Source organism: Euleptes europaea, chromosome 3 (genome assembly GCF_029931775.1).
Source record: "Euleptes europaea isolate rEulEur1 chromosome 3, rEulEur1.hap1, whole genome shotgun sequence".
In the NCBI taxonomy this organism is placed as follows: Eukaryota; Metazoa; Chordata; class Lepidosauria; order Squamata; family Sphaerodactylidae; genus Euleptes; species Euleptes europaea.
In genome coordinates this window covers 6,455,600-6,596,443 of record NC_079314.1, presented here as the reverse complement: position 1 = coordinate 6,596,443, position 140,844 = coordinate 6,455,600, and the positions used below count along the sequence as shown (strand labels likewise).

Sequence of the window (140,844 nt, the reverse complement as noted above, 5' to 3'; positions counted from 1 at the left end):
GCTGTCGGCGGCCGGTTTCGTCGGCTCGGCCTGGGTTTGGCGGGGAGGGGTCGGACGGCCTGAGCGAGAGGGGCATTGCGATGCAAAGTGACCCTTTCCCCCGCAGATCAGGCAGACGCCGGCCTCGAACCGCTTGCGGCGTTCCGCGGCCGAGAGGACCCCGCCACCCCCTTGCCGGAGTTCCCGGCCACGGTCACCCCGGGGCCTGGGGTCTCGCCCAATCCGTTGCTTGGACAAGTTCAGGAGTTGTTTGCGATTCTCGATGTCAGCAGCATGGCGAACCCAACCTTCCACATCCGGGGGGTTCCCTTGCATGAAGGCCCAATGTTGGAGGTCTGGGTTGAGACCCTCCCTGAAACATTGTACCAAGGTAGCCTCACTCCAGTCCAGAATTCGGCTAGCCAGTGACTGGAACTCACTTGCATACTGCGCCACCGACTTAGTCCCTTGGCGCAGTTGCATCAGGGAGGCTTTAGCCCGCTCACCTAGAGTCGGGTCCTCAAAACGGTTTCGGAGTGCTACCATGAACTCGTCCAGGGTTCGCAGCACCGGCGAGCGGAGTTCATACTGCAACGCCATCCAGGCAGCCGCCTCCCCTTGCAGTAAGGAAGCCACGTACTGCACCCGGGACTCCTCAGAAACGAAGGTTCGGCCTTGTTCCCGCATAAAAATGTCTACTTGGACCATAAAAAAGGTCAACTGGTCTCCCGACCCGTCATACGTGACTTTCAGGTCCCGACGGGCCGGGGGGGCAGGGGTTGCGGGCGGAACTACTGGCGCCCCGTCTGGGGGAGCACCGGCTGGAGGTTGCAATTTCAGCGCATCTAGGGTCGTGGCCATCTCACCCATTACGCGTTGCATGATCTCCATCTGCTCCTGCATAGCCCGGCGGTCTTCCTGCCACTGTTTTCGTTCTTCCTCCATGAGGGCCTCTTTGCGGGCCGGGTCCCCTTCGAGTCCCGTGCTGGGGAAGGCCAACCGGCGATCCTTCGCCGCAGTCCGCGAGAGCGACCAGCCCTTGGGAGAGTCCAGCCAATAAGTGAGCCCCCGGGGACGTCCGTCCCGATCTTGGTCGGGGGCGCGACCCTTCGGTTTCTTTGGCTTGGCTCCCTCCTCTTTAGGGTCCGGCTTCTCCGGCTCGTCCGGTTCCTTGGGGGCATCGGGGTTAGGGGTGGTGTCCTCGTCGGCTGACATTCTGTCCAAAGCGGTACAGCTGCAGTCCGAGAGGCAAGGACTTGCAACTTAATGTGAGAGATCCCCCTCTCTGAGTTTGCTTCTCCAAATCAGTTGCTCAGACGTTGATACAGAAACAATCGATTTATTGAAGCCTTCAGGAGATGAGACAGGCACAGGTAGAAAGTTGCAAGTGAGGGGCTATACGGGTTTACAGAATATATTGACTCCAGGGCACTGGGGCACTGGGGTTCACACTTATTGTTATGGGAAGTTACAAGCTTGGCATAATACAAAACATCAGACAGATCCCAGGAAGTCTGGGCGGCTATCACACTTCCAAGGCCGCATCGGCCTGAGGGAGTACTGGCAGGAAGAACAGCGGGGGGGGGGAGATACATGGGCCATCAGGCCTGGCGCCTGAGACCAGAAGGTGTGAACTGCTTTTACGAGTTCACTGATAATACAGCAGGTGATGGAAAGCAGAGACACAAAGACAGAGACCCTCACAATAGTCCTCTGCTCAGTGGTTAATCCCCTTCAGCTAGCAGGTTCCCTTATGTGGTTTAATTATCAGTTCTCATTCTCTTGGGAAGGTGAGGGACTTCCTTGAAAGCAGGATGGGTAAGACTGTGACATGGTTGGGATTAATCGCCTGAAAAGCAGGAAGGATAGCAAGCTTCCACTTCCCTCAACAGAGAAAGGATCCATCTGTGATCTGTCATCATTTGCCTTAGTTAGCAGGGCAGAGTAGCTAGCCTTTGAGCAGCAGAGAACTGTGCTTCATGCAGGAGTTGGGAGCAGAATCCAGGGTCCCACAAATCCACACGGCTAACATGAAGGGCCTCTTTTTCTTGCCAGTGGATTTCTTGCGGAACCTCTTCTCCCGGACGCTGGGCCTGGGCAGCGAGAAGCCTGAGAAGGTGCTGGATGAGCTGACGTTGGAGGGTGTGAGCAGGTTCCTGCTGAGTGAGAAATGTAAGCCAGTTGTTCTGACCCGGGCAGGATCTGGCAGCTCTGTCCTCGACCCCTTCAAATTTCTTCCGGTGTGGACCAAGATCACCAAGCGAGCCATTCGAATGTGGGACGCCCAGGCCTCTGTCCAGCCCTCCAGCCGCTACACCAAGCTGTTTCTCCACAGCAGTAATCTCCTAATAAGACTGGTTATAAAGCTCTTTACCTGGAGAACATGGAGTTAGACAGAGACCCAGAGATGGGTGCTGAGGTACAAGAGAGGCTTGAGGTCCCTTCATCACACTGCTGAAGAATGTGGTGATCCATTTCCATTTTGTGTTGAGTACCCTTATGATGCTGGACTGTTACCATGTGGTTGAGAGGGCCTGATAGCCCAAGGCCCCTCAAGTCATTCAGTTGTGATCCACTGAGTTCTACTCTCTCACTCTTGAAATGTTGTGGGGCACCTGGGGGTCATAGGCCTGAGGTTGCATTCTCTAGATTTCAAGGACTGAAGATTAAAATCATGTTTCTCTGGCAGGCAAGAAGGTGGTGTGCATGGTGGGAGCAGGGATCTCGACCGGTGAGTGTCATAGGGCACACATCCTCTCTAGATTTGTGTCTAAAGGGAGGGACGGGGCTTGAGACTTGTCCTCAGGATGGCTGTGACAATAGAAAAGACACTTTATTAATTTTGTAAAGACTTTGACCCATCTCTGCTGAGTTCAGAGTAAGGAGAGAAGGGTCTGGCTTCCGCTGGTCTGGCCACAGCCCAGTACTGTCTGTCTGGACTGGTCTCAGGCAAAGGTCTTCTCCAGAGATCCCTTGCTCAGCAAAGCCAGGAATCGAATCAGGAACCTTCTGCATGCAAAACATGTGCTTTGCCCCTGAGTCCTGGCCCCTCCCAAGATATAGGCACTGAGGACTGCATGCTTAATCTCTGTGTGTGTTTAAACCTCCATTGTTGGGAAAACGCAGCTGTTGTGGGACCTCTGAACAGCAAGTAGCTCTCACTCCATCCTTAAGCAACTCCATGGGGGCTGGAGCAGCTGTGGGTGGAGAAGTTCCTCACCTGTAAGTGATATTGGCCCAGGCTGGCATCTTTTTAAAGCCGGGAATTCCCAGTTCAGGAAGGATTCTTCAGAAGTGCATCAGGAGATTCCCCTACCATGCAGCAGTTCCCCTGCAGTGTGGCTACGGAGTAATGTTGGGTGTATTCTGGAGCATTCAGTTCACGCATGATGGTGGCAAACTGTCAAAAGCCTGTGTGATGTGAATTTGAGCCCCACATCTTATTCTGGAAACCTCTGCCACATGATGGGGTTCCTTCACTGGCGAGTCTGTGTAAAGAATGTTGCTTTAAGACAGAGAGCCTTAAAATCACTGGGCTGTGTGATACAAGGTATTACCTGGACTGCTCCCCTTCCCTCTTTCAGTCTTGCTTTGGTCTGAACTTGGGTTAGTGTAAATGCAGCGGCAGATCCCCAAGTTCCCACTCCCCCAGCTTAAGTAGTGCCAGGCCAGGCTCTGTGTGTGTTCCCTTGCCTAGGAGGTTGTTTCTAAGTGTAGAATTTCTCAGCTGCTGATATTTCTAGGTGTAGAATTTCTCAGCTGCTGTGCCCGCTCTCTATTTCTGCATTGGCATCTCCTAATCATGTGCCTTTGTGCCTCACAGCTGCGGGGATCCCAGACTTCCGTTCCCCAGGCACGGGGCTCTATGCCAATCTGCAGCAGTACAACCTGCCATACCCCGAAGCCATCTTTGAAATCAGCTACTTCAAGGTAGTGTGCCGGTCCCCCTGCCTGCAGTTTGGCACGGGATGACTCTACTGTGCTCCAATGAAGGTGGGTCTTTGTCCAGAAAACGACTCTCTTTCTCTCTCTGTTTAGCAACACCCAGAGCCATTCTTTGCCTTGGCCCGGGAGCTGTACCCAGGGCAGTTTAAGGTGAGCTCCGCATTCTTATGTCCTGCATCAGCACTTCAGATTTAGAGCAGTGGAATTGGTGAGGGCGAGGAACTGGCAGTCTGCTCTCGGGAACTTGAGTTCAAGTTACAGCCCCAACCATTAACCTCTCCTGACTTAAGAGGTTGGGGATGTAGGCTTTGTTCTTTTCAATGTCCCAAGTCTGTCGGGAGGTTTGAGGTGTTTTGATTTCTGTCATACCTCTGAAAAACAGTTTTAAAAGGAATTCTTCCGTGTAAACTTACTTGTAGTCCTGGATCATGAAAGGGTTATAAGAACATAAGAAAAGCCCTGCTGGATCATACCAAGGCCCATCAAGTCCAGCAGTGTGTTCACATAGTGGCCAACCAGGTGCCTCTAGGAAGCCCACAAACAAGACAACTGCAGCAGCGTTATCCTGCCTGTATTCCACAGTACCTAACATAATAGGCCTGCTCCTCTGATACTGTAGAGAATAGATATGCATCATGACTAGTGTCCATTTTGACTAGTAGCCATGGATAGCACTATCCTCCATGAACATGTCCACTCCCCTCTTAAAGCCTTCCAAGTTGGCAGCCATCACCACATCCTGGGGCAGGGAGTTCCACAATTTAACTATGTGTTGTATGAAGAAATACTTCCTTTTATCTGCTTTGAATCTCTCACCCTCCAGCTTCAGCAGATGACCCCGCTTATAGAGGTCTATAAAATGCATAATTTTATAGACCTCTATAAGCTGGAACCTCCTCCCCCCACCCAGGTGTTGTCAACTGCTGCACTGGTGCCCTCGCCCAGACAGCCAGAACCACTGCTGACGTTGGCATGGGAGCAGGGCGATTCTTATACTTTTTTGGGAGCTCCCTTTCTTGAAGCCCTAAGTGGTTAGAAAAGTGGGGTCTAAATCTTAAACCCATCCTGGAGACGGCAGACATCAGCAATCCCATGTTCTGCTCCAGGCTGGTCACTCCAGCCCCTTCCAGCAGTGTGGATTTTCAGCCAAGCCCAGTCGCTTCCGTCTGCTTCCTTCCTTCCTCTCAGAGCAAACCCTCACCCGAAGCTCTGCTCCTTTTTCAGCCCACCGTCTGCCACTACTTCATACGCCTCCTAAAGGAGAAAGGGCTGCTGCTGCGCTGCTACACTCAGGTAGGTGAAGCCAGCCCTTCCCCTGGGTCAAGACAGAGAGCTGTTTGCCTACCTGAGAAGGCTTGAAGCAAAGCCTTTGGCCTCCCTGGTAGCAGCACTGTGCCAGTCAGCTCTGGATGGACAGAGAAAGGGATGATAGAGGTCAGCTTCCCAGAGCCCTGCCTAGTTTCAAGGCTGCGTAGAAGCCCAGCTGTGTTTCTTGTTGGGCACTGAGGAAAATATGAGGGACAGCGGCCACAGCAAGCTCTTTATTTAATGTAGCCAAGCTGCAGACAAGCAAAGCCCTCAGTACTCGCTTATCATTTATTTTGTATGGGGGTCACAGGTGGGTTTATAGTCCAAAGGCCAGGGCTGCCTGCCTTCAGATCAGTCACAGGTCAGTTGTGCTGCAAATCACAATAGACTTTGAGCCATGTTTAAGCACAGGGAGAGCGTCTGTCAAAACAGCTTTGGCTATTTATTGATCTTAGTATCAGTTGCATTTCTATCCCATGCTTCCTCCAAACTTCTGAGAGCAGTTTGCATATGGGCATTTGTTTTGCTTGTTTGCTGCTTTTTCTCCCCACTTGGACAGATACCAAAACACAAATGACCAAGTTCAAGAAATAATACAATTAAACACATCCTAGGCTGGTCTTTTCCAACAAGGCAGCCTGTCACAGGCCTGGGGCCCTTTGGCTTGCGCCTCTGGCTCTGCCCAGGGTTTTAAGTGCCTGAAAGGGGAGGAGGACAAACATAGGCCAGGTGGAGCTCAGCAGTTGCTAGCTTTCTGCTGGCAAGATCAGCCCCTCCCCACACACGATTATTATTACTATTAAAAACATTGTTATGTCACCTTTCCACTCAATCAGGCTCCCCAAGGTGACACACACAAAACCAGCTTACCTTCCCTTCCCCTCCCCACAACAGACACTCTGTGAGGTAGGTGAGGCTGAGGGAGCATGACTAGCCCAAGGTCATCCAGCTGGCTTCATGTGTAGGAATGGGGAAACAAATCCAGTTCACCAGATTAGCCTCTACAGTTCATATGGAGGAGTTGGGAATCAAACCCGGTTCTTCAGATCAGAGCCCACCACTCCAAACCACTGCTCTTGACCACTACACCACACTGGCTCACAAGTAGAGGGAAACAGACAAATCTCCCTGGGGAAGGAGTTCCAAAGTTTTGGTGCCACAGCTGAGAAAGCCCCGTCTCGGGTTGCCACCCAACTGGACTCGGATGATGGGGGCAACTTGCCTTCCAGAGACAAGCGGAGTGAGCAGGTAGGGTCATAGGGGAGAAGGCAACGGCCCTTAAGGCATGCTGGTCCCGCTGGCTCTCCCATCTACCGTTTTATCCTCACCACAGCCCTAGAAAATAGGTTAGGCTGACAGAGGAGAGTGACTGGCCCAGGGCCGCCCAGTGAACTTCAAGGCGAGATGGGGATTTGAGTAGGAGTCTCCCCCATCCATGGCTCCATACCTTTTGGGTGGTGAACAGTTTTGGCTTGCCATGCTCCCCCCTCCCCACTTATTTATTTGGAATGATTTCTCTGTTTCAGAACATTGACACTTTGGAACGGGTAGCCGGTCTGGACCAGGAAGACCTGGTAGAAGCTCATGGCACCTTCTTTACCTCTCACTGTGTCAGCAGCTTGTGCCGGAAGTCATACAGTCTAGACTGGATGAAAGGTGAGGCTTGTGGGGGGGTGAGGCAGTCAGCGGGGGAGGAGTCCATTTTGGTGGATTGAAGGCCTGTGTTTAATAAACACCACTTCAGAGCAGAGTTGTAGCATCTTCTGGGCATTACCATGATACTTTACACTCAGAAGGAAGCATCGTGTTAAGGCTTGCCCCTTGAAGTGGTATTGTCAGGTATAAAATTGGCTCAAATGTTTCTTGGTGCTGTCTTACCTTGCAGGGGTGGCCTGCAGCAACTAGTTCTACAGGTTAACATGGCACCACAGTTGAGCTGTCAAGCTCTCAAGGGGAATTCACACTCCCAGATCAGATTGCACAGCTGCCTCTGTCTGAGAAAGGGGAGGTCAGACCACTCCCAGAGAGGAGCAAGATCGTGGACTATTGGGAGAGTTCCCACTCTCCCTGCTCACCCAGTAATTCACAGAAACCAGTTCTTAATTAAAGCATAGTTTGTTCAGCAGTAGACCGATAACAAGCAGTTGACAAAACTCACAAGAGAACAAAGCAGCGGACTCTCACAAACACAGAGGCAAAGTGTACCTGACAGTGAGCTATGAATCTGCAGAGCAGATGGGCCGGCCAGTAGAATCTCCTCAGGATGAGGTCGACCATTTGCCAGGCTCTTGGACTCTTGTACTGTGTTCAGAATAACAGCCCTGTGGTGCCACAGCATGTCACCATGAACATGCGCAGCTACATGTTCTGTATGTGTTGCAGGTGTCCCTGATGGGTTGGACCCTCCTTCGGGTCTTATCTGGACTTTAGTACTGTCTATTCTCATAGGGTGTTCCTTTTGCGGGGGGGGGTGTCTTTGTTCTCTGTAACAAACAAGTGACCTTCAAGGACGATAAGCCAGTCTCTTGGGTATCTCTAGCTGGTGCAAGAAGATTCATTTGTTTCTGAGAGAGGCCTAGAGAATTCTAAAATGGCTGCACTTTGGTCAATAGAAAGGCCTACTGAAAATGCGGGAAATGGCTCAGAAACTGCAGAGTTGGTTTTCATATCTTTCAGTAATGGTGACTTCAGTAAAGTGTAAAGACAAAAGTCGTGTCATATTTTTTATTAAGGCCAGCCGACATAAACAGAGCGTGCAAGCTTTTGAGTTCCCCAGAACTCTTCATCTGAGAAGAGGAGAAGTTCTTGCAGGCCATAATCTTAAGGAACCTTTGTAAGTGTCCTGGGAGGATTATGCGGCTTTCACAAGAGGGGGTGGGGGAGCCAGAGTGGCTTGGAAGGTTCAGCACATCCCTGGAGCTTGACGGTGCAGCTAAAAGAATAACCACTTGTTAGGTGACAAAGAGAAGCATCCAAGGCTGGCTGCTTGTGAAATTGACTTTGATAGATTTGCATTTTGAGGACTACGAGACCAACTCCTTCTGTTTCCTTTCAGAAAAGATCTTCTCATCTCTTATCCCCAAGTGTGAAAAATGTCAGAGCGTGGTGAAACCAGGTGAGGGGCCCTTTTGGAAAGTCTCCCACCCACACCCCTCAGTCATTCTTCAAGTGCATCTGGTTTTAGGGTAGGAGTCCCCAACCTTTTTGAGCCCATGGGCACCTTTAGACACAGGGTGGTGGGTGCAATCACAAAACGGCTGCCACAGGAGGTAGAGCCAACCACAAAATGTCAGGGAGTGAGGTTATTCATAATTCTAATAATAACTCTTCAACATTTCACGCAGGAACTCTGCTTAACCGGAGGCCTTTTAAAATGAACACATTGTTTAAAAATATTTTCTTGCTAACACACAGCTTACCTTCAGTCACACAGTGAAGATCGTTGTGCTGTGTTGAGAGCTGCTTCCAAAGTAACGATTTTAAAATTCTGCACAGCCAATTATATCTCTAGTGGCCAAGCAGAAGTTCTGCTAGGCAAAAGTGCCACCAGGCCCCACTCTCTTTCTAAAAATACTAGGCAGGCACCAAGTATGTTGGTGGGCTCCAGGGCACCCACGGGCACCATGTTGGGGATCCATGGTGTAGGGACTGTTTCACACATACCGGTTCCTATCGCTTGGCAACTAGTGGTTGAAAGCAAGTGAGAGCCCTTCTCCTCCAGCCTCACCACAAACAAGCATGTGAAAATGGACCTTTAAAATTTGAAATTATGCACAACTGCTCCCCACCACTATTCTAAATAAATGACACGAATAGAGCCAATGTGCATAATTGCTTGCTAGTCAGGGAGGGGCAAGAAGTCTGCAGGCCCCTGAAGCCCCCTTCCCCTTTAGCCACTGAAAATCTTACTTGGATACCTCCTCTACTTTCAGCAACTTCACTTCCTCAGCTGTAAGGGCTAGAAATGTGCATGTGCGTGCAGTTAAAAAACTGAAATATGAGATTTTCAAGAAGCCTTGTTTGGTTGGAATCACAGCCTGGAATCACAGCCCATGCGCATCCCTGACCTGTGGATATGTGTCTCTTTACGCAGATATTGTCTTCTTTGGGGAGAACCTGCCTTCCCGTTTCTTCTCTCTGATGCAGTCAGTAAGTGCCCCTGTTGCCTTGCCCCCCCCCCCCCGCCTTGGGTTCAGGGCCATGGCAGCTCTAATTGCTCCTGGCTGCAGGGTCACAGGACCTTTGGCTCATGGTGCTGCAGCTGATTCATATGTACAATGGAGAGCTGATCAGTCTGCTTCTATTTGTTCCATTTAGTGTCATTTAATTAGATCCGTTGATTGCAAGGCACAAAGAGGTAGTGTGGACCGAAGAGTCAGAGATGAATAAGAAGGGCAGGGGGGATTCATTTTGTGTAGAGCAGTTATAGGAAGCTCCCCCCCCCCAGCAGTTTTTAGGAAGAAGCTACAGCAAGTGAAGAGAATGAAAGAGAGGACAGCCGCTTCAGAGTCAGGGCATCCAGTGATCCAGTTGACTGGGATCACCCATGTGAGCAGTCCTGGAAGCACTGCCCTCCTTCCTGATTGGCCTTGTGTTAACCCTCAGCAGTGACATTGCATAGCCAGATCCAATTGGCTACATAGTGCTATGACATCAGCACATTGACTATGATGCCTGATTGGCTGGGCTTGTGCCACAAAGCCCTTCCTGAGTGGGGGTGGGGAACGATGATGCAGCAGATGAAAGTGCAAGCAGGAGCAAAGGCCAGGATTCAGAGACATGGAGACGCAAAGTGCCCCCCCCCCATCCCCATAAATGTGCCACTTATGCAGTTTATGGGGAACTCTTCAGCATAGCTCTGTAAGTCACAGGTGACTTTTGTATTGTTCAGTGCAGTGTAGGTACGGTTTTGTGGTCAGAAATTGCTTGGTGTGTGGGGAATGCAACCACTTAATGCCCTGGGTTCACACATTAAGATTTGAGTGGTTTCCCTCTTCTCCTAGGTAGCTGCCAACTGCCAAAACTACCTCCTGAGGTTTTAAACCACATGCTTTCCTACGAACTCTAATGAATACAAGCATGTGGGAAGGGAGCTCTGCTGTGGGCAGAATCCCAAGCGTGTCTCTGAAGTCTGAATAAGGGCCGCAGTGCACCAGCTCATACGCGGTTTATTCTGAACGTCACTGTGTGTTCTTCTCTTGTAGCTGTATTTTAAAAAATTATTTAAAAATATTTCTATCCTGCCTCTGTTGGAAAACACAACCTCAGAGCAAGGCTGTGATAAGACACACCCATCTGCCAACAAAGGGGCCCATAATTCTCCCAAAAACTGCAGGCCAGGCAATGGTGTGGTTTTTGGAGAGGGAGGGGCTTGAGCTCAGAGGCGGGAGAGTGTTTGTGTGGTCTTTTGCCACAACTTCTAATTTCTCCCTTCTCCCCTTTCCATGCAGGATTTCCGCAACGTGGATTTGCTAATCATCATGGGCACCTCCCTGCAGGTGCAGCCGTTTGCTTCCCTTGTTGGCAGGTAGGTGGACCTTACGGCATGCAGATACTGAAGCTGGCGGCAGCAGAGGGGGGGAGACAGAATCCTAGCTTTTCAGGGGTTGCCAGCACCCCCATGTTTCTGTCTTTCTCTTATCCATTCCAGGGTGCCCATAAATATTCCCCGGCTCTTGATCAATAAAGAGAAGACTGGGGAGGTAAGACCGGGCTTGGTGCCTTTGTCCTTTGGAACGCAGCAGCTCAGTTTCAGAGCAAAAAAGGCTTTTCAGTTAACTGAGAGGCGAGGAGGGTATTTTCCCCACTACCTCTTCTACTCTGTTGTTTAAGGGAAGGATGGGGGGAGCACACCAGCAAGGTTTGGGATGTTGTGGTTGCCATCCATCCATACCTTCATCCTTGGGGGAAAGAAGGAAACCTGCACAGGCCCCGAGCCAGTCCAGTTTCCAGGAAACGTGTTTGCATAGCCCAAAGAGAGGACCCCTTTTTAAGATTGCACAAGACTGTACCCCCAAGGCTAAGATCTCAGGGTCACTGTAGCAAGACCCAAGGGAGGATAAAGGTACTGATGGGCACCTGAAGACGGCATTCCCGGCCCTCTTTCCCTGCTCCCTCCCCTTCTTGGAGCCACGGAGGCATCATCAGTCTGTCCGCCCTCTCCCCCACCAGACAACACACACTTACATGGTTTTCCCCTGTTCCATCATGAGGTAGATTAAGATGAGATGGTCCACAGCTTAATTAGTGGTGGAGTGAGGATTTTCTTTTAAAAAGAATTTCCCCTGACCCTTTGACTTGGCTTCCAAGCCGTGCTTCAGTTTGTGCCCCTCATTGTCCATTACAGGAGCGGTCCACCGTAGCAGAGTGTGTTCTGCTGGCTCTAGGAGGCTTCCGCTCAGGCGAGAACAGCACCTTTCAGTGAAGTGAAAATCTCTAGCACCAGAGGGGGGAAATGCACAGCAGGGGATATGGGCAAATCAGGGTGGAAATGGAGGCGAGGCTTAGGATCCAAGCCCTGCGCTGCTCTGCTTGCTTCACCACCCCGTCTCTCTCCTTTCTGTTTTGTGGCAGAGCGACCCTTTCATGTCCCTGATGGGCTTTGGATGCGGGATGGACTTTGATTCCGAGAAGGCATACAGGCAAGTCCCCTTGGGGCCCAGAGGTGGAGAGGGAGAAGCGGCTTCAGATTCCACTGTGGGGCAGAGTTATTAAAGATGTGGAACCAAGAGACATGGGGAGGATTTGAGGCTATAGGGATCATAGAGTCCCCTGACTTGGATTGTTCCTGGTGACAAGCGTGGGCCTCTTGCAGGAGATTTATGCAAGTTCAGGTGGAAAAGCAAGGTGCAAGCCACACTTTATGGATGGCTGCTGAAGGATTAGTGGCCTTGCTGCTCTCTGCCCCACCCCCACACGCACACATTTCTTTTTTGTTGTTGTTTATTAAAGGCAGCTGGATGCTGCCTGCACCAAAAACTTGCCTACAGAGCGGGCACTCCTTGAGGAGCACGCGCTCGTTGGTTCCTAAGGAGTTCTGTTCCTCGTTGGTTCGAAGGCTGGAGGGATCCAACCATTCCCAGTATGGGAGGGAGCATTGTTGATGCCAACTCCTTTCTGTGACACTAGCGCATCCTCCAGAGGGATGAGGGGTTAGCATTAGGCTTGCCTGCTCTCAGAAGCTTCTTTCTGTGTGTTGGTATGTGTGTCTTGAGTCCTTCATCTGCACATAGTGGCCTATTTTATGGGGCTCCAGTAAGGATTCCAGAGAGCATGTGTGTGAATTGGGTTGTGTGCTCCAAAACCAGCTCTGACTGTTGAGCATTTGCTGCTCTCATCTAAACGACGGTTATTTTCTGGGCCCTTTCTCCCCCTCCCTCAGGGATGTTGCCTGGCTTGGAGACTGTGATGAAGGCTGCTTGGCATTGGCAGAGCTCCTGGGATGGAAGGTATCTGTCCTGTTAAGGGGCATAAATGGGGCACAGCCTGGCTGTGCTCCAGCTGGGGAAAAAGAGCAGGGGGGGTCTTGCTTGGCTCCCTCTAGTATCCACGAAGTTGACTTGCCCTCCCCAGCTCTGTCCCACCCTGCCCTACCTTCCTTTTTTTCTTCTTTCCTTTAGAAAGAGCTGGAGAAACTGGTGAGGGAGGAGCACACGGCTATAGACGCCAAGTCATGCCAGGCTGTCGGAGACGGGGCAAGCGCCTCCAGGCCTCTGGCCAAGGAAGCGAAGCAGCCGCCGTCCCCAAAGGAGAAAGGCTGTCCAGGCAGCGAAGAGGAATAAAGAGATCAAGTGGGACTGTGGATCCAGATGCATTAAAAATCAAGGCCAGCTGGCCACTGGCTGAATAAACCTCTTGGCCTACAAGCCTTTCCTTTCCTGCCGGAATGCAGCCTCCCACGAGGCCACCAAATGTAGTTTCTTGGGCAGTGCCACAGTGGGAAATGCAAGAACACAGTGGGTATTGGAATGGGATAGAAACCAGAACGGCACCAGTCCCACTTTGCAATGTCTTCTCTTCGCTGACTTTTGGGGGGTGTTTGCTTGAAGCCCGGCATTTCCAAAATTCTGGATGAGAAGTTGAATTCTTTGATTAGCAATATGAACATTTCCTTGTTTATTCTGAGCCTGTTCAGTTTGTACCTTAAATCAGGGTTTCTACGATTTAAAACCCTCCCCCTCTTCTGAAGGCAAGAAGTTTTAATGAATTGGGTGAGGCAATCCGACCCAGCGTTACTCTTCACACTGCCTTTTCCCTCTGGTGTTCAGCACTTGCTTGGCCGAGGAAAGCAGATGTGGAAAGTGGCTGGAAGTGGGGGTTATTCACCAACCCTTTTGATTCTTGGAATGTAGCGAATTTTAACTGTTCTGAGCTTTCTCCTCTGTCACTTGCATTAAGCTCTCATAAATGGCAATTAAACTCAAGCACCTTGATACCCAAAGAGGATTCAGTCTGTCTTTCCCTGGATGTGGCTCTGCTCCCACCAGCATCGTCTGTGCACGTGCAGGCCCGCTCTCTTTCAGCACGAGCAGAATCAGCATCTATTACTTTTTTGTCTTCCGTATGTGATTGTCCTTTCCAAATGCTGAGAGTAGCACACAAATATGAAATGGTCAATGGATTTAAAACAAACCACTAAAACTGTCAGGCCTCGGCAAGGCCCCTTAGAAGCTGTCCCATTGCTGCTCTGAAGTTGAGGGTGGAGGGAGCCGTTCATGTAGCCGTTTCATGCTGAGGCTGTCTTGATGTTACATCGAGTGACTGCATGTTACTAAATCTGAAACTAGCTTTAGCATGGGGACAGAGCTGAGTGTTGGCAGAGATCATGCAGCTGGGGGCTGCTTCTGGCCTTGGCCCCAAGTGTCATGCGCCCCAAGAAATCCTTTCTGGTTTGTAGAGAGTGTAGTGGTGAAGTGGTGTAGTGGTTAAGAGCAGTGGACTCTAACCTGGAAAACCAGGTTTGATTCCCACTCTTCCACATGAGCGGCGGACTCTGATCTGGTGAACCAGGTTGGTTTCTGGTGTAGTGTTTAAGAGCGGTGGTTCAGAGTGGTGGACTCTAATCTGGAGAATCGGGTTTGATTCCCCACTCCTACATATGAGTAGTGTGTAAGGCTTTCCAGCCACCCTGGGCAATTCCCACAAAGTCACTCGCTCAGATGACCATCTCAGAAGCAGGTAACTTTATTAAGAAGCATCAGGTATAGCTAGGCCCGTACACGGTCCGAGCTGCAAGTGCTAGCAATTACAAAAGTGCAAGAATATAAACAGTACTACATTGCAGGTGTCAGTTTCATGTTTTGGGAACAAAACGATAACAGTACCCAAGACTAGGCTAGAGAACACACATCAAAGGAGCTCGTTAGCAGAAGCCTGTAGAAGCCAAGGTCAGAAGGGGGGAGGGGGAAACGGAGAGAGGAGAGAGAAGAACATTCCAGCCGAGACCTATACAAGGAATATTCCAGCAAAGGCCTGAACCATCAGACAGTAGCCGCTTTTACGGGCTGAGCAGAAAGAGAGACAGGGCAGTACCTCACACAGTGGATGCTAATCTGGTGAACTGGATTTGCTTCCCCACTCCTACACATGAGGCCAGCTGGGTGAGCTTGGGCTAGTCACACTCTCTCAGCCCCACCTACCTCACAAGGTGTCTTTTGTGGGGAGGGAAGGAGACTGTAAGCCAGTTTGATTCTCCTTAAAAAAGGTAGAGAAAATCAGCGTATAAAAACTAACTCTCCTTCTTCCTTGTACAAATAGTTGTACTTAATGCCAGAAGGTGGCAGCATCTTTACAGGGCGTGAGGCTGTTATACAGAAGGCTGAAACGACTGCTGGTATTTGCAGTGCAGTCCTAAACAGGTCTACTCTGACTCGTACTGTGGTCTGCTCATTGGTGCTTACTCCCCAAAAAGTGTTCTTAGGACTACATAGCTGCTGTGTTTTAGTCACTAAACTTCAAGTCATGAGGACAAAATCCAGGAGTTCACACGCCCTGTCTGCTGGAGGCTCCTGGAAACATCATTTGCTCTGTTCCCTCCCCTCCCCTCCCCTCCTCTTGACATTTTCAAACAGCACTGCATCAGTATTGTTACTTTCAGGTCTACATGTAGGAAAGCCGCTAAATGCCTTGCACAAGCTGCCTTGTCTGTTTCTTCAGGCATTCTTTTAAAATCAACTTTTGCTAGAAGCTCACATTCTTATTTATAACTCACATGTCGACTGCTCCCATATTCTGTGTTTCATGGTGAAATGGTGGCTACTCAGGCTTCTAGCCCCATGTTGCAACCCGGATATTCAGATTCCTAACACTAAAGAAGGAACTCCAAACTTGCAACTAAAATAAATGTCATTTTATGTTAACTTTGGAATTGTGGTACCAGAAACTTTTGTCTCTTGGTAGATAATCCCCCCCCCGCCCCCATTGCATACCTGTCTTAACACCTTTTGGGTTACGACTGAGCGCTTGAACATTCTCTGCAATCAGGAGCTCTCAATAGCAACTGGAAGCATTGTTGTGCTGTCATGCCTGAGGCAAACTGGGGTTAAAGTACTTGAAGAACAGGAAGTGACTTCCACGGCAGAGTCTTGGAATTCCCCGCTTTTGTGTGTCTCTGGGATGGGGGCATACCTTGTTGGTGGACAACTTCCTTGAACTAGAGTAAGCATCCACAGGTTAGAGCTCTTTGGCTCTCCTAATCGTTGCTGTGAACTTCTGGAACTGTGAAAGGGACCCTGCGCATTACTCGGCGGAGAAAACAACTGGATCTGGAGGTTAGACATTCCAACTGTTCTGTTGGGGGCATTGGCTGCTTTCCGTTGGCAAAAAATGAGATATCTCTTCCTGTAACAGGATGCTTCACTCCTGCACCCAACGCAAGAATCTGGACTAACAGTTCTAATAGGACTTTGCCTATTCAAAATATTTAGTGGCACAGTTCTCCAGGATTTATCTAATAAAGGCTGTCTATCAACTTTTAAGGCTGATAATCAAAACTAGTTAGGTGGGAGTTTTTTGAATGATAGCAAGCAAGCCAGACTCAAACCTTCAGAGAATTTTATCTTGCATTGAAAAAAAGAATCATACTCTTTATTATGCAAGAAATTGAGAAGTGCAGGCATGTGAAAATTAACCCAAAGCTCCTAACATTGCTTAATCATATTATAGTAAGTAATATTTTAAAAACCAAACCAGGTATCATTTTTTTCTCATTGATTTTAGGGATTATCAAGTAAGCCCAAATCACACACACCAGAAATCTCCCCTAATCTTTGGAGACCTTCCATCCAGAGAAATCTGATTTGCTTATCATAGTAATGAATATTTATAGAAAAATATTCTTCCTCTAAATCTCTTCTGTCATAATAATGTGATTACTATCTAGATAAGTTCTTAATCTAAGATATCTAGATTGGTTCTTAACTAAGTATGAGATAATCAAAACAAGTGCAAATGAGCAAATCGGCAGGCGCATATGAGTTACATCTGTCCTGTTTATTTTTCCTTAACTCTTAACCCAGGAGTGTTGAACTAATTTGTTACAAGGGCTGGATATGACATAAATGTCACTTGGTCAGACCGGGCCATGCCTCCCCAGCCCAGATCAGGAGCGGGGTGGGGTGGGGGGTCTGCCTCGGCTGGCGAGCCTGCCACGGACTTGCCAGCCCAGATTGGGCCTGGGAGTGGTGGCTGCCTTGTGGGCCAGAATGATAAGAGCTCTCAAGGGGCTGGAACCAGCCCACGGGCTGTATATTTGACACCCCTGTCTTAACCTCTATTAAAAAGTAATTAATCTAACTTTTCTGTAACTTTCAATTAAAATAAACTGAAAGTAACTTAAGAAAACAGAATTCACTGAGCAGTTGAAGAGTGCGTGAACTCACAGTCGACAGTTATGTGAATTCACATAATCAGCAAGAAAAACAGGTGAAGTAATCAGATTACTACATTCCCCCCCCCCCCCCCAGTTACTTAAGCACAACTGCAGGCTCTCTTAGGAAGAGATTTCAAGGTTTCTGGCCAAGCAGAAGCTTTGTATATCTTTATAAATACAAGAAAGCAAAAGGAAAACCAAATGTTGAGAGTTTCCGACTGTTAAAGTCTCTTGTCTGCCTATGTAGTATCGTGGTCCAGCTGTTTTTACTACTAAATCTGGCGCAGAAGACTTTGGCTTTCCCCATGAGTTCGCATGCAGCTTGGGGGGCCCCTTTGGTGGGTTCATGTGACGGCTGTTCTTCTCTGTACCTCTCCTTGTACAAAGACATGCATTACATCCACTCCTGGCCTGGGTGTCTGTACGAACACTCGAGTCTATTTCCTGGTAGCAGCAGGGCGGCCTTTAAACACCAGATTACAGGTGTATTTCTGTGAAACTGTCGACGAGAGAGTAACGGCGGCCTGCACTGTCATGGCTCCCCAACTTCATTCTTTGCATTTTTACAGTAGTTTCATTGCTCAAAGTGCCTTGCACTTTGGTTACAATTAGGGTTGCCAACCACCAGGTAGTAGCTGGAGATCTCCTGCTATTACAACTGATCTCCAGCCGATCGAGATCAGTTCACCTGGAGAAAATGGCCGCTTTGGCAATCGGACTCTATAGCATTGAGTTGCTCCCCAAACCCCACCCCCAAAACCTCCCACCGGTTGCAACTCTAGTTACAATAGCCCTGTCAGGTGGGCCAGTGTTATTGACTTACAATATTGATGCTGTGCATTCTATTGACCCATTCTCAAGGCAGCTGGAGACACCTGGTTGGCCACTGTGTGAACAGACTGCTGGACTTGATGGACCTTGGTCTGATCCAGCAGGGCCTTTCTGTCAGGCCTCCTCTCCTCTCTCAGTGTTTTGTCTTCTCGCAGATGCCCTGCTCAAGGATTGTTTACCCAACTGTTGCATTCCTCTCCAGCCTTTGATGCCCGTGGGAGCCTGGCACCGTTAGCCTGGGGTTGCAACCTGTACTATCTGATATGACCTGTATGACCACATATATTCTGCTGTATATCCTTGCCCCCCCCCATTCCTGCCTTTACGTCTACAAGCTCTGAATACCTGTACGTTTTCTAATAAAGTCAACCCTTTCTGGACTACCTGTCTGGACTACCTGTTGCTTTAAGGAGTACTACGGGACAAGTGCTTACACGTTCTTATGTTCTAACTGCAGCAAGCAATCTCATGTCCCCTTGTATATGGGAATGGGAGCAGTAACCTTCCAAGTACTGAGTTGAACATGGAGGTTAATGCAGAGAGAGGCATGTGCTGAGAAATATGTGGTGTAGTGGTTAAGAGCGGCGGACTCTAATCTGGAGAACTGGGTTTGAGTCCCCAGTCCTCCACAAGAGCGACAGATTCTCATCTGGAGAACCAGATTAGATTCCCCACTCCTCACCATGAAGCCAGCTGGGTGACCTTGGGCTAGTCACAGCTTTCTCAGAACTCTCTGAGTTCCGCCTGCCTCACAAGGTGCCTGGGAGGGGGGGAAGGGAAGGTGATTGTAAGCTGCTTTGAGACTCCTTAAAGGTTCAGAAAAGTGGGGTATAAAAGTCAACTTTTCTTCTTCAAATAATGAACTGGGCACCAGTTCTTTTGGGTGACTGATGGACCAGCTTGGGCCTAGGAAGGCCCAGCAACTGTCTCCAGCAAGGAGCCAGAGGCACATATACTCAGAATGCCCACAGTTCCCCTCTACCATCATGGGGGAATTCAGCAAGGTTGCACACTGGAATCTGCAGTGAGTGACAACCAAGGTTGGCAGCCCTCGGTGCTCCTGTCAAGCAAGCCGCTTCATGGGCCAGAGTCCTGGAAACTGGCCTGCCCCCTGCCCCACCCGTCTGGCTCTGGCCATTCTTCCCTCTTGATGCTACCTGGAAAATGGTGTGCTCTCAAGTCTGACCGGTTTTAGTCCCATTAATTCAGGTCATTTCCTATGAAAAGCTGGGCGTACAAACTCCTGACTTGAGGAGACCCATGGATGATTTTCAAAAAAACTATGCAGTGACGGCAGGGGAGAGCCTGGTCGGTTGTGGTGGGCCAGAGTGAAGTCCAGAAGCTGGTTGGAGTCACAGTGATCCTTGGTACTGACCTGGGGGGGGGGTGCTTCCCCAGAGAAACTGCCAACCACCTAGGGTTGCCAACTTCCAGGAACTAGCTGGAGATCTCCTGCTATTGCAACTGATCTCCAGCCGATAGAGATCTGTTCACCTGGAGAAAATGGCCACTTTGGCAATTGGACTCTGTGGCATTGAAGTCCCTCCCCTCCCCATACCCCGCCCTCCTCAGGCTCCGCCCCAAAAACCTCCCGCCGGTGGAGAAGAGGGACCTGGCAACCCTATTGTTTAGGTGGTTATAGGGTTGCCAGGTCCCTCTTCATAGGGTTGCCAACCTCCAGGTGGTTACACTAAACAATTGATACGTGTGCTGAACAACATTAGTTAAAATTAATCCACAGCACCACAGCTCAAAAATCAAAACAGCTGTAAACCAGCACTTTTCATTCATAAACACTTAAAACAACAATGCAGATAGATAGTATTTCAAATAATAATATATTGAACAATAAGTGAAAATTCTTAAAAGAAAAGAATAAAGGCTTGCATTCTCAGCCTAATTTACAAACAGAAGGTCCACGGGCACCGGTTGCTTCACCGTCAAGGTAAGTTCCAAAGTTCCAAAATATAGCTTTAGTAAGGGCAGTAAGTTCCTACTGCCTCCTTCGTGTCCGAAATATACCGGGACTCCAGTAGCCACGCCTTGTATATCCAAATGGAAAAACGGAGAAGAACGGAGAACAAAACAGAACAGAAAAAAACAAAACGACACTTCTGGATATTGTGCTCGTTTCGCGTTAGCTTCATCAGTTGTAAATTTGTCTTAGGATGCAATTTTCATAAACGGGTACAAAGACCTCTGAAAAAAATTTTTACATAAGGAGTCCAACTGTTACATCATTATTCATAATTTGCAACAAATAATTAAAGAACAAGCGTAACCGCAACTTACCAATGAGTGACCAGCCGACCCAAAGGGCGTCGTTCTATCTCTGAAGGCTGGTAATACGATCTATACTCCTTCATTTTTAACAACAATTCATCCCTAACAGCTGCAGGGGATTAGGTCCTTAAAGGAAACTAAACAATTTTGGAACTTTGGAACTTACCTTGACGGTGAAGCAACCGGTGCCCGTGGACCTTCTGTTTGTAAATTAGGCTGAGAATGCAAGCCTTTATTCTCTTATTTTAAGAATTTTCATTTATTGTTCATTATTATTTGAAATACTATCTATCTGCATTGTTGTTTTAAGTGTTTATGAATGAAAAGTGCTGGTTTACAGCTGATTTGATTTTTGAGCTGTGGTTCTGTGGATTAATCTTAATTAACCTCCAGGTGGTGGCTAGAGATCTCTCGCTATTACAACTCCAGCTGATAGAGATCAGTTCACCTGGAGAAAATGGCCGCTTTGGCAATTGGACTCTATGGCATTGAAGTCCCTCCCCTCCCCAAACCGTGCCTTCCTCAGGCTCCACCCCAAAAACCTACCGCAGGTAGCAAAGAGGGACCTGGCAACCCTACCTCTTCACCACCGGTGGGAGGTTTTTGGGGCGGAGCGTGTGGAGTGTGGGGTATGGGGAGGGGAGGGACTTCAATGCCACAGAGTCCAATGGCCAAAGTAGCCAATTTCTCCAGGTAAACTGATCTCTATCGGCTGGAGATCAGTTGTAATAGCCAGAGATCTCCAGCTAGTTCCTGGAGGTTGGCAACCCTACGAAACAATGGGGTCTGCGTTGGGCCTTCCTCCCAGGCGTTGTGAGCTTTCAGCCTCAAATCACTGCCGATCCCCTGGGTGACGGGCTCTGCATAGTCCCCAGTATCTCCGTGATCTTGGGAACAGAAGTCTTGCAAAAGGAGGCTGGGGTAGGAGAAGGTGGTCCTGGTCCCTGCACTCCCTAGAAATGGCACTGGGTGGCGCTGTGGATGGGCCAGAGGCTAAAGGATCTTCTTGCCACAGAGGCCAAACCTACATACCTTTTTTTTAAAAAAAGAAAATGACACAAAATAGCTGTGCAATAAGGGCAAGAGTCCAGTAGCACCTTAAAGACTAACAAAATTTCTAGCAGGGTCTGAGCTTTCTACTGCTATTGACAGACTAACACGGCTACCCACCATGATCTATCTCAAAATAGCTGGTCTGTTTAACAAGGTACTTGAAACTGAACCCATGGCCACCCTACTGAATGAGCAGTAAATAGGGTTGCCAACCTCCAGGCCATTGGGATTCTTACCAGCGTGGACTGAATCCTTTCACTTACCCCGACTGGGGACTTATTGTACATTATATTCATAAATGGTTATTCGGTGGAAACCTGAGATTATGGATGATGATGAGTAATTGCATAGGACGTATTTTTGAAGAACTGAGGAAGAATCGGGCCTTGTGCCTTGAAACGATCGTTTTCTCCTTCAACCAATCAGCTGCTGCAAAAGAAAAGAAATACATCATAAAGGCCATTTTAATTATATTGAATTAGTGCAATACTTACCTTTTATAGGAATTGCTGAGAAATTGTTGTTGTTTAAAATTCTATATGTAAAAGAAATAAATACATGTGTGTTGGTAATATGAGGTGTTGGTGGTTATATTACCACATACTGTAAATATATAGCCATAACTCCATTGGCATTATTTACAGCTATTCCTATACTGAATTTCTCATCTTATGATAAATGTATAGAGGTGTCTGATTTGTTTTCCAACCTCCAGGTACTAGCTGGAGATCTCTTGCTATTACAACTGATCTCCAGCTGATAGAGATCATAGCCGCTTTAGAGATCATGGAGAAAATGGCCACTTTGGCAATTGGACTCTATGACATTTAAGTCCCTCCCCATACCCCGCCCTCCTCAGGCTCCGCCCCAAAAACCTCCCGCCAGTTGCGAAGAGTGACCTGGCAACCCTAGCAGTAAAGGGCTTGCAAGGTGGGAATCCTCCGTTTTGTTTCTCTACCTTGCTTTTGTTTCCTCTGCTTTTTCTTTTTTCTTTTAAGTGAGCACTACGTCTGGAGGCCACGTGAAGGCAGTTGGCGGAGGTGTAAACCACATCCCTCCCTTTGTCTCTTCCAGGCCTGCTGTCCTCCATCAGCGGAGGCTGATTCCCCCATTCGCATCTCGCTTCTCCTTCTGCAGCTTCTGAGGACCGCTTGCCCCCTCCAAGGTAGGCTTGCTTCATAACTTGTGCTTGGGCGCTTGGGTGGTGTGGGGGGACCTTTCCGTAGGGTTGAATGGAAAGTGGGAACCCATCGGTTAGTTGCTGTGGTAGCTAAACAGAGCTTTCCGTGTGCAAGAGAGTCCCCGAGGTACTCTGCCGTTTTGGTTACTGATTGGAAGGTGTCGATGTCTAACCGCGCTTCCGATGTGGGTGCCTACATTTCTACCAGTGAGGTTGGCATCAGCATTGGACAGCGTCGGCCCTTCCTTTACCAAGGCCCAGGGCCTGTGGAGAGGCCCATGATCTTTGGCTGCCGCCATTTCCCCTGCTGGTGTTTACACGTGCGCTGCGATCTGCCACGTGCCAAACACCAGGAATATCTTGATGTCCTCTACTGGAGTAAATTCGATGGGCGTGCAAACAAGAGGTGCTACCTGGGAGTAAGTAACAGGCCTTTGCTCTGAATCAAGGAGCCGTGACTCAGTGATAGAGCATCTGCTCAGCGTGCAGAAGGTCCCAGGTTCAATTCCTGCACCTCCGCTTAAAAGGGTCAGGTAGGTGATGATGTGAAAGACCTCTGCCTGAGACCCTGGAGACCTACTGACAATCTGAGTAGGCAGTACTGGCCTTGATGGACCAGTGGTCTGATTCACTAGAAGGCAGTGCCTTGCTTCATCTCTTAATATTAAGTATTTAAGGCTGCCTGTGGATATGCAGCCGTAGAGGGGGTGTTTGTATGTTCTCAAGAGCATTGTCTGTTTCTCCACAAGTCTAGGAGCCCAATGAGGTGTGGAGGTCCTGCCAAGAGCCTTCTGTCCCCTGTCTCCCAAAAACCTTGAGTTGATCCAGTCTTCCCCGACACATTTTTATCTTCCAGAAGCAGCAAAGGGGAATCCAGAAAGCGATAGGATGTGGCATTTTTGAAGTTGTGACGATAGATTCATTGTGAAACATGTCTGATGCTGTCCCCGGTGACGACAGAGGACCTGTGGAAAACGTGTCTGGGTATGTTGGTTGCCATCTTTATATGAGAGAGGGAGCCAATTAGCCACCTCCTTACAGGGGAAGGGCCAGAGTAGTTTGGGTGAGCATGTTTGCCACCCACTGACATTGGTTGGCAGATGGTTTAGGAGTGAACCAAAGTCAGTTCTTTTCACAAGGTATAGCTTAACTTTCACTAGATGTGGTGATGGCTCATAGGGCTTTACAAGACATACATGGAGCGTAGCGCTTTCCATAGCTGTAGGCCAGAATAGCTAAATGGAACCTCCATATTTAGAGGCAGTATATCTGTGAACACCAAATATTCGGAATAAACAACAGGGAAAGCTATCTCTTTCGTTCCCTGCTTGTGAGCCTGCCAGTAGTGTCTGGCTGGAAAAGATGCCAGGCCTAATGAACTTTTGGCCTGATCCAGCTGCAGCTGTTTGGACATTCGTATGAACAAGTAAGGGTAAGTAAATACTTATTTTGTTTCTTTTTATATTGCTTGGTGTGTTTTTGTTGGTGATTTCTTTATATTTTGTCATTGGTTGTGTAGATGCACTTGTATTGTTTACACTGGTTGTATATTGCCCATATATTAATTTACGTGGGGGGGGGGAAGTGTACATTTTATGGGGGAAACTTGGTGCAAGGAAAGAATTCTGGATTTGATTTTAATGAGAGAGAAACAAAATAAAAATGGGCATTTGGGGTTGAAGCAGCGGAGATGGATCCTAGTATGTAATAAATGCTTTATTTCACACTTGTGTTAGTCCAAATGCTTTGGTGCAGTTCTGTTTTCGGATTTCTGGCTGGTTCCAGATTTCTGCCATCGAAATCCTATTGCACTGTTTATTGGATCTCCGATCCTTTTGATTGTATTGACTTACTCTGTGTAATCTGCCTGCAGACTATAAATAACACGAGTAAATTAAAAAATTCAAAACCATCGCTTTGCCAAATGTCCCTGGTATAGTAGGGGGCTGGGAAAGACCTTCCTCTGCCTGGAACCCAGAGACTCACTCACCCAGAGTCAGAGAAGGCAGCGGGGGTTCCGAGTCTGGCTCAGCTTAAAGCAACTTCCTATTTGTGTAAGACCAGGCAAAGGGAACTGGTTCTTTGATCCACCGTGCACCACCACCCCCAAATCCAGTGATTGGTTTTGGCAAAGAGTGCCGCCTGGCTGGACTCCGCACTGAGTGTCAGTGGTGGGGCTTCGGTGATAAATTTTTAGCCCAACTACACCCCACACACACACACACACAACTTTGTCAGCAGCCGTCATGGCTAAAGGTTGCCGCTGAATTCTCATTCCCAGGAGACAAGGCAACAAGGGTTTTGCCTTTACAGTCTATTTTCCATTCCTGGATGGCAAAGAGCAGGCAGCAAAGATAGCAGGCGGAGCTTTTTCCTTGCAGGGAGATGGAGGGAAAAGTTTCAGCTGCCAAACTTTCGGACGGCTGCTGCTAAAGTAAAGACGCAGGAGGAGAGCTCAGAAAAACAGTTGGCGACCTAGAGCAGCGTTCCCTCCTCTGGCTGGCTGGCTGAGAACTAACCAACCCTTTCACAGGCCAGGGTGGGTGGCCCAGTCTTTTCTATTCACTCTTTTTCTTTCCTCCCTTCTCCTTCTCTGTGCAGTCCCCGACATGCATTAGTCAATGGGAAGAGTGACAGTTCCCTCAGCCTTCTGGACAGACTGTCCGTGACCAGGGGCGTCTGGGAGCTCCCCAATTCTCACCCGCAGCAAGCCACAGAACTGCTCACAGCACAGCCTTCGGGGGTAAGTGACTGGCAAACTTTAAAAAGTCTGGTGAGCCAGTGGAAGGGCCGGAAAAAGCGGCTGTCCTTCCTTAAAGGGAGTATTTTGTTATCCAGGGTCCCCTACCCACCTAATTCAGGTGTAAGATATATCATGCAGATTTTTTGTAAACCCACCCCATTCCCCTATTAACCACACCCATCTAGTGTCAACCCCTCCCACCTTTGTCTATGCCCCTTCTTGAAAGAAGCAGGTACGAAGTCTCATGGGCACATGAAGCTGCCTTCTACTGAATCAGTATTGTCTAAGGCTGGCAGCGGCTCTCCAGGGTCTCAGGCAGAGAAAGGTCTTTCACATCACCTGGTCCTTTTAACTGGAGATGACAGGGATTGAACCCAGAACCTTCTGCGTGCAAAGCAGACGCTCTGCCATTAAGCCACTAAATCCTGTGTAAAAGACCAAGGTGTCCCTGAGTATATGCAGAGTGTCTTCCTTTTACCACTGGATAAGGGCTCCCTAGTCCCAGCGTTCTGGGCCAAGGCTTCCTTCCAGGGCATGTGGCGGGGATGCCCATTCAAAGCCAAGCCCTGGCACCTCTTGTTCTAGAAGGGGAGCGTTGCCTCCCTCAATGGCATTTTGAGATCACAGTCCAAAAATGATTGGGACGCTTGCATAGGTTATCGCTTGTTGTGGTTCTACCTGCAAGGATCCATATGCCAGAACTCTGTTGCTGACTGTGACAGGGCCCTCCTGCCACTGCTCTGCCTCCCTCACTTATTTATTTGGAAAATGCACACGCCACCCCTCCAGAGAACCTGCTCGAGGCGGTTCACAAAGCAAAACATGATAACACCATAAAAACAGTACAAAAACTGTTAAAAGCTAACACCCATATGTGGGTATCCTTTGATAATGCCAAGAATGTGTTTACTGCCTCTCCTGTTTAATGTCACCAGCCATAGAATCATAGAGTTGGAAGGGACCACCAGGGTCATCTAGTCCAACCCCCTGCACAGTGCAGGAAATTCACAATTATCTCCCTCCCACACCCCCAGTGACTGCTGCTCCATGCTCAGAAGATGGGAAGAAACCCTCTAGGATCCCTGGTTAATCTGGCTTGGAGGAAAATTGCTTCCTGGCTGGAAACTCTTTTGATTTAATTTCAACCCATCACTTCCTGTCCGATATTTACCTGGAGTGGGGTCTCTTGTAAGGTGGAGAATAGGGCAATCCTTATATTGGCAATGGTAGAGAGGAATTTTAGATGGGCAATTAGGTGAAAAAGTAGACCTTCCTTTCGGGAGTGTAAGAGGAGCATTGCCTCGACCTCTCTTGTACTGCTGTCAACGGGACCATTGGCAAAATTTAGTTGCCATCCCCTGGTTTTAGGATCTAGGTCTGCAGAACCTGCAACTTTGCTGGAAGTGTCCACTGGGTTCCTCTTTCCTGCTGAAAGGGGGAAGGAAGTGTGTACATGTGTGGATCTGCCTTCATGTCAGTGCCTTCCAGATAAAAGTTATTGCCAAACCTGCGTTCTTCCTCTCTGTCCTTCCGGCTTCCTTTGCTGTAACCAGACATTCATCGTCACCAGAACTGTGGCTGGAGATTCCAGGGTCCTCTTGATTCAGACTCAGGAAGGTGGGGCAGATGCTGTCCGCTGCTTCTCCATTCTAGAAGAGAGCGCCGGTAAGTCTTTTCTGATGCGCAGTGTATTCTGTGAGTGTAAGGATAGTGCAGAGAAGATTGGGGCAGAATACTTTGCTACTGTTTGTCTCTAGCACCTGCTACTCAGAGGTATACTTCCTCTGTACATGAAGGATCTACTTTACTGTTGTGGTTAACAGGCATCCCTTGCTCTGTTCTCTTTGACTATTTTATGTGAACTAGTGTGTGTGTGTGTGTATGTTCTTTTTTGCTGTAGAGCTTGGTGGATGTTTATTTTTGGTTTGTGTTTTTAGTTCTGCTGCTTATTTGCTGGTTTTACCTTTTTTAACTCTTTCCACTGCATTTGTATTTTATACCCTTTTATAAAATTATTCTGTGGTCCTTTTTCCTTTCTTCAGTTTGAAATTGAAATTTGTATTTTATAATTACTTTTTAAAAATTCTGTGTTGTTGCGGCCTCTGGAGCCTGTTGATCAATGCTTAAAATACATACATAAACTCTTCTTTCAAAATATCAAAATTAGTAGATCTTGCTTGAATGCCTCTCTACAATTCTCATTCTCTGGCCCCGCCTGAGTCAGCAGGCAGGGCTCCCCAGTTCTTCCCAGCACTTTCTGTATTGGAACCTTTCGACCGCGCGTCTTTTTTCATCTGCCTTTTGGAACGAGCGCCCTTGCTCTAATCAGTAAGCTTTACTCTCATTTTCAAAGACTGCCCTGTTTGTCCATCTTCAATGGCTTTGCAACACATATAAGTTCCTCCCTCCCTCTCCCTCCCCCCACTCTCTCTGTCAGGGGAAGATGTTTGGAGAGGCAGAATCAGCCTCCCAAGTTGGATAGCTCTCCCTTGGAGCCAGGGAGTAACCTGCCCCCCACATGCTCTTTGGGGCCCCTGTCTCAAAGGGATTGTGAGTCCATGCATCCCAGCCACGCCATCCAAGTGAGGCTCCCGTTCTCAGGAAATAGCGTTTTTTAGTTTTGCTAGGTGTGGTTTCTCAATTAATGGAAGGAAAGATTATGAGGGAGCTTAGAGCGGGGTTGGCAGGAACTGGGTGTAGATAAGAACATAAAAAAGGCCATGCTGGATCAGACCAAGGTCCATCAGGACCAGCAGTCTGTTCACACAGTAGTCAACCAGGGGCCTCCAAGAAGCCCACAAACAAGATGATTGCAGCAGCATTGTCCTGCCTGTGTTCGAAAGCACCTAATATAGGAGGCATGCTCCTCTGATCCTGGAGAGACTAGGTATGCATCATGACTAGTATCCATTTTTACTAGTAGCCATGAATAGCCCTGTCCTCCATGAACATGTCCACTCCCTCTTAAAGCCTTCCAAGTTGGCAGCCATCACCACATCCTGGGGCAGGGAGTTCCACGGCATTGTGTGAATAAATACTTCATTTTATCTGTTTTGAATCTCTCACCCTCCAGCTTCAGCAGATGACCCTGCACTGTGGTATTATGAGAGAGGGAGAAAAGCTCCTCCCTGTCCACTCTCTCCAAACCATGCATAATTTTATAGACCTCTATCATGTCTCCCCTTAACAACCTTCTTTTTAAGCTTAACAGTCCTAAGCTCATAGCGCAGTTGCTCTAGTCCCCTGATCATTTTGGCCCCTCTTTTCTGCACCTTCTCAAGCTCTAGCAATATCCTTTTTTAAGTGTGGTGACCAGAACTGTACACAGTATTCCAAGTGTGGTTTCACCATAGATTTGAACAAGGGCAGTATGATAGCAGCAGTTTTATTCTCTATTCCTTGTCTAATTATGGCCAGCATGGAATTTGCCTTTTTCACAGCAGCCGCACACTGGGTTGACATCTTCATCGAGCGATCCACTACCACCCCAAGATCCCTTTCTGGGTCTTTCACTGCCAGCACAGATCCCATCAATGTATATGTAAAGTTGAGATTTTTTGCCCCACTTTACACTTGCTCACATTGAATCTCATTTGCCATTTAAATGCCCATTCCTCCAGTTTGTAGAGATTCTTTTGGAGCTCTTCACAGTCCGATTTTGTTTTAACCACCCTAAATAATTTGGTGTCATCTGCAAACTTGGCCACCTCACTGTTAATCCCCAATTCCAGGTCACTGATGAACAGGCTGAAAAGCACCGGTCCCAACACAGATCCCTGAGGGACCCCCACTGCTCACATTCCTCCATTGTGAGAACTGATCATTGATTCTGCTTCCTATTTTTCAGCTAGCTCTCAATCAAGAGGACCCTGTCCCAAATGCAGATGGGTCCCAATTGGGATATGGGCTTCCCTGCCCTGTTGTTAGGATGCAAAGAGGGGGAGGGAAGGAATGACGGATGTGGGAAGAGGACAGCAGAGTCACTCTGAGAAGTCCTTAGCAGCAGGGCAGGCAGCAGAAAGTGCCAAAGCGAGGCTACAGCTGAACATCAAGAAGACAAAAGGAATGCCTACTGGGGAATTACTCAATGTTAAGGTTGATGAAGAAATTGTTAAAGATTTTGTATCCCTTGGCTCTGTTATCAATCAAAAGGGGGACTGCAACCAAGAAATCAGGAGATTGAGACTGGGAAGGGCAGCCATGAAGGAGCTAGAAGAGATTCTGAAGTGTAAGGATGTGCCACTGGCGACCAAGATCAAGTTAATTTATGTCGTAGTATTCTCCATTACCATGTATGGGTGTGAAAGTTGGACAGTGAAGAAAACTGACAGGAAGAAAGTTGATTCATTTGAAATGTGGTGTGGGAGGAGAATTTTACGGAGACTATGGACTACCAAAAAGACAAACCAGTGGGTTCTATATCAAATCAAGCCTGAACTGTCCCTAGAAGCTAAAATTACTAAACGGAGGCTATTGCACTTTGGTCACATTATGAGAAGACAAGAGTCACTGCAAAAGACAATATTGCTAGGAAAAGTTGAAGGCAGCAGGAAAAGAGGAAGACCCAACAAGAGATGGATCGACTCAATCAAGGAAGCCACGGCCCTCCGTTTGCAAGACCTGAGCAAGGCTGTTAACGAGAGGATGTTTTGGAGGTCATGAATTCAGAGGGTCACCAAGAGTCAAAAGCAACTTGGGGGCACTTAACACATGCACATCCAGCAGAAGGCAGTCCCTGTTTCAAAATGTTATATTGTTTAAAAAGTATAGTTTATCTCCCTTTTATTTCAGTTTTTTTAAAACCAAGATTGCAACTGGTTTTATGTTTTCGATCATCTTTCCTGCTCTGCTTTCCTTATCTATCCTGTGTCTCGTTTATTATCAAGGCCATAAACTGTCAGGCTGATTGTTTTCCTCTTGTGTTATGTTTTTTTTTTTAAATTTCCGGGAGGCACCTGCTAGATCTTCAACACTATAGAAACGGGTGCTCTCCTTCTAATCTTGGAGAGAGGAAAGAAGGAGCAGTTTGGGTGCATCATCTCAGGGTGAGGGCTGTCTGGGCAGGGTCTTCCCGGGTGAGACTCTGTGCTTTTATTGCAAACCTCTAGATTCTGTCTTAATAATAATAAGCTTCTATTTATACCCCACCCTCCCCTGGCCAAGCCAGGCTCAGGGCGGCTGTCAACATAATTAAGTATATGTAACACTTACTTAAAATATAGATAAAACATCCCAACGCATTTAAAAACATTCTAACACATAGTAAAATCGCATGCTGTAAATCCATGATTCTAGGTTTGGCGCCCAATTTCCTATGCGGGGAGCGATCTTGGTATGGTTGGGCTAGCTGTTACAATATCTTGCCCATATTACATATCTCAGGGAGGGGGGCAATGGACCACTGATAATCAGGACATATGGAGAAAGGAGGCGTTCAGGATAGGATCATATCAGACCCAGAAATGGGGAAAGGGAAGAAAAGGGGGAAAGGGAGGGAGGAGGGGGAAAGGCGGTGTCACGGCCGAAAAGGCCCTGGCCCTAGTTGAGGACAGCCAGATGCTCTTAGGGCCACTTCCACGTGGGATGTTTTGTCTGTCTGCTTCTCCACCCCATAAGCCCTGATCTTTGCAGTTGACCAGTTCCTTGTCGTGACATCTTGCTCTTCCTCACAGCCGTGTACCTGGAGGGTTCCCACCTGCGCTTCCGAGATCTGCTGCAACTGGTCAGCTTTCACATGGTGAGCAGGTGAGTGGCTACCAGGAGGGGCTACCTTGGTGGGGCAGGTGGGGGGGGGGTCTGTTCAATATTCCCTCCCGGCTACTGCCTGGGCAAATTTCCCTAGTTCTAGGAAAACTTTCAGAAATTACAATAAAAGTATTTTGCCAATCTGATATTAGCACGAGAGCCTCTCTGTATGTTATAACCACAATAATATGACTCGGTGTAGAGAGCCAGTATGGTGTAGTGGTTAAGAGCAGTGGACTCTAATCTGGAGAACCGGGCTCGATTCCCCACTTCTCCTCATGAAGCCTGCTGGGTGACCTTGGGCTAGTCACAGTTTTCTCAGAACTCTCTCAGCCCCACCTACCTCACAAGGTGTCTGTTGTGGGGAGGCGAAGGCAATTGTAAGCCATTTTGAGACTCCTTGAAGGTAGAGAAAATTGGGGTATAAAAACCAACTTCTTCTTCTTCGTGGTTGAGCTGCCACAAACCTTGCTCTTCTATTCCACAATGGTAGTGGTGGTAAGTACCATCAAGTCACAGCTGACTTATAGCGATCCCATAGGGTTTTCAAGGCAAGAGATGTTCAGAGGTGGTTGGCCGTTGCTTGCCTCTGTGTAGCAGCCCTGGACTTCCTTGATGGTCTCCCATCCAAGTATTAACTAGGACCAACCCTCTTAGCTTCCAAAATCAGACTAACCTGGGCCATCCAGGTCAGAACAGAGACAAACAGAGGTGGAAATGAAAGTGTCAGCTCTACATAGCAACAGCAACTTTTGGCGTTCTTGTTCTTTTTTCCCAAAGTTTAGAGATCTTTAGGAGGCTGCTGTTCATGTGAGTGCATTGAGCAAGTAGACTTTTCACTGTAGCCATTGTTGGAGGGTTTTTTTGCCATTTTGGAGCTTGTCATGAGAGAGGCTCAAGCTGGTAGTGACAAGAGGAATTGGGCCGCACAGTTCCCATCCATGTCAGCCACCAAGCTAGGCAAGTCGATTTTCAGCTGGCACCCAGGACTGGTTCTCCAGTCAAGCCATCAAAATGAGTGCCTGATAAGAACCTAAGAAGAGCCCTGCTGGATCAGATCAGTGAGGGTCCATCTAGTCCAGCATCCTGTCTCACACAGTGGCCAACCGGTTCCCCTGGAGGGCCAACAGCAGGGCATAGAGGCCGAGGCCTTCATAAGAACGAATAGAAAAGCGATTCCACCTAAACATTAGGAAGAACTTCCTGATGGTGAGGGCTGTTCAGTGGTGGAATGCCCTGCCTCGGGGGTGGGGGGTGGAGTCCCCGTCTTTGGAGGTCTTTAAGCAGAGGCTGGATGGCCATCTGTCTGGAGTGCTTTGATTGTGGGATCCTGCATGGTGGTGGGAGGGTTGGGGTCACTGGGGATGTGGGGGGGGGAGGTAGTTGTTAATTTCCTGCATTGGGCAGGGGGTTGGACTAGATGACCCTGGTGGTGCCTTCCAACTCTGATTCTATGATTCTAAAAACATCAGAAGAGCCCTGCTGGATCAGACCAGTGGTCCATCCAGTCCAGCATCCTGTCTCACACAGTGGCCAACCAGTTCCCCTGGAGAACCACCAGACAGGGCATAGAGGCCGAGGCCTTCCCCTGATTGTTGCTTCCTGATGCTGCTATTCAGAGGTTTACTGCCTCTGGACACGGAGGTTCCCTGTAGTCACCATGATGTGTAGCCATTAACAGCTCTTTCCTCCATGAATCTGTCAAATCCTGTTTATGCCTGTTGCCGTCACTACATCCTCTGGCAGCCTCAGTTCCCAGTATGAGCACAGGGGTACTGATTTGCCCACCAGACTGCCACCAGGAGAGCAATGAGGAGGCAACCAAGTGGCTTAGTGTGAGGTTCTCCAGCCAACCCCGGCAATCCCAAAAAGTCACTCGCTCAGACAGGCAGGTCTAAAGCAGGTAAACGTTTATTCAGGAGCCGCAGGTACAGCATAAGCAATCCACAGGTTCAAAGCTGCTAATGACCATCCAGTCTACAAAGCATAACTTTAAGCACAAAGCAATCCCAGGTGCAAGATCAAGCAGGCCTGGGAATTGGGAGATAACAGTGCCTGGTGGGAAGCAGGGAGTGAGCAAGCCATAATACTGACGCTGCCTGTTTGTGACTCAAAGTCAGAGTGGGGGGGGGAGGCAGGGAGCAGGGATAGTTTGAACAGCTCAGGGAAACAAAACCAAAAGATGCTCTTGAACAGAAACGGGCCTAATTCATGTCAAGAGCCTGCCTGGACCACACGACTCCTGACTCCTGACACTTAGCTCCCTTGGCATAAGCGAAGGACTGCGGCCCCTTCCCCTGGGATCTCAAGAGCCTCCCCAGGGGATCATTTTTGTCATTCTGCTGGGCATTTTTCTTCCAGGGATATCCTGCCGGATCTGCTGAGGATCCCAGATGCCTTTCAACTCTCAAGCAAATCTGAATTAGATGCCCTTGCTTCGTTAGGCACAAGTGAGTTGAGGGGCCTTACTGGGTGGGAGAAGGAAGTTGTTCGCATGTTTGATTTGTTCCACTTCTGAACCAATGTTCCTGCTGCTTGGCATCACGGGATATATGTGATCATCTCAAGTTTGCGTTTCAACAAAGATGGCTCCTGTGGCCATCATGGAGTTCCCAATAAATTGATTAATGCATTGCATAAAGAATAACTTCCTTTCCTAGGGATGCCAGCCTCCATGTGGGACCTGGAGATCCCTGCGGAATTACAGCTCATCTCCAGACTACAGAGATCAGTTCCCCTGGAGAAAATGGATGCTTTGGAGGGTGGGGCTCTGTGGCATTGTACCCCACTGGGGTCCCTGTCCTCCCCAGGCTCCACCCCCAAATCTCCAGGAGTTTCCCAACCTGGATCTGGCAACCCTACCCCCCCCCCCATCCCCTGCTGGTGGCCAGGGGGGACCTGGCAAATCTATCCTTTCCTCTAATCTGTGGCCTTCTTTTAGCCCCACCCTCTCTTTCTTCAGCCATACCCATTTGGTGTGAGTCCACGTGCCTCTTAACAGCTGCATGGGAGAGAGACGCGCAAGAGGAACAATCTTTTTCTCCCATCTGCACATTCCTAAGCTAGAAAACAGCATTAGTTGAATTTCTGCCTGTTACACAGACACTGATGTTGGGCAAAAGAAACCGGTGCCAAAAAAGGTGGCAACTGTAATGCTTTCTTTCCCCTCAATTACTTCTTTGTTTCATTGGTAGAATTCTGGACAATGCCCCTTAAACTTGGCACTGGGTTGACATCAGCTGAAGAAGGTTCCCTGGGGTCGAATGAAGATCCCCATGAATCTGGACAGCCAGGGGGCCCCATCCAGGTGATCTCTGAGCATGGGGCGCTGTGCATCATCAATCCCCTTTTCCTCTCCGTGCACGGTGACGCTTGCTGGCTCAATTCTGCTCCGAACCTTTGCCGTGCCGACAGCAGGAGAGGGACCCTGCGACTCCGGAACGGACGGGGCAGCAGTGGGGACTTTGACTCAGCCGAAGTGTCCTGCAAACAGGAAGCTCACAGGAGCGTGGATCGTCCAGGATCCCCGGAGGAGGACAGGGCAATGGAGAAAGGTATAAGGCTGCAATAAGAAACTGTACGCTTGGCTAGTGGCACAAGGATCCTGCCACCATTAAGAATGTCACATGTGGCCTGTTCCCAGCAGGTGCAACTAACTTTCCGAAGGGGCTGTTTCAACTTGGGGAAAGTGGCACAGAGAGAAGGCAGGAGTCCCTCTTCCTACCATACTGCAGTGCTGAGCCAAACTGGGCTCCTGCAGGCTTTAAAACTGACACTCCCTGCAGCTGCTGTGTGGCTATGGGGAAAGAGAGCTGAGTCTGGGAACTCATTAAAAAATATATTGTGTCGCTTGGTTCACAGTCACTGGCTTCCTGAAGTGATCGCTGAGGTCAGTAAGATGGGCAATTTGTCAAGCTGGTGGTAGTGGTGGAAACTGCCGACAACTTCCAGCCAACCAACTTATAGTGACCCCGTAGGGTTTCCAAAGCAAGAGACAAACAGAGGTGCATTTGCCATTGTGTAGTGACCCTGGACTTCTTTGTCGAGATCAGGCTAGCTGAGTAGGCATTAAAAGTTCTAAACAGAGTTTATAATGATGGGGGGGGGGGGGCAAGAGCAGATGGTTGTCACCTTGAGCAAGGTATGCCTTGCCAGACCCCTTCAGCAATGCCTCGGGGGCTTGGCTTGGACCCGGCTGGTCACGGTGCAGGTCCAGGAGGAGATTCTGGTTCCCTCCCCTGCCGCTGGTGTCTGGGAACGAGCCATGCTCCCGTGGTCTGTCAGGGTTTTCCTTGTGGCTCTGCAGTCAGTCACCTCGTGGACTTGGTAGAAGAGCTGTCCGCGGGTCCTGGTTGCCGTCTTCCTCCAGTGTCTTTTTCTTTGCTGCCAACCTTCAGGTGGCTCCGTGTCCCACTCGGCCTCCGTGCGGCGGAAGCCCCTCCTGCGCAGCTTGGCCACGACTGACTCCACGAACATCTCAGAAGAGCCGCTTGCGTCCCCTGACCTCCCACAGAAAGAGGGCAGGTCCCAGCACCGTGTTTCCTGGATTGAAGCCGCTCCAGTGACTGCACCTCTTTGTTTGCCACCCAAGGAGTCTGGTTCTGAATCTTCGCCGCTGAACGAGCCCCTGGTCTTGCCCCCCATCCCCGAACTGGACTCCCTCTCTCTCAGCAGCATAGAGGACGAGGGGGACGGTCTCCCGCTTAAGGCCTCGCATAAGAAGAGACGTCCCTCCTCCGCCATTTTGCCGTACAAAGTGCGTCACCGCCTCTCAGCTGTGGGGAACGCGCTCGGTGGGCTCCTCTCAGCCGAGCGCCGTGTCTCCAACCGTGTGCAGGAACTGGCCCAGGAGCCGATGTCCTACCTGGGAGGTCTGGTGCAAAGCTTTGTGGGGCATATCCTGCGGGGCGCTGGGACACAGCACCCCACCAGCACCGACATGCTGCAGGAGATCCGGCAGATGATCAGCAACCTCAAGGGCTACCTGTGCGAGAGCTCGGAGCTGCGCACCTTCTGTGAGCACGGCGAAGCTGAGGAGATGGACCTGGGTAGGGTGCGAGGATGCGGAGGGTGGGATCGGGATTTTGAGGGCGGGGGGTGGTGGTGGAGTTGCTCTGTCGTCATCCACTTTGCAGTGTGACGGTCATCCAGGACCCACGGAAATGCTTCTTCACGATGTGCGTAAACCTTCAGATCTCACTGCCACAAGATGGCCAGCAGTTTAGAATGGCATTTGAAGGGAGGGAGTGATGGGTCTATCAACAGGTGTTAAGCTTGATTTCTAAATGGAATCTCCATGTTCAGAAGGAATGGAAGTAAGGCTATATTCCTGGAAGCCATTTCTGCATATAGAGGGTGGGATATCCTGTGGATTCTTGGCCTAGCTGGCCTCTGGACTGAAAAGCCACGAGGCCACCACACTCTCCTTTTGTTGTTTTTGATATTCAGAGGTAGACTGCCTCTGAACCTGAAGGTTCAATTTAGCTACTGTTGATAGGCCTATCCTCCCCGGGCTTCGTGGGATTCCAGTCCCAGGGCAAATGCTAGCTCTACCTCTGCAGGTGCAGGTGTGCACATACACACAGTCCTCCCACCCCCCCATCTCCCCTTCCCAGCAAGTGGGTTATAAATATCTCCTGCCAAGTCTTTGAGCTGCTGAAAATACTTTCTGTGGTTTCCACTCTGGTCCTCGGCTGCAGCCTCTGTTCTCTGTTGTAGGAGGACAGCCAGCGTGCTCAGAAAAATCAGTCGCTTCTCTGCGGTTGGGGCTTTGATAGCAGCAGCAGCAGCAGTATATACAGAGGAAGCCATTGCAGGAAAGGGGGGAGGATGAAATGTTGAGGGGAACCGAGACAGCTTCCTAGACCCCAAAACTGGGCCTGGCTTTTCTGTGCTGGTTTATTGCGTGGGATGCTTGCCTCTCGGGATTCTCCCGCAGCCTGCGGCACCAGGAACTGCGTCTGGATTCCCGAGTTTCTGGCCATGTGGGGCGGGGTGGGGGGTGGGGAACAAGTTTCCAGTCCTCAAGGTGTGGTTGCGAGAACATTTTAAATTATTCATTTTTATGACATGTTTACACAGCCCTAGATGCCACAGAGGAGGGTACATTCCCAGTGGCGGAAAGTAAGGCCCTAGTGCCCTGTTGAACTCTTTGTCCCTGCCTGTGAGTAGGGGGTGGGTGGGAAAGGATGACTAAATTGTGTAGAACAAGAGGGGTATGCATGTGAGCTTGGCTTGCATAAATTGCCCAGGGAGCTGAATTTAGCTGCTGTTCGTGCAGAATTTTGAGAGATAAATTCTTGAAGCACAAAGTGAGTCAAGCCTTGCCATCCCCCTTCCAGTGGCTCAGGGGTAACATCCCTGCTTTGCATGCAGAAGGTCCCAGGTTGCCAGTGTGTGGAAATACCCTTCCTCGGTTGGAGACCTGTTACCACTTGGAGTGGCCGATGGTCATAAGAACATAAGAAAGGTCCTGCTGGATCAGACCAAGGCCCACCAAGTCCAGCAGTCTGTTCACACAGTGGCCAACCAGATTCAGTATAAGACAGCTGTGGGTGTTCTTCTTCTTCTTTCCTGCTTCTTTGTTCTTTTCTAACCACCAGAAAGGTGGAGTGAGGTGTCTTGTTTTTACGTAGGTGTCGGAAACCTGATGCAAAAGCAGCCATTTTGATTCAAACCCGCAGAGACAAACCACCATGCCAGCATGGTGTAGTGGTTAAAGTGTCAGACTAGGATCTGGGAAACCCAGGTTCGATCTCCCATTCTGTTGTGGAAACACTCGGTCTAACCTACCTCACAAGGTTGTTGTGAGAATAAAATGGAGGAGAGGAGGAGGATGTGAGCTGCTTTGGGTCTCCGTTGGGGAGAAAGGCAGGATATAAACCAAGTAAATAAAATAAAATAAGTGCCTGGGTTCCCAGGTGTCTCTTTCATTTCCATGTCCCTCTCCACCCTGTCCAGGCTCTGTGGTGGAAGCCACCCTATACAAGTGCATCCTTAAGCCCCTCCGGGATTCAATTTACGCCCAGCTGCTGGACTTCCACACCTGCGACGGGAGCTTGGCCCGGCTGCGTGAACACCGGGCAGCCATGAACCAGCAGAGCCTCGCTGAGCTGGGAGTGACAGCCGGCGTGCCTGACGGGGCTGGCTTGGAGCGCATCCAGACCAAGCTGAACCTCATGCACCAGGCCTACTCGCCCAAGAAGAAGGAGACACAGATGCTGAAGGTGTGCAAGCTGATCTACGAAGCCATGAACCAGGCGGCCGGCCAGACAGGTACGGAGGCTGGTGAAGTCAGCGAGCCTTAAGTGGGCACGGGGAGGGGGGGATGAAACTTGTTTTAAAGTACTTCTGGTCAGGCTTACTGCAGGAGGAGAGCTGATCAAAGGATGGTGGGGAGAATCCCGAAACTCTCTTTGGCTGCCTGATGGGGTTGCAGTAAGGTTGCCAGCCTCCAGGTGGCACCTCCAGGAGATCTCCCAGAATTACAACTGATCTCCAGATTACAGAGATCCGTTCCCCTGGAGCACTGGTTCCCAACCAGGGGTCCGTGGACCCCCAGGGGTCCGCGAGAACTAAATTAAGGTCTGTGAAACAAAGTTATAAACCCATAATAAATTAATATTTTCAATTAAAAGTTCTCTATTATAAATATATATATATATTCAAACATTATTCTAAGCTTAAAGTTTAACTAACAGTTATGGTTAAAGTTTATTTTCAAATTCTCTGAATTTTTATTTTGAACCTTGGGGTCCCTGCACCAAACAAAAAAGTCCTAGTGGTCCCTGGTCAAAAAAAGGTTGGGAACCAGTGCCCTGGAGGAAACGGCTAGTTTGGAGGATAGACTGTGTGGCATTTTACCCCACTGAGGTGCCTCCCCTTCCCACACTGTGCCTTTCCCTGGCTGCATTCTCCAACCTCCAGGGTTGCGGACATTCCCCCTTCTCTGCTTTTGCCTCTGGGCCTCTCCCGATCACATTGGGCCATGGCCGTTAGCAGAAGGGAGAACTGACTCTTTTCGATCCCATGTGTGACTGCTTTTCAGAAGCGTCTCATGACCACATCTCTATTGACTATTGTTCTAATGCAATAGTGCTCTGTACCGGAGTCTTATAGCCCAGAACTGGCTCCACTAACTAGCAGTGGATCTCTCGGCCACAGAAAGGGTCTTTCCCAGCATTTGAGATCCTTTAACCGGGGATAGTGGGATGGAGCCTGGGACATTCTGCACGCAATGCAGGTGTTGTGCCTCTGAACCAGGGCCTACATCCCAGGTACACCTGCCAAAGGTCCCCCCCCCAAAAAAATTTTGGTGACCTGTGATGAGAACACTGATGTGGAAATGATAACGTATGAATAGTGATAGCAACAGTACTCTTAAAATGCACTTCTTCTTAGAATCATAGAATCATAAAGTTAGAAGGGACCTCCAGGGTTATCTAGCCAAACCCCCTGCACAATGCAGGAAATTCACAACTGCACCCCCATGCCCCCAGTGACCCCCTACTCCATGCCCAGAAGATGGCAAAAAAAAAAAAATCCTCGAGGATCACTGGCCAATCTGGCCTGGAGGAAAATTGCTTCCTGACCCCCAAGTGGCAATTGGCATTGCCCTGGGCATGCAAGAAAGGGCCATGAGAGCCAAGCACTGATGCAACCCTTCCTGCCCTCCTTCTCACGATCTGCCTAAGTTCACAGAATCAGCATTGCTGACAAATGGCCATCTAGCCTCTGCTTAAAAACCTCCAAAGAAGGAGAGGCATTCTTCTTATTATTCTTTTTAAATAATTATATTTGGACAGAATTTTCTGGAGGCATATCCGGAAGCTGACTTTTTCAACCTGCTGAGAACCTCACCCCCACCCCTTGTGGAAAGATGGCAAAGCTTCCTGTCTTGTTTAATAGCCTCTTTGGGGCCTTTGCTGGGGTTGCCAACAGGCCTGAAGAATAATGTCCTGCCCCTTTAATAGAGGCTTAATGTGTGGAAAGGTAGCCCTGTGGCGCAGAGTGGTAAGCTGCAGTACTGCAGTCCAAGCTCTGCTCACGACCTGAGTTTGATCCCAAAGGAAGTCGGTTTCAGGTAGCCGACTCAAGGTTGACTCAGCCTTCCATCCTTCCAAGGTTGGTAAAATGAGTACCCAGCTTGCTGGGGGTAAAGGGAAGATGACTGGGGAAGGAACTGGCAAACCACCCCATAAACTGCCTAGTAAACGTTGGGATGTGATGTCACCCCATGGGTCAAGAATGTCCTGGTGCTTGCACAGGGGACCTTTACCTTTTAATGTGTGGAAATGAGCAGTGGGTTGTTTTTATGGCATGGAGGTAAATAGCATGACCTGATGAATCACATCCGATTAAGCCTTTACAGAATGGACAGGATCTTTTTTCTCCAAGCAGTTGGCACTCACCCCCAATCCATCCCTCTGTATCTTTCATCCCTGGGTATGGAGCAGGAGAGCAGAGAGATTTTTTGTTGTCAAAATTCCTTTATCAGAGGTTATGAATCGTTTGACTATGGCTGGTGAAAGTCAATTAAAGCACACGCACACAATGAATAGACAAAGTCCTTTGTCTTAGCAAAACAAACTTTACTCACTATAAAATTGATGGCGTGTGTGAGAAGTTCTAGTCAACTCAGTAGCGAGTGAAAACAGCAGACTCAGCACATATAAACCAGTGCTCTTTTATTTACAGTGGCAAAGGGCTCTGCCTAACATCTCCATTTCGCAACCCCACACCTATACAAGTATTGTACAGAATATATACACATCTGGCTCTGTCCAGCAGCCAATCACCAGTAAGCTGCCTAGTTGCCAGGACTAACCTGCACAGACCAGTTCTGCCCAGATTTACTGCCAAGTCACTGAGCAGTCATGTGATGCCAGCTGTCACCTGGCTGTCACTTAGATTACAGCAATCTACTTGCTATGAGTAGTCTGAACTGCCAACAAAAATAGGGTAGGGAAAACTTGAGTTTAAAACAATAAATCCTTTCTACGTCTCTAGTTCCCTAAACTTGCCAGCTTGCGGCTGGCAGGAATCTACTCTTAAGCACATGGCATTTTGAAGTAACAGAAATGCCTCATCCTCCCTGTTTGGGATCCAAAAGGTAACTGATTCTGCTCTTTCTCGTTAGACAAAGAAAGAGCCATAATATGCAAATTATTAGTACGTAACTAAAAGCATGTTTACAATTGATCCTCACTGACCAGTAGCTAATTGACACATTGGAGATTACATCACCTTCTTGAACTGGTCAGCATCAATACAATCAATTTAACCCTTGTCTGACATATAACGAAGCTCGCTATCTATTCCCCAACATTTATCTCTGAGGATCCCTAAAACCTCTGCCTGGTACTGCTTGGACCACCCAATGATAAACATTCCCTCCCTTCCCACCAGCATGGGGTAGTAGTTAAGAGCGGCTGACTCTAATCTGGACAACCAGGTTGGATTCCCTGCTCCTCCCCATGAAGCCTGCTGGGTGACCTTGGGCTAGCCACAGTTCTCTCTGAACTCTCTTAGCTCCACCTACCTCACAAGGTGTCTGTTGTGGAGAGAGGAAGGGAAGGCGATTGTAAGCCGCTTCGAGACTCCTTAAAAGTGGGATATAAAAACCAACTCTTCTTATTTTGAGAAGAGCCTTTCGGCGCCGATGACTTCCTGCCGGTCTTGACTTACGTCCTGCTGAAATGTGACATTGTCTCGGCCCAGCTGGATGTGGAGTACATGATGGAGCTGATGGATCCCAGCCAGCTGCAGGGAGAAGGTAGGACTGCGTTCTTGGCTAAGATCTTTCCCCCCAGGGTTTATTTCTGCTGTCCTGAGGTGAGTTGTGTGCATTGGCTGTAGTTCACGTGGCCCGATAGAGGTAGCAATTTCTAGGGTCTCCAAAAACAGAAGGGCTGCAAGGAAACGATAGATGGGACAAAATTCGAGTCCGGCATCACCGTAAAGACCCACAGAATTCCCCAGAGTGTTCTCTTTCATGGCCCTGACCTGGATAGCCCCGGAAAGCCTGATGTCGTCAGATCTTGGAAGCTAAGCAGGATTGGCTCTGGTTAGTACTTGGATGGGAGACCACCAAGGATTGCTAGGGTCATTGGATCTGAATATTTTCAGGATTACTAAATATTCCTGACCTGAATATTTTCAGGATTACCGAATATTCCTGAATCTCCATACCGATACAGAGTTGTTGTGTTTTTTTGGGGGGGGGGGATATCTGAAAAAAACTGGCTCCCTTATAGCCTATAGGGAATCTTTCCGGGGTTCTGGGGGGGTGTTTTTTAAGGTAGAGACACCAAATTGTCAGCATAGCTTCTGGTGACTCTCCTTACAAGAACCCCCCAAGTTTGGGAAAGATTGGGTCAGGGGATCCGATTTTATGGGCCCCCAAAGAGGGTTCCCCATCCATCCTCCATTATTTCCAGTGGAGGAAAAATAGGGAGCCATAAAATTAGACCCCCTGACCCAATCTTTACCAAACTTGTGGTTTCTTGTAAGGAGAGTCACCAGAAACTGTGCTGAAAATTTCACGCTTCTACGTTAAAAAACAGCCCCCCTAGAGCCCCAGAGAGATTCCCCATAGGCTATAAAGTGGGAGGTAGGATTTAAACTTTAAAGCACTGCAGAGGGGCGCGGAGGTGCCAACGCATTTTTTCTTTTAAAAGGGGTTTCTACTGTTGTAGCCAGTGATCCCGAAATGATCCCAGAAAGAAACCAAGTTTTTCAGCTTTTTTGGGATTGGGATAACCGACTACAGTTTTAAAAGCCATTTTTTCGGCCAAAATTTACCAGTAAGGTATTTTTCGGCTTTTGTTGTTGTTTGGCTTTACCAAGTGCACATCCCTATTGAAAACCCCACTATAAGTCAGCTGTGACCTGATGGGGTGGGGGTGGGGAATGGTTTCATGAGGCAAAGCTCACTCCATCAGATGCTAAATGCAAATGAAGACCGATCAGTCCTTATAGCCAGATCAGAGAGTGAGAGTGGGGTATTGCAAAAAGACCACCTGGAGTCAGGATGCAGAGGTACAATGCAAAATATAACCAGTGGGTGGACGGCATTCTTCCACTGAAGGGGGATCTTGCTACATAACCTCACTTTGCTTCTGCAGTGCATGCATTGGAGTTTAGTGAACCATCCTGATGTACACTGAAGTGCATCATGCGGCTATTTCTTCAACTGCAACTGGGACAGGGGCTTTATTCCTGCAGCCCCAGTGGGAAGGAAAATGAGGGATCCACGGCCAAAACATTGCTGTTTTCTTAACTGGTCTTGAGGACGTGTTCTGCCAAGGCAGAGGTTCTTTTGGATTTGGAGGCAATAAATACACAGGAAGGTGAAGGACAAGCAATGCTTTACTTATCACACAGCATTCAGTTTATAACACAAACACAAAGCATTCAGCTGGCACATAATATAGCATTTATACTTTACAAGAGCTTATCTCCACTTTGGCTGCTGGGAGCTCCGTGTACAGCAGCGAGAGAGACCCCGGGTCATCGGTCAAGTTACGCTGTATCCAGATCCTGATCTGTGTTGAAGCTCTCTGCTGGTCTTCACTCTTGGGTTTTTATCACTCCGGCCAGATACCTTAATAGGTTGATTCAGTGCACCTGCTTTCCTGATAGTGCATACCAGCTGATGCATGAGTCAGCATAGAATGCCTAATCAATCTGAGATTACACCTGGTACCCAATGCTCCCATCTTGTAAGGAAAGAAGGAAAACAAACTGTGCTTAACAGGCCAGCATTCTTTACAAAGGGAATATGGGGGAAATGAGACATGTCAACCTAAACTCCTTGCCATACAATATTCTTCCGCATATTTCCAATACAGGACGGGCCTGTCCAGTTCGGATAGGGCAATGTGTCCTGAGCTTGTATTGACGCTGGTATTCCCTGTGCCGTCCTGTAGGTGGTTATTACCTCACTACCTGGTTCGGGGTCCTCTATCACATCGCAAACTTCCAGCCGGCTGCCATGGCGACGCGCCAGATCAGCATCGAGGCGCAGCGCTCAATCCACCAATGGCATCGACGCCGCACGATCCATCACCAGCACGGTTACCAGGGTCATTCACAGGTAACGTTGGCGGATGTGAGAAGAGGAACCAGAAACCGTTGAGAAGGAATCTGTGGCCACCGGGACTGGCAGAAGTCCCTGTTCTGTGTCCCAAATTAAAACACAAATACCTACTAGAGAAAAATCCAGGGTTTTATTGGGGTTTACTTGTGGGGGCTGAGACCCAGGCTATAAGGCCATAGGCCATTTATGCATGGCTGTTTCCTCGTGGTCACCCTGCCGACTATTCGGGGCTTTGCTTTGATTATGCTTGCATTTGCTGATCTTCATTGGTTGCCTTGCTCTCCCCGCGCATTTCTGTGCATTTCGCCTGCGTTTTCTGGATTCGTGTTTAGCCAACATCCAGAAAACATGCGGGTAGAGTGGGGGCACCTTCTGACAGTCAGAAAATGCAAGCATAATCAAAGCAAGTCCCCAAGTAGTCAGCGGGGTGACCGCGAGGAAACAGCCTAGCCATAGAGTCTGCTCTCCAAAGCAGCCAATCCAGAACTCTGACAAAGACTGTGTTGGTGCCCCGCACTGCCTTGTGGTCGGGCTGGACAGGATCTCAGAACACTGTCGTAAGAGTGCAAGCGTCACTGTGCTGGATCCCACCAATAGTCTGTCCTGTCCAGCATCTTGTTTCCAAAAATAATGAATCCTGCCCCATCCTGCCCCAGGATGTGGTGATGGCTGCCAGCTTAGAGGGCTTTAAGAGGGGAGTGGACATATTCATGGAGGAGAGGGGTATTCATGGCTGTTAGTTAGAATGGATACTAGTCATGCTGCATACCTATTCTCTCTAGTATCAGAGGAGCATGCCTATTATTTTGGGTGCGGCGGAACACAGGCAGGATGGTGCTGCTGCATTCGTCTTGTTGGTGGCTTCCTAGAGGTACCTGGTTGGCCACTGTGTGAACAGACTGCTGGACTTGATGGGCCTTGGTCTGATCCAGCAGGGCCTTTCTTATGTTCTTATGGACGTACCAAAAAGCTCACAAAGCCAAACACCCTTCCCTCTGGGGTATCTAAAGGGGAGCAAGAGGCCCTCTTGGATTTATGACATGACCGAAAGCCTCCGCTTGCTCCTGGCTGGCCCCCAGCTAGTGGCCTGTGCAGATTTGCTGCTTCTGAACACCCAGGTTCTCTTCAGCAGTCAGGGCTCAGGGCCACCGGCAAACCCCCTCCTCCAGGAGTTTATCTAGCGCCCCCCCCTTTGGTCATCATGGCATCCGGCAGCAGTGTGTTCCACAAGTTAACCATGAATTGTGCCAAGTGCTTGCTTGGGGAGGGGCTGTGGCTCAGTGGCAGAACATCTGCTTGGCCTACAGAAGGTCCCAGGTTCTACCCCTAGTATCTCCAGGCAGTAGGTGAGGGGAGACGGGGGAGTGGACAGGTTCATGGAGGAGAGCATGGAAACTAGTCATAATGCATACCTATTCTCTTCAGAATCAGAAGAGCATGCATATTATATTGGGTGCTGTGGAACACAGGCAGGATAATGCTGCTGCAGTCGTCTTGTTTGTGGGCTTCCTGGAGACACCTGGTTGGCCACTGTGAACAGACTGCTGGACTTGATGCATCTTGGTCAGATCCAGCAGGGCCTTTCTTATGTTCTTATCTAGTTTATCTAGCCCCCCTTTGGTCATTATGGCATCTGGCAGCAGTGTGTTCCACAAGTCAACCATGCATTGTGCCAAGTGCTTGCTTGGGGAGAGGCTGTGGCTCAGTGGTAGAGCCTCTTGACATGCAGAAGATCCCAGGTTCAATCCCCGGCATCTCCAGTTAAAGGGACTAGGTGAGTAGGTGATATGAAAGACCTCTGCCTGAGACCCTGGAGTGGCGCTGCCTGTCTGAGTTGACAATGCTGACTTTGATGGACCGAGGGTCTGATTCAGTATAAGGCAGCTTCATGTGTTCATGTTCTTATGATGTGAAAGACCTCTACCTGAGACTGTGGAGAGCAACTGCCAGTCTGAGTAGACAATACTAACCTAGATGTACCAAGGGTCTGATTCAGTGTAAGGTAGCTTCATGTGTGTGTTTGTCCTGGATCTCCAGCTCTCAGCTTCTCTGCCCCTCACCCCAGGGCCTTCAACGTCAGGCCGAAGCCACTCTTTGAGAGGCTGTGTGTCACCCTTGTAACTCCTTTTCTCGCCCTCCCCACAGAACATCCTCTACGTCTCCTTCCATGAGCCCTTCAGCAACCAGAAGTCCATCTCCACCCCCACTGACATGACCACAGCGTCCGTTTGCGAGGTGTGTGCCCAGAAGTACGGTGTCCACGATCCTGAAGCTTACGGCCTTTTCCTGGTGTTGGGGGAGTCCTCTCAGCTCCTGCCGGGCGACAGCTGTCCCCGGAGGCTCCACTCAGACATCCTCCGAGCCCAGGGGCCCCCTGTGAGCTTCATATACAAGCCCAGAGGTGGGGCCCAGCCTGCCGCCAGTCTACCTTCTCTCCAGAACTCCAGGAGCTCTACTGAGGCCCAGGAGCTCTTCGAAAGTGTGAACACGGGGCAATCTGTGGCAGACTGAATATCAGCTTTCCAGATACCTTGTTTTTTTAGTGGGTGTCCAAAGTTCCTGACTTGGCGGTGGGGGGGGGGTGGAACCCCCTGAAAGATTCAGGAATTACAACTCAGCCAGAATGTTGGTCTAGGAGTGTGGAGATTTGTTGGACTGCTTGGCCATAGACTTGGGTGACTTGGGAACACTTACTTTCTCTCAATCTAAAATTCTTTGCCAGGGTGGTTGTGAAGGTAAAACGGGAGAGGGGAAGTCGTGTATGGTGTCCCATGCTTCTTGGAAGAAGAACCAGATTAAAAATTATAGATAGGAAAGGTCTTGAATAGAAGATTTTGGTTTGAAGCATTTTTTGGGGGGTGGGAATGGCACACTGGTAGGGTTGCCAGCTCCGGGTTGGGAAATACCTGGAGATTTTGGGGGTGGAGCCTGGGGAGGGCGGGGTTTGGGGAGGGGAGAAACTTCAATGGGGTACAGTGCCATTCAGTCCACCTTCCAAAGTGGCCATTTTCTCCAGGTTAAATGATCTCTGTTGCCTGGAGATCAGTTGTAATAGTGGAAGATCTCCAGCTACCACCTGGAGGTTGGCCACCCTACAGACTGGTGATCTTAATTCTGGAGTATTTAAAGGAGCAGGGATTCCTCTTGGTTATCCTCCCCACCATACCTCTCACTTGTGTTGCATAGCCCTGTCTTTTTAAAATAACTCCCCCGTCCCACCATGCTCACCCACACATTCTGCATTTCGAAAGCCAGAGTCCACACTCAGGAAGTTGTCCCGTGAAAACCTAACTCTCCGGAAGGACAAATATGCCCTGTGGCTCCAGAGCACGGGGATGTCTGAGTTAATTTAGGCCAGTTGTCCCTCTCCCATGGTGGCCAGCTTGATGCCTCTAGCAACCCTCTGGCCAGTTGACTAGGGACCTTCTGGCCTGGGCTCTTTTAAGAATCTATGGTCGGCTTGGGAGGCTCTGGATCTGTCCCTGGTTCTGATGGGGCTGGGGGGGGGTATGCAAGGAAGCTCTGGTCATAAAGGCTGTCCGAGGGCCTAAGCAGACCTGTGCTGGGCGTCCTGTGTTAAGGGGTTGAAAAAATAGGGAACTCCAAACATGAACCTCTCAGCCCTGCAGTTTTACTGTATGAGTGCAGGAGTTTGTTCTCGGTGCAGAATTCATTATCCCGAGAACCTGTGTGTGGGTCTGTTCCTCCTACCCCAATCCCCCCCCCCACACACAGTTTTAGCTCTTGAGTCCATAGAATTCATCTTGAAAACAAGCGAAGTGATGCTTCAGTCCTTTACTGTCTGGGGCAGTCTCCCCTCTACCTAGGGTTGCCAACCTCCAGGTACTAGCTAGAGAGCTCCTACTATTACAATTGATCTCCAGCCGATAGAGATCAGTTCACCTGGAGAAAATGGCCACGTTGGCAACTGGACTCTATGGCATTGAAGTCCCTCCCCTCCCCAAACCCCGCCCTCCTCAGGCTCCACCCCAAGAACCTCCTGCAGGTGACAAAGAGGGACCTGGCAATCCTACCTCTACCCCAACGTGGCTTGCAAAATCAACCATGGGGAAAAGTTTAAACACATCTGAAACTGTTCCTCTGCACAATTTATTGTGGGTCTCTTCTGCTTCAGGATCTTGTCTTCTTCCCCCATTTGCAGCCTTGGCCTACCTTTCCCCAGCAAAAGAAACAAAATACTTTTTATTGAGGCCAACTCAGATGACACAAAACATTGTATGAGCTTACGAGTTCTGTAGAACCCTTCATTGGGCAGATGTTACTCAAATTTTAAAAAAAGGAAGGAGGGAAGAAAAGCAAAGTTTCCAGGTCTGGATCTTTATGCCCCTGTTAGGGCAGCCCTTGATATCAGAGGCTGGAGGGCTCACAGGGTGATAATTGCTGGCATTAGGTTGTAGCTCCCCTTCACAGAGCTTGGAGGAAGCCGGGGTCCCAGGGCCACACTGCAGAGCCAGGTGGGTACCCCTCTCTTGACCAAGGCCTCCCTTAGTCTGCTGGATATTCCCTCTCCTGCCCCACTCCCAGTCCAGATTAGACACCCGAGGGCAAGAGGGAGAACAGAGAGGGAACAGTCAAGTGGCCCTGTAGAGGTAGGTAACAGGAGATGACCATTTGGTCTCCTGTTGTTGTTGTTGTTGTTATGAATAATAGTAGTAGTAGTAGTAGTAACAGTAATAATCCTTCTCCTCCTCCTTCTTAGAATCATAGAGTTGGAAGGGACCACCAGGATCATCTAGTCCAACCCCCTGCACAATGCAGGAAATTCACAACTACCTCCCCCCAACACACCCTACACCCCCAGTGACCCCCTACTCCATGCCCAGAAGATGGCCAAGATGCCCTCCCCAGATGCCTTCTTCTTCTCCTTCTAAAATCATAGAATCACAGAGTTGGAAGGTACCACAAGGGTCATGTAGTCCAACCCCCTTCACAATGCAGGAAACACACAACTACTTCTACTACTATTACTACTGCCTTTCCCCACTGTGCTGGGCTCAAGGAGGCTAACATCATGTAAATATACATTTCATATACATTAAAACTCATTAATCATACACAATTTAAAACATTTTAACGTGCTTAACTTAATGTACCAAAGGGGCTAATATAAATCCCCACAGGGAGAGCTGATATTTTGGCAACTACGATTAAGCTGTTTTCCCAGCCTCAAGAGAGGGGGGAGAAAATGGATGACTGGGGGGAGAAGGGAAGCCACCTTTTAGGTGGTACCGTCACTGCCCTCAGCCATAAGCCTGGCAGAACATCTCTGCCTTACAGGCCCTGTGGAATTCTGCTAGGCCTTGCAGGGCATGGGTCTCCTTAGAGCACTGGTTCCCAACCGGGGGTCCGCGGACCCCCAGGGGCCCGTGAGAACTAAATTAAGGTCCGCGAAACAAAGTTATAAACCCATAATGAATTAATATTTTCAATTAAAAGTTCTCTATTATAAAAATATATATTCAAATACGATTCTAAGTTTCATGTTTAACTAACAGTTATGATTAAAGTTCATTTTCAAATTCTCTGAATTTTTATTTTGGGGTCCCTGCACCGAACAAAAAAGTCCTAGTGGTCCCTGGTCAAAAAAAGGTTGGGAACCACTGCCTTAGAGAGTGCCACCAGGCCCTGGCCGAGGACAGCCAGGTATTCTTAGGGCCAGGGATCTCCAACTGGTTGTTATTAGCCGATTGTAAGGCTCTCTGGGGGGCATCCCTGAAGGCGTCAAGGGGCATCCGCCTCTGCAGAAGTAAAAATAAAAGGGGGGGGGACGGGAGGGACAGGGCTGCCAACTAATCAGCGAGCAGTGACATCTAGTGGAAGAAGAAGAAAGGGGCGGTGTCATGGCAAGAGTGGGCTGAACCAGGAGGCTTTGAAGGGGAGATTGACGGCCGAGAGGAGGAAAAATCCAGGCGGGGAGGTGCACATTTTTCTAATGAAGAATCCTGAATGACGCGGGCGGTTGGGACAAGCTGCGCACCCATGAAAAACATTTTAAAGTCGGTTTCGTGCTTGCTCAAGATAGAAAACGGCGCCGTGAAAAATACCCCATAGTGAGTCAGTGCAATCAAGAAAATGGGACAGTCAATAAACAATGCATTACAATTGTAGAAATCAGGAACCAGCCAGAAAGAACTGAAGCATAGCATAAGTATTGACATGACACATTAAACTTTGCAAAAATTATATAATAGGATCCTACTTACAGTAAGCTATGTGCAGTAGTATAGACTGCAGTCCCTAATCATTTATCCAAGTAAGTTAGTAAATCATTTTGTACAGTGCAACCCTATTGCCTGTGCCGAAAACCCATCCTGAATAATTCCGTTTTGCATAGTTTGTGGAAAGCCAGGCGGGTGGGAGACTTCCACATTGCTGGTGTGTCTCAGAGAGGGAAGCCACTTCCAAAATGCAGAAGGCTGTTCTAGGCTGGGGAAGGCAGAGAGGTGGAAAGGAGAAGAGAATGGAGCCGGCCTGTGGTAACTCTGTCCGTCCTTCCTGTCTCTGCAGTTTCGGCACACTTGCGCTTCCTGTGAATTGTTGTTCTTCAGCTATGTACCTAGCAAGAGCCACATCCACCCAGCAGAGAGCAGTGTGCATCTTCTCTTCTGCAAACTCCATATTGTAAATTCCCCCCCCCAAAAAAAATGTGCTAGGTGCTGCTTATAAAATACAGAATATATATCCCACAAATAGTGTTCCCCAGGGGACCCTACTCCCAAGAAAGGCCTGTAGGTAAGTTCTGTTCCCACTTTCTTTTGTTTCTACATTGGAACTGGAGGTGGGGAAAATAGGCTGCATCTTTAAGGAGTCTGCTGTTGAGTTTTTTTGGGGGGAGGCAGACTCCAGTTGTCGATGCCTGCAGCGGGGCTGTTAGAACTTAGCATTGACAGTGCATACCTACAGCAAGCTTTGGCTGGGGGCAGAAGTGGTCCAGGGCAAATAAGGTGGGCATGAGTTTATGCGGGAGAAGTGCCAAGTGGGTGTGGGTGGGGGACTGCTTCACTTCATGTTAAGGCACTGATATTGCTGTACTGCTGTATTGCTGTACTGAGTGCCAGCCTGGTGTAGTGGTTAAGAGCGGTGAACTCTAATCTGGAAAACCAGGTTTGATTCCCCACTCCTCCACATGCAGCCAGCTGGGTGACTTTGGGTTAGTCACAGTTCTCTCTGAACTCTCCCAGCCCCACCTACCTCATAAGGTGTCTGTTGTGGGGAGAGGAAGGGAAGGAGATTATAAGCCGGTTTGTTCTCCTTAAAAGGTAGAGAAAGTCAGCATATAAAAACCAACTGTTCTACTACTATTACTACAACTGTGGTTGGTTCCTGGGTCCTAATTTGCAGTTGCTGGTTCCTTTATGCTCCAAACCAACCACAAATATTAGTGGTATTTAAAGCCATCCTGCTCGCCAAATGAAGGCTTGGACCACCCCAGAATCAGGAGACTATGCTCTGCAAGGGCCGCAGCTTGGGTTTCATGCGAAGAGAACCAACTTCAGCCTTGTGCCAACTTCAGCCTTGTGCCAAGACGGGGGTTGGTTGGGGCTGGGGGGTTGGCAGAGTGCCCGTTGCCCCAGCACAGGATGCCCCGGAAAGCAGCCAGAGAAGCTTTGCCGTTGCTGTGCCCTGCCTTCAGACCTCCCCACCTAGGGAGCAGTAGCACATTTCCCTTTTTGAAACCACAGGCCGTGTGTTGAGGCTGTAATTCATCTCATAGCCCAGGTGTATTCCCCTGAGCCAGGGGTGTGAGAGAGAGTGTGCCAGAGACTCGGAACGCGAGCAAGAGGAACTTGTATGTTGTCCCCTTTCAAGTCGCTGTTTCCCAGCAAGGATCCTTGCAGCCAGAGGATTCATGTACAGGCAGGTCTGTGGCGCAGCCCTCCCCGAGCCAACACTCCTCAGCGCCCCAGGGCTTCCCTTTGTGTTCCGCACAACTCACCCCAAACAGGTGTAAGGGTGCTTGGCAGGGAAGGGAGTGATATGCAGTGAGCCATTTCCTACCCTTTCTCCAGTTCCTCCCTTCTTTGGAACAATCTGGAAACTCCCAGCCACGTGGAATAGCCCCCTGAGTGCCGTGTGGGAGGCGGGCAGCTACTTTCTGGAAAAAATGGATTCCATCTGAAAATTGCAACTGTGAATTAAGTGGAGCTGCAGGCATCAGAGCGGTTCTGACTGTAAGTTAGAGGTCAGCAACTGGGCCCCTGAGCCAAATGCCAATCCAGGGGCAAAACAAAAAGCCATGTCAGGAGTGCCAACTCATGGGCAAGCTGCTTGGGGGAGGGGGGAGCTATATCCCTTGCCCCGATGAACTCACCTTCTCAGGAAGTCAAGTTGCTGAAAAAGGCAACAGGTTAATCAACTTGGCTATAGTTGATTAATTGGCAAGGGCAAATTTGAAGCAAAGGTGCTGCAAATTTCTGACTGGTTTGCTTCTGGTCTTTTTTAAATTCTGGAGTGTTGCTGTAACGGAACAAAGAGAGAAAACATGAAAGAGGCATTTTGCCTTCTCTCAAGGTGGGCTAGCTGTCGGGTATTAAACAGGAAGTTGGCTTACCCTTCCAATGGTACAAGACGGGTAGCTTCTTCACATTTTAGCCAGTTTAAAAGCCAGAGTGATTGCCTAAAAACTCTTTCATTGGGCAGCAGTGGTAGAATCAACACGATGCATTTTAGTAATCACCTTCTGCTTTCTTTGAGGATTCCCAAAAAAAAACTCAGCAGGTTTGAGTTCAGGCTGATTGTTTGCTGATTCATACCTTACGTCGGTGTGACTCTTTGGGCCAACCATCCTCGTCCAGTTTTTATCATTCTCTTCCCCCCAAAGAGGTATGAGCAGGTGGGGCTGGGGGCTCAGGTGGGCTTCTGTCTGGATACCAACCAGACTCACATTTATGTAGCTTCAAGAGATGCGAATAACACCTATTCTGCTCTGAGTTCAATGGGCTTTCCGGGGGGAGGGGGACAAACACAAAGGTCATTAATGCATGATCACTTTACCCTCCTTTCTTCCCTGTTTCAGCCAGGATCAAATTTTTCAGTATGCACGTTACCGCATTCCTTGGAAGCTCAACACTGTTTCAATGCAAAATGAACCTGGCTTTTCCATTCCTCTTCCGGCCCGAATTAAACCGTTCATCCTGGCTCATTCCAGAGTCACAGAGCGTGCATACTCTGTTCTCGGGCTGAGCTTCGCCCCACCCTTTTCAAAACCCCTCTTCAAGGCAGCATGCAGATAGCCAAACAGGGGAAGCACAGAAGATTGGCTTCTCTCACAGCCAATCACGAAGCAGTGTGTAAAGAGGCAGGGATTCAAGTGCTTTCTGCTTCCTCGGAGCTCTTTCTGAGCAAAATAAAGGCTTTTTTAAAACGAAGCTTGGATTTCTCCACCCCCCTTCTTTCAGATTGTTCCGTCTGTTGTTCTTAACATGCTTTTTTATGCGGCAGTTGGGTCTGGGGGGAAAGAAATCTTCTCTCAGGGTGAGCACTGCAAAGTCAGCCAATTACAGAGCAGCATTTAAAGGGGTGGGACTTGATTTGAACTTGGGAGACTGCTTTTCTGTATTCATGCCTCCATTAGCACACAGTTTAGTCCCTGATCATTCCAGCCAATGCATACAGTTTCCCCCAACCCAGGTTACTTTGATCCTGGCTGAAACGAGGAATAAAGGAGGTTAAAGCAACCATGCATAAATGACCAAAGACACCACTATCCTGTAACTTTAAGCTGAAGAGGAGAATTTGGCCAGAGCAACTTCACCCACAGGACTTAGAAAGCTAGTGTGGTGTACTGGTTAGGAGTGGTGGACTCTAATCTGGAGAACCGGTTTGATTCCCCATTCCTCCATATGAGTGGCGAACACTAATCTGATGAACCAGGTTTGTTTCCCCACTCCTCCGCATGAAGCCTGCTGGTGACCTTGGGCTAGTCACAGTTCTCTCTGGACTCTCTCAGCCCCACCTACCTCACAAGATGTTTGTTGTGAGGAGGGGAGGGGAAGGGAAGGAGATTGTAAGCCGGTTTGAGACTCCTTTCAGTAGAGAAAATCGGGGTATAAAAACCAACTCTTCTTCCTTCTTCAAAAGGTTACTCCTGAGGGAGTTTCTCCTTGGAAATACAAAGGAGCACTGTTTCACGGTCCCTTTGCAAGGACGGAAAGAAGTACTTCTTTACTCAACGAATTATTGAAATACGGAATTCACTGCCAGTGGAGGTAGTGTTGGCCACAAGCATAGTTTTAAAACGGGATTCAATGAATTCAAGGAGGAGAGGGCCATCCGTGGCTATTAGCCAGGGCAACTGTAAAGGGAGCCTTCAGAATCAGAGGCAGTAAACCCCTGGAGACCAGCGCCAGGAGGCAGCATCAGGAAAGGCTTGGCTTCTGTTTCCTGTTTATTGGCCCTCCCCAGTAATGGGTTGGCCACCAAGTGAGAAAGGATGCCGGGCAAGATGGACCCTCACTGGTCCGATCCAGCAGGGCTCTTCTGATATCCTTATGGACCTGGGCATCCAGACTTCCTGCTTCTCCCCCCCCCCCACTTTTCAGTAGGTGCCCTATCAGGCCTGCAGTGTTGGCTACCACCTTTGCCCCTGCATCTTCTTTGGTTGAGAGCCAGCGCGGTGTAGTGGTTACAGCAGGGGTGTCCAACATAAGGCCCAAGGGCGGGATCCGGCCCCTTGAGACCTCTCATCTGGCCCAGAAACCAGCCGAGGCAGCCTCCCCACCCACACACACTCTCAATCTGGGCTGGCATGGCCTGGCCAAGTGACATATATGTCATATCTGGCCCTCGTAACAATTGAGTTCGACACCCCTGGGATACAGTGTCAGACTAGGAGCTGAGAGACCCGGGTTGGAATCCCGCCATTGAAGCCTGCTGGGTAGGGTTGGCAGGTCCCTCTTTGCTACCGACGGGAATTTTTGGGGTGGAGCCTGAGGAGGGTGGGGTTTGGGGAGGGACTTCAATGCCATAGAATCCAATGGCCAAAGCAACCTTTTTATCCAGGTGAACTGATCACTATTGGCTGGAGATCAGTTGTAATACCAGGAGATCTCCACCCACCACCTGGAGGTTGGCAACTCTACTGCCATCTTGTCTTTTAAAATATGTTGTATGAATTTTAAGGTATGTTTTAATATAGATGTTTTATATTGCGTTGTGAGCCACCCTGAGCCTGGCTTGTTGGGAATGAGGGCGGGATATAAATGTAAATAATAAATAAATAATAAATACTGCTTAGTGACCTTGGGTCAGTAACATACTTTCAGCCATACCCACCTCACAGGGCTAATGTGAGAATAAAATGGAGACGTGGAAACCAGAGCAGGAAGGAAGTAAATCACTAAACGAAGGCTGCTCCCCGGGGCTTTAGCTGGTGACTGACTATCTTCATGTTCCTCCTGTAGGACAGACAAACAGGCTTATCGGGAGCAGGCATCTGGTCTGTGCATCATGCCAGGGAGAGCCTCCATGCAGAGGTCTGGAGGGATACAATGGGCTGCACCCCTTTCCACTGCACAGGGGGCACCACGATTTGGAGCGCTTCACTTATGTTTTAAAAAATTCCCTGCGAAGAGAAGGCCGGTGAAGCAAGCAAAGGACCAGGCCCTGTGTGTTAAGTGCCATAAAGTCACTTCTGACTCATGGCCAGCCTGTGAATCAATGTCCTCCAAATCGTCCTGTCATTAACAGCCTTGCCCAGGTCTTGCAAAGAAAGGGAGGGCTGCGGCTTCCTTCATTGAGTCAACCCATCTCGTCATAGGTGCTGCTGGCTGGACTCTTGCTCTTCTCTACTGCTACTGACAGACTAACACGATTGTGATCGATCTCAACTTAGGTCTTCCTCTTTTTCCGCCACCTTCAACTTTTGCTAGCAATATCGTCTTTCCCAGCGACGCTGGTCTTCTCATAATGTGACCAAAGCATGACAGACTCAGTTGGGTCATTTTAGCTACTAGGGACAGATCAGGCTTGATTCGATCTAGCCGATTCTGTAGCTGCAAGGAATTTTGCTACCAACTGGAGTTGGTTTCCCAGCTCTTACAGTTCCGCTGCACGCGTGAAATGAGGTGGGCGGGGTTTCTGCACGTGCTCAGAGGCACTCTATCCGAGTTTTGCATACAGTCCAAGGCTGGGGGGTGCAAAAACGTGGATGGGGCTCTAGCGGGAGGCTCTTTCCCCAAACTTTGGAGGGGGGGGCGCCGAGCTACGTATGCAAGACCCTCTGCGCACGAGCAGCGGCCGTTCTTTCACTGCTGCTGCTGCCGCCGCCAGGTGGGTGTTTGCACTTTAATTTGGGGAGGAGCGGGAGAAGGGCGGGGCTTGGCCTCCCGGGGGGCGTGGCTCCCCCAGCTGTTGTTGCTCCACGTGGGTTGGACCGCCGTCGGGGGGAAAGAGCAACGACACGGCGAGCAGGGGGGCGGCCGGGCCGGCTTTATAAGGCTCCATGCGCGCCGGGGGTGGCCAGTGGGCCCCTCTGCTCGGGACCTCGCCCTGCCGTGCCCGGGAGGCCGAGGCGCGCCATGCCCGCCTTGCTGTGGCTGCTGCTGGCGCTCCCCCAACTGGCAGCCCCTTTGCGGTGGGACACCTCGCCGGTAAGAGGGGGCGCGGCGGCGCTGGAGGGGGGCCGAGGGACTCGCGCCAGATCTCTGCGCCGGACTGTCCCCCCCCCTCCGCAGATCGGGACCCCGCGAAGAGAAATGAGATCCGGGGTGACGTTGGGCGGGGGGCTCGCCCCTTCCCCGTGGAGGTCTCCCCCTGACCTTGGCAGCGTCGGGGCTGCGATGCACCTGAACCGCCCGGGGCGTCTGTGCGCGCGCGCTTTTTGGCAATGTCCCCCCCCCCCGGTGGAGCGCAGCTGGGCCTGGCAGCCCGTGGCTGGGGAGGGGAGGGCCGGGCTGGGCGCCCCCGCCGCACCGCGCTCGCTGCAGCCTGAAGCCTCCTCTCCCCCGAGGGTCGCAACGGCCGCGCTTTCAAGTGGGGCGGGGGGGGGCAGCGACTGCGAACGGTGCAGGTGCTGGGAAAGTCATTGACGCCCCCGAGCAAACAAAAGAGCCGTGGCTTATTTATTGATTTGAACTTTGAAATTCCAGATGTGTGCATTCTGCAGGAGCTGAGGTCTCTTCTTGCTGGAGATGCGATGCCAAGCTCGATTTGTAAATTCCGCTTCTCTTTTTTTTTGGGATCTGGAAGGTAGTTTAGGTTTGCAACTGTGGTGGTTATTCCAAACAGGGGGGAAACCTGACTTCGCAGGCACGAAACACCCTCTGTTTGGCTTGGTTCTGTCGGCAAGAACTTCACTACCCACTTCTGAGCGGGAGAGCTGAGGTTTGGCAACGAATCCCACATCGTTCCCAGACCGCAAGACACCCAAAGAATGAATGAATGGCCCTTTTCAGATCTTCTGATGAGTTTTGCAAAGTGTTCTATTACTGATTTCCTTTCCCAGCCTTTTGGGGTGGGGGGGCGCTCTTACACCTTGATCACTTTTGGGACAGTCAGAAATCCACCAGGTGAAGATTCAGGCTTTTTGCATAGATGAAAGTACTGAGGGTCAGGGAGTCTGCTCTCCCTTTTAATTTGCTTAGAAAATCAATATGCTGCCTTTCTGGAGACCGGATGGGAAACTTAAATGCAGTAAAATAACACCATAAGTGCTTTGATACAAGAATTGTTGATAATAAAGCAAACCGTTAGATACGAGCCAGCAAAAAACAATATTGTTCACCTTAAAATTACACCTCCAGACTAGAAGTGGACCCTGAAAACAGGTGGGAAATATGGGGGGAAAAAACCCCAGCCTGGGTTAAAAGGAAGGCTGTTGCCTGGTGCCTCGGGGGAAAGGGTATTCTAAAGGCAAGCTGCCACCACAGAAAAAGCCCTGGCTGTGGTTGTCTACACTTCTGCAGGGGGGGGGGGCACAGAGAGCAGGGCTTGCAAAGAGGATTTTGACTGACAGGCTGTTTTGGGTTCTTCTTGCTTAGTGCTGAAACTGCTGCTCATTATTCTTAAGCAGAACGTTTTAGAATGCAACCCTTTTCTCTGCCATCAACTTTCAGCTGTGGCCACAGCCAAGCCCCTTAACCTATTACAAAAGATTTGCCTTCAGGACAGCTATAATTCTTCTCCGTATTTCTTTGGGCCCACCCCCTTGAAGGTATGCCACAAATAAAATCAACAAGCCCCGTTTACATATTTACAGGTGTTGGAAAACTGGGAGCATGGTGGCCTTTGAAGCTCTCGGTCAGCGTCAGCCCATGGTGACATCAAACATTCTGTTTGTTAAGCCTCCCTCTTGTCTGCTCTGCCTGCCAAGTTCCGTCCTGACCCCTTGCAAAGCTGGAGTTGCTCATCTCCCCTTTGCGGAGCAGCTGATCTCTTACTCATCTCCCCTTGCGGAGCAGCTGATCTCTTGCAAGGGTCAGCTCTCTGGCCAAGCTACCAAAGTGGCTGCTTGGGGCAGCACAGACTAGCAAGAGGATGCTCCACAGGGGGCTCTTTCCCAGCTGCTGGTGGTCTCGGAGGTTTCTGGCATTGCCTCCCAGATTCATGCTGTGTTGTGTGATACAAAACCTGTGCAGCTGTACGGCTTGGGCCCTGTGGTTTGGATCTTGGGTGAAGCCTGCCAAGAGCATTCTTTAGGAGCTCCCCCCCCCCGCATATCCTCTAAGATGACACAGGTCCAAAGAAGGACGGTGGTGGAGAGTGCCGTCAAGTCGCCAGTGACTTATGACAATGCTGGTAGGGTTTTCAAGGCAAGAGACCAACAGAGGGGGTTTACTATTAGGGTTGCCAGCTCCGGGTTGGGAAATACCTGGATGTTTTGGGGGTGGAGCCTGAAGAGGGGAGGGTTTGGAGAGGGGAGGGACTTCAATGCCATAGAGTCCAATTGCCAAAGCAGCCATTTTATCCTGGGGAACAGATCTCTATCGGCTGGAGATCAGTTGTAATAGCAGGAGATCTCCAGCTAATACCTGGAGGCTGGCAACCCTATTTCCCATTGCCTGCCTCCATATAGTGACCCTGGACTTCCTTGGTGGTCTCCCATCCAAGTACTAACCAGGGATAACCCTGCTTAAAGGTAAGGTAAAGGTCCCCTGTGCAAGCACCGGGTCATTCCTGACCCATAGGGTGATGTCACATCCCGACGTTTTCTAGGCAGACATTGTTTACGGGGTGGTTTGCCAGTGCCTTCCCCAGTCATCTTCCCTTTACCCCCAGCCAGCTGGGTGCTTAGCTTCCGATAACTGACAAGATTGGGGTAGCCTGGGCCTTCCCAAAGAGTAATTCTCTGGGGTATTTGCAAGGCCCCAAATGGCCCACCAGGGGTCCGTTCAGAGGGTTCCCTCCCCTCTACTACTGTTGTTAGGGCCACAGTGGGGCTTCCATAGCTGTCTGTTATTCTGATTTTGGTTTGAGATCCACGAGCCATCCCCCCAGGGCCCAAGCGTTCAGGGCAAATGTTTGTCCCTGCTAGCCCACAGGGGGGCTTTTGCATGCTTCAAACTATGGCAGGGGTCTGCCAATCTGGGAACAACCAACATCCATATTTAGTCCCCCCTCTGTCGCCTTGTGGAGCTAAATTTAACCTGGCCTGGCCGGCTGAGGCCCATTGGCTGATGTCACCCCTTTTCTGGGGACTTTAAAAAGGTTGGTATTAGTCCACTGGGAGCCCAGCCAAGGGGAGGCCGGATCAATACCACAGAGTGCTTCTCTGGGACGTGGCAGATGGGAAGGGGATAGAATGTCAGGGCCTGGCAGGCATCGCGGGTCTAACGGGAATCACCCCTCCGATGCTGACCTTTTGGGTCAGCCTCTTGCCGGGGTGGCCCAGGTGCGAGTGAGCGTCTGCCACATAGGAGCTGCACATGGATGACCCTTGGCGTTTAGTCCGTAAAATGGAAAGGCCTGGGTTCAAGCCGGTCTGGAACTCTCCGGCTCTCTCTGTTCTCAGGTGGTCGGTATGGAGATTGTGGTTTGCATAATGTTATTGATTTAGCATTGTTTTAACCGTCTTTTAAATTTTTGTATTATTGTGTATGTATATCTATGGTGTTAGCCACCCTAAGCCCGGTCCTGCTGGGGGAGGGCAAGATATAAAAAAAAATTCTATTCTATAACCAGAGACTTTCTTTTTCCCTGTTCTGAATGGGATTGCCACCTCTTGAAAACAGAAAAATGCAAAACCAGTCACTGTTAATGCCATCCTGATGTGCGGATATTATGGGGGTGAAGCTTTCCCTGGCAGGGAGACAGAGATGTGAGGTGAAATGGCAGTTGTTTGTTTTCCAGAGTGTCAGGCTGGTGGTAAAAGGGTTGCCATCTTTTCAACCAGCCAATGTAGCTGTGCTTTTTAGCTGCTGCTTGCTTGTTGGAGCTATTATTATATTTATATTCTCCCTTTCTTCCCTTGTGGTGGTGGTGGTGGGGGTCCTAAGAAGTTTCCCACTCAGGCCCTGGCCACCCCTGCCCTGCTTAGCTTCAGCCAGGTGGCTGGTTGGGACTCCTTGATGTGAAGCCATGGAAAAGCTTCACAGGCTAATTTCCGCAGAGGCACAGGAATGAGGCGGAGGGCACGTTAGAACATATTTTCTGCTCAGTTGGCAACCTTAACTATTTATGCAGGGTTAGGGGGAATGACTACTGTAAGGTTGATGAAGAAATTTAAATTGTTCAAGATTTGCTGTTCCTTGGCTCCATCATCAATAGAAAGGGATACTGCGGCCAAGAAATCAGAAGGAGGTTGAGACTGGAAAAGGCAGCAATGAAGGAGCTAGAAAAGATCCTTAAGTGTAAGGATGTGTGACCAAGATCAAGATAATTCATGTCATAGTATTCCCTATTACTGTGTATGGGTAGAAAAGTTGGACAATGAAGAAAGCTGACAGGAAGAAAGTTGATTTCTTTGTAATGGGATGTTGGACGTTTTACCAATACCCACGGATAGGGTTGCCAACCTCCAGATACTAGCTGAAGATCTACTATTACAACTGATCTCATAAGAACATAAAGGCCCTGCTGGATCAGACCAAGGCCCATCAAGTCCAGCAGTCTGTTCATGCAGTGGCCAACTAGAAAGTTGTTCCTCTAGAAAGCAACAAACAAGACGACTGCATCACCATCCTGCCTATGTTCCACCGCACCCAAAATAATAGGCATGCTCCTCTGATACTAGAGAGAATAGGTATGCAGCATGACTAGTATCCATTCTAACTAATAGCTATGAATACCCCTTTCCTCCATGAATATGTCCACTCCCCTCTTAAAAGCCCTCCAAGCTGACAGCCATCACCACATCCTGGGGCAGGGAGTTCCACAATTTAACTATGCATTGTGTGAAAAAATACTTTTATCTGTTTTGAATCTCTCACCCTCCAGCTTTAGCAGATGATCCCGTGTTCTAGTATTATGGGAGAGGGAGAAAAACTTCTCCCTGTCCACTCTCTCCAAACCATGCATAATTTTATAGACCTCTGTCATGTCTCCCCTTAGCCGCCTTCTTTCCAAGCTAAACAGCCCTAAGCGTCTTAACCGCTCTACATAGGATAGTTGCTCTAGTCCCCTAATCATTTTGGTTGCTCTTTTCTGCACCTTCTCAAGCTCTGTAATATCCTTTTTTTAGGTGTGGTGACCAGAACTGTATTCCAAGTGTGGTCTCACCATAGATTTGAACAAGGGCAGTATGAAATCAGGAGTTTTATTTTCTATTCCTCGTCTAATTATGGCCAGCATGGAATTTGCCTTTTTCACAGCAGCTGCACACTGGGTTGACATCTTCATCGAGCGATCCACTACCACCCCAAGATCCCTTTCTGGGTCTTTCACTGCCAGCACAGATCCCATCAATGTATATGTAAAGTTGAGATTTTTTGCCCCACTTTACACTTGCGCACATTGAATCTCATTTGCCATTTAAATGCCCATTCCTCCAGTTTGTAGAGATTCTTTTGGAGCTCTTCACAGTCCGATTTTGTTTTAACCACCCTAAATAATTTGGTGTCATCTGCAAACTTGGCTACTTCACTGTTTAACCCCAACTCCAGGTCATTGATGAACAGATTGAAAAGCACCGGTCCCAACACAGATCCCTGTGCTCACATCCCGCCATTATGAGAACTGACCATTGATTCCTACTCTCTGCTTCCTATTTTTCAGCCAGCTCTCAATCCATAAGAGGACTTGTCCTCTTATCCCTTGACTATCTCCAGCGGATAGAGATCATTTCACCCAGAGAAAATGGCCGGTTTGGCAACTGGACTCTATGGCATTGAAGTCCCTCCCCAAACCCCACCCTCCTCAGGCTCCACCCCCAGAATCTCCAGGTATTTCCCAACTCAGAGCTGGCAACCCTACCCATGGACCACCAAAACGACAAATAGGTTTTAAATCAAATCAAACCAGAACGCTCACTCGAAGCTAAAATGGCCTATTGTACTTTGGTCACATTATGAGAAGACAAGCATCACTGGAAAAGACAGTCATGCTGCCTTCCACTTTTCCTAGCAGGAAAAGAGGAAGACACAACATGAGATGGATCGACTCAATCAAGGAAACCACGGCCCTCAGTTTGCAAGACCTGAGCAAGGCTGGATGTTTTGGAGATCATGAATTCAGAGGGTTGTCATATGTCAGAAGTGACTTGATGGCACTTAAGAAGAAGAGTTGGTTTTTATATGCCGACTTTCTCTACCACTTAAGGGAGACTCAAACCAGCTTACAATCACCTTCCCTTCCCCACAACAGACACCCTGTGAGGTAGGTGAGGCTGAGAGAGCTTTAAGAGAGCTGTAACTTGCCCATGGTCACCCAGCTGGCTTTGTGTGTAGAACTGGGGAAACAAATCCAGTTCACCAGATTAGCCTCTGCCGCTCTTGTGGAGGAGTGGGGAATCAAACCCACTTCTCCAGATCAGACTTCACCACTCCAAACCACAGCTCTTAACCACACACACACAAGTATGGGGGGGGCGGGGTAAAAGTGGCAAGAGGGTGGTTACCTTCCCCCAGCAAGTACTCTGTGCTTCCCTGTAACACTGCCATTTCCAGAAATAAAGGCAAGGCCCTCTGTCCCTGCTCAGCCTTTTGTTTATTATATTGCTTTGCCTGTTTTGGAGTGCAAAAGCAGGGGAATGGTTTGGGGGCTAAGCTTTGACAATCAAATGAGTCTGGAACGGAAGCATTGGCTTTCTTTGGGCCGAAGGCCGACCTTTCTGGAGCTAGGGTTGCCAGCTCCGGGTTGGGAAGTACTTGGAGATTTTGGGGGTTCAGCCTGATGAGGGTGGGGTTTAGGGAGGGGAGGGACTTCAGTGGGGTATAATGCCATCGAGTCCACCTTCCAAAGCAGCCATTTTCTCCAAATGAGCTGACCTCTGTCACCTGGAGATCACCCGAAGAAGTATTTCCTTTTTTCTATCCTGAATTGACTTAATTACTTAGGTGCCCATGAGTTCTACTGTTACTGGACAGGGAGAACGAGTTTTCTTTTACTCTGTTTTCCTTCCTGCAGAATATCATAATCCTTTACTTTAAAAAAAGAGTTCCCCCTAGGCTGTGAATTTGTTTTCTGGCTCGGTTCCTGTGCCTTTTACAGCAGCCGGGCAGGCTGAAATGGGCACGGTGATGTTTTCCTGGTGTGGAAATAAAGTTGGATTGCAGATAGTTTCTCATCTAGTCACCCAAGGTCACTACAAATCTTCAGGTGATGATCCAGCCAAGGACGCTTTTGCTAAAGTCAAGGAAGTTGGTTCTGATTAGGCTGCAAGTTGGCAGACAGGGACAGACGGGTGAGGAACTCTTCCTGGGGGCCTGTTAACTTTTGTAGACCGTAACGGCAGGCTACGCTGATGGAGCCGGCCCCTTTACGAGGTGGCTGTGGAAGCATCTCCCTTCTCATGAAGTTGGAGGAGTAGGGTGAGAATCATCAAGGATTCAGTGAACCAAAAATCTACATAAAATCACGGTATCCAACAGTAAATGGACTTGCAGCCTGCGCCGATGATGAAAACTGCCCAGGGGGACCACCCACAGAGAAGGCAGGGGCCTCTACACAGTCAGGGGTGGTCTCACATAGACAGAGAAATAGGACTCAGAAAATTCACCAGAAGAGAAAAACTCCCAATGACCTGATGAGGACTGAGCATGCCACAAGAGGCACCGAATACTAAGAGCAGCTAAGAATGAGTTAAGGGGTGGAAGGGGGGGTGTCAAGCCTTTCAGTACTTACTGGACATTTCCTAGGAGCTGGTCATTGAGATAGGGTGCCATATTTGTTAAATTGGGCTTGTAAAGGTTTTATTGTATGTTTTAAATGCTGTTATATCTATAGGGTTGCCACGTCCGGTTTGGGAAATACCAGGACTTCTGTGGGATAAAATGCCATGGAGCCTATGGGCACCACATTGGGGGACCCCTGATCTAATCTATATCTCTCTCTACACATATGCTAAAAGCTACCTTTTTTTTTGATATTTATTAAAATATTTATACCCTGCCTTTCCTCTTGGTTCAAGACTAATTTCTTTGTAAGTCCATCCTAGCCATTAGCTGAGGTGCCACAGCATCATGGAGTGTTAGCTAACATTTTAACAGTACAAACCTAAGGAGAGTTACTCCAGTCTAAGCCCATTGAAATGAATGGGCCTAGACTGGAATAACTCTCTTGAGGATTGTACTGTAAGCACCGAGGTGGAGGCAGGAGCAGTCTGACGCAGTACTGATTGCCTTTTTCTGCCAGCAAGCAACACTGTGTGTGTCTGTTTTTTCTCACGCACGGTCCCGCTCTGCCTCTCCTCTCCCGCTCCAGATTGACACAGGTGTGCAACCCTTAGGCCTATTCTCTTTCCATGGATGATGAGGGGAACTTGAATGCGAACCAACCCTCCATTGGACATGTCCTTACACCTCTGCCTTGGTTTTTGCTTTTTGGCTGCCTTTGGTTAGGGTGGCTGGTTCATATTTAATTAATTGATTGGGTTTATTTATTTATTAAAGCTTCTTTGGCTGAGGTGCTGGATTCCCTCATGAAAGAAGCTCTCCTTTCAAAGTTATTTTCCTTTCATTCTTTTTTTTCTCTTTTTTAATCAACTCTGATTGCAGAAGGGTGAAGGGGAATTCTGGTGTATTTGAAACACCTGAGAAGTTTATATTTTGGGTTATTTCTCTTCTGGAAAATCTCAGCCCTAAATCCACAAAGTAGCAGCGAGGTTGACTAGAGCAGAGTTAAAAGTAACTTGAGAATGGTGAGAAGGGAATTTTAGCAGGAGCAGCTTCTCCCTTCATGGCACTAACCTAATGGGGAAAACTGTCACAATTCTCTGAATGCATATGAAAGACTTAAGATTCCTGCTGTCTGGGTAGGGCCACATAATGGTCAAGTCCCAAATTCAAATGTGAGTGGGAGCTGGTTGGAGGATCGAAGCAATAAGATCCAGAGGTTAAAGAGAGGCGGCCTCGAGCTTTGTATAACTTTCCACTTGGATTTAAATCTCAGAGCAGCCACGGAATGACCAAAGATGCCTTGGCCAAATTCTTCCTTTGTTTTTTAGCCTCCGCCTCTCCTGTCTGTAAAATGGGCATTGTAGGAGTTTTTATACTCCTTGATGTGGCAACTGCAGAAATTAGTAAAGACTGATGTCTGCAACATGGATGGAATTAATTCGTTGGATTATGGAACATTTTGGTAGTGGTTAGGAATGGTTAATCTGGTGAACAGCGTTTGATTCCCCGCTCCTACACATAAACCCTGCTGGGTGACCTAGGACCAGTCACAGTTCTCTCTGAACTCTCTCAGCCCCACCTACCTCACAAAGTGTCTGTTGTGAGGGGGGGAGGGAAGGCGATTGTAAGCCGGTTTGATTCTCCTTAAAAGGTAGAGAAAGTCGGCATATAAAAACAAACTCTCCTTCTTCTTCTAAAGCAGGTACAAAAACTGCAGGTGGCCATAGGAGCCATTCCCTTCTTGAGACAGAAAGGGAACAGGGAATGTGACTCCTAAGGTGATGTAGGTGATGGGTATTACTTAAAAATCAGGTCGGCTTCCCCCCCCCCCTCTTTTGGAGTTAGTGCTTTAACTCCTTTGCAAATGCAATAGGTTTAGGGACTAACGAAAGTGCATGCAATTAAGATTTAATAGGGCCATAACAAAGCCTCCAGACCCTATTCGTGTTTACAAGGTCATACACTTTGTTAGGATAAACTGTGCTTTACTGGTCAGCTAAAGGCAGGATATATGTGTGTGTGTGTGTGTCAGAAATTCACAAAATTCTGCATGATTTGGTGGGGAAGTTAGAGAGAGGGAACTTCTTCTCCCATAACACAAGTAGTTGCTGTCACCCAAAGAAATTGATCTGCCGCTGAGTCAGGACAGATGCAATCCTTTGTATGCACACCATATATCCATGTCCAGAACAATGCTCGTAGAAGAGGAGAGTAAATGAGCACACAGCTCAAACCCCCTGCTCATAACAGACTTCATTTCCCCACCCCTTCTTTGCTCGCTTGCATGCATTTGCTCGCTGGCAGAAAACGGCAACAGAAGGGGATGGTTGAATCTCCATGAGGCAAGGCTGCCGAGAGCCACTATGGGCCTCCGGACAAAGATTTCAACTGGGGACCTTGATCCAAACCAAATATAACAAAACAAATCACTTTGTTTGCTGTTGCCATGAATTTATGTGTGTGATTTTGCCGGCTGACTTAGGGTGACCTCGTAGGGTTTTCCAGGCTAAAGATGTTCAGAGGTGGTTTGCCATTGCCTGCCTCTACCTGGGCTGAGAGAATTAGGAATCGAACCCGGCTCTTCAGATTAGAGTCTCCTGCTCTTAACCTCTACACCATGCTGGCTCTCACCATGAATCTATAGTCATAAAAGAATTGGTCTGACAATCCATCTGTCCATTTATGACAGTGGCATAACCCATCAGAGAATAAAGCTGTGTGTGTAAAGTGCCATCAAGTCGCAGCTGACTTATGACGACCCCTTTTTGGGGTTTTCATGGCAACAGACTAACAGAGGTGGTTTGCCAGTGCCTTCCTCTGCACGGCAATCCTGGTATTCCTTGGTGGTCTCCCATCCAAATACTAACCAGGGCTGACCCTGCTTAGCTTCTGAGATCTGATGAGATCAGGCTAGCCTGGGCCATCCAGGTCAGGGCGAGAATAAAGCTAGGAGACTCAATTAGCCACCAGCTTTAGGATGATTGTGGGAGTTGCAGGGCCAAAATGGAAAGGCATGGGAATATCCTGGCCCAGGTGAGACACCCCCCCCCCATGCTATTTGCATTGGAAATGAAGCGTCTCTGTGTTTGAAAACAGGCCACCAGCCCCAGAATGATGGTGGAAGTTGCACTGCCCAAAATGAAGGGAATTAGAACACCCCGAACCAGGTTATCTTCAGGATAGGCAACATGTAATAAGAGAGTTTACAAGCAAGCTATCATATGTCTCTAATACTCAAGTCCCCAATCTGCCATAGTAGACTGCCAGACTTGCTCACAGAGTTATTGTGAGGATAAAATGGGGGACAGGACTACAATGTAGCTTTGGGTCCCCATTGGGGAGAAAGACTGGGTATGACATTTGTTATAAATCTAATTTTAAGGACATTAAACAGATTATGTAATTTGCCATATAGCAAAGTAGCTTTTCCTAAGGGCTATTACGTCTTCCACCAACACAATAATAATGATGATAACCCAGTGCCTGAACACGTATAACCGCTAAAACAGAGTTCCCTTGCCAGACATGTAAAGGGTGGAGGAGGCGGAAAACATCTTTTTGCTACTTTGTTAGATCACGGGAAAATGTTACCTTCCCTGCTTCTGTTGGTAATATTAACAAAGGTTTGCTGCTATGCTGCTGTTTGCTACTATACTACTAAGTACATTCTGTTGCCAAGCAGGGTAAGGATGAGGTTGAGACCTAGACTTGAAAATAAATGGAAGGAACGTGGAAAAATTAGGTGTAGAGAGAAATGAATGAGAAAAGAAGGAAATAAATTAGGGGAAAGCGAAGGGAAGGTGGTTTTCTCTCGCTGCAACACACTGGGTACCGTTTTGCTGCAGTCCTGCGGAAAGAGCGGATAGTCCGCATGCCTTTTACTGTGCTCAGACTTCCCCGTGTCCCTAGTGGCTACAGGCAGAACTTAATCAAAAGGAAAATAATTGGGAAGTTATTGGGTTGGATGCAGCATGACGCTGGCTTCAGGGCCCCGGGCCACTCACTTGGGCCCCCTGAATTTTGCCCCCCTCCCAGTCTCCCCCTCTTGGCAGTCGTACCCTGGGGAGATATTTCAAGAGCTTTGGTGCCACGACCTAGAAGGCCCTATCCTGGTTTGCCAGCCGCCTAATCTGAGATGGCAGGGCAACCAAAAGAGGGCCTCTGAAGATGACTGTAGTGGTCATACTAAGGATGCCAACCTCCAGGGGGTACCTGGGGTTTCCCTGGAATTACAGCTCATGTCCAGACTACAAAGATCTCCTGGAGAAAATGGCTGCTTTGGAGGGTGGACTTTACGGCATTGTACCCCACTGAGGTCCCTGCCCTCCCCAGGCTCCATCCCGAAATCTCCAGGAGTTTCCCAACCTGGATCTGGCAACCCTACCCCCCATCCCCTGCCAGAGGCCAGGACGGACCTTGTAGCCCTAGGTCAGGCAGATTCTTAAGGGATTAGGCGCTCCTTTGGGTATGTTGGTCCCTAAACCGTATAGGCCTTTGAAGATCACCTTGCTAACATTCCCAGTCGCAAGGATGGAGCCCATGCTTGTAGTTTATGGGCACTGTTCCTCTTGTTGGTGTCCAAGAAGGCAGGACCAGCGTGCTTGCTTCTGCTCTCCCATCTTTATGGGTTTGCCCTGGACACAGGTATTTTTTGTGCTCAGAGCTGCCAGGAAATGCTACTGCAACCAACACATTGTTAGCTTATGGAATTCACTGCCACAGGATTGGGGTTACCGCTGCTACATGTGATGGCTTTAAAATGAGAGTAGACAAATTTACGGAGAGGTCTGTCAAAGAGCAATTAGCTTGTGGAATTAATTGCAACTGGTAGTAGGGGCAGCTGCTAGTTTAGTTGGCTTTAAAACAGGATCAGATGCATTCATGAAAGAGAGGGTCTCTCAGTGGCAATTAAACCATGATTAAGTTGTGGGCAGCGAAAGATCTAGGAGGGGCCATGGCTCAGTGGTAGAGCAACTGCTTGGCACTAAGAAGGTCCCAGGTTCAGTCCCTGGCATCTCCAGTTAAAGGGACTAGGCAAGTAGGTGATGTGAAAGACCTCTGCCTGAGACTCTGGAGAGCCCCTGTCGGTCTGAGTAGACAAGACTGACTTTGATGGACTGAGGGTCTGATTCAGTATAAAGCAGCTTCAGGTGTTCATGTGTATGTGTATCTGCTCATTGTCACAGTTGATGAATTCAGAATTCAACTTTATTAAGAAAGTAAATACATTGTTATTAAAAATAAAATATTATTGATCTCTTTTCTATGATGGATGGGTTGGATTCTGCTGATCCATTCTACCAACAGTGGAACCACCATTAGCAGGATGGATCCAAAAGATCCAACCCCTTGTGTTTAATGTGCATAGTCAAATCCTTTCTTCCCTAAAAATGCCACACTTTCACTTCCCCAAACTAATTTTCTAGAGTCATCTCTGGATAAAAGAGCCTCTGAACATCTGCAGAGTGAATTTCTTGCATCATGGAAGAATTAACAGCCTGCTCCCACCTCTCTAGAAAGAGGGGCTGCGATTCCAGGACTCAAACTTGTTTCCCATTCCCCCCCCCCCGCAAAAAAAGAAGGTCGCATTTTGTTTTTGGGCTGACAGACTAGATGGTCTTTTGTGTCCCGCAGGTGTGTTTGGATTTACTTTATTTGTGGTTCTGCTCCTAATGAATAACTCCATCCCTCCGTTATTGCAATGAGTGTGTTTTTACCAACATCGGGTGGCAGAGGGTTGTATTTTTTTTTTACATTTATTTTATTTTTAAAAGACTGATGTGTCTTGGCTGTGTTCCCCCGTCTTTCCCCTCGTTCAACTAAGGCCCCCTTCATAAGCCGCCGAGCTACACTCGCCAGCTAACCAAGGGCTTTTGTCGTCTGCGGGGGAAGCGAGGGAGAGTGTCCTACAAGGAGGCTTTGAATCTGGCAAGAAAGTTGGGTCCGAGCAAAGCCTCTTTGCCTTGCTTGCTGGAGGCACTAACAAATTACGCCGGCTGACAGCTGAAAGGTTTGTGTGTGCCTCGGCAGGACCCGGCAGGGCAGGCCGGGGTGCCGAGATTCGGGGGCCCTGTTTGCCAAGGGCACCCCCTAGTTGCTGCTACCTGCCCTTGATATACCAACCGATGCCTTTTGGAGATGCCTTATTAAAACATTTTTAAGATGAGGTGCTAGAATTGCCATCCTTCAGGGTTCTGCTTCTTCCCCTGGGACTTCTGGGAATCAAATTTCCAAGTGAGAAGCTGAGGCCTCTAGCTGTCGCATGTGTTCGAATGCAAATGTGCCATGCGCTGCAGGGCATGTCAGTTCACCTGTGGAAACTGGATTTTGAATTTCTGCCTTTCTAGACTGTGTTTCACTAAAAGAACAAACACTTTTCGAAGTTTTTAGAAGGCTGGCTGTTGTGTAGAGTAAATGAATGTGTTTCCCAAATAGTGGAAATTTTACTTGGGGTTTAACCCTTGGGTGGGATTGCACCCCAGAAGGCAACAGTGATTGGTTTCTAACATAGATCACTTGATGGATAGCCGCGTTAATCTGTAGCAGTAGAAAAGAGCAAGAGTCCAGTAGCCCCTTGAAGACTAACCAAATTTCTGGCGGCAGGGTCTGAGCTTTTGTGAGTCACAGCTCACTACTTCAATGGTTTGTAACATGTGGGGGGAGGTGGCTTTGACCTCCAGAACACTGGCCCCTCTAGTATGGTAGACCTTTAGGGTTACTAACCTCCAAGTGGGTTCTGGAGATCTCCCGGAATGACAGCTGATCTCCAGACTACATAGATTGCTTGTTTATTTGTTTATTTATTATCTATTTATTTAAAACATGCATTCTCCTGGAGAAAATGGCTGCTTTGCAAAGTGGACTGTATGGCATTATACTCTACTGATAGGGTTGCCAGCTCCGGATTGGGAAATACCAGGAGATTTTGGGGGTGGAGTCTGAGGATGGTGGGGTTTGGAGAGCAGAAAGACTTCAATGCCATAGAATCCAATTGCCAAGCGACCATTTTCCCCAGGGGAACTGATCTCTATCGGCTGGAGATCAGTTGTAACAACGGGTGGCACTCCTACCTACTGAGGTCTCTCCCCTCCCTAAACCTCACCCTCCCAGGTTCCACAGTGAAACTCCCAGGTTTTTCTGAACCCAGAGATGGCAACCCTGCCTTCCTCTTCACCTCAGATGTGCTTAGAGTGGTCAAGGTTACTAAGTGCAACGGGAGTAATTTTGCACTCCATAGTCGAGGCCTGGCGATTATAGATTCCGGAGAGTGTGCAAGTGAATAAGGGGGTCTGAGCAGAGTAATGCATTATGCTCAATGACTGAGCTGTGAGGTCTAGCGGCACGGTCTACTCAAGAGTTTTGAACAACTGGATTGAATTGAAATCTGGGTTGTTTTCATCATGTCTTCTCAGCTCAGCTTTATTATTGTCCGCAGCTGTAAACAGAACAAAAAGTCGGAGCTGGTTGCATCTGTTTTTGTACAGTTCTTTCCCCACTTTCCATCTTGCATTAGCAGCATTTGCCAGTGGCAGATGATGGGGAGGTCACCGATGAAAATGTTTGAGTCTCACTTCTGGAATCAACTTGTAGCCTCTGGGAAATCACTTTGTGGAATTCAGTTGCCAAAGGATGCAGTGATAGCTATTTGTTTTGGTGGCTTTAAAAGGGGAGCGGACAAATTCATGAAGGAGAGGAGACCCATCAAAAAGAGTCATCTCCATGTTCAGAGGTAGTGCAGCTCGTGGTGGATACAACGGGGAAGGATTTGAACTCTTGTGCCCTAATTGTAGTCCTTCTGGGGCATCTGATTAGCCACCTTGCAGAACAGGATGCTGAAGTCAATGAACAATTGGTCCAATTCAAGATGGGTGTTCTCATGTTCATAATTCCCAGAAATGCAAATCTTGGTTCCTAACTGTGTTGGGAGAAAGGCAGGGCATATAAATACCCTAAATAAATAAGTGACATAAAGACTAATTTTTCTAGTTAAGGACTATTCAGACTGTCGTGGAATCATAGAAACATAGGGTTGGAAGAATCTGCAGGAGAATCTATTGATTTATTTATTTGGTTTGCTTTATACCCCACCCTTTCCCGGCAAAGCTAGGCTCAGGGTGGCTAACAACATATAATACACGCACATATAATATAAAGGTAAAATATACAAATAAAATCATAAAGTTAAAATATAAAATTAAAACAATAAACCGAATCTAAGCTTAATAGGTTAATACCCTATAGGCATATGGTGCCCTAACTCATCTGAAAGGGAAAACGTTCCCACATGGTGACGGGCCAGAAAGGACAGCGGGAGGCCATCAGCTAGAAGTAGTCCTGTTGCTTCTGTGGGAAGGAGGCAGAAAACTAAAAAGGAGAGGGGAAAGAAAACAAAAAGGGAAAAGGAAGAAAAGGAAAAGAGGAAGGGAAAGGGAAAGGGAAGAGGATGGGAAGGGGGAGAGGGGAAGGGGAGACCAGCTAATATGTAATAATCTAGTACAATCCCTGCACAATGCAGGAAATTCACAACTGCCTTTCCACACACACACACACACACACACACAGTAACCTCCTAGTCCACACTCAGAAGATGACCAAAAAAACCCCCTCCAGGATCCCTGGCCAATCTGGCCTGGAGGAAAATTGCTTCCTGACCCTAAAGTGGTGACCGACCAGCATTATCCTGGGCATATAAGAAAGGGCCACGAGAGCTGAGCACTGGCTCCATCCCTTCCTGCCCTTCCTCTCATGATCTGCCAAAGTTCACAGAATCAGCTTAGCTGTCTGATGGCCATCTGGCCTCTGCTTAAAAACCTCCAAAGAAGGTTTTTCTCCTCCTGAGGAAGCCCGTTCTGCTGAGGAACCGCTCTTAACTGTTGATTCTTTTGATTCAGTTTCAACAGACTGGTTTTGGTCCGACCTTCTGGGGCAACAGAAAACAACTCAGCACCATCTTATAGAGAAGTACTTGAAGATGGTTATCATATCACCTCCGTCGACTCCTCTCCAGGCTAAACATACCGAGCTCATTCATCCTTTCCTTTGTTAATGTTTGAAATGTGCTATAAAAATTATTGGTACTAAATAACCTCAAAATCAATTGCTAATGCTGTTACTGAATTCCCAAGGCAAAACTCAAGAGTGTGTTGCTAAACAAAGAAAGAAAACACAAAACCCCCTGCTGCCAGATCTCTGCCTTGTCTTTACGGGTTGAAGGAAGTGGGCCCATTTAGCTTGGAACATAAATGGAGAAAGTTTCCTGGTCTATGACAGGTAACACAGCAGAATTGTGCAAGGCAGGATACCTTGGCTATGCTTCTTCTGGAAAGGTACAGATGAGCGATGGGGAGAGAAATCCCCACCGGTTCTAGTCTTTTGCTGTCTGCAGAATTTGGTCATGTTCAGTGCATGTCCTTGCGTGTTTGTGTGTGTTCAGGACTCTGTCCAACATTCTGTCATACTATCCAACACGGGAGACAAATTAACACCTCCGTAAGGGGACTCATTTAGATCCTCTCGCTCCTGTTAGTGTGAAAAATATTGTTTTTGAAATCTAATTTCGTTTTTTACAAGCCTGGGGACTGTCCGTCTCGCCAGCGGCGGCATTGCTCTGTTTTTAAGGCAGTGCCGCAATGACATCGGCATGTTGATGTACCAATTGGGGTGAGGGAGGACCGAAAAAGAGAGGTGAGGGGGGGGCCGGGCCGGCTCAGTCCCAGGCTGACTTGCATGTGACGTCTGAGCCTGTGAAGAAACAGGGCGAAGAGCAAAGTAACCCAAAGGGATGGGTTTTTTAAAAAAATTATTTAAAGAAGGAAACACGAAATAACAACATCATTATAACAACACCAACCACCAGCAAATAATACAAAAAACACACACAACCCCCCCCCCCACACACACACAAACAAAACATAACTGCAGGATGGGGTTTGTGAGCTGCAGATTAGCCGTGTCTTAGAGACAGAACCAATACTGTTACTTATCCGAATGCCAGTTTTGAAGGCTGCTCATTTTAATATTTTTTCTTTATTTGCTGAAATATTTATACCCTGCCTTTCTGTTGTGGATCAAGATGGCTGCAGAGACCACAATAGCAACTGAGGGCTTGCTTATACAGGCTGCAGAATGAAGTGGCCAGGATTTTTCAGGGCCATATTTATTTATTAATCTATTCATCTATTTATTTGTTTGTTTATTTCATTTGCACCCTGCCTTGAGAACCAGTGTAGTGTAGAGGTCAAGAGCACTGGACTCTAATCTGGAGAACTAGGTTTGATTCCCCACTCCTCCACATGAAGCCAGCTGGGTGACCTTGGGCTAGTCACAGTTCTCGCCGAAGTCTCTCAGCTCCACCTGCCTCACAAGGTGTCTGTTGTGGGGAGAGGAAGGAAGGCAATTGTAAACCGGTTTGAGACTCCTTAAAGGTAGAGAAAAGTGGGGTATAAAAACCAACTTCTTTTTCCCCAAGGGGGAACCAAAACAGCTTACATTGTTCTCCTCTGCTCCGTTTTATCCTCACAACAACCCTGTGAGGAAGGTTAGGCTGAGAGAGTGTGACTGATCCCCGAGGTCACCCAACAAACTTCCATGGCATGAGTGTACTACTCCATATATGTGGGAAGGGGTTAGGGTCGCTAACCTCCATATAAGGCCCGGGAGGTCTCCTTGAATTACAACTGATTTCCAGACTACAGAGATCAGTTCCCCTGGAGCAGATGGACGCTTCAGAGGGCGAACTCGATGGTATACCATAGATTCCAGGTGAAATCCCTCTTCAGATTCTACAGGCACCTCCCCCATATCTCTAGGAGTCTCCCGGGGTGGAGTTGGCCACCCTGGAAGAGGTGCAGCTTGCAAGCTTGGGTGCTGTTTTTTTGTGAGAAAATTCCCTCCATGAGGCTGAAGAAAGGACTGCCATTTGCCGAACAGATCCATAGACTCTAATCCCTGTTCGTATTGAATTTATTTTCTTTTGAACATTTATTGCTGCTTTTCTTGAGGCTGCTTACAATAAACAATCAAGAGCATCAAAATAAAATAATTAAAATACAAATCCAATCAGATCAAAAAGCTCCCCCCTCAAAACCCCACCACAACCAGAATTTTTTTTTTAAAGCAAAAATATTAAAACCAGGAAACTGTGACCAACCTTAACATAAATAAAGATCAGACTATTTAGATCTGGTTAGACCCAAGTTCAAATCCCCACTCATCCATGATGCTCATTGGGTGTCCTTGTGCCAGTCACTTTATTTCAGCCCTGCCTCCCTCACAGGGTTGCTTGTGAGGATAAAATAGAAGAAGGGAGAATCGTTTGCTGCCCTGAGCTCCTTGGAAGAAGGCAAGATTAAAATGTGACAGAAAGAAAAATCATGCCTAAAAGCTTGGAGAAATAAGTGGGATTTCCACCCAGCGCTGGAAATCAGCACATTCTGGTGCCAAGCAAGAATCGAAGGAGAAGGTGTTCCAAAGTTTGGGGGGCCATAACGAAGAAGTCCCCACTCCTGCATGCCATCTGCCTTGCCTCTGAAAAAGTAGGGAAGAGGAATAGGGCTTCAGCTGCAGATCTTAAAACTGGGCAGGAACATATGGGGCATAAGGGACGCATGCCCTCTGACCAATGCTTCCCTACTGTCCTTTCTGAAATATCCCATCCAGATAGCCAGAGGTGCTGACCTGTATGAAGTGTGAGCAGTTCCTTGCATAAGTGATTTTTCATGAAGAAGTTGTATCATGTGAGTACTCATTGTATCATGTGAGTACACATTTTTAAGATTTTGGTTTGGTTGCGAAAAAGGAGTTTTGCCAGTCAACTATCCCAGTGTAAAAGGAATACAGTCTGTCCCAGCAGATGGCCTTTGGGGCTGTGAAAAGGTGGTAGTGTGAGAATTGGGGGGGGGGCACACGAGCCCAAAAGAGTGAGATGTGGGTAGGTACAACCTGGCCAGATCTGTTGGAGATGCTTATTCTTCGGAGTGCAGAGAATACCGTTTCTTGGGCATCGCAAGCCAGAGTGAAGCTTTTCTGGCCTCCTGTCGACACGATACTCAGATTTTCCTGGCCCAGAGCCCCTGCGGTTACAAACCAAGAACAGGCGCCAAAGTAAGCTCTGAGGCAGTTGGGTGTACACAAACGCACACACTCGCGTTTTGTTGATCTCCAAGGGCGGTGGAGGCTTGTCCATAAATACCTGGTAGCGCTATGGCTATCCCTTCCCAGCTGCTGCTAATCCTCAAGTGTTTATCATGTTCTGTTGTCCCTTTTTGCTGCTCTGTTGGTTATGACTCCTGCTCAGGGGGCGAGGTTTTTTTTCTTCCAGATTTATATTTGCCATTATTTTATCAATGGTACTTTTACCTGAAGGACCTTTCTTCAAGAATAGATCTCGCAGTTTTGCTGGTGAAGGCAAAATTGTATTGAAGGTGATTTAGAAATGCCCTGGATGGCTTTTGATTTACAAAAAAAAATGGTACTCTTAGGATGCAATCCTAAAGACACTTTCCTGGGAGTAAGCCCCATTGAATAGCATGGGACTTAGAATCATAGAGTTGGAAGGGACCACCAGGGTCATCTAGTCCAACGCCCTGCACAATGCAGGAAATTCACAACTACCTCCTCCACACACACACAGTGACCCCTACTCCATGCCCAGAAGATGGCCAAGATGCCCTACCTCTCATGAACTGCCTAAGGTCATAGAATCAGCATTGCCATCTAGCCTCTGCTTAAAAGCCTCCAAGGAAGGAGCACTTACCACTTCCCAAGGAAGTCTGTTCCACTGAGGAACCGCTCCAACTGTTAGAAAATTCTTCCTAATATCTAGACGAAAACTCTTTTGATTTAATTTCAACCTGTTGGTTCTGGTCCGACCTTCTGGGGCAACAGAAAACAATCTTCACCATCCTCCATATGACAGCCCTTCAAGTACTTGAAGATGGTTATCATATCCCCTCTCAGTCTCCTCCTCTTCAGGCTAAACATACCCAGCTCCTTCAACCTTTCCTCATAGGACTTGGTCTCCAGACCCCTCACCATCTTTGTTGCCCTCCTCTGGACACGTTCCAGCTTGTCTACATCCTTCTTAAATTGTGGTGCCCCAAACTGAACACAATACTCTAGGTGAGGTCTAACCAGAGCAGAGTAAAGCGATACCTGTAAGCACTTGTCCCATGACAGTTCCATAAACAACACCCACAGACGAGGAGTCCAAAATAGAGTTGATTTATTGGGAAAAGTCTACAGGTTTACAGCAGCTATAGGTAAATTGGCACGAATGGGGGACTAGAAACACGGTGTAGCTTATATGAAAGAACATTGGTCATATCTAGATAGCATTGGCAGGCATGGTAACCCCCCTCCCACTGAGGTTAGATTCCCATGCAACGTAGAGTCATAACAGAAATTCGGCGGTTAGCAAAGCAGTCCTTGGTCAGCACCTGGCAAAACCAAAACAACCCCAGTCTGGCGGCCTCTGCAAAGAGCAGGCCTGACATCCTGCCCCCCCTAAAGCCCCCCCCCATCACTTTACAGGGGCCGGTTTGTAAGGGTACGCAGCATGGAATTTGCGAACCAGGCGAGGGGCGGAGACATCGCGTGAGCGCACCCATTCATCTTGAGCAGGAGTGAAGTGTTTCCAATGAACGAGATATCGGAGGGAACCATGATGGATACGCGAGTCCAAGATTTTAGCAATTTTGAAATGTTCTTCCCCCCCACACACACCATTACCGGTGGCTCTGGGAGCGGTTCGGGTTGCCACTCCGGGGAGGGTACATGTGGTTTCATAGCTACTTCCGCGGTCGCTGACCACCTTGCGACTATGGAGTCGGAAGACATGTGACTCACATGAAACACGGGATGGATTCGTCTCAGTGACTTTGGGAGTGACAGTTCTACAGTCACTGGGTTGATGATCGAGAAATGGGAAAGGGGCCTACAAGCTTAGCACTAAGTTTGCCACATGGACAGGTTGATCGTAGGTTTTTGGTGGACAGATAAACCAAATCCCCCACCCCATAATCCTTACCTGGCGAACGGTGTTTGTCAGCCTGAGCCTTGTATTTACGTTTGGCTCGTTCCAGGTTTTTCACCAGCCAGGGCCAGGTTGTCTGAATCGTGTGCACCCAGTCAGCCACACTTTCACCCCCCTCCTCCCCTGAAATGTTGAAACGGCCAATGGGACCGAAGTCTTGTCCATACACAGCTTGAAAAGGGCTATACCCAGTGGATTGATGCACAGCATTATTGTGAGCATGTTCAGCAAAAGGCAACAATTCAACCCAATCATCTTGATGTTAATTGACATAGCAACGTAGATAGCATTCCAACACAGCATTCATCTGTTCCATTTGGCCGTCCGTTTGGGGATGGAAAGCACTTGACAGACCCTGCTCAACCCCCACCAACTTTAGAAAAGCTTTCCAGAACTTGGCTACATAGCTACTTCCGCGGTCGCTGACCACCTTGCGCGGGAAACTATAGAGTCGGAAGACATGTGACACGAAGAGGCGGGCCAGTTTGGGGGCGGACGGGATACCTGCGCAAGGGACGAGATGCACCTGTTTAGAGAACAGGTCAGTGATTACCCAAAGTACAGTTTTCCCTTCACTGAGGGGGAGGTCAGTCATGAAATCCGTTGCAATTACTTCCCAGGGTCTAGTGGGGGTCTCTAATGGTTGTAAAAGTCCGGGAGGTTTACCCTGGGACCTTTTGACAGTAGCGCATATTGGGCAACTGCGGATGAACGAATCCACGTCAGTTTGCATGCCTGCCCACCAAAACTGTCTCTGTAACAAATGCAACGTTTTTAGAAATCCAAAGTGCCCTGCGGTCTTGGCTCCATGGACCAGCTGTAGAATCTCCCTTCACAGTCCCTTAGGCACATACAGCTTAGATTTATACCAGTAACCCCCATGTTCAATCAGAGAAGCTTGGAGGGTTTGCGCAGAGTTCGGCTTGGTACCTGGAACGAAGAGAGTTCATAAAGGAGTCTGTGAGACCCACCCCATCTGGCGTCGGTACCGTGTTGGCGGGCTCCACTCCGGGAGGGGAAGCTGGCGCCTCGGAGGGGAGTCGGACGGTTGGATCACCCAGGCGACTAGGCGCAGGCGAAGAAGGCGAGGGGGTGGAGCGGTCGGGCCGACCGACGTGGTGCGGCATGGAATTCCCCCCCCACGCGATGACTGTGGTGGGAGCCGGGCTTGTGATCGGGTTTGAACCGCCAGAGTGGGCAGGAGACCTCTCTGCGCAGGAGTGAACAGGAACTTTGTGGGGCGGTCAACCTTGGTAGGGTATTGGGGTAGTCTGGATAGAGCATCTGCCAGGACATTCTGCTTCCCTGGTACATGTTTTAATACGAAGCAGAATTGAGCGAAGAAGTCCGCCCAGCGTACCTGTTTCGTGGACAGTGAGTGCCTTCAGGTTCTTGTGATCACTCCACACTTCAAAAGGGACTTTAGAACCTTCCAAAAATTGTCTCCATACCGTGAGGGCATGGTGGACGGCGGCCGCGTCTTTTTCCCAGATCGCCCAGTTGAGCTGAGACTGCTCGAACTTCTTAGAGAAGTAAGCGCACGGATGCAGAAGACCGTCCCTCCCTCGCTGAAGAAGTGCACCCCCCATTGCCACGTCCGAGGTGTCAACCTGGACTATGAAATTTGCTCAGGATCAGGGTGTTTCAACACCGGTTCGGAGGTAAATAGTCGCTTGAGAGTATCAAAAGCGGTTTGGCACTGGGGGGTCCAAGTGATTTTAGTCGAAGGCAACGTGTCTGCACTTCCCTTTCCCTTAGTCTTAAGGAGATCAGTGATGGGGAGTGCGACTCGAGCGAAGTTGGGGATGAAACCTCTGTAGAAGTTAGCGAACCCAAGAAATTGTTGAACCTGTTTGCGGGTTGAGGGAGGCTCCCAACTGGTGACAGACTGCACTTTCTCAGGGTCCATAGTGAGACCGTGGTGTGAAATTATATAGCCCAAGAAAGTCAATTGTTTTTGGTGAAAGTCGCACTTGGACACCTTAGCATAGAGCTGATTGTCTCTGAGACGTTGCAATACTTCCCTCACCAGGGCAATGTGTTCATCCATAGTTTTAGAGTAAATGAGAATTTCATCCAAATAAACGACCACTCCTTTATATAACAAGTCATGTAGGATCTCATTAATGAATTGCATGAAGACCCCCGAGGCCCCTTTTAATCCAAACGGCATCACTAAGAATTCATACATGCCAAAGCAACTGGAAAAGGCTGTTAGGGGTACATCCCCATCCCGGATCCTGATTCTGTAATAAGCTTCTACCAAGTCTAATTTAGTAAAGATACGCCCCTCCTTTAGTTGCCCCAAGAGATCTGAGATCAGAGGAATGGGATAGGCATTGGACTGGGTGACTGCATTGAGTTTCCGAAAGTCGATGCATAACCGCAAGTCACCCGTCTTCTTGCGCACAAAGAAAGCGGGGGCCGAAGAAGGGGCGGTAGATGGTCGGATGAAACCTCGAGCCAAGTTCTTGTCCAAGAATTCACGTAACACTGTATGTTCGGAAGCGCTCATGGGGTAGATCTTACTTTTGGGTAGTTTCCCATCCCCCACCACCTCGATAGCACAGTCGGTTTTGCGTTGGGGGGGTAGTACATCACATTCCCATACATCAAAAACGTCTGCAAAGTCCTGATATTCAGCAGGCAGTGGAGAGGAAGAGGGGGTGTCTGAGACTAAAGCCGGGGTTGATGGAGGTACAATGGCTACCTCGTGACTGTGTTGGTCGCAATCAGGACCAGAGAACTTTATAGGCCCAGCCCCCCAGTCAATATACGGGCTGTGTCCCTTGAGCCAGTTTATTCCCAACACCACTTCGTATTTGATTGGGGCTATGGTGAAGTTTATTTGCTCCCAATGGTGGCCAATGCCCATCGCTACCCCGCGAGTACGACGATCAACTGGCCCACCCTTAAAGTCACTGCCATCCATTTGGGCAAATTGAATGGGAGCTGACAGAGTCTCTGACTTAACTTTGAGCACTTTGAAAGTGGCCTCATTGATTAGGGAGCGGGCACACCCGGAATCTATTAGTGCTTTGACCTGTAATTGGGGGCCCTTTTTGTAGTGTTGTAACGCTTTCTTTGCCAAAATGTAAGCACTTGACATTTGACAATTCCATAAACAACATCCACAGACGAGGAGTTCAAAATAGAATTGATTTATTGGAAAAAGTCTACAGGTTTACAGCAGCTATAGGTAAATTGGCACAAATGGGGGACTAGAAACACGGTGTAGCTTATATGAAAGAACATTGGTCATATCTAGATAGCATTGGCAGGCATGGTAACCCCCCTCCCACTGAGGTTAGATTCCCATGCAACTCAGAGTCATAACAGGAATTCGGCGGTTAGCAAAGCAGTCCTTGGTCAGCACCTGGCAAAACCAAAACAACCCCAGTCTGGCGGCCTCTGCAAAGAGCAGGCCTGACATCACCATCACTTTGCGTGATCTGGACACTACACTTCTGTTGATGTAGCCCAAGATCACATTTGCCTTTTTAGCTACTGCATCACACTGCTGACGCATGTTCAGTGTTTGGTCTACTAAGACCTCAAGATCCTTTTCGCACACACTACTGCTAAGACAAGTCTCCCCCATCCTCTAATTATTCATTTGATTTTTCCTACCTTAATGCAGAACTTTACATTTATCTTTGTTGAAATTCATTTTATTAGTTTTAGCCCAATTCTCCAGCCTGTCAAGATCATCCTGTATCCTGACTCTTTAAAAAGCTGTTTATGGAGCCACCCTGGCCTCTTTAGGCAATTATCTGCAAAGCACAATAAAGTGAAGTGCAATAAAACAAGGTAAACCCATATTTGTGTTTCTGGATTTTCTTTGCCACACTGTCCACATTATTATAGAGGGAAGAAAGCAGGCATCTGACACATTCAGTGCCCATCACAACATGATTGCTTGGTATTGACATTGCCTTTTCATTGTTCAAAGCCCTTCCCATACATAGTTTTTTGCAGACCTTACAACAGCTCTGTAAGGTAGGCTAGGGTTATTATTTTCCCTATATTGCACATTGTATGGGGGGAGGGTCTGAAGCAGAGGGAAAGCACCTGGTCTAAGACCAAAAGGTCTGGACCACAATGAAAGTGTTAGTCTATAAGGTGCCACAAGACTCCTTGTTACAAGCACTTGACATTTTGGGTCGTGTTTTCTCAATGCATCATGGGGGCAAAAAAGAATCTCGAGGCCATCATGCATCTGGGTCACATCAGGATTTCTTTCCTGCAGTGCAGAGAACCAGCGTGGCATAGTGGTTAGGAGCTGTGGACTCTGATATGGAGAACCAGGTTTGATTCCCCACTCCTCCACATGAACGGCTGACTCTAATCTAGAGAACCAGGTTGGTTTCCCCACTCCTACACATGAAGCCAGCTGGGTGACCTTGGGCTAGTCAAAGTTCTCTTAGAGCTCTCTCAGCCTCACCTACCTCACAAGGTGTCTGTTACGGGGAGTGGAAGGGAAGGAGATTGTAAGCCAGGTTCATTCTCCTTAAAAGGTAGAGAAAATCGGCATATAAAAAACAACTCTTCTTATCCATTAGCATGCAAGCACTGTGAAAGTATCCATTAGCATGTAAGCCTCTTTTGTCTGTTAGAGTGTGTGTGGGGGGGGGGAACTGTGGCACAGCATAGAGCATCTGCTTGGCATGCAGAAGGTCCCAGGTTCAATCCCCATCATCTCCAGTTAAGAGGTTCAGGTGGCAGATGATGCGAAAGAGCTTGACCTGAGATCTTGGAAAATCTCTCCCTGTCAGAACAGACAACACTGATCTTGCTAGACGAAGGGTCTGACCCAATATAAGGCAACTTATATGTGTCACTGGCAATTTGGTAGCGGGAAGATAAGACACACGATTCAAGGGAGTTTAAAATTACTGCCTTCTGTATAAAACTTGAGTTTTTAAAATCCTAGAACAATGGAAGATTGGTAATGTACCCATTCCACTTTGGAACCAAGACCAGGTAACTTGAGGATCCAAGACGCAGGGGGAAATTCAGAAAAGGAGACTATCAGAATCCTCCCTTAAAAACACAACTTCCCCGAAAAACAGTCATGGCAAGACCCAGCACAAATTAATTTTGTTCACGTGGATGCAGCCGTAGGCAGACACCGTAACTGTTTGTCCTCGGCGGTGATTTAACCGTTGGCCATGGACGTCACCAAGTGTGGCCTTTGGAAGGGGTACCGGGCAGAGGGGGCGTGGGTCGGACAGTATCCAGGATGGCGCAGAAGCACACTGGGGCTGTCTGTCTGAGAGACTGTGTGTCCCCGTGCCCGGGTGCCTCTTGGACCGTGGAGCTACCTGCCTTGGTGGGGGTGGGGGAGGTGACATCATGTCTGCCCAACACCGGTGGATGTACAACACCCTCCTTTGAGAGGACTGCCACAGGTGGGAGGAGATGCTGTTGAAGACACGTCAGGGTCTGCCAGAGACACATGTTGAACGTCAGCTCTGAGAACCAGCCTGGATGGCAGACAGAATTTAAAACTTACGTTTACGGCAGGAGAGGAGGAATTTTCTTCCAGAAGACTCTCCTCTGTGAATGTGGATGGAGATTTGCTGAATACTTGATGAATATACTTGGCATCTAGGGTTGCCAACCTCCAGGTGCTAGCTGGAGATATCCTGCTGTTACAACTGATCTCCAGGTGACAGAGATCTGGAGAAAATGGCCATTTTGGCAATTGGACTCTATGGCACTGAAGTCCCTCCCCTCCCCAGGCTCCACCCCAAAAACCTCCCACCGGTGGCGAGAAGGGACCTGGCAACCTTATTGGCATCTGTCAACATTCAGCCTTGGGATTTGATCAGGTTCAAAATTCCAACATGCAGAGGCAGTTTGCTTTGGATTGCATTTGACCTACAATGGCAGTTAACATTTTATTATACCCAATTGTTGGTGAGAGATCCAGCCTCTTTTGCATATGGTGAACAGGATACAAAGAGGTTTAAGTCTAAGAATGCAATGTAAAAAACCCCAGGCTCTTAGACATCCTTGGTGTCTGGAATTTCCAGCCTTGACTACTGTCATGCGTGTTGTGCGGGGCTGTCTCTGAAGACCACTCGTAAACTTCAGTTCTCATCTTTGCTCTGAGGCCCTGTAGCCTGTCCCTGATTGCCAACTTAGTGCTAGGTCCAGTTCTAGGTTTTCCATTTAAAGTCCTTCACAGCTTGGGACATGTGTACAATGGGGCCCACGTGATCCCACTTGTTGGTCTTTTTAAGTGGTCAAAGGGTTTGGTGAGAAGTTCAGGGGGGAAGGATCAGGGCATTGATGCAGAAGTGCAGAAAAAACTACACAATTTGTGCCGGGATGCAACATAGGGGGTTACTGCACTTTGTATTCCCAGCGATGTATTAACAGTTTGAAAATGTTATTAAAAACATCACTTTAAAAGGGTTTTTGGATACCACGGCTTATAAATGGTTGGAAGACGTCTTCACAACTAAAGGGGCCAAACAAAGTGCGAACAGTATTTTTTATAACGTTTTCAAACTCTTAATACATCAGTGGGAATACATAGAAAGTGCGAACAGTATTTTTTATAACATTTTCAAACTCTTAATACATCGCTGGGAATACAAGTGCGGTAACCCCCATAGTTTTTTCTCTAAGATTTGCTGAAACACCCACTGGTTTGGTTCACATCCTGTTTGCCACTCGCAAACTGATTTTTCAGTAGACAATTTGCCCGTTCATTGACCCAATGTCGCTTCAACAACTCCTTCCTAACAGTTTGACAAGCAGTTGTTTAAACAGACTGATAAATCGGTCTACAAGGTTGAGTATCCCTTATCCGGACTGCTTGGGACCAAAACACACAAAGCTGCCTTATACTGAATCAGACCCTTGGTCCATCAAAGTCAGTATTGTCTACTCAGACCGGCAGCGGCTCTTCAGGGTCTCAAGCTAGAGGTCTTTCATATCACTAGCCTGATCTCATCAGATCTCAGAAGCTAAGCAGGGTCAGCCCTGGTTAGTATTTGGATGGGAGACCACCAAGGAAGTCCAGGGTTGCTGTGCAGAGGAAGGCACTGGCAAACCACCTCAGTTAGTCTCTTGCCATGAAAACCCCAAAAAGGGGTCGCCATAAGTCAGCTGTGACTTGACGGCACTTTACACACACGCACGCTTGCCTCGTCCCTTTAACTGGAGATACCAGGGATTGAACCTGGGACCTTCTGCATGCCAAGCCGATGCTCTACCACTGAGCCACGGCCCCTCCCAAGTGGTCCATATGTCGGATCTTTCTGTATATTGGAATATTTTGGAATTTTTGCACAAACATGATGAGACATCTTGGGGATGGGACCCAAATTCATTTATGTTTATATACACTTTATACACATAGCCTGCATGTTATTTTAAACAATATTTTCAATAATTTTGTGTACACTGAACCATCAGAAAGCAAAGGTGTAACTATCTCACTAGAATACCTGTTTTGCAAAAACCGAGGGCAAACTGTCCTGCAGGCGTTCAAACCATTTAGAGCTGAACTGGGCAGACCCCCATGAGTAGCTCACGTCAGACTGACAGTCGAAGTTGGCAAGTTTTCCCTGTCGAGCACGTTTACTTCAATCTTAACAGCATTCCTCGTTTTTCTGCAAGAGGTATTTAGTTTCCACAGCTGTCCTGTATTCTGTGACAATTATTTAATTAGAAGAGTTGGTTTTTATATGCCGATTTTCTCTACCTTTAAGGAGAATCAAAGATTCTTACAATCGCCTTCCTCTCCCCACAACAGACACCTTGTGAGGTAGGTGGGGCTGAGAGAGTTCCGAGAGAACTGTGACTAGCCCAAGGTCACCCAGTAGGCTTTATGTGGAGAAGTGGAGAATTGAACCTAGCTCTCCAGATTAGAGTCCACTGCTTTTAACCACTACACCACGCTGGCTCTCATTAGTTGTTTGTTTGCAATGAGATAGCTTTAAAAGGGGAACTAGACATTCACGTAGGAGTTTCATGAATGGCTATTGGCCATGCAGACTAAATGGAACTTCCATGTTCAGATGCAGTAAACCCCCTGCAGTAAACCCCAGTAAACCACTTGCTGGGGGAGCAACCAAGGAGCAACTTTGGCCTTTATGTCCTGTTCATAGGCCATACAGGGGCCTCTGAGAGAACAGGATGCTGGACACGATGGACCAATGACCTGATCTGGCATGGCTGCTCTTTTGTTGTTACAGTTAGTACATGCTGGTTGTGGTCATTGGTTAATGACTTTTATGGATATTTGTTGGTTGAACTGCTTTGAGCTTGAAGGACAGCTGAACAGACATGCTTAGATAAATAACACACACATCACCCTAGGATTCTGCAAGTTAAGGGCTATGTGAAAATTGTACCTTAAAAAAAGTGTACCTTTGCACCCATTTTTGTCTCTGATGTTTTGGTCAGGGCCAGTTTGAGGCATCTATTATCTCAGGCAAAGTACACCCATCCTCTTGGGGATCTGGCTGATGCAGGCCTAAGAAGGGAAGCCAGCTACTGTGGGGCTCTATAGGGTTGCCAACATCCAGGTGGTGGCTGGAGATCTCCCATTACAACTGGTCTCCAGGCAATAGAGATCAGTTTCCCTGGAGAAAATGGCTGCTTTGGCATTTGGACTTGATGGCATTGACGTCCCTCCCCTCTCCAAACCCCGCCTTCCTCAGGCTCCATCCCCAAAATCTCCAGGTATTTCCCAACCTGGAGCTGGCAACCCGAAGCATCTATGCCTTGTATGCTGTTCTTCCCAAAGCTATCTGAAGTTCAGTTTTGACCCTATGTATGCAACGATAGTTTAAGGAGAGGCATAATTTAAATGGGGGAAATTCGCACGTGAGGATGAATCAGCCTTGATTCACACAAGGAAGAAGCAAGGACAAACTGAATGGGCCCACAAAATTTGTTAGTGTCTTCGTTTCTGCGTTTGGAAATCGAGACACTGGTGTGTACTACCAGCAAGGAAAGGCACCTTCCCCTGTGGTGCCAGATCGCAGCTCTCCGTGAGTGCGGCCAGTGAAGAGGCACTCTGCCGTCACTCAGGGTTTTGGCAGGGGCTCCCCTTTCTCTCGGCGGGGGATCTGGTCTGGTGGTTTGGCAGCAGAGGAGGGACGCTCCCCCCCCCCACACCCAAACAAGCTACTCTTTGCTGGAGACACATGTGGCTGAAATGGGTGTCTGTTTGGTGGGCAGGAAGGGAGAGCATGAGATAGTCCCAGGAGGGGGAGAGGCACTTTTCCACTCCAAGACTTAGTTGTTTTTCATGCCCCGTAGTTGATCAGGTTTGCACTTGAGCCAGGATTTAGCCTCAGAATTAGGTCCCAATGCCAGACCATCACGCCCAAGGGAAGGGCTAGTTCTTCAGCCAAGCTGCCCACACCGCTGCTTGGTAGGACACAAACGATGCCGCAGGTATAAGGCCTCTTTCCACACCCTGTTGGCACTAAGTCGATCACTTTAGAAGGAAGATATTATCCGATTCCAATCCAGATGTCAAATGACTGGTTCCGTGGACGTCTGAATGTTCTGAGGACCCCTGCTGAATATTCGCCATCTTGGAGGAGAATTTTCAAGGAGAATATTTCATTTTGGCTCTAGTTTCTGACAAGGAAAGTACAAAGCAACCCTCTGTTGTGACACTGAAGTGAGAGTAAGGAAGAAGAAAGTTCCTCTGAGCATTCGCAGATTGCCTTTTCCCTCTGGCATTCATCATTAGAAGGGTTTTTGCACCAGGAAAGCTTGAGCCCCACAACCTATTTAGAAATTAAATTCTGCCTGGAAATCTCAAGGGAGACCTCTACTCACACAGAATCAGGGGCTACAGTTTTGGCCCCGTTTGTACAGAGATGTGCCTTTTCTTTGTGGACTCTCTGCATTTTTAAACAGCTTCACAACAGGCCGAACATTAATAGGACTGTCACTGCCATTAAAAGCCACACCTGTTGTACTTTTGCCTGTTAAAAGCTCTGAACTTCCATCCAGGAAACATAAAGGGGTGCCCCTACCCCGAGACCAGTTAGAGGCAGCTGCAAATAACCAGCGCCCACTCACCCCCACACATACAAAAGCAAGATATATGCAAAGAGTTAAACTTTTCCTTTTCCAGCTGTTTTAAGCACTTGTGTTTTTATATGCAACCCAGGCAGGCTCTCCCTCCCACCTCGCTCCCCCACCCCCTGTGGTCTGGCCTCTGGTGATGGAAAAAAGAACGACACCTTGCAAGACGTCAAGCTAGCCATGGGTCCGAAACCGTGGTTGGCTTTTAATGGGCTGCTCTTGGGCCCGTATTTGTTGACGCTGCAATTAGCTAAACCAACTCCTTTCAGCAGCTGCCATAAGGGCTGCCAGAGTACACAAGGCACTACAGTGCCCCCTAGGGGCAGGGGAGAATGGGGGGCAGAGGAGAGGTTAGAAAGAGAAGGGAGAGCAGAACAGGATGAATGATGGAGAGGAGAGGCCCAGAACTTGGGGGTGGGAGGGAATGCATGTATGCATGCATGCAGTTTTGCTTGGGTGAATGCATCAACCCAATTGCCATCACCACCACCCCCAATTGGCAACACACCTTGTCCTCTAAAAACATCCCTCAATCCAAAAAGCACTCCGCTGTTCCTTCAGAGCTGGGAATTGGTCAACTCACGGTCAGGCCGCTGCCTGCTTCTTCTCCCTTTCTGCCTGTCACAGATAACTGACTTTTGAATTTCAACAGTTCAACAGTATCTGTCTTTTTTCTTTGTCCTTGACTCTCCCCATGTGAAGAGCTGTCTCCCTTGTGCTTCTGTGTGAGAGATCCCTCAGATGATGAGTCAATGCCAAGAGCGAGCGTGGTGTAGTGGTTAAGAGCTGCAAACTCTAACCTGGTGAACTGGGTTTGATTCTCCACTCCTCCACATGCAGCCTTCTGAGTGACCTTGGGCTAGTCACAGTTCTCTCTGAATTCTCTCAGTCCCACCTACCTCACAAGGTGTCTGTTGTGGGGAGGGGAAGGGAAGGTGATTGTAAGCTGCTTTGAGACTCCTTAGGTAGAGAAAAGTGGGGTATAAAAACCAGCTCTTCTTCTTCTTCTTCATTCTATTTGTCTCATTTCAGTTCATCATATCAGAGAGCGAGCGAGGAGAACCGCCATGCCTGGTTGAATGTCCCCGGGAGAGAGGGCGACCCATCTGTGCCTCTGATGGGAAGCTCTACAAGTCTCCATGTACTTTCCAGAGGGCGCGTTGCCGCGAGCCTTTCCTAGAAGCTTTGCCACGGTCCCACTGCGGCGGGGGTGCCCATCGAGAACCCAACAGTAGGTAGAGACTTGGTGGAAAGGACTGGGGGTAGGGTTGAGGGAGTTTGTGTAAGGTGGCCAAGAGCTAAAGAGCTCTTATATCTTTAGAAATACCTTTGGAAGTGTTTGAAGACAGCAGCTCCTCTGAAATCAGGCAACCATGTTATCAATCGGGGCATGTTGGGATGGTAATGTCATTTTTTTGTGCCGTCAAGTCACAGTTGACTTATGGCAACCCCATTAGGGTTTTCAAGGCAAGAGACCTTCAGAGGTGGTTTGCCATTGCCTGGCTCCCCATCACGATCCTGATATTCCTTGGAGATCTCTCATCCAAATACTAACCAGGAACGAGATCAAGCTAGCCTGGGGCTATCCAGGTCAGGGGTAATGTCATACCAATACAGAAAAATCATAATTGGTTGCTCATTAGGTTCCAGGCATGACTCAAAGTGTTCGTTATGAACTATAAAATCCTAAACATGTAGGATCAGAACCAACTCCTCCCCTATGAACCTGCCCAGGAATCAAATGAGACTAATGGCAAATGCCCTTCTTCAGGTACCCCCACCTGAAGCAGGTGGATTCTGGGTACCAGGCCTTCTACTTGGTGGTGACTTAACTCCATAGCTCCACTCCTGGGGGGATCCACCCGATGTCCTCATCATCACCATTTAGACACCTGGTCAAGTCCATCTTTATTTCCTGTGAAGAAGGGGGAACTAAGAGATCGTAATCACCTCTACTCTGCAGCTTGCCTCTGCAGATACGATGACGTCCCTGGGATACATCCCTGTTCGCACCCTGAAGATTATTTCTGGAATGAGAGATAGTCCAGCTTGTGGCTGAATGGAAATTGCCCCCTTGGGCCCAGAATCCTCTTGGTCCTAGAGTTGTAGGGTAGAAAGATCTAAGGGGTGAGAGTAATGTTCTCTTGGCATACCAAGACGCAAGCTAAGGGTGTTATTCACTTCTGACTCCAAAATAATTTTTCATGTCTCCTCCCAACCCTGCCCAATCCGACCCAATGCAGACGCCAATCTCACCCGCTGCCAGGAGGACCGAGCCACTGCCCTCTCGCAGTCCCGCCGCCAGGCACATGCCACCTACGTCCCAGAATGCGGCGAAGATGGATCCTTCCTGCAGGTAATCCCGGGGCCTTTCCTTATGGCATGGGGCTCCTCACTACCAGTCCATCTCTGGGAAATCCCAAAATGCAGGGGTTTTTTTTATGCCTTCACTACCACTACCATGACTGTGTGAACAGAAGGATTGTTAATGTTTGTAATGGCATTGATGCTAATTATGGGGATTTGTTACAAGGCTGATGCTAGTCTGGTGGGTACATGAGAGAGGGAGGGCCTTTTCAGTGGCAGCCCCATAACTATGGAACAACTGCCCGGGAAGCTAGATTTGAGTTCAGTAGCACCTTAGAGACCAACGAGATTTTCAGCGTATACACTAATCTGCAGCTTACTCTGAAGGAAGCTTTGACTCTTGAAAGCGTGGAGCCTGAAAATCTTGTTGATCTGTAACGTGCTCCTGGACTCGAATCCAGCTATTCAACTGCAGGCTGGCAGGGCTGTGCCCTGAAACGCCCCAGGGGTGTGTGCCCAGGCTGCTCCCTTTCAATCTTCAAGAGGCAGTTGGTTTTATTTAAGACTGCATTTGACTAATTTAATTTTACATTTTTTATTAGCAATCTTAAATGGTGATTTAAAATTGTATTTCCCCCCTGTATTTTAAAAATAATTCTTGTTTTGTTTACAGTGTAAGCCGCCTTGAGCTCTACATGGTACAAAGGTGGCTAATAAATGTTTAAATAAAAAAAGATGGATATTTTTCTCTAGGGTATGAGATTATAATGGGATGCAGTGGGGAAAGCAAGTGTGGTCACGGCCATTTAGTGGCTGGGGGGGGCGGCGGTGCTGTAAGCATTGAAGGTTTTAGGAAATGTTTCCAGCTGTATCCTTAGAATGTTGTCGAGGGAGATGGAGGGATTTCTTGGAGACAGAGAGACAGCGTGGTGTAGTGGTTAAGAGTGGTGGACTCTAATCTGGAGAACTGGGTTTGATTCCCCCACTCCTCCATGATTCCCCCACTCCTCCACATGAGCGGTCGACTCTAATCTGGAGGACCGGGTTGGTTTCTCCACTCCTACACATGAAGCCTGCTGGGTGACCTTGGGCTAGTCACAGTTCTCTCAGAACTCTCTCAGCCCCACCTACTTCACAAGGTGTCTGTTGTGGGGAGGGGAAGGGAAGGAGATTGTAAATCAGTGAGTCTCCTTAAAGGTAGAGTAAATCGGGATATAAAAACCAACTCCTTAATTTTTTTTTTTAAATTGACAGCCCTGATAGTATGAAGGGACGGTGGGCATGTGGTTTGGACTGAACTGTCCTCTTTCCTTCCCCTCCTAGGTTCAGTGCCACAAACAGACAGGTTACTGCTGGTGTTCCACTCCAGAAGGGAAACCTATCAGTGGGACCTCAGTCCTCAATGAAACTCCAAATTGTACAGGTTTGCCTCGGGTCTCTCTCTGTGTCCCCTCCTCCTCCCCCATTTCCTTTGCTGGGAACAAAGGTTGCCAACACTTTTCCTGGCCCTGGTTCCTGTGCCTTTAACTAGCGCCTGACTTACTGAAGTTATAAAGTGTTGCTCTCTTCTGGTAGGGAGACACAGTAATGAGGGGCAGGTGGGGGCATTTTATGCAAGGACGTTTCCCTGCGGTGACCCCCACTGTCTGCTTCACGGCTTCCTTTTGATCATGCATATGCCTTGCTCTCCCCATGCATTTTGTCCAGGCATATGTAAATAAATAAAAACAAACAAATAATAAATAAATGAAAATAAAATGATAGTAAGCCGCCTTGAACCAAGAGGAAAGGTGGGACATACGTGTTTTAAGAAATAAATATAAAATTAATGAAAAATGGGTGATGAGTTTTTGGGGGGGAGGGCCCAAAGAAATGGTTGTGGGGGGGCTTGGCCCCTGTGGGCACACCTGTAGCTCCAAGCCTGCTTGGTGTCCCATTTTCCATTCATTCTCTTCTGTTTCTTCCCTTCTTCCTAGGTTCCTACACAGTACGGACTTCATGGCAAGATCCCAACTCTTCTCGGAGAGGTGAGGTTGCACCCCACCCCTCCTGTCCCTCTTTGGCACCCATCCCCAACTGTCCATCCCTCTGCCAAAAACCCTGGCCTGACCACGTGTTGGGTACCCAACAGGTACTATAATTCCTGGGCTCAGCAGCATCCCCAAAGCAGGTGAGTCATGCAGGAAAGGTGGGAGGGGGTTCCCGCCTCCACTTTATCCCGCAGGGAGGGGGCAGGAGGTGGAGCAAGGACCCCTGGGCCCCTTTTCCAGCTCTGGGAGGGGAGTGGGGTTACGTGGCTGATATCTGGAGGGACTGTGCCTGGTATCCGGAGGGAATGTACCATAGAAGAGAGTGGGAAGATGAGTTGCCCCTTAGGGTTTTCCCCCCCTTGAAATAAGTTCTGTGATACCTGCATTTATTTAACAAGTACAGTTCCTCCCCTATGGTAGGGAAAGTTTCCAACTGTTGAATTTCCAGCTGCCCAAGTCACAGAACCTCTGTCAGGGAAAAACAATAGCCATGGCAGTGCCCTGAGACTCATGTGATCCTGTAACTCTGAACGCATCCCCTCTTTGGACAGAGTAGGTGACACTAAAACCTTTGTAATAGTTTCCTTCGAACTCTTTTCCTCCCTGAACGCAGAAGAAAGTGCCAGGCCACGGCCCACCCAGCCAAGCCCCCTGCCCCACAAACAGGAAGGTAAGTGCCCTCCGCCTTCCCCCCTCACCTGCACCCACCCAAGGTTGTGAGCATCTTGGTCTGTCCTGCAGTGTTTTCTGTGACTGTTCAAAAGAAATTGCAATAAAATATAGAAAGTATTTAAAAAAGAAGGCTACCCCTCAGTAAATAAAATTGTTATTAAATAAATCTTAGCCAACTCATCGTATAATTGATTCAATCAATGTGAACTTAGCAGATCATGAAAGGGAGGGCAGGAAGGGTTGTGTCAGTGCTTGGCTCTCGCGTCCCTTTCCTGCATGCCCAGGGTAATGCCGATCACCACTTTGGGGTCAGGAAGCAATTTTCCTCCAGGCCTGATTGGCCAGGGATCATGAAGGGTTTTTTTTTTTTTTTTTGCTATCTTCTGGTCATGGAGTAGGGGTCACTGGGGGTGTGGGGGAAAGATAGTTGTGAATTTCCTGCATTGTGCAGGGGGTTGGACTAGATGACCCAGGTGGTCCCATCCAACTCTATGATTCTCTGAACGTACATCTGTCAGCTGGTATATTTTAAGAGACCGGGCTAAGAGAGAATGATCCAGAAGTTGCCTTGGTTCAAGCTCCAAGCTTAGGCTTCCTTCTGTTAAGCCACTCAGTAGTGCTGGCCTACTTTGCAGGGGTGTTGTAGCGACTGCATCAAGACGATATGTGAGAACATTTTTCAATGCTCAAAGTGCTACATAAGTGCAAACCTTTTTTTCTCTGGTGATCCAGACCTTTGTTACGGTGGGGCCAGGTGGGAACAAGCCGCCATGTTCAGAGTGACAGAGTACCTGTTTTGCAAGCAAAAGGTCCCGGGCTCAGTCCCCCAGCGTCCAAGAAACTCAGGTGCTGGGGTAGGGTCTTCCCTACCTGAGTCCCTGGAGAGCCACTGCAAGTCAGGGCAGACCACACTGAGCTAGAGAGACCAGTGATCGGGGGTCTGCATAGTGCAGTTTTCAGGGGCAGCAGTTGTGGCTCAGGGGCCGACCTGCACGCCGAAGGTCCCAGACAACCTGCAATTAAAAGATCTCAAGTAGCAGGCATCAGGAAAAATCTTTCTCTGCCCGAGTCCCTGGAGAAGCCAGATACAGGAGCTTAGTTTATAAAGATCTGCAGCTTGTATAGGTATTGGAAAAATTTCCCCCCAAAAGTGTTGCCTAATTAATCAGGAGGAAAGCCTATTTTAAAATTAGAATCTGTTAATGGTACCAATTCATCAAGGACAGCCCTATGAGACAGGAAGGTCTATTACTCACAGGGCTTTTTATTAACAGGGAATAACTAATGCAAATACAGAATGTGTGTGTGTGTGTGTGTGTGTGTGTGTGTATGTGTGTGTGTGTGTGTGTGTGGTCCATCAAAGTCAGTATTGTCTACTCAGACCGGCAGCGGCTCTCCAGGGTCTCAGGCAGAGGACTTAAACATCACCTACTTGCCTTTAACTGGAGATGCTGGGGATTGAACCTGGGACCTTCTGCATGCCAAGCAGATGCTCTTGCACTGAGCCACAGGCCCTCCCCAAACTTCATGTTCATTATGAAACGGGTGGCATTTTCCCTTTCTTGTTCTTGGAGTGGTCAGCCTGGACTGCAATCTTGCATTTCTTGGAAGTATCTTGGCATGCTTAGCTTGGCTGACAGGGAAGAGAGGCAGCTGCCATGACGGGCTTTGCAGAGTAATTGGGTAGCCTGGTAAGAAACCGACTCCTAAAAAAGAGGGGGCTTCCTGCCTGGGAGCGTCACCTTTGGGCCCATAAGAAGCACAGCAAATGGTTGTGCTTATTTAGTGTTGAGAGGCAGGTGTTCTGCTCATGCTCGTGGATACTCTTCTTTATTCCCATTTCCCTGTCAGTGGAAGGAGATTCTGGAGCTCAGCCCTGGATTTTTGGGGATGCTCTCCCGCTTGCAGCAAGAGGCTGGATCCATGTCTCTGGAGAAGGATTGCCCTCTAGTGGGCCCCAAGGGGGTCGTGCGCAGCTTGGGAAGGGATGCTTTCCAGTTTGTGGATGGCTGCGGTTGCCTTAGTGCAAGGTGCTGACGTAGAGGTAGCGGCGGCATCTTTCAGCTGGGTGACGAGGGGCAGCCCCAGAACCTCGCATTTGTTCTCCATTGTAGATTGTCTGTATCTCTGTGTGCCTGTCTGTCTTTTCACTCCATCCAGAGGGGACCTCCCTGCCTTTCCTAATCCCCATCATCATCCCAGATTTCAAGCCCAACCGCACGGCAAAGCAGATCCAAGGTGAGCACTGCAGACCCCTCTCTGTCCCCCGCAGGCCTCGCTCGAGGAGCAGCAACCTCGGGACTGGCTGTGGCCCAGCAACATATGCTAACTGTATTCTCTCTTCTTCTTCTTTTAAAAAATCCCATCCTTCTTCTAAGGAGCCATGGGGCAGCATGTGTGGCTTCCCCTCCCTCCAATTTCCTCCTTGGAGCCTGGTGAGGTAGCCTATGCTGAGGCAGAATGACTGGCCCTCCCACGTGAACTTCTAAGTGTGTGGATTTGAACTCAGGTTTCCTTGTTTCTCACCCAGCACTCTGTCTCTTACAACACGCCAGCCCCCTTCTGCACCCTCCTTCTTGTGCTCTGGCAGCCCTCCAGCCTGACAACTTTTCAAGAGCCTTGGAGAGACTGCTTAGGTTAGCACCCTCCCTGGCCGGCTCCCAGGGGACAGTTCCCTGGTCTCCAGGGAGCGATGCTTCCCGCCTCTCTGGGCCTTGCTTCTGGGGCTTTGAGGTTCTGTGTAGCAAAGGCCCATCTTCTTCTCTGTAATGAGAAAGAGATTCCCTCTGAGCCCTGAAGCTCTCTATCTCCCTGCTAGGACCCAAGCAACATTCCTCTAGACTTGGTGCAAACCTGTAACACTGGCCTTTGCCCACACAGGACCCTATTTCATACATACGGTCCCATGAGTTAGGACAGAAAGATATCTATTATTTTTAATGACATCAATGAGACCATATCATGGCAAACGGACTTGTGGCTCAGGCTGGCTCTCTCTGGGGCCCCAGTAAAACGTGTTCCCATTTCCTCCCCCTTTCCCCATGCCTGGGCCCTGCTCCATACAAAGTGTACAGTCTCTTCTGCAGAGACTGACTTTTGGCATGTATGCATTTATTCTGATCCCCTATGACAACCCAGACAACAACCTATGACAATCCCCTATGACAACACAGCCATCTTATGGCAACCCCATAGGGTTTTTAAGGCAAGAGACATTCAGAGGTAGTTTGCCATTGTTTGCATCTGCATACTGACCCTGGACTTCCTTGGCAGCCTCCTATCTAAGTACCAACTAGGGCTGACTCTGCTTAGCTTCTGAGATCTGATGAGATCAGGCTAACCAGGGCCATCCAGGTCAAGGCAAGAGATGAACAGAGGTAGTTTGCAATTGCCTACCTCTGTGTAAAAACTATGGACTTTTTGGCTCCAAATGATGTGATGATGTGACTCCATTAACATAGAGTCCAATGATGAGGACAAGGAGGCTGGTGTGAGCTGTCACGGCTTTCTTTATTGGCCAATACATCAGAACCGGGTGATCCAGAAGGCAGACGATGAGCTCTGCAGTCCGGTCACACAGGGGGAGGGACAATGCAAGAGGTTATATAGACATTTCACATTCCAATAACATTCGATGTTAGCTTGTCGATGCAACGTCATTTGCGTCTACAGCGTGTGTGTGAGCATTGCTACAGTGAATGAATAGTACTCTATTGTTCCCTAGCAAAGAGAAAGTATCAGAAAGGGAGGAATAGGTGGGAGGGAGGCTGTTCCTCCTTATGTGAGAGGAAACATTCCAGCCTTTGGAATGATGTGTATGCCTGCTTGCTTGATGCTAAAGAGAGGGGGGATTGGGGGCCTCTGACAAGCGGCTTCTTTGGCTATGCGTGTAGCTTGGGTGTCTGAATGTGGTTACTCAATCACAACAATACTAACCAGGGCCAACCCTGCTTAGCTTCCGAGAACTGATGAGATTATGCGAGCCTGGGCCATCCAGGTCTGGGTGCCTTACTTATGCGATTACAGTTAGTCATACTTTCCAGTTCTCTGAGCAACAGAAAGAATGGTCAGTTTAAGAGAGAATCTTGATGGCGGTGTTTTGTAATGGGGGAAGTGGCATTCAGCCAGGGTTGTTCTGTAAAGCTGTGGCAGTTCCCCTCACAAGCAGACACAGAATATCCAGGGAGCCTCGCAGGGGTCTTTCTTCTCCAACGGCCATCTCCCTTCTGGCTACACCCAGCCCCCAGCCCAAGATGCGTTCCATAGCTAGGAGGCACCAGCCATCAAGGGCCATTGATGCTAACCAGAGGAGGCATCATCTAATCCTCAGTCCACCCTAAGGAAGCTTTTTTTGCTACAAACACAGGCCCCAGAGAGGATGCCTCGCTATCGAATACTTTGGGGCCAGATAAAGCAAAATTCGACAGGGCTATAACCAGGTGTGTGTGTGTGTGGGGGTGTGTGTTGTGGTTTGGCCTTGTTTGGTCTGACTGGCTGGCAGCTACACTCCTTGCAGAATACCCACCGTCGTGTGAGCAGGAACGGCGCGAAGCCATTGAAGAGGCCCATCAGCACCAACAGGAGGGCACCTTCATCCCCGAATGCGAGGGCGACGGCACGTACAAGATGGTGCAGTGCCACCAGGCCACGGGGTACTGCTGGTGCGTGCGGGTGGACACCGGCCGACCCGTCCCGGGCACTTCCACACGGTCAGTATTCTGGTCTCTGCCTAGGGCTGGCCTCACAAGAGCCAGGCCCTGCAGACATGCTTGCTGCCGGCCAGTTGTCACTCTGAGGATTGTTGGCCACACGTCCCGTCCAGCACCACAACCACCATTGCCGAGGGTTCTCTTTTGCCTTCTGAATGCTGGGGTGGATTCAGCCATCCTCCCCAGAGACTGCCAACAGAAGCCTCTTAAGTTTGGAGGAAGTCTCCTTATATTGGAGGAAGGCTTCAAACTTGATCCAAAAGGAAAGATGGGGAATAAATATTTTAATTAAAAAAAACTTTATTCAGTGGAGTGGTAGGTAGAGATGGCAACTCCAGATTAGAAAACTCCTGGAGATTTTGGGTGGTGGTGTTTGGGGAGCGGAAGGATTTCTGTGGAGTATAATCCCATAGAGTTCACCCTCCAAAGCAGCTATTTCCTCCAGAGGAACTCATCTCTGTCATCTGGAGTTCAATTGTAATTCTGGGAGATCTCCAGGCCCCACCTGGAGGTTGGCACCTCAGAATAGGATTAGGCTCCTCCTCCTCCACCACCACCACCACCACCCGTGTGTGTGTTCAGTCTTCAACAGCCAGTCTTCTAAAAGCCAGAAAGCATTTGCCTCTTTTAGTAAAAGATGTACTGGAAATGCAGAGTTGTCCTGCAAGTGTTTATCAAACAGATTAAAATCTGCTCTTGTGAACGTGTGGGAAATGGCAGGCCGTGTGTTAAGAACATAAGAAAACATAAGAAAAGCCCTGCTGGATCAGACCAAGGCCCATCAAGTCCAGCAGTCTATTCACATAGTGGCCAACCAGGTGCCCCTAGGAAGCCCACAAACAAGACAACTGCAGCACCTAATATAATGGGCATGCTCCTCTGATCCTGGAGAGAACAGGTATGCATCATGACTAGTATCCATTACTAGTAGCCATGAATACCCCTCTCCTCCATGAACATGTCCACTCCCCTCTTAAAGCCTTCCAAGCTGGCAGCCATCACCATATCCTGGGGCAGGGAGTGCCACAATTTAACTATGCGTTGTGTGAAGAAATACTTCCAAAGCACCTTAGTGTTCCTGCACACAAAACGTCACATGAAGCATCAGCTCCCTTCTCTGAGATCTCCCTTCTAGAGGGTCTTGGGGAAGCGAGCAGAACTTTGAGGAACAGCAGCAGGTCTCAAACTGCACTTAAAAAGAATTTTCCTGAAGCTTCTCCAAACAGCAGAAAGAAGAAGCGTACCTAACTGGTACCAAAAACAGGGACTGTCCCTGGTAAACCATTGGAGCACCCGCATCTCAGTTTCTCCTTCCCTGAGAAATACTTGCCCTCCCCCCCCCCCATGCACATTCTGAAAAACATCCCTGCGGATTTCTACCCCCTCCTGAGATGGGCTCTGTTTTGTCCGGCCTTCAAGGAAATCTCTTTTCTTCCACTGAACAGGAATTTCCCTCCAGACTGTGGAGTTGATACAGCAGCCAAAACCATAGAAATGGGCTCCCTCTTCCGTGATCGGACACTGCCAGGTAGGTTCTGGGGCTTAATTCCTCTTAGTTCGACACTGAAATCAATCTCCTTGCTATCCGTTCATCCTCCAAGATGGTGTGTGGTAGATGGGTTTTTAAAAAAATTAAACAAAAATCGGTCCCACCATGTCAGCCATGGCAAGCTCTAATCCAGGGAACATATCTCTTAAAATCAGCCCCCCAGACAAAATGTTGCAGGCCTTTGTAAATAAAGAGATAGAGCATGCAGGGGTGGTGGTGGCTAGGGTTGCCAACCTCCAGGTGGGGCCTGGAGATCTCCCACTTTTACAACTGACCTCCCGACTACAGAGATCAGTTCCCTTGGAGAAAATGGATACTTGGTAAGGGTGGCCTCTATGGCATTATACCTTGCTAAGTTCCCGCCCCTTCCCAAACTCCCTCCCTCTCCAGGCTCCACCCCCAAAACCTCCAGGTATTTCACAATCCACAGCTGGCAACCCTAAGTTGCCATGCCAGCAGGGCAAGATAGAATCTGTGGGTTGAGTTCGCCAGCAATCATGGTTGTTCTCTCCATGTCCCTTAAATGTAAATCTCAGATTCCCATGGCCCCAGTTCAGAGCAGTGTGTTGCACAGAGAGAGGAAAGGAGGAAGATCCATCCTTCTTTTAAGGAGTGGCTTTGCCTATCCAAACACCCCCACATTCCTGTAAGGCATGGAGGGGTGGGGGGAGTTGGTTTTCTGAACACATGTCTATGATGGGTGCTTCGGACTCAGGACCGTTGGGTTTTACAAGATCTCCAAGAATCCTCTTGTTTCTTCTCTTCGGCCCAGGTTGTCCGGGCACCAAGAAGGCTGAATTCATCTCCAACCTGATCAAAGCCTTAGCTTCAGATATGCTGCAGTCAAGAATGATGCCCGCCCCATACCGAAGGCACGTATACCGCCCGACTGGAACCTTCTCTCTCAGGGCCTCCACTTTTGAGCCAGAAGATCTTAGGCATAGAGGACTGTCTGGGGCCCAAATGCCACCCATTGCGACGTGTGTCTCCGTCCTCCCCTCCCCATCCCAGCATGATTAGTACAACCTATATCCTGCTGGTGTGTAAAGGGACATCTACAAATGTCCTCTCACCTGCCTGAGGTGGCACTAGAAGCAGTTTTGCACGGGGCTGTAGACAATGTTTGGAGTAAGCTCGCAAGCAGGATCCAGTTGTTTTGAGTACGGCAATGCACATCTGCTTGTTTCTCACCTGCTCAACCTGTATACGTGGAAAACAAACATTACAAAACATCACTAGTCTGTGAGATTCTTTCACCAAGAAACCTGTATTATTATCCCATGCAACCTCCAAGGATCTCAAGGTGGCACACGTGGCTCTCCTTCCCCATGTTTTACCCTCACAAGTTCACAACAACCCTGAGGGATAGGCTAGGCTGAGAGACAGTGACTGGCCCAGGGTTACCCAGTGAGCTTCATGCTTGAATGGTGTTTGGAACCCGTGTCTCCCTGATCTTAGACCCACTTTTGATCTGCTACACCGTGTAAGAACGTAAGTAGAGCTCTGCTGGATCAGACCAGTGGTACATCTGGTCCAGCACCTTATATCACACAGTGGCAAACCAGGTAATCCCTAAGAGGTTGGCAGGGAGGGGCACAAAGGTGTTAAGTCTATAGTTAATTCCCCCTTTGCAACTAGTATTCAGAGATCCACTGCCTCTGAAAATTGAGGTTCTATTTACCCATTGTGGTTAATAGTCACTGATAGACCTCTCCTCCATAAATGATCCCTTGCTAAATCCATCAGTCCCCCATCCCTCTACACATACAACAGAATGACATAATAGAATGGGATGTACCATTTCAGACTGTGAGGGAGTGGGGATTACATGTTTAAATGCTTTCCCCATCTCCCTTGTAATTAAAAAAAAATAGCACATCCAGGAGAAAGGTTCTATTCTAGCTTTTTGCTGTTCTGGTTTTCCGCTTACAGGGAATTAATAATCCAGGGGAACTTTTTTTTAAAATGCAGTTCCCCTCACCCACCATGGAAAAGTCAATTTGCCCACCTCAGCCCTCTGCTGCATTCTGCTGCAGGTGTAAGCCACTGTCCCTCACTACATCTTGTGGCAGTGAGTTCCACAAGTGAATTTGTCATTTGGACCCTCGGCAGGCCTGTAATTTTTGCCCGCTACTTAGAAGCAGGAGTGTGAAGAAACCACGTCTTGACCCGTGGCAAGCAGCATCCGTGTTATGAACCACGCTTTAACAGCTGCTTCCCACTCACAGGTTTCCGGACCGCTTGACAGGGCGCAGCCTGGAGGAGCGGGTGGCCCGCTGGCAGTTTGTACGCCTGGACAAGGACTTCAGCAACAGCATCAGCGAGCGTGAGCTCCGCCCCCTCAAGCTCTACATGAAGAAGCACACCCGACCCAAGCGCTGCGCCCGCAAGTTCCTCGACTACTGCGACCTGGACGACGACCGGCTCATCTCCCTGAACGAGCTCAGAGGCTGCTTAGGGCTCAGTTAACGTCAGGGTGGGTCTTCACACCGGGCGGGTCTTTCGCCCCCTGCAATAGGCAGGCTGATTGATGCCCACAGAGGGTATCGGGCGCAAAATATACCCAAGAATAATGTTTTTGAAAATCCTTTTCAGTCCTTCCTTTCCCTATATTTAACAGCCCTTGTCTATTCATCTACCATTTCACACTTTAAAAAAGGGGGGGATGAAATTTAATTTTTCCTTGATGCCATGAAAAGTTGCCACATCTCTCACTCAATTGACCGATCTACTTGACAGCAGATAACGCAGTATCCGCTTATCAGAAAGTGTCAGCTGTTTTATCCAGGGAGTTCTATATTTATTTCGTGCAGTATTATTTTGTGGACATGCTAAAACAATGTGGGCTAGGAAATCTACTTGATTGGGACAAAATGGGCATTCGCTTTCTTCTGCAATAATTTTATTGTAATCTCCCTTGCATTTCAACTGAGTCTAAGGCGTTACCCCTTGCCAATTAGAAAGCATGTCTAAATTTATGGATTTCTAACCAGCAGAAATAGTCTGGCAAGGAGAAAGTTCTGTTAAAGGGTATCTGGAAGAAGTGAAGTTGACATTTATGATTTGTGTCCTTAAACACTAAGGACCAATCCTCATTTAAGATCCTACTTAATCCTTTTGCATAAGCTTCACTCCAGGAGTAGATTGGCCATTTGCACTTAATGGGAGTTTTCCGTTGGGCTGCTGCCAGGAACAAGCCAAGCTTTAGCAAGCTAGTAGAAAATATGAACCTATGCTTTAGCAAGCAGCAGAACGGATGCTCATAATCTAATCCCATAGGGCAGGGGTCCCCAACGTGCCCACAGTGCATGCCAGCACCTTTCCTGGTGCTCACCAAGTGTTTTTAGAAAGTAGGCAGGGCCAGGTGAGGTTTTTGCTCAGCAGGGCTCTTGATTGGACATTGGAAATCTGATTGGCTGTGCAGATTTTTAAAAAACATTGCAATGACAACAGCTGCTACCACAGCCCGGCACTACTGAAGGTAAGCTAAGTGTAAGCAAGAGAATATTTTTAAACAATATGCTTCTATAAAAGGGCATCCTATCAGGCAGAGCTTCTGCCTGAAATGTCGAAGGATTATTATTAGAGTTGTGTATAACCTCGTGTTAGTCTCTTGTCATAAAACCCCCCAAAAAGGGGTCACCATAAGTCGGCTGCGACTTGATGGGACTTTACACACACACATAACCTCGCTACCTGAGCCAGCGTGGTGTAGTGGCGGACTCTAATCGAGAACTGAATTTGATTCCCCGCTCCTCCACATGAGCGGCAGACTAATCTGGAGAACCAGATCATCCACATGAAGCCTACTGAGAGACCTTGGGCCAGTCACAGATCCCTCCAAACTCTCTTAGCCCAACCTACCTCACAAGGTGACTGTTGTGGGGAGGGGAAGGGAAGGTGATTGTAAGCCGCTTTGAGACTCTTTTCAGTAGAGAAAAGCGGGGTATAAAAACCAACTCTTCTTCTTCTTCTTCTTCTATGTTGTGGTTGTCTCTGCCTCCTCAGGCAGCCATTTGGTGGTTGCACCCATTACCCTGTGTCAGAATTCTAAAGGTGCCTGCAGGCTCAAAAAGGTTGGGGACCCCCTGCCATAGGGGGAGGATACCACTATTGAATGTGACATTGTGTTGTTGTTTTTTAAATCCTTCAAGTAGAAAACTAGCTCATTAAGCAGAAAGATTCTAGCCCTGCCCATCCCTTGCCAGGCTGGTTTTCTGTTTGCGGGCAGTTCTGAATACAGCAGAGCTTCCAAACTATGACCCCCCCCCCATTTTCAATCTGAAGCAGCGTGGTCCTTGTCACCACCTCATTTGTGCTGTATGCAGAGACTGGACTGATCCCTTTCCCTGCTGGCTTCGGCCAGGCCTCCAGATTGAATCTCTGGCCTGTACAATCCCCACCGCCCCTGCTCTGGCTTCCCATCTGTGGGGCAGCAGCAGACCCTCTGCTCCCCTGCCTTTGGCTGCTGGGAACGGCCCCTCCCATGTGCCTGACAGATACCTGGAACAAAATGTCCTGTGCATCATTCTCTCCTCCCCTTCCCCCCCCCACCCACTTCATTCAGCTCCTAACTAAATCCAGCACCCACATCTCTCTGGGCCAATTTCCATCCCAGACAAAGGGGGTTTCTGTACGTTAATTTGAGTGGATTAATGGTGGATTACCTACGTGGAACATAGTTGCCTACAAAGAGGCTGAATCAACGTCTGCCTTAATGGGGAAATTAACCTAGGTGGAGGTAACCTGAAACCCTCTTTTCTTTCCCAAAAATTGATTTCTGTTTTGGGAATTACATGAGAGGAAACTCAAAACCACCTCCCCACACCCCTAAGTAAAGGCTATTTTGTTTGTTTTACATAATGTAATCTTTCAAGATGGGTTTTTAATTTTCTATTTGATTTAATTCTGTTTTGGCTTTTCTCTCTTCTCCCCACACCCCCAATTTAATTGTTTGCACAATAGCAGAAATGACTGGTGACTAATGAAATAAGAAAACTTCCATTCCCATGGAGGGAGGGTTACGCACCTTCCCAGGGTGGGGAAATGAAACCACGGGTGGGGGTGAGGGAGTGAGAGGGTTGCAGGGTTGCCCGCTAATTCCTCAAATGGTCAGCTTACTTTTCCAAAAGATAAAACCTCGGTAACTAACGAAGTACCGGCCATACCGATCCACTGCACTGTAAGAAAGATCACGATGGGTAGCCGTGTTAGTCTGTCTGTAGCAAGAGTCCAGAAGCACCTGAAAGACTAACAAAATTTCTGCCAGGGTATGAGCTATCTGAAGAAGTGAGCTGTGGCTCACGAAAGCTCACACCCTGCCAGATATTTTGTTAGTCTTTCAGGTGCTACTGGACTCTTTTCTACTGTGAGAAAGAGATCTTCTCCAGCCTCCCCATTAATCTGACTAATGAGTGCAAAGCCACAGAGATGATTGACAAATGACTGACACTTTTAAAAACCTAAAACGATTCATGCGTTCAAATAACTTTAACAGTGCAGTCGACACGTGCACGGTGGCCAGCCCCGGAATGACAGTGAAACCACACAACCTCGGGAGCAGAGGCCGTAGGAGGGGCAGGAAACCCTTGGGGGTGCTCGCAACCCCCCTCCCCCGCCAAGCACTAGGGGACTGTGAAGGTGTGGGAGGACCTTGGCCAGGGTCCCCAGCCTTTTTCGAGCCTGTGGGCACCTTTGGGATTCTGGCACAGTGTGGTGGGCACAGCCACAAGATGGCTGCCACAGCAGGTGGAGCCAGCCGCAGTTCACCTTCAGTCACACAGTGAAGATCCTCCTGTTGCAGTGTCAGCTGCTGCCAAAGCAATGCTTTTAAAAATCCACACAGCCAATCAAAACTGAAATGGCCAATCAGTGGCTTGCTGGGGGAAAGCCCCACCTCCCCTCCTTTCTACAAATACTTGGCAGGTGCCAAGAAAGGTGCCAAGGGGTGCCATGGTGTCCATGGGCACCATGTTAGGGACTCCTGCACTAGGCAGTGGGCCGCTGCCAGTGGGGTGGATCCCACCTCAATCTTACCACTCCATTGACTTAAGTTTATTTATTTATTAAAATACTCCACTTTTTCCTTTTGGCTCAAGCTTGAAGCCTTTCTCCAGCATGTTGTAGTGGTTAAGATCGGTGGTTAGGAACGACGGACTCTAATCTGGAGAACCAGGTTGGTTTCCCCACTCCTATGCATGAAGCCAACTGGGTGACCTTGGGCTAGTCACAGCTCTGTTAGAGCTCTCTCAGCCCCACCTACCTCACAGGGTGTCTTGTGGGGAGGGGAAGGAGATTGTAAGCTGTTTTGATTCTTCCTTAAATGGTAGAGAAAGTCGGCATATAAAAACCAACTCTTCTTCTTCAATCTAGGCAGCCTTCCTCCAATTTAAGAGGCTCTTCTTCTGGAAGAAGACCTCTATAAGTCGGAAGATGTTCGCTTAGGTTAGAAGACTATATGGCGGGATCTACCACAGCTGTTTGCAGCCAAAAAGGCAAAACAACAGCTGTTAGTAACATTTCTCTCTCTGGTCACCTACATGCAATTTTTATTCACCAAAGGTGAGTGGATATTTAGAAGCCGGACCTAATTTTTCTTTTTCTTTCTTTTTTTCTTTAGACTTTCCTTACCATACAGAACAAAGAATGGCGCTCCCCCTCCTCCGGAGCCCCAGGGGGCACTCTCTCTCTCTCTCTCTCTGAGCACTGCATTCCCACCTCTGATTGCAGACTCTTTGCACTTTAAAGAGACCTACTGGGCTTTCTGCCATGATAGCTGATGCTGGGTGGAACTCAGCCATCGATGTCAAAGGGTAGGGGGGGTGGCTATTTGGGCAGCTGCCGGTCGACCTTCAATTTTTCCTCTTTTTTCGCTTTAAAAATATGTAGACCAGAAAGGCCTAAAACAGTCGGCTAACTTTACAGATCCTTTTTAAAAAATAATATTCTAATCTTTGCTTTATTTTTACTGTGTAATTTTTAAGGGGGAAAATATGAATGTAAGGGGACTTTCTTGTTAGAGGGTTCGTTTTTTTAAAGTGGTACTAATCACTCTGCGTAAAAATAAGTTTGATTATAAAATGATTTGTAGTCTGTATTTTAAAATCAATAAATTATGGATATACAAGGGTAGCAGCTCTCTTTTTAAGCGAGACGTTTACTTTCCTTGATGGCTTCAGGTTCACCCATGGAACCTGTTTGTGATGCTCTGAGACATGCAAAGTCATTTCAGAGTGCCTCTGAGCATGTGCAGAGTGCTGGGGCCTTGCCATTAGATAACCCAAACTAGCCAATGGTACATGGAGTTTTGAGGATGGGTTTAACTTTCAGATAGGTGCTTAATCCTTGATGCTTTTCATGTTTGACTGTCTGATCATTTGTTTTTCCAGAACAGTTCCAATGAAAAAAAATTAGTCCATAACAGAGAGATGGTTCATTTTTTAAAAAAATAAAAAATTAAGGGGAGGGGGAGAACGGCACCCCGGAGGGAAAAACATATGTTCCCCGGAAACTGAGCCAAGAGGTACTGGAATGGAGCCACAGCTCCAAGGCAGGGGGGCATTTTGGTTTTGTTAAAACCCTGCACCTAGTGCGACGCCGCTTCTGGTGGCCAGGGATGCGCCAGGACATCGATGGGTTTATTAGGTCCTGCCCTGCGTGCGCCACTAATAAACGCCTGATGGGAAAAAAAACCCAGATTGTTAAGACCCCTAGAAACTCCGGAGGCACCATGGCGAGTAATCGGCATGGATTTTATCACTAGCCTCCCTCCTAGCCAGGGGAAGTCTGTACTGTGGGTGATCACTGACCTATTTTCAAAACAGGTTCACCTCATACCTTGCGAAGGAATGACCTCCGCCTACAAATTGGCCCGTCTGTTCGTGCAGCAGGTCTTCCATCTACACGGATTTCCACAGAAGATCGTGAGCGACAGGGGCTCGGTCTTCATTTCTAAGTTTTGGAAGGCATTTCTGGGGCTGGTTGGGGTGCCTGTCACCCGCAGACGGATGGGCAGACCGAAAGGGTTAACGCCGTGATCGAATGCTACTTGCGTTGCTTTTCTAACGACCACCAGGACAATTGGGTTGACCTGCTACCGTTGGCAGAGTATGCCTACAACAACTCTGTACGCAACTGGCTTGAGTCCGTTCAAAGCAGTTTATGGGGTGGAGTTCGATCCTTTGGGAGCTGTTCCTCTCCCACTGGGGGGGACCCCCTGGAAGTCTCTGCATGGGCTAATACCATTTGGAATACTTGGCCCTGGTTAGTGAAGCAATTAGACCAAGCTAAGGAAAGATACAAGGCGGAGGCAGACAAACACCGGGCGCCCCAATGGGACCTGAAGTCGGAGAGAAGGTCTACCTCGCCACAAAGAACTTAAGGTCGTTGCGCCCGTGTAAGAAATTGTGCCAAAAATATGTGGGTCCGTTTCCAATATCCCAGGTCATTAATGAGGTCACTGCTGAACTAGACCTTCCTAAGACTTTGCAGGGGGTACACCCGGTATTCCACGTAAGCCTTTTAAAACCCTTTCTCCCTGCCCCAGATTGGCATCCTGAGCCCTCGGCTGCAACCCCTATTATGGTTCAGGGACAACAACACTTTGAAATTTCTAAAGTCCTGGATTCCAGACTGCGAAGGGGCCAGCTGGAGTACCTTGTCCACTGGAAACACCTAAACTCTAGCCATGACGAATGGGTTTCCGCGGTACATGTAAAAGCCCCCTTCCTGGTCGCTGAATTTCACCAGAGTTGTCCCGACAAACCTGGGAACCCGGGGAGGGGGTCTTTGGGGAGGCAAGATGTCAGATAGGCTCTCCGCCGGCCCTGGGTAGAAACAAGATGAGTTTCCCCCACGGACAAAATGGAGTCCGTTTGCACTCTGCCCCTCCCCGTTCGCACTTGGTCTCCTGCCCAAGATCTGCAGCTCAATGGAGACCCGCCCCGGTAATGGCTGATCTGATACCGGGTCCCGCAGAACAATACTGGGAGCCCGGGAAGATCAGCCACTTAACGCACGCATTTAATTTTGAATACTTTTGCTCAAGTCTTTACCGGTAGTTTGCTTCAGTATTGTGTCTTTGTTTCCAATGTCCAATCAACCCCATTGTCTTTGACCTGCTGTAATCGCTGTTCTTCTGAAATAAATTTTTAACTCGCTGCATCGTCTGGAGGAAAGTTATTGCCAGGAACACATCGACTTGCTGAGGCCTGACACAAAGGGGAGGGGAAATCAGAAAAAAATAAATAATTACATACAATACACTCTTTTTTCCTTTCTTCCTTGGGACCCAGATTATGCTACAGTAGACTCACTAATACATTGAAAACTAGCTACTAAAAATAATATCCAATGTTTTCAACATTTCTTATCCTGTCTTTCTTGCTTGCTTGCTTTTCTTAACTTCTTCATTTCTTACTACACAAACTTAATTATAGTTCAACTTGAAATAGAATAGACATCATAACCCAATAACACATGCCTATCTATATAAAATTGCAAATACGGTAAACATTATATAATTTAATATATGGCTTACCATCTATATTACTGTGTATTACTATTAGCCCTAATATTTTAAAATAAACAATAAAATCAGTAATATTCCATCTTTCTTGGAATAGATCAGGGGATTTCATATTTACTTGATTTGTAAGCTTGGCCACTCTTCCACTCTGATATTTTTGGTATTGTTGAAAGTTTCCAATTTCTAGGAAAAATTATTCTGGCAGCAGAAACTGCATATTGATAAAAGTTCTTTCCGTGAGTTATCAATTTAAGGTGGAGTCATGTTTAACAACATATATTTTGGTTCTAACTCAAAATTAATTCTTAGCATAGCTTGGAGTTCACGATGAATCGTCTTCCAATATTTTTGGCTTTTTTCACAAGTCCACCAGAGAGGTGGTTCTTTAAGTGGAACATTCCAGTATAAGATGCAGCTTTCGGAAGAATGTATGAGGGCTCTGGGGTGCATCCAGAGTGCCTCTATGGGTGGGGGGGGGGAAGGGAGGCAGATGGAAAGGAAGACAGCGGGGACCCCCGACTGAACAACCCTGAGAAGTAGGTTAGGCTGAAACGCTGTACATAGATACAGTGTAATGGTTCTAATCTGTCCTAAACTCACCAGGTGACCTTTTCTCTCTTACAGTGCTTTCCTAAGGAGAGTTACTCCAGTCTAAGCCCATTCATTTCATTGGGCTTAGACTGGAGTAACTCCCCTTAGGAATGCACTGTCTGCCTCAGCCACACTTGTACAATTTCGGAATAGTTATATTGGGCCTACCTTACAAGGTTGCTGAAAGGACACTTTGAACACATGAGACTGCTGTATGAACGTTATGTGTTCTTCCTGTTTTGGCAAATAAACATGCAAGAATTAACATGCACTATGCCAGGGGAGGGGATCAGAACTGAAAGATATAAGGGGAGTTAGGAGGCTAGAAACTCCAGGAAGGAGATAAGTGGGTGGTATAATCTATCAGTGGGCTTGGAAATCCTGCAAGTGGGGGGAGGGAGGAAGTATGCGGTTGCTGGGCTGAATCATGCCACCACAAGTGACTGGCTGGCACCAGTGTGTCCTTTGCTCATCTCCTCGGGTGGCTAGAAGGAAGAATTGTGTTAGAGAAGGAAGAAGAATCGGTTGTCCCAGCTTGAAGGAAATGAAAAGCACAGAAGCACAGAGAAAGGGTTTTTTTGGGGGGGGGGGCATTTCACTACAGGAACTGTAAACATAATTAACAGAGTATAGTTTTTTTAATATAATTAGTGTATTAGGATGGCAAGCTTGTAATTAATTCACTAATAGACCTCATCAGTTTTAATAATAAAACTGTAAGATATTTTTTTCAGCGACCGGCCAGCTTTCTGTGGTGACTGTTGGTGAACATTCTGTGACATCAAAATTGCTCACACTGGTGCTAGGAGGGATGGGCGGGGAACAAAAAAGAAGTTGGGTTTTTAGGGTTTGCGCATATAGTCAGATGTAGGTCTAGCTATTTCGCCTCTTTAAGCAACAAAAGCCAGGGATGGGAGAAAAGTGGTAGCATTGTTACCAAGGGCGAATAGGGTTTCAATCTGGTCTTTTGCATTGCTGTGCTGGCAGCAGCTGCATCTGGTGAACTTCTGTCTGCAACACAGCAACTAATGACAGAGCAATCCTGCCAAAAAGGGGGGCGAGAGAGACAAATCTAGTGCTAGGGGCTTGCCACTTGCTTTTGCTGGCCCCGTGCCAGGGAAAGCTTTGCCCACTACATTTCTGTGGTGCCAGGCTGCTAAGACAGGGGAGGGGGCGGCTTTTATTTATTTATTGCTCCCGATTTCTGCTGGAGGGTTGTTCTGACTGTGCACCTGGGGGGTCCGCTTCCTCTGCTAATGCCTCTCTGTCCCAGTTAGGGCTGTCAATTCGGTTCGGTCCGAACTGAAAATCAACCGAATTTCCCCTGATTCGGTGATTTTCTGTTCGGACGGATCCGAACTCAAAACTGGCGGGCAACCGGGGGGGCCGAATTCAGCGAGTTCGGGAGTTCGCGAATAAATTCGGCCAATTCGGTCCCCTTCAGGGGAGCCCGCTGAAGGGGGGCGGGCTGCCCTTTAAACTCATCTGCGCCTCCCGGCCGAGCCTCTCCAGCGGAGCCCGCTGAAGGGGGGCGGGCTGCCCTTTAAACTGATCTGCGCCTCCCAGCTGGGAGGCTCAGATCAGTTTAAAGGGCCACCGCGCGCCTTCAGGGAATCCCTCTGAAGGCGCGCTGGGGCCGAATTTTCCCCCGAACTCCGGATCCCCCCGAATTACCGGGGATCCGAAGCGGGGGAGTTCGGACTTCGGCACGTACCGAACCCACAAGGGTCAAATTCGGCCGAATCCGAACTGTACCGAATTTTTTTTTTTTTTTGTCAGCCCTAGTCCCAGTATGTCCTACAGTACTTTTGGTATAGGGATTTCCCTCTGGCTCCTGGAGCAGAGGAGGCCCCTGCTGGTGGGGAATGGCATGAGTTCAACAGAGTTAACTTTTGGAAGGGGAAAATGTTATTTTTCAGTGAGAGAGACGAGGCGGGGGTGGGGTGGGGGGCGAAGCCGAGCTAACCTCTTTCTTCATCTGGTTTTCTGCCTACTTTAATCAGAGCATTAAAACAATGAAGACGCTGGACAATCTGCGTGCCCATTTGAGGCGGAGGTAGGCGGCATTATCAGGCTGCGGGGGACCTTGAATAAGAGTGACACCCCCACCCCGTTGCTCCGCAGACCAATAGGCAGAAAACCAAGCAGTTGGAATTTCATGTTTTAAAATGTATCTTGTTTTAAAATAATTTATATTAAAATAGATTAAACGAAAATGTTCTCTTGGGTGCCTGTTTAACGGCACAAGGGGCGCAGGGGGGGGGTTGGGTGGTTTGCTCTGGCCAGTTGGCAACCTTAGTGAAAGGGCTAAGAGACCCCGCGAGGCAGTTTTAGCCTCATCACAAAACTACAATTCCCAGGGTGCTCAGGGCGAAAGCCACGCTGGTTTCAACCTATGCAAAAATCCACCCCTGACGGAGCTCCGGACAGCCAAGGCCGACGAAGAGCTCCGCGCAAGTCTCCAGCCGGCTTCGGGGGTTTTATAGACGGGGCTTCGACCCGGTTTGCAACAGAACCCCCCTCTTCTGGAAGATGCCGCGCAACAGAATGCAGCAAGGGTGCAACCGAGCCGGCGTCGAGCGCAGCCCTTGCTCCGCGGCAGCCACCTTCGACACGAGGGTTGCCAACCTCCCGGTGGAGCCTGGAGATTCTCCGGAATCGCAACTGATCGGAAAAGATTAGTTCCCCTGGAGAAAACCGCTGGCTGGGAGGGTGGACTGCGTGACATGACGCCCCACGGAGGCCCCTGCCCTCCCCAAACTTAGGCTCCACCCCCAAACCGCCAGGAATTTCCCAACCCAAAGTTGGCAACCGCACGACACCGACCCGGGCTCCAGTCCTCACTATTGAGGCCTAGAGAGACCGTTAGGGGGGCCACGAATCTCGAGGAGGGACTCGGGTCCGCTTTCCTCCTCCTCCCTCAGCCTAGCCTACCCCACGAGGGTGTTGTGCGGGGGGACATGCAGGCGGGCGGCCCGCCCCGAGCTGCCTGGGACACAGGGCGAGGCAGGGGGCCCCGAAAGCGGCCAAGCCGACCCGCAGAAGCCGCCGACCCGCCCGGGGGCGCGGACCCTTTAAGAGGCCGGGAGCGCGCATGCGGGCGGGAGGGCGGCGGCCCCGGCAGGGCGGGGGGGGGAGCCGCGCCTTCCCTTCCCTCCCTCCCCATCCCCTCCCCCCGGCTCGCCTCTCCAGTGGCGGGACGCGCGCTTGCCGGCCTTGGTCCGCCCGGAGGCGCCCCGGCAGCCGGCGGCGGATGACCTTGCAGCCGGCGGGCGGAGCAGCCACTGGAAGCGGCGCCTGGGAGCTGGGCCCGCGAGCCTCGCGCCAGGTGAGCGCGGCGGGCGGGGGGGGGCGGCGGCCGGGCCTTGGCACGGGTGGCCCCTCGGGGCTTCTCCGCCCGCCGCGCCTCCTCGGCAACTGCGGCCGGACGCCCGGCGCCGCGGCCTCCTGGGGCCGCAGCGTGGCCCGCCCGACGCGTGTCCGCGGCCCCTTTCTCACGTGACGGGCCGAGCGCTGCGGGCTTTTGAATCCCGACGGCCGTTTGGGCCGAATGAGGGCCGAGCGCTGCGGGCTTTTGAATCCCAACGGCCGAATGAGGGCCGAGCGCTGCCGGCTTTTGAATCCCAACGGCCGTTTGGGCCGAGGGAGGGGCCGCGGGGCCGGTGGATCCCAACGGCCGTTCCCCGGATCTCACCCTGCCCCCCCCCGCCCCGCGCCACCGGCCCCGCGGCCCCTCCCTCGGCCCAAACGGCCGTTGGGATCCAACTGAATTGGGATTCAAAACTGGGCGGGCCCCGGAGACCAATTCGTGGCGGGGGGGGGAGGCGAGTGAGTCGTTGCTTTGGCTGCCAAGTGGGGGGGGGAGCAACGGCTTCTCTGCAGGAAGAAAAAGACCCCCCCCCCCAATATGAAGTTTTTTTCTTTTGCGATTGTTTGGACTACATCGCCCCCCCCCCGCGGCAGGGCCGCTGGGCAAGTCCCGCTTTTGTTGGGCGCTTCTTTCTCTCCCCCCCCGCCTCCGCCCTCCTTTTGAAACTAGATCTCTTTGACCCAGTTCTGTACGGGGGGGGGGGGCTGCAGCGTGGGTGACTTCCGATCTTGACCGTTTCCTTCCCAGTGGGGGGGGGGGGCTTCTGGATTCTTTCGGAGAATCTGCAACTTTCTTGAAGGGTGCCATTTTGGAACAGTAGAAAAAGTTTTTTTTCCCGCCCCCCCCCCCCAGCTCTGGAACAGGTTGAGTGTCTGAAATGGTGACATGCGACCTTCCCGTCAGATTTCTTTTTTGCAGCTTCCAGGATGGGGGGGCTTCAGTTGTGATCAGTGCATGGGGTGGGGGTGGGGGTTATCACCTGTTCTACAGCCAGGCTAAGCAACCCCCCCCCCAATTTTTAAAAAGTTTGTACTTCCCACTTCTAAATATCACATGCTTGAAAGGTCAGGAGAGTGTGGGGCACCCCCCCCAAAAAAAGGAGTGGGGGCACTCCTGAGCAGATAGTGATGAGCGGGTAGACTTCCCCCCCCCCCCATTCATAATTTTCCTAGCTGCTCCTGCCCAGCGCGTGGACTTGAAATGCCCTGCCTGGGTTGTAATGAATGGCGCTCTCTGGAGAGTTAATGTGTCCAGGAATGGCGGCTCTTGAATTTGACCTTCAAACCTGACCGGATTCCTGAGTTAAGATCCGGTGAGATTGGCACTCATGAGCGCCGCGGCTCCCACGTGCGCCGGAGAAATTGGCACCGGAGGTCACCCTGCTTGTGAAACAAGGGAATACTGGAGCGGAGGCGAAAGAGCTGGGGGTCCAGACCTGGGTAGGCCCTCCTATTGCCGCAAAGAGGCTTCCAGTGTGTAACAGCTGCTGGGGAGACCTGAGTTCAAATCCCCACTGGGCCATCAGGGGGTGGGTTCATTGCCCTCCCCTCCCTCATAGGGTGGTCATGTACCAAAATGGGATCACCTGCATACAACTCCTGCACTTACCTAGGGAACACAGGTGCGTTGGGCACGATCACTTTCTGTCGCATGTCATGCTACTTTTTGTGGTGGGTGAGGGGGAGCTTATGAGGAGAGATCTGGGTTCGAGTTTGTTTCAGCAGGGTGATTCATGTAAGAAATTTCTGGGCCACCTCTTCAGAGAATCTGCTTGAGGGGGCCGAGAAACCTACCATAAGCATCGTTCTCAATTAAACGGTTTACAAGCCCAGCCAGGGAATAAAACAAGACTCTGATTTTCTTGCCTTCGCATCGGCCGTCTCTCAGCCCTGCTTTTTCCCCCTTCTGTAAAACGGCGTGAAATGCTGGATGGTCAGGTGGACAAGCAGGAATCCGTTATGACTGCAGTCGGGTTGCAGACTTCCCGGTGGGGCCTGGGGCTCCCCCAGAGTTACAACTGATCTCCAGACCACAGAGATCACTTCCCCTGGAGAAAAGGGCAGCTTTGGAAGAGAGACTCTGTGGTATCACATTCTTGTCGAGCTCCCTCCCTTGCCCAAACGACAGCCACCCCTGAATCTCCTGGAATTTCCCCACTGGGTCGTGGCAACCCCTGACTGCAGTAAATCAAGTGTCAAAGGAACGGGTAACGAATGAGGCTGAGCCGTAGCTGTTGGGGGTGGAGAGGAAGGAAGAGGCGGAATCGGGGCTTCCTCTTGCTGCCATGGGTGGGGCGCCCAAACCAGTCTTCTCTTGGAAGGGCATTGGGGCCGTTGAGTTTCGACTCCCTTTCCTCTCCTGCTGGTGGGCAAAGACATCAGGGCCAACCAGAAGAATGGACCAAGCAGTTCTAAATGAGCCGTTAAAGCCCCAGCGTGGGTGGGGAAAATGCCCGTTTCTGTTGTGTCCTCCCTGACCTTTATTTTTTTCAGTTAGACCCATCGTAGGACTCCCCCATCCAACTTGGGGCCCTTGAAAACGCGGAGAGATCTACGGGGGCCCCTCTTCCACTCGGCACCTCTTAAAATTACCCCAAGCCTTTTAATGGTTTTTAAGGATCCGCTGCCTGTTAGCTGTAGCCTTGGGAGCTGAACAGAAAGCTCTCGCTGGCTGGCAGACCATAATTTGCCCATCTCTGCCACAGAGGTATGAGAACAGCTTAGACTTGAATGCCACGGGCTGAACTGACGATCCTGGGATTTGCTGCTTCTCTTTTCTAAGAAAAGTTTCTAATCTTCATAGGACTAGATAGAAGTTTGATCCCAGGGTCCCCAACATGGGGGACGTGGGCACTGCAGTGCCTGCCAACACCTTTCCTGGTGCTCACCAAGGGCGGAGGTCAGGTGGGACTTTTGCCCAGCAAAGTTTCTGATTGGCCATTAGAGATCTGATTGGCGCTGCAGATTTTTTGAAATGTTGCTTCACCGGATGTGTGATTAAAGGTCCGCTACAGCAGCCGTTGTATGGCTGGCTCCTCCTCCTGTGGCAGCCATTTTATGGCTGTGCCCACCATCCTGTGTCATAATTCCAAAGGTGCCCGCAGGCTCAAAAAGGTTGAGGACCCCCTGCCTTAAGATTTAACTAGCAGAAACGGTGAAAAGATAACTCCTTCTTAGCAAATCTAAGATTTATTGTAGCTCCCAGTCTTAAGAGGCACTGTTAAGTTGGCACCAGCAGCCAGCCAGGTGGGGTACAGAACAGGGAGGGGATGCCATGGTGTGTTTTTTTGAGGCACTAGATGGGACAGGGAAAGCGCTGAGATCGTGTGGTGTAAGCTTAGAGCGTTAGGTGAGTGTTTGAGAGGCCTGGATTCAGATTCCCCTGCTGCCAAGTTGCCAGGTGACATTGGGTCACTCACATGGATGCTCAGCCTAGTCAACTTCACAAGGCTATTGTGAGGAGGATAAAATAGGGAAAGGGAACCATGTATACCACCCTGAGCGCCTTGAAAAGAGCAAAATAGAGGGTTGGAACCTGAGAAGTATGGAGCAGATGTGGGCACAGAGCAGGTGGTGCTGGAGAATTGGGGCCCTGGCAGGTGTAAACTGAGGAAGGGGTTTGAAGAAGAGAGGGAAGAGGAGGCTGTCCTAAAGAAAGGCGGGACCATAGAGCTGGGGGGATAGAAATAGGCATCCGTGGGATGGGTGTGGTGGGAAGGCTGTTGTTAACCGCCATAGATAGAGAAGGCGATTCGAGTGACTGCCTGAACTTTCGGGTAAAACGGAAAGCCACCGTTGGCTGCGATTCTCAGTGCATGCCTTGCTCTGTCCCTTGACGTCTCTGTGGTGAAATCCCACTAGCCTTGGGACTGGAAATTGAAGCGGAAACTCAGCTGTGTCGACCAGAAGGGCCATGACAGCCGTGCAGGTTGAGATTCTCTCTCTGACTACTGTGTAGTTCTCGCTTCCTGTTTCCGTTTGCTTGCAAGCAGCTCTTTGGGCGGCCGACTTTGCTGTGCTGCCTGTAGTGGGGACATGGCCTGCCCGTGTGTGGAGCAACGCTAGGCCTTGCCAAGAAAAGCCCCGTGAACTCTCAGAAGCCTCACACAGCCGGCATTGATCGCTTACGCCCCACTGAAGGTTTAAAAGGGAAAATAAAAGCAAATTAGTCTTTTGGTGTATGAGAGTTGTTTGTCTGGTCACCTGAGAGCGGTCAGGGTTTGCTGCAGTGTGTGTTGCTTGTTCATGTGATTTGTGTGCAGTGGGTCCCTGACCCTTGTGGCCGTCTTCAGCTGGGAACAGGAAGCAAAGGGCAGTGGGCTCGGTTGGGTCCCTTGGGGAGCAGCGTGCCCAAAGGCAGAGAGATGGGGACGGGCGACGTGAGACCCGGGGCCCGGAGTGAGATGGTGGTGGCTGGCAGGAATGGGGAGGGGGTGCAGGGTGCCAAGAGAAAGGGAGGAGGAGGCCAGAGCACATGTTACAGTAACCACAGAGGGGCTGCTGACATGCCCCCTCTATGGTGATCAGGCCCATCCCACTATTTTTTACAAATACGTTCCCACTTCCTTGTGCCGATCAAAGTATGCTCTGACCCCATTGTAGATAGCAGAGGGGTCGTGAGTGAAGAAAGACAGCCAAATAGATTGTAATTTCTCCTTTCTTGTCCCCGCTTACCCTCCCCCAAATCAGCCTTGTATGGACTGTGGTGCTGGCCGGCAGCCATGGGGAAGATGCTGTCCAAGATCTTCGGCAACAAAGAGATGAGGATCCTAATGCTGGGCCTTGATGCGGCCGGCAAGACGACCATCCTCTACAAGCTCAAGTTGGGCCAGCCGGTGACCACCATTCCCACGGTGGGCTTCAATGTGGAGACGGTGACCTACAAGAATGTCAAGTTCAACGTCTGGGACGTAGGGGGTCAGGACAAGATCCGGCCCCTCTGGAGACACTACTATACCGGCACCCAGGGGCTGATCTTTGTAGTGGACTGCGCTGACCGCGACCGGATTGATGAGGGCCGGCAGGAGCTCCACCGTATCATCAACGACCGGGAAATGCGGGATGCCATCATCCTCGTTTTTGCTAACAAGCAGGACCTCCCCGACGCCATGAAGCCCCACGAGATCCAGGAAAAGCTGGGCCTCACTCGCATTAGGGACAGAAATTGGTATGTCCAGCCGTCTTGCGCTACGTCGGGAGAAGGACTTTACGAAGGCTTAATGTGGCTTACTTCCAACTACAAATCATAATTCTAGGGCTATATTATGTACCATATGTGTGCACACAAAATCTCTTTAACCAATGAATCCTAGAACGTATATATATATATATATATATATATATATATACTCTTCTGTCTCTTCCCCTCACCCCACTTCTCCAAACATTTTTTTTTTGGTGGGGGGGGGGCAGGTTTTGAAATTTAATAGGGCGCATCAAAATGACTTTTGACTAGTTGCTTCTGCAGAAGTTGCAGAGCTGTCTGGGGAGAAATCTTTGCTTCCAGTTGCCTACCATAAGGAGCTTTTGGGCTTTCCACGGACAAGAGAGAAGATGGGAAAGGGGGGTTACTTTTAGCCCCCATCCGGTAGCAGGAAACTGCCTGTGAGTACCAGCTTGGCTTTCCTCTGACCACCCTCTCCTTCCCTGTGGTTCCCCAGCCTATGGTGGCTGAGTAGTGGTCTTTGCCCGAAATATGAGCTGTATGGTAGAGAAAGCTGGGTGAGCCCTAAGCAATATGTATTGACTCCTCCGTAATAGCAGGGTTTTGGGGAGGACTATTGGGGACCGTTTAAGGGTGAGATTTTTTTCTTGATGCTAGAGTCCTTACATATGGGTTCTGCTCATTGGATCCCATGGGGATCCCCTTACATTGTGGGTGAAGGCTCCCTATTGCTGGAGAAAAGAGCCGCCGCTCACAGAAGGGATCAGCGGGATCCAATCCACTCTGCTTTTAGGAGGCCTGTTGAATAAAGTTCTCTGCCCTTGTTACATGCTATATGATTGGTAAGGAGGGGGAGACAGAAGACATTAAAGCGTGGAAAGAGGTGTTCGCTGGCTGGAATGCTTTGCTTGTGTAGGTCATGTCCCATAAACGCTTTTTGCTGGAATCACCTTCCAATTATTATTTTCTTTTTTTGCTACCACAATCTCCTCTTCTCTCTTGACCTGTTCAACCTGCCAGAGTTGCCTCCTTGCAGTAGGCAGGGACGTGCACGCCCAGCGGAACCAGTTCACCCAGTACGAGATGGGTGGGATTGACAAAAGCCATTAATCAGAGCTGTGCTCTGCTCCCTTCCCAAATTCTTCCCAAGCGTCTCCCTTTCAGAGGCGACAGGTTCTCACCTTTGAAACGGAGGGTGGATGAGAGCCAGCTGAAGAGGAGTGGCTCTGGCTCACCCCCACCCCTTCAGGGATTCCTGCCCCCCCCCCAGCTTTTGAAGCGGTTTTCTTAGTTCTGTGCTCCTTTGTGGGGCTGCTGGATTTTCCAAGCAGGACAGAATCAATCTGGGTCTGTTTTGGCTCTTTCCTTGTAAAATCTTTCCTCCTAGGCATAGAAATTCTCTCCCCCCACCCCTCACTTCTCCTTTCGCCTTACCTTTTGGGCTCACATCCTTGGCTCAAGATGTGCACCCCCAAGGCACCCACCCTGCCATGCCACCTATCCCAGGAAAGGACTATTAGCCAGTATTTTAGCCTTTTTCTGTGCCATCCTTTCTCTTGAATGGGACTCCTGAGCGCAGATTAAGCGACGGGTGGCCAATCCTCAACCCTGGGAAGCGTTCCTTTCTAGCTTTCGTTGAAGGAGAAACACGCTCTGCAGGTTCTCTGTTCCAAATGGTGGGTGTGGACTATATATTTTTAATCTTATTGGTTAAGTTGATACTGTTTAATCTATAGGGGTATGTGCCTGGTAGCTTGGCATAAGCGAAATCTTGATCACAGATGGAAGCTGATTTTTGCAAACATGCCGTAGGGTGGCAGGGGGTTTCCTAGCTGGGGTTTCTCCTTTTCCTTTTTTCCAAAATGCCTACTTCTGTCCCCCCTCCCTTCTACTTTGAAGTGAGGTCCAGAGAGAAGCTGTAACTAGTTTTAGCTAACTTTTCCCCTAACATCCTGTAATATGCCAGCAAAGGAAAGTTCCCCCCCCCCTCGCCCCCAATTGCTGGTTTTAAAATTGAATTGTGTGTATTTGGTCTCCCTTCTGCATGGAGTGGTCTGCTCAGGGATTTGTGGTTTTCCTCTTCATCCTTTTTTTCTCCTCCCCCCCCCCGCAAAAAGCTGTTTCTCTTCTTACGTCCTAGCCTTCTCACTTCCCTTACAACAACAGACCAGCTAAACGGAATTTGAGGTCTACTCTTCATACAAGACTGCTTTTGTTGTCTTTTGTCAGTGAGGACTTGTGCACATCAGAGTATGGCAGGTTCTTGGGAACACACACACAACAAAATTGCAGCGGTTGCTTGAACAAGCGTGTGAAACACTGTTGTCTCTGATTCCTTGGTCGGTTGCTCTCGCTTATCACGATGTGAACCCAGCTGATCTTTTCAGGCGTGCCCACATCTGATTTTTAAAAATTTTTGTGCGTCTTTTGGAAATCCCCAAAGAGATTTTGTGTGTGTGTGGTGGGGGTGTTCTGAAACACTGCAGGCAGAGACAAACAGCCAAGAGAGTAGTCTGAAAATTACAGTGACTGGTGTCAATTGCTGTCCCCCTTACCTACTTCTCAGACTGACAGTTAATTTTTTTTGTGGGGGGGACACCTCTGAACTTGAAATTCTTGCAGTGGGGCAGTATTTTTCCTTGCCTGCCTATTTGCTAGCCATCAGCCCGCCTCTTGCCCCGCATGGATCCCTTTCCACTTGTGTGTTGATTAAAATAAAGACTTCTAGTCATTCTTTCCATTGCAAGAGGAGCAGAGAATCAGCTTTGCCATCTTTGAGGGCCGGGCTGTCCTCAACAGGAAGATGGTGAGGGAGCTCACCCCCCCCCAACCACCACTTTGGAGCCTAACTAGACTTGCAGTGTGTGCTATCCCTGCAGATAACAAAATCGCACACCCTCCCTCCAGCCGCTGTGGCCCCACTGCCTGGGCGTCAGCTCCTCTCGAGAAAGCCTGACTCATAATTCCCACAAGGCGTGTTTTCTCCCCCTGCCCCCCCTCTCTGTGGGAGAGGGGAAGTGACTCTACTTGGCTTGTGAAAGGCTGAAGGCATGTTTTCAGCGACTGCTCCTTGCTCTCCTCTTGGGATTGAGGTTTGCCTCTCTCTCCAGTCAGCACAAGGCAGCCTGGAGTTTCACGCCCTGGGGCCAAGGTTGAAGAAGTCTACCATCCCCTGAAATCTTCAGGACTTCAGTTTGTCCTTGCAGCCTGAGTTTGGCTGCTCTGCCCCACTCTCACCGACGTGGGGTGGTTGGTTTGGCCTCAATTCCGCCCCTTGAAAATGGGGGTCTTTCTTACCTTTTGCTGAGCAATGTCATGGAAGTCTTTTTCCTCTTCCCCTCTCTGTTCAAGTTTCTCTTTCCTTCCCTTCACAAACTGCAGTTAAACCATGTTTAGGAAGGGCTGGAGTGCCAGAAAACCCATGTCTTAAAAAGTGTTTGTTGGGGGGGGGGAGAATTTGTGGCATTCCTCTTTCCATTCCTTTGCTTCCTGGCAGGCCCTTGTTCTTGCCGCCCTTGCTGACATTCCCAGAGATCTGATTTGCACTTTGGGAATCCAGTGATCAGGCATCCGGGGCGATCGTGTCGAATCGGAGGGAATCATAGTCAAGCAGCAGCTGTTTGCTGAGAAATTTGAGATCCCATTTACTGTCCACAAAATGCAGGGAACTCACATTTGTAGCGCCGACTTCTAGTTGGATGGGGGGAAATCTCCTCTTTCCTGTGCTCTTATGCCAGGGCTGCGTCTGCTGATTTTTCCAGTGGCACAGCCAATGTATTGCAGGAACGTTGCTTTGGTCTAGATTCCTGCCCCCCACATCTGGGGCTGCTTATGTGCTGTTTTCAATGGGTAAAAGAGGTTATTGTGTGTGCTTCCTCCCCACCCTCCAAGGATCTGTGTGGGTGACACATGACAAAAAACTGGCTTTTATCTGGATGGCTTTTAGCATCTCGGGTGGGGGGCTGACTTTCAGGGTAGCTCTTCTTCCCCGGGAGTTGAGGGCTGGAGGGACTGCTGATTTGGGCAAACAGGGTGGCTGATTTGGGTGGGCCACACATTTGTAGGTGAAGGTCTGCGCTTTCATTGGGACTTGTGTATTTCAGTTACCCTCACATGGAAGTTTATGTAAAGGTTATAATGTATGAAGGCACTTAAAAACACACCCCCAGCCCCCGCCACCATGTTCGTTGGTGGTGGTTGCCAATTTTCGCGTCTGTTCCAGTCATACTACGGTCGCTCCCAAATCCACGCACACGTGCGAAAGAGGGATGCTTTCTTCTGTCCGGGGGGAGTGGGTGAAAAATAGCCGGCCTTCTTTCGTGCCTTCAATAATGGCTCTCAGTTAATTAAGGGGAAAACAAGGTACTTTTTTGTAAGCAAAATTGCAGCTGTGGAACTGGAGTACACTGGGTTTTATTATTATTTTTTAATTAAGTTTCTTTTTCTCCCCTGAATAGAAAAATGGGGGAGGGGATTGTATCAGATGCTGATCTGCATATGCAAATGTACTGTACATTTTAACGCTGGAATTTCTTTAGAATCCTTTCTGTTGGGGTGGGGTGGGATTAAACATTTGTGGTTTGGGGTGCCTGAGATTTGGGTGGAGTAACCCTCCCAGATCTCCACAAACAAGGGCTCACATCATCCAACTTTTTTTAAAAAAAAAAGAATAAAAAAATAAATGATTTTCCCCCTTCTAGTCCTCATGGAAATGAAAAGCAGTGTTTTGTTTGTTCTTAATGTTCATGTTTTTCCTGAATATGTGCACCAACTTTGCAAATTTGGCCTCCCGCCTTTCCCAAAGTTACTCACTCACCCCAGATGTGGTCCAGATGAAAAGAGCTGTCAAATGCTGTAAATTCCTGCCCACCTGTTTGCCCTGAAGGCTCTCCCTAGGCGACCAGGTAAGTTGCTGACAGCTGGGCTGGTGCGTTGGTTGACCATTGCCTTAAATGCTTACTGAGCACAAGGATGACAATTTCTAGCTGCATCTTGAACTGTGCCTGGATTTTCTCTCATTTCCTCTTCTCCACCCCCTCCCCCCTGAAATTTTGCTGTCTTCCTAGAATCCTTTCATTCATTCTTCTGTGGACAAGTGTATTTGATTTCCAGCCCTTCCCCTGAATTTCTGTGCCTCTTACGACGGGCAAGAATTCACCAGAATTAACACAGCTGCTGTCCCATAGAAATGATTTGCTAACTGCTCATTGGCGCCTCTGCCAGGAGAAGCCGCCCACCGTGTCCCCAGCCTGGGCAAAGAGAATTGACATTTGGATGTTCCTAGAAATTCCAATGGCGATGCTAGCTGTAACCTCCCCCCTCCCCTTCTGATGGCGAATAGGGAGTGCTGCTTGTGTGGCGGATGCTCAGGCACCCCTGAACAGCTGTTGAACCTGGCTCTGCTTCCACCTTGAGCCTGGGAATTTGGAGGCTCCGGAATTCACCTGTCCACTACACCCCAGATTGCCTTCCTCTTCACTTGCTCTCCTTTCTCTTTTTCTCTCTCTTTTCCTATCAAGGGCCTCCACCCTCGACCAGAAGCCATCTGCCTTAAAAACAACCATCTCATCAAGCTGAATTCAGTTCTTGGTACAAATTTCTGAGCTTTAGTAATGTGAGTGTGGAAGATGTGTGAATCCCCCCCCCCCGGTCCTGATTCTCTTAAGTTCTGATGCAGTTTCCTCTTCTGTCAAACTCTGATCCAATCTCACTGGGCATGCTGGATGTTTCTTATAGTAATGGTTTAACTTCCTTGGGTTATTACTGGTTCTGTTATCGCTTCTGGTTCCTCTGTGGGACACAGCTGCGATGCAAGATGTGCTGGCAAGTTTCGCCTTTGATTTCTCACTGTGGCAGCAATGCACATCTTTGAGAGTAATTTTTATCTCTTTCCCTCCCACACACAAGTTTAAAAAGAAAGAATCAATGCCCAGATCTTGGGGGGGGGTGAGATTCTAGCATGAGAAAAATTGTTCCACTGTTTTGCCCGTGTACTGCCACTGCCGCGAAACGTCAGGAAAGAAAATACCACGACCACGGTCACACAGCCCGGATAACCTACAAGAACCGATGAACTCTGACCGTGAAAGCCTTCGACAATATTTTAAACAAACAATAGTTGCTAACTAAAGTACTTAGAGGCCATTGATGCACGGCTGTTTCCTCGTGGTCACTCCGCGGACTACTTTGGAGCTTTGTTTTGATTATGCATGCATTTTCCAACCGTCCGAGGTTGCCTCGCTCTCCCCGCGCGTTTTGACTGCATTTTCTGGATGCGAGTTTAGCCAACATCCAGAAAATGTGCAGAAATGTGTGGGGGGAGCAAGCATAATGGTCAGAAAATGCAAGCATAATCAAAGCAAAGGCCCCAAAGTAGTCGGCAGGGTGACCGCGAGGAAACAGCCATGCATCAATGGCCACCGGCCAGGTTACCTCTGATCTCTGGTAGTTGCAGGATGCCTCCGTCCCTGGTTCATCTGCGATGGTCCTTAGTACCATTTTCCTCTGTTGTCCTTCGTGATCAAACACACTTCACCATGGACCCAAGAGGAGCCCCCAAGAGTTTTTAAACAAAGGAACACCTCCCCTTTTTAGACCCCACCCCATGTCTTCTTGGCCTTCAGCCAATCTGTGTCCCAAACCTCAAGTTTGCCAAACCTGGACCCTCCAATCAAGAGATGTTAACACATCAAAGGACTAGCACATTGTCCCTCCCCGTTGGAAAAGGAAGCGCTCTGTCTGGGGAGGGCACCCGCTCCCTTCTGTCACTGCAACTGTCACCCAATCTTGCCCCCGCCCGCCCCTTGTCACATGCCTATTGCACATGGAGTCAAAAGCCCATCTTTTCTCACTGGTCCATTTAATGTCTGAGCCGGCTTGCTGGGGAGGGAGGGTTATAAGTCAAATAAATAAACGGGTCATCTCAAAGGGCTCACAGCCCTAGTCAAACTCTCCCAGACTGCCAGGGCTGGCAATTACACCTATTTCACTTATCACCACTATACTGAATCTCAAGGGGATTACTGTTGTTTTTTTAAAAAAACGCTAAAATACTGTAACGAAGTTTTAAGCACAGCTGGAGAACACTAGAAAATCGTGGAATTCAAAAATATAAATAGCAGAGGTCCGGGCAACATATATCCTTCTCCCCCACATTTCGTACTCTCAACAACCCTTTGAGGTAGGTTAAGCTGTGAGAGTAACAGGGCCAAGGTCACGGGTGACCTTTGTGGTTCAACCAGCCTAGGGTGGGGGCAGTAGCTCCATAGTGGAACATCTGTTTGGCACGCAGAAGGTACCCGGTTCAATTCCCAGCAGCATCTTCAGCTAAAAGGGCCAGGTAGCAGGCAGTGTGGAAAGCCTCCACCCTGGAAAGACGATGCCAGTTAGAGCCTGCCATGTTAGGTCTCCCCTGTATATGTTCTTCCTTGCTTCCAATGTAGCTGAGGCCTGGTATAATAAAGCTGATAATTCGGGGTGGGTGGGAGAAACACAAACATAATTGTTTGCTAACTGGAGAGAAAGAAATAGGAATTTACTTGGTTGAAAACCAGACAATTTCTAGTGTGTCTCCCCAATTATTCAGAGTTTTTCCTGAATATAAAAGTGGTCGTTTGCACTGGCACCAAATTATTCTTTCACACAAAGGACAGTTAACTTGTGGAACTGCCTGCTACAGGAGGTTAACGGTGGCTACAGATGTAGATGGTTTCAGGAAAGGGTTTAGACGGGTTTGTAGAGGCCAGGTCTGTTGGTAGCTATTGTGATACTGAAAGGGAACCTCCGTGCCTAAATTCTGAAGTGCTGGGTGTAAACCAGAGCATGAGGGCTGCTGCTATGTTACCCTGCTCCTTGGAAACATTTGGCCGACCGTTGTTGGAGGCAGGATCCTTGGCTCTGCTGAGTGTCAATGAGAAAGATCTTACTTAAATGGTACTACTCATTTAACCTATAGGTTTTGAGTAGGGGCCACATTAGAGTCCCACATAAACCAGGCTGAGAAATCATCTTGAAATCATTTTCTACTCACTATAACATATTTAAAATTCTTTGCAATGGCCAAAGTTACCTGCGAATCCACCCCAGCCAAAAAGTTTCCCCAGTTTTTCTCAGTGATCCATCCAGATCTGATTTCATGTGTGCTTCATCCCACACTTCTCTGGAAAGTCTTTTAAGTCGGGCTAGAAGACTGTGTCTCTTAGCTAAATTAAGCTTTTTTTTTAAACTGATTCTTAAAAACAATCTGGGAGAAATCCATGGCAGTGTATTGCTTAGCAGACCAAATCTTGGGGGAACTGCATCCAAAACCATATTTCTAATTGAGAAAAGTTTGCTCAGCATTTGCCTGCTCTTCACAAATGAAGTCTGTGTTGTAGAGTGGCTAGAGAATGGGGAGGGGAAGGGTGTTTGTGCACATATATGCATCTATGCCAGGTTTGGGGAATGCCAGCAGCCACACCTAGCACCAAGGTGTGCCTAGACTAGGTTGTGCAATGTGGCTGGGGATTTGTGGCCACCGGTGCCAAGCTGCACCTAGTTGTGAACAAAACCTCTTTAACCGGAGCGGTGACACCCTTGCGCTGAGGGCTCAGAGTGGGTGGAGCTGTAGCGTCAGGCAGTTCATGGGAGAGGGACTTCACAGCCAGGGGGGGTAGACGTGGAAGTCCCGGGACGGCTGAGGCAAAGGGGGCTGAAGTTTGGCAGGCCAAGCCTTTGTTGTGGCAGCATCCCCTTTCTGGGAAGGGGTGCACCTGTTGCATATCTGTCAGTGCTGACGTACATCTGGTGGTCCTGCCAGGGAAAGCCCTAGCAACCCCTGGGCCTGATGGTCTCCTTCTGTAGCCCCTTTTTTCTTGCCTATTAAAAGTGTGGCTCGCCTGAATTTTCATTCATTCCTTTCCTCTCAGGGCGGAATTCAAGGGGTTTAGCACTTCCTAGACTGCATGCTTGAATGTTCGGCATGGGGCAACTCCTTTTCCCCCTCCCCCCCAAAATTGCACATAAGAAAATGAGGTGCTTAGTGGAGGAGCCTCTGCTTTGCGTGCAGAAGGTCCCAAGTTCAGTCCCCAACACCGCCTGTTAAGAAACGGTCAGGTAAAAGTCCTCCCACCTTGCATGAAGTGTCTCTCTGCTGCTGGTTCCATGAGGCCAGCCTGCCCATGCTGGTCTTTGCCACCGCTTCCTCTGTTCGATGCAGCAACAAAGGGGAGAGAGAACACCTTCACAACCTCAACTTCCTCTAGGAAGGATGTTGCTTGCTTTTGACTGTGTTTCCCTCTGTGTTGTGGAAGTGAAACCAAACCTCTGCACTGCCCTGAATTTTAGGATCTTGCCACATTCTTTAGTCTGCAGTAGTGTTCATTGGATGCTGCTTGCCAACTAACCATGCTGCTCTGGAACCTCAGCTGCTTCCAGATCTCAAGCCCTTATAGGATACTTCTAGGGGAATCCTTGATGGTCTCTTGCCCAATGCCCTTTGGCAAAAATTTCTGTCTATTCGAGGGGGTGTTTGTACGATGCAGAATCTGGAGGCTGCTCATCTGGAGGGAGAAGTAGGAAAAACAAGCCTTCTAGTCCTCAGGGTGGCATCAACAAACATGCTGGGCACTTGCCCCCCTTCCCCTGAAGGAGCAAAGTTCTGTGTCTGACTTTCCCCAAAGTGTTTTCGAGCTTCTAAAATGTCAGGGAGCGTGCTTCCCCTCCAGCTCCCCCCTCCTCTCGCCTTTTGTCTTGCAAGAATTCCTCATCTGCGGGGGAGGCTTCTTGCTGGCCTCTTGTGCCTCTTGCCAGCAGCGGCTCAAGGTTTGAGCAGAGCCTGAATCATGTCCGTGGGAGAACTGGGCAATGCTTATTTTAATGAACAAGCTGCTGGACTGACGTTTCCTTGGCTGGTGATCTCAGCCAGGGCAGCTGCTATCCTAGCCAAGGAGGTTAGCCAGGTGTGCGAGGTTTTGATGGCTGCGATGGCGCTGGGGGGAAATGACCCTCCACAGTCCAGATGTTTGTGGGCCCAACCCTGGAGAGATTGCTGGGGAGCAGGTCCCTTTTTCTTTGGTGGATGGGTTCACGGCCTTGCCTCGTCCTGGGACTTGCTGCATGTCCTTACTGGTGAATGGAGAGACCAAGGAAGCCCTTTGGGAGGGATCCAGCCCAAATAGTCAGTGCTATGTGGGGGAGGAAGCAGACAGATGCCAAGCCTCCGACTAGGGTTGCCAACCTCCAAGCACTAGCTGGAGATCTCCTGCTATTACAACTGATCTCCAGCCGACAGAGATCAGTTCCCCTAGGGAAAACGGCCGCTTTGGCCATTGGACTCTGTGGCACTGAAGTCCCTCCCCAAACCCTGGCCTCCTCAGGCTCCGCCCTAAATATTTCCAAGTATTTCCCACCCCGGAGCTGGCAACTCTACCTCTGACTCATGGTGAACATTGGAGGGGCTGATCTGTTCAGGAGCTGGCCTGGTTTGTCAGCTGTGTGAGTAATGAGGACTCTGGCACACACGTCTCCTGCACAATGAAATAATTAAGCTGGGAAGAGCAGTTATCTCTCAGTCTTCCACTAGGTGCCGGGATGGGGTGGGCGAACCTACCTTGCAGAACTGTTGGTTTGATAGTCACTTTTCAGTGGATTATGGAACAGCGCTTGGTCCTGTCACTTTTCTTCTTTAGGAGGCAGCTGAAGACAGTTTTATTTAGGACTGCATTTAGTTAAAGAATCCTAAATTGTGATTGTAACTTTTGGTTTTATGTATTTTATTGGTATTGTAAGCCGCCTTCAGCTCCATAAGGAAGAAAGGCGCTAACAAATATTTTAAATATCTGTTAAATATTAAACTAAAATAGTGCGCTAGAGTAGCCCCTAGGAATGCGAGTGGCAATTGAAATCTCTCCTTAACTATCAATAGTTTTGACCAAGCAACAATTCTCTAAGCATCATAGAATCACAGAGTTGGAAGGGGCCATACAGGCCATCTAGTCCAACCCACTGCTCAATGCAGGATCAGCCTAGAGCATCCCTGACAAGTGCTTGTCCAGGTGCACCCCCTTCAAATATTTTGCCTTTACAGGGCTGTTGTGAAAGTGATGGAGAAAACATAAGTGGCAGACTACAATTACTTGAAATGCACTGTATCTGTCCAGTGTCATTGGTGTTCCCGGCTTAAAACTTGCCTGGGATGAGCAGGTCAAGGTAAAATTGGGCAAATCTCTGGCTTGACCTCAGGAACTTTGTGAGAAGTCACAAGGGGTGGCACTTGCAGCCCTGTGATATGCCCAGGCAGGTTTGTCTGGGGAACCCATGCAGCCAGGCAAGGGAGTGCAGGCTTTCTGTTTGTTGAGGCCTGGAACAAGCAACCTAGCAGGTTAAACCCAGTTAATGTTCCACTGGCCATCAAAGCACCGGCTGCAGCCCTTTTCCAGCTAATGTTTGAACTTTTGGGGGTGGAGAATGTGCCCATCTTGCAAGCAGGGTATTTTCAAACATTTTCCAGCTAATGTTTGAACTTTTGGGGGTGGAGAATGTGCCCATCTTGCAAGCAGGGTATTTGGCAGAGGGCAGCATGGCTAAATGCTCCTCTCTTAAGAACTCTGTGGCCCTTGACCCACCAAACCCCCCACCTGTGGTGGCACAGAGATTTCTGCAAATTCCAACCACCTGTCATGGGTTGGCATGGAAGAAATTATGCCCACGAGTGCTTTTTCTCATCTGTTTGCCCTCCTCCAGATAAAACATGTGGCTCTTTTGTGTTAGCTAATCAGATATCTGAACCAAATTTATTTTGCAGCAGGTGGAATTTGAACTTTTGATCCTTAACTCTGGAGCTGTGTTAGGCAGCTGTACAATTAGCCAAGGGGTTGGGGATGATTCTTCACCTGTGGAACACCAGGCAGGGAAGAGTCAGTGGTTCGTTTGTATTCAGGCCCTAACTGGGTGGGGTGGGGGGAGCAGCTCTGGTAATGGGGAATGAGAAGCGAGTGTTTAATTCTTTCATGGAAAATGCAGAGCGAAGCTAATTTTCTCCAAAAACTTTGAACAAATGGCTCTTCTCCCACCCACCCACCCACCCTGGATTAGTTACAACCCTTCCAGTTCTAAGACAGTAACTCAGAGAAGCAATTGCAAAGACTCAGCCGGCTATTCCCAAACCTGCACCACAAATCCTGTGTTGCGAATAACTACAGACTCACCAAACAGTGACATGGAATGGCACCCTCAACCGATGAGGTGCTGAGGGCAATGGAAAGTCTGGCTCAAGTGGCTGGCTTTCTGCACCCCGGGTGGGGGGAGAGCAGAGCTTCCTTTTGCAGCTTTCTCCCCCTCTCACCACAATGCTGGAGAGATCTCACCCGGCCACAGCTGTGTAAAGAGCGCCCTGATGGCCCGATGCAGAGACAGCTGCTGAAGCCCCAGCTGTGGATGACGTGGTTTTCTCTCTCTTCTTTTGGGGATCAATTTAATGCTATTGAATGCTATTTTCACAATCTGCTGCCTTTGAAGACAGGTTGTTGGACAGGTAAGGGATGGTCCCAGCACCCCTTTTTGGAACATCTCTCCAGCCTTCCCTCTCTATGGAGCCTGGCGTGGGTACATGGGATGCCAACTGAATGCTGGTCAGGACAGCACCAGGTCTGGTGAAAGGAGGAAGTGAGAATTTCTCTCAAGCAACTCCTGTAAGCTGCAGAAATTTGAGGGTGGCAAAGCATCCAACTGTGATCCTCTGCAGAAGGTACAAAGCCGTCTTCTTACAACTTGGACCGTCTTGCTCCGTAGCATCTGCTCTGACCAGCAGCAAAAGGTCTTTCCTCACATTGGCTGCTTTAAAACCCTTTAACTGGAGGATGCTGGGAATGAGACGGCTTGGTGTGGCAGGCTCACATACTGAAGTAGGAGCTGGGAGACCGAAGTGCAAAGCCTCATTTTCACAGGAGGCTTTGTGACCTGGGGCTAATCCCCCCTTCTTAGCATAGCCCTGATAGGGTTGTGGAGAGGATAAAACGAGGGAGAGATACATCCATACATCCGTCACCCCAAGCTTCTTGGAAGAGCAGAGGCCTTTATTTATAGAAAGTTGGTGCTGTACCATAACTAGGGTTGCCAGCCTCCAGGTGGGGGCTGGGGATCTCTACTGATCTCCAGGCAACAGATCAGTTCACCTGGAGAAAAGGGCTGCTTTGGAAGGTGGACTCTGGCATTTAAGTCCCTCACCTCCCCAACCCCGAAACCTCCAGGTAATTCCCAACCTGGAGCTGGCAACCCTAACCATAACCCTTCCCCTGAAACAATTTAAGAAGCTGCCTTATCCCAAGTCAGTCTAATTCAGTATTTTCTTTTCTGGAGACGACTTCACACAACATATAGTTAAATTGTGGAACTCCCTGCCCCGGGTTGTGGTGATGGCTGCCAGCTTGGAAAGCTTTAAGAAGGGAGTGGACATGTTCATGGAGAAGAGGGCTATCCATGGCTACAAGCCATGATGGGTACTATTCTCTCCAGGATCAGAGGAGTATGCCTATTAGGTTAAGTGTTGTGGAAATCAGGCAGGATAATGCTGCTGCAGTCGTCTTGTTTGTGGTCTTCCTAGAGGCACCTGGCTGGCCACTGTGTGAACAGACTGCTGGACTTGATGGGCCTTGGTCTGATCCAGCAGGGCCTTTTCTTATGTTCTGATGACTCTCCAGAGTCTTAAGGAAACGGAAATCTTTCTGAACAAGCTGCTCTCTGAGATCCTTTAACTGGAGCTGAATGAATATTGCCAAGCAGATGCTCTTCCACCAAGCTGTGAACCCTTCTCCAGTCCTGTGTACGAAGAAGCGGAGGGAGATACCTGGGGCTCGGTGAGTAATTTCTGAGTAAACGTGCTTAAGATCAGGGCTGTAAGAATCTCAGCAGTGAGCCAGACCCTTGGGTTCCCCTCCCAATATGGAATTAATAACGCCGGCTAACCTTACGGGGATGCTGCATTCCATTAAAAAGGTTTTGATGAGGAACACACCTGCCTTCCCCCCACCCACAGCAGTATCCAGATCTCGGAAAAAATGTGGCTGTACAATGCAAAAGCCCACCGTGGCGCCTTCTGGAGAATCAGAGGACAGAAGCATCAGAGAAGGTAATTTTGGTGGCCGTGCTACCCGAATCGCAGTCTGTTACATTGCTGACCCCTTCCTCCTGAGAAAGCCTTGGAAAGCAGAAGAGAGCCGCCTGGAATGAAGATGGGAGGGATGTGGCCAGAAATAGCCACAGGAGAACAGGCCTGCTTTTTGATGAGCAATCCCTTTGACTGTGCAGTAAACTGCTGAGCAATCTCCACTGTCCTGGCCCGAAGAGACCCGGGAACTGCAGCAAATAGCAGGCTAGCTCACACCCCCACTGGCCAGTGCTGGAAAGTGGGACATGCCCTTCTATATTGCACTGGCACACCTAGGGCCCCCTCCCCTTGATACTTCAGAATGGGTCCTTGTCCAGCTGCAGTGGCTACTTGGGTTAGGAAGCATTCTCCTGCAGTTGGGATGCCAGCCTCCATGTGGGACCTGGGGATCCCCTGGAATTACAGCTCATCTCCAGACTACAGAGATCAGTTCCCCTGGAGAAAATGGATGCTTGGGAGGGTGGACTCTGTGGCATTGTACCCCACGGAGGTCCCTGTCCTCCCCAGGCCCTATCCCCAAATCTCCAGAAATTTCCCAACCTGGATTTGGCAACTCTACCCCCCCCCCGCCAGTGGCAACCCTATCCTGGAGAAGTAGGGTGGAATGGGGAATACAAGTGGGTCCAATGTGAATTTCCAGTGCCAAACTCTTCCTGTTTCCAGCAGGTCAACAGCCTTGTACTTTGATCAAAAGCACCAATGAGCTTCCGTGGACCGGAGCACAATTTGCAAAGGATCACGGGACTTTGGCCAAGGGAGTTCCCAGCCTTTCTGGCCCTTGCCCAGCTGTTAGAAGGGAAGACACCAGGGGCCCTGGTGGAATGACCCGCAGCAGGCTGAGTGCTTCCGGACCCTTAAATCCATATTGCTGGTTTTCCTCCTTCCACTGACCTCCCGTGGAGGCTCATGGGGACACCCAGTTTCAGACAGGCTTGTTATCCCTGGCTCTCTGACATAACAGCTATGCCACAGTTCCATTTCTGAGCCCTTAGAGCAGGGGTGTTGAATTCATTTGTTGCAAGGGCCAGATATGACATAAATGTCACTTAGACAAGCCGGGCCATGCCTCACCAGCCCAGATCGAGATGGGGGAGGGGGGGAAGGTGGCTGCCTCACAGGTGGGATCAGAGCTCTCAAGGGGCCAGATCTGGCCAGCGGGCTATATGTTGGGACACCCTTGCCTTAGAGCTTCAGGGCCTCTGGCGTCTTTCCTTCAAACAGCTGGGCTACGGCCAGAAAGCTGGAAGGAACTCCCTTGGCCAAAGTCCCACGATCCTTTGCAAATTGTGTTCCAGTCCACAAAAGGTCATGGGTGCTTTTGATTAAAGTACAAGGCTGTTCCCATGTTCCTTTGCAAACTGAGCTCTGGTCCATAGAAGGCCATTGACCATCGTCACCAAAATCCAGGGCTGCTCCCATGGTCCTTTGCCAACTGCGCTTTTGCAATCCACCCTACCAACCCATTTCTTTCCCTAATCTAAGCTCAGGACGACTCCCATGAGCCTTTGCCCTTTCATAGGCAATATAGGCGGTGTTTTATGAGCGGCCGTTGAAAACTCCCGCCTCCCATTGCTTCGTCTCCTGGTTGTGAGAGCCCATTGGCTGAACGTACGAAGAAGCGGAGGGAGATACCTGCAGTTTCGTTTACCGATTAAAATAAAGGCCAGGGACTTTTTTGTCCAATGAGACTTGGCAAGTGGCATAACTGACAGAAGAAAAAGCCAATGAAATTAATTTTGGGAGACAATGAAATCTCTTCAAGGAGCAAATAAAGGCGAGGGCGTTTTCTTTTAGATTTCACCCAATCCGTTTTAGCGTTATACCGATGGGCATTCCAAGTAACCAATAAGATAACAGAAGTGGCTCGCTGCGTTTTCGTGGAGCCAACGGTTTTCTGGAGAAGAAGGAGGAGCTCCTTCGGAGGCAATGCGGTGGGGCGGGATGCCGGCTGGAGAGGCATCGCGTTGACCCAATAGACTTGATGGGAGGGCGGATGGACGGCGCACTCGGCCACACAGACCACGCAGAGTGACTAGATAAGCAGATCCACTAGCGAATTAAGTTGGCAGGCGGGAGTGCCGGGACCCAATGGCGGCGGAGGGCGGGACGCAGGTAGGCCGGGCTCTTCTTGAGCCCAATGAGCGCCGCGCCGCCGCTGAGTGGCAACGGGCGTGCCCAATAGAGGCGTGGCTGAGGAGGGAGCGAGGGTGGGCTTGGTGTATTGCAGGCGCCATGTCGCGGCGGAGGTGGCGAGGCTCGCAGAGCGGCGAGGGCGGCGGTGGCGGTTCGGGCCGAGATATGGTGAAGATGGCGGGCGGGGGTGGTGGCGGAGGAGGAGGAGGCGGCGGCGGCTCGGGCCGCTACTACGGAGGAGGGCCTGAGGGCGGCCGCGCCCCGAAGCGCCAGAAGACGGAGAACGCCGATCACGGCCCGGGGGGAGCGGCCGGCGGGGTGAGAACGCCTGAGGGGAACGGAAGAGAGCGGCCTGCGAGAGGGAGCCGCCAAGGGCGGGGGGAGAAAGAAAGAAAGAAAGAGAAAAAACGGCGGGGGGGGGGCGTTTGTGGCGAGCTTAAGCGTTTTACCAATGAGAGAAAGAGAAGAAAGCAAAAACGAGGTTCGAGGTCATTCCCTCCCGCCCGTGATAAGAGGCTAGTGGAGCCTCCGCGGGCAGGAGTAGTCTATCAGAGGCGGGCGCAACATGCGCGTGCGCAGGCTAGAGAGAAGAGCGGAGGTCATCTGGGAAGAAAGAGTATGTATTAAGGGGGGGGTCGTCTCCTCCCGGGCTCTCAAGTCCAGTTTGTTTACTATATAGTTTGCCTTTCTCACTAAGGTACAAAGCGAATTGCCCCGTGTAATTTAATGCAACCAATATGAAGCATCTCTTGAGCAAACGGAGCCATCTAGGATTTTAGACATCTAAATAAGCATCGCCTGTTAGGTGTGATCCAGAGCGCAGGTACAATACAGGAAAACAGTGCCTCAACCTGCAGCAGACAGATAGCTTCTTACACCCAGTCAGTTGTTGGTATATATCTTTAGCCGTTCTTTTTAAAGTTACTTACCGGTAAATGGAAAGTGCATGAAGCACTTATCTTGTTCTTAATCTTTAAAGTTCAGGTTGCAAGTTGCAAGCGAGGTAAAATGCAGTTCAAGGAAGTTTTAAAAAGAAAGCAAAATTTATGTGTTATTTTAGTAACCCTTTCTTTAAGGAGGCCCGAGTCGTGTATTTGTTTCTCTGCTCTCCTCCCCCTTGTTTCCACAGCAGCCCTGCCAGAGAGGTGAGGCTGACCATGGGCAACTGGCCTGAGGCTTCCCAGTGAACTCTTAGCAGAGTTATAATTTTGAACATCTTTTCCCCTTTCTCCCCCAGTCCCGCATTCTGACTGCTGCCCGTATTAGCTGCGTCAGGCTTGGAAAAGAGAAAGCCCAAAGCAGGAAGCTCACGTGTTGCAGGAGAAATAAGGGATTGAGGGGTATAGGCAGAAAACCAAGACTCCCCCCCCCCCTTCGCCTCTCCCCGCTGTGATTTCTGTTATGGCTCAGAGGTCTCCTTGCACCACAGTGGTCTGTCAGCTTAAGCCCACTGTGAGGGGAGAGCAAGGGGCAATGTTAAAATTTAGTAGAAGGGGGGGAGTGGTAGCATTTCACAGGTGAACGACATGGGGAGAAAGAAAAGAGAAATGGGACATTCTGAATGGGGAGGCCACAAAAAGCCCTGCAAAAAGGAAGAATGGAACACTTGCCACTCCTCATTCATTGGGCAGGCCAGGTGAATGTGGTGCAGAAGTCATTAAATAAAAGCCTGACTGGCACTGGTTTCCCCACTTCTCTTTTCCTCAGGGGGTGGTAGCTTAACAGAGTCTGCCTGCACAGGAGCAGGTAGTGTGGGACAGCATCAAGTAAGAGGGAGATGTGATTCTGCACAGCGAATGGTGATAGTGTTCAGGTTGTGGAGTTTGGGGTCACAAAAGCAGGTGGCAGCAGCCACAAGTTTATATGAATTTCTGGTTTGGAAGGAAGCAGGGTGGATACTTTACTGGAGGATGGGGGTGTATCAACAGACATAACCCAAATTGGCTTAGGGAGCATTCATACATTGAGAACAGGCTGTTGGGGTGGACTCCATGCTTAACAATGAGGCATTTGTAAATTGTGGAGTTTGCTGGTACAAGGGGTAGTGTAGGCCATATATTTAGGTAAGCTTGGGAAGCTGGAGGTTAACAAATTCGTGGGGGATGGGTCTGTGGACCGTTATAAGGCATGATGGCTAAATGGAGAGCCTCCGTGTGCAGGAGCAGTTTGGGGTGCTTCCTCACCCCCACCCCAAGAATGCAAATAAGTCAGTCTCTTTCCAGTGGTGCCATACAAGCAGCCCAACAGACATGCACGTATGATGTAGCCAAGGAACAAAGAACTTGCAGGATGAGGACATGTGTTGAAATAAATTACCCACCAATTAGGCACAGCCTGTGGCAGTTCGCTGTCCACTACTAGTATTATGGTTTATGAGCTCAGTTGCTTAACATGTGTTGTGGGAGGAGCTTATCCTGGTGGGAAAGAAACATCAAGGCAGAGTGCAGTGAAGAACTTTTTGAGTGTGGAGACATATGTGCTCTTGTCAGCTTGCACTGATTTGGGGCAGTGTTTTCCAATCCCTGTGTTACAAGGAAGCTGCAAGAGAATCAGCATGCCATCGTGGCTCATGAGCTTTTGGAAGCTTTGGTCTCTAGGTGGGAGGCAAGCATGATGCCTCACTCCTGTGGTGCAAAATTGCTTTTTGGTGGTCTGAGAATATTTGTTCACCTTGGCAACAGCTTCTCCAAGGCAAAACTTGTTATTTCTGCTGGATCTGACTAGCACGACTGATTCTTTAAAATTATAAATACTTTCTTGTGTGGTGGGGGCAGAACCACAGGAGTCTGATCATGACCTTGCAGTGTTTAACAGGGAACTTGTGCTTTTCACAGTACACATAACAACTTTACACAAATCTGTTTTCATATGCTTTTAAAACCTCTAGCCTCTAGTACAAGTAGGGCTGTTGAAGTGTACTGATCAGAAGCAGGGAGCCCTAAGTTGGCATGAAGACCCTTTCAGTAATGCGCCTGATGAATGACTATATGGAGTGGTTTCACATCTCTGTGGCAGGGACCTGGAGTGAGGGCTATGCTGCTGTCATCTCAAAAGCCATCCACATTAACAGGCTTCTCCTACCTTTCTTCAGGAGAACTACGATGACCCTCACAAGCCTGCTGCTTCCCCTGTGGTCCACATCAGGGGTCTGGTCGACGGTGTTATGGAAGCTGATCTTGTGGAGGCCCTGCAGGAATTTGGCCCCATCAGGTCAGTCTCGGACAATTTCAATGGGAGCGATGGTGGGTGGCTTGTGGGCAATATAAACAGCAATATTTCTCTCTCAAGCTATGTGGTGGTGATGCCCAAGAAGAGGCAGGCCCTGGTGGAATTTGAAGACATTCTGGGAGCCTGCAATGCTGTGAACTACGCGGCCGACAACCAGATCTACATCGCTGGGCACCCGGCCTTTGTCAACTACTCCACCAGCCAGAAGATCTCACGCCCTGGGGACTCTGACGATTCCAGGGGGGTCAACAATGTCCTGCTCTTCACCATCCTGAACCCCATCTATTCCATTACAACGGTGTGTAGCTGAGCTTGCCGAGAGCCTGAGACTTCACTTGAATGCCTTGAGTGGCCTGTGTTGAACTTTAAGTTCATGAAACACGTGCTTGCTTCAGGTGCTGTGGGCGGACACGGATCAGTTTCAGGATAATGCCAAGTGGTCAAGTGCAAATGGGTTTGTCTAGGTTCTGCCACTGGCTGGGTGTGAGAGCACATGGGTTCAGTGCATTGGAAACTGCAAGTCCACAACAGGTGGGTTAGTCTGTTGCTTAGCTGAGAGGCGCAGAAGGAATCCTGCGAAAGGAGGGCTACTTAGGAGTATTTTGGGGGGAAATCTTTCTGAAGATGCCTCTGTTTTTGTTTTATTTTTAAATCTTTTCTCGTATTCTTTCATAGGATGTGCTGTACACAATCTGCAACCCATGTGGCCCAGTACAGCGGATTGTTATCTTCAGGAAAAATGGAGTCCAGGCTATGGTGGAATATCCTTTGGGGGAAAAATTGGCTGTACTTACAAGACTGTAGTAGTTGAGTCTAATGGGTCTTTTGAGTACGCGAAACAAGTAGTTTAATGGTAGATGTGTTTCTATTTGAGTTTTCTGCCTGTCTGAAAAAAAAATTCTGCGTTACTAGAGAATAAGGGCAGGTGGCACGAGGATGGCCAGGGTCCCATTTTGCTTGGAATTGGAAAAGGTGGTTCCCTTAATCACCCCAAAAGGCAGATTGATTATTTGTTGAATTGATAGGGCTTTGTGCCTGCATTGGGTTGATAAATCTGTGCTTTGTGACTGAGCCTGCCTGCATTGACCATCTGACCAGTTGGAAAAAATATTGTGGCAACCTTCTTAAATATACGCTTGCCCAGTCGCCCATGGTAACAGTAAAAACTGGGCGTTTTCACGCTTAGCCTGAAGATGTGGCCTGCATAGCAGAGTGCCAGGTGCGGAATTCGTTTGACTTCCTTTGTAGTCTGCCTTTCTCCCAGGAGGCTGCAGGTGGGTTACAGATGCAGAGGGAGTAGCTTCTGTTCTAAAGGAATGCTGTCTTCAAGTTAGACTAGGGAGATGGCAATGACGGGAACAGCAGACCTTAAAGGCAGAATGAAGATACATTTCCGTGAGTGTATTGAGAACAAATAAAGTTCCTTTTTCTCCTGGCTTGGATCAGTTCCTCCTGATGCCCATAAAGCAACGGTTTCCTTAACATTGCAAACATTTGACTCTGTGCAGAGCGCTCAGAGAGCAAAGGCATCTCTGAATGGGGCTGACATTTACTCTGGTTGCTGTACTTTGAAGATTGAGTATGCAAAGGTGAGTGTTGCCATGCTTGAAGAGAGACCGTGTCCTGTTTGGGTGTTTGCCTCTCAACAAGCGATTCCATGCTCTGACTGAAAGGACCTGCTACAAGTGATGTCTCTCTTGCTACTAAGGGAGCAGATTTCTCTCAGTTCAGACCTGTGATTCCCTTTCCTAAGAGGAAAGCATGAACTTCCTTGCCTTGAGGATTCCCAGTCAGGGTTCCGGGCCCCTCCGTTTCTGCCAGTGAGCTGCTAATACCAAAGTGTCTTTACAGTGCTGTGGCGCTAGCTAACTTGGCATTGCTTCTGGTTGGGAGGTGGGGTGGGAGGGAGACTGTAGAGGAGAGGACATGGAGTCAGAACTTTAAAATGCCAGCTTTGTTTCTGAAGTCGGTTGCAGTTCTGGGTTCAGTCTCCTCCTGAGCCATTTGCTTTCCAATCATAACAGAAAGAGCGGTATTGCTTGTAGACTTAACATTTGTGTTGCTGCCAGTGATCAGTGCGTGGAGGGCTGGCTGCCAAGTGTGATATCCAGGCATTTCTCCAATGCTTTGGTGGACTGTGTCAGATAATCTGGGCTACAGTGGCAATGGCTTGCTGAGATTGAAACAGAAGGAGGAGCTGTGCAGCCAGCTGGTTTGGCCATGTAAGGCCCGGTGCTGCCACCATTGCTATAAGGTGTTTGGAAGATGTGCTGCTAGAAGGTTGTCAGATCGCTTCCAGATCCTTTGCCTGACTCTCGTCTGGTTCTTCTCTAGCCCTCTCGTTTGAATGTGTTCAGGAATGACCAGGACACGTGGGACTACACCAACCCCAACCTCAGTGGACAAGGTAACCATGATAGACTGCTGTGCTGCCACACACAAAACTGTCATCTTCTCCCATTGAGTAGCACACTTCATAGACCTGATTGGTGTGATGTAATGCCATTTGCCTGCTCTCCACCACGGTGCCTGATCTTGAAAGTTTGGTGGTGGGATTTTTTTAAAAAAGAAAAGGGCGTTGGTGGGCCTACTCAGAGTGGTCCGGGTGGAAGCACTTGACCTGCCCTCAAAGCGCAGGTCTAGATAGCAACAAAGAAGGCTGTCACGGGGAGTAACTCTGCGGGAATTCTGCAATTTGCAGCCTCCTGTTTTGAGCCTGGCATTGAAAACCTTCCACTGTTGTGTTGCAGTCTTTAGCCCATCTGTGGCAGGAATAGAGAACTGGAAATAATGGAGCACAGCTAAGAGGAGAGCAGCTTTAAGACCCCACCTCTGTGTGTGCACTCTTGCAGTGCGAGGTCTGGATCAACAGCAGCACTAAAACTGCTTTGGGAGGGAAGGCCCAGAAATGGTCTTCACCGCAGGGCTGTCACTTCAGGGAACGGCTGCGGTCAACCAGCTGGAAAAGCAAAGCAGAAAATTTCCAATTCTGGGACGTCACCTGTGGCCTGGAACCAGCTCCAACTCCGAGGCCATGGCTGTCCAGCACTCCTGCTG

The 140,844-nt window shown here is 49.0% G+C and overlaps 5 protein-coding genes across 6 annotated transcripts in view; all 5 read left to right on the top strand.

Moving 5' to 3' along the window:
• SIRT2 (sirtuin 2) overlaps nucleotides 1-13,013 on the top strand; it is a 17,697-nt gene extending 4,684 nt beyond the window's left edge. Inside the window, exons 2-14 of the mRNA XM_056847584.1 lie at nucleotides 2,035-2,151; nucleotides 2,669-2,710; nucleotides 3,803-3,909; nucleotides 4,018-4,074; nucleotides 5,149-5,217; nucleotides 6,759-6,888; nucleotides 8,288-8,347; nucleotides 9,326-9,381; nucleotides 10,683-10,759; nucleotides 10,883-10,934; nucleotides 11,806-11,873; nucleotides 12,614-12,680; nucleotides 12,852-13,013. Coding sequence (XP_056703562.1) covers nucleotides 2,035-2,151; nucleotides 2,669-2,710; nucleotides 3,803-3,909; nucleotides 4,018-4,074; nucleotides 5,149-5,217; nucleotides 6,759-6,888; nucleotides 8,288-8,347; nucleotides 9,326-9,381; nucleotides 10,683-10,759; nucleotides 10,883-10,934; nucleotides 11,806-11,873; nucleotides 12,614-12,680; nucleotides 12,852-13,013 — 1,064 coding nt within the window. The remainder of the gene's footprint in view (nucleotides 1-2,034; nucleotides 2,152-2,668; nucleotides 2,711-3,802; nucleotides 3,910-4,017; nucleotides 4,075-5,148; nucleotides 5,218-6,758; nucleotides 6,889-8,287; nucleotides 8,348-9,325; nucleotides 9,382-10,682; nucleotides 10,760-10,882; nucleotides 10,935-11,805; nucleotides 11,874-12,613; nucleotides 12,681-12,851) is intronic.
• Nucleotides 13,014-23,379: 10,366 nt separating this feature from the next.
• On the top strand, nucleotides 23,380-46,546 carry RINL (Ras and Rab interactor like). Its single transcript, XM_056845778.1, has 11 exons — nucleotides 23,380-23,432; nucleotides 25,050-25,191; nucleotides 26,745-26,856; nucleotides 30,864-30,936; nucleotides 33,298-33,386; nucleotides 34,131-34,490; nucleotides 35,334-35,984; nucleotides 37,897-38,211; nucleotides 41,582-41,710; nucleotides 43,866-44,032; nucleotides 46,181-46,546. Exons 1-11 carry the CDS (start codon nucleotides 23,380-23,382, stop codon nucleotides 46,544-46,546), a joined length of 2,457 nt encoding a protein of 818 aa, XP_056701756.1.
• Nucleotides 46,547-56,531: 9,985 nt separating this feature from the next.
• On the top strand, nucleotides 56,532-102,112 carry LOC130475255 (SPARC-related modular calcium-binding protein 1-like). Its single transcript, XM_056847001.1, has 11 exons — nucleotides 56,532-56,646; nucleotides 89,399-89,597; nucleotides 90,610-90,722; nucleotides 91,997-92,096; nucleotides 92,650-92,700; nucleotides 93,317-93,373; nucleotides 95,536-95,613; nucleotides 97,877-98,084; nucleotides 99,530-99,612; nucleotides 100,406-100,505; nucleotides 101,862-102,112. The coding sequence occupies exons 1-11, from the start codon at nucleotides 56,575-56,577 to the stop codon at nucleotides 102,100-102,102; spliced, it is 1,302 nt and encodes a 433-aa protein (XP_056702979.1). The 5' UTR covers nucleotides 56,532-56,574; the 3' UTR covers nucleotides 102,103-102,112.
• A 15,699-nt stretch (nucleotides 102,113-117,811) lies between these two features.
• Nucleotides 117,812-118,436, top strand: LOC130474514 (ADP-ribosylation factor 6-like). The gene has a single exon (XM_056846168.1). The coding sequence runs from the start codon at nucleotides 117,841-117,843 to the stop codon at nucleotides 118,366-118,368; it is 528 nt and encodes a 175-aa protein (XP_056702146.1). The 5' UTR covers nucleotides 117,812-117,840; the 3' UTR covers nucleotides 118,369-118,436.
• A 16,178-nt stretch (nucleotides 118,437-134,614) lies between these two features.
• HNRNPL (heterogeneous nuclear ribonucleoprotein L) overlaps nucleotides 134,615-140,844 on the top strand; it is a 13,362-nt gene continuing 7,132 nt past the window's right edge. The window contains exons 1-6 of one of the 2 annotated variants that reach the window (XM_056847595.1): nucleotides 134,615-134,877; nucleotides 137,651-137,769; nucleotides 137,848-138,085; nucleotides 138,463-138,548; nucleotides 139,280-139,376; nucleotides 140,122-140,194. In XM_056847595.1, coding sequence (XP_056703573.1) covers nucleotides 134,659-134,877; nucleotides 137,651-137,769; nucleotides 137,848-138,085; nucleotides 138,463-138,548; nucleotides 139,280-139,376; nucleotides 140,122-140,194 — 832 coding nt within the window. In that variant the 5' untranslated portion in view covers nucleotides 134,615-134,658. The remainder of the gene's footprint in view (nucleotides 134,878-137,650; nucleotides 137,770-137,847; nucleotides 138,086-138,462; nucleotides 138,549-139,279; nucleotides 139,377-140,121; nucleotides 140,195-140,844) is intronic. The other variant, XM_056847596.1, reaches the window with a different exon arrangement.

Bases quoted from the DNA above. Each gene is read 5' to 3' on its own strand.
- LOC130474514 (XM_056846168.1), top strand. From the start codon at position 117,841: ATGGGGAAGATGCTGTCCAAGATCTTCGGCAACAAAGAGATGAGGATC.
- RINL (XM_056845778.1), top strand. From the start codon at position 23,380: ATGTCTGATGCTGTCCCCGGTGACGACAGAGGACCTGTGGAAAACGTG. The intron at 35,985-37,896 runs GTAGGGTGCGAG...CACCCTGTCCAG, and splicing joins AGCTGAGGAGATGGACCTGG to GCTCTGTGGTGGAAGCCACC. The intron at 44,033-46,180 runs GTAACGTTGGCG...CCCTCCCCACAG, and splicing joins GTTACCAGGGTCATTCACAG to AACATCCTCTACGTCTCCTT.
- LOC130475255 (XM_056847001.1), top strand. From the start codon at position 56,575: ATGCCCGCCTTGCTGTGGCTGCTGCTGGCGCTCCCCCAACTGGCAGCC. The intron at 90,723-91,996 runs GTAATCCCGGGG...TTCCCCTCCTAG, and splicing joins AAGATGGATCCTTCCTGCAG to GTTCAGTGCCACAAACAGAC. The intron at 92,701-93,316 runs GTGAGGTTGCAC...CCCTGAACGCAG, and splicing joins TCCCAACTCTTCTCGGAGAG to AAGAAAGTGCCAGGCCACGG.